Below are 144,179 nucleotides of genomic sequence, written 5' to 3' on the forward strand. Positions count from 1 at the left end.
CATGTCCCCCCCATGTTCAGAGACTGCCCCCCTAGGCCTTGACTCTCCAGGCCTTTCGGGGGCAAGGCTGCCCAGCACTTCTCCCTTTCCTTCCCTCCCCCTCTGAAGTTTTGACTCTTAAGGGCAGTGCCTTGTCTCTAGGTCAACTGTGCCAGCCAGTCCCTGAACAGAGGAGTCCTACTAAAGGTCAATGTTAAGCACAAGTTTGGGGCTGGTCCTCCTGGGTTGATTGACCTTCCTTCCAAGAGGATTCCATTTTTAACAGGATTTTCAGGAACCAGAATTTTCATGAAATACATTATTTCTGGAGGAGAATGGGTTTGGGGATGTCTCCAGGTCCTTGGATCACAATGTAATGAACACCATTTAGCAGTGGCTGTGACTCAACAAAAATCTCTTCTTTGTCCCAAGCTTTCAGTATTGGAGCCCTAACTCACTTCAGTGATGACCTAAGATATTTCCCTCAAGCTCAGAACGTTTAGTCCATACATCTTGTTTGCAGTCAATGGCAGAGAGTTAGTTGAGAAACTTAAGATAACAAGGCTTTCAGTTTATAAATGTTCTACAGAAAAATCCAAGAAGATTTAATGAAAGCATTCAATTTGACACATTCTAGATAAATTATTTAAATTTTCCTGCAAATGCTTTAGCCTAAAATAAATGGCTTTGTTTGCAGGAATGGGTACCACACATTTGTCAAAACTCCTCATCCTTTTGGAAGTGCCGTAGTCCTGGTAACCAGGGAGCTCAGCAGAGCCGAGAGCCCTGTAGGCTGGCAGAGCATGCCAGAAGCTCCACGAAGGTGGGGCTCACATCTGCTAAGTCACCTTCCTGTCTCGGGGCCCAGGCACAGAGTGGGCACCGAGCAGGCACTCGGGGAAAGAGACCCACTTACTATATTTACAAGTGTAGAAATAGAGGAGCTAAGAAAAGAAAAGGAAAAAGAGACACGTTTCAGCTTCATCTTTGAAACACCCATGTGCTACACCACATGGTGGAAAAAGGGAGAAAGCAGAGTTTTCTCTCAAAAGGAAAATATTAACAAGGTATATGGAAATATTAGTGCAATTTTGAAATTATAGGTGGTTTCTCTAGGAAGGAGTCAGCAGGGGTAAAAAAAAAATCAGTTTAGCACACTAGGCAAAAATGTGATTGCCTGCGGGGGCAGGAGAAGCATTGTAGAGCAGCGGATCAAATGGCTCCCAAGTATAGCAAAATTTTCCCAATTAGAGCAATATGCATACACACTTTTTTTATGTCTGTCTGTGTGTGTGTGTACATTATACATACACATTTACTGAACATTTCAGTCCATGGACCATGTGTACAATGGCAGTTCCATAGATTATACTAGAGCTGAAAAACTCTTATTGACTAGTAATGTCATACCAACCTTAGTTTGTGAAAGTATGCTCTATGCCGTTTCCACAATGACAGATGAGTCATCTAATGAAGCATATCTTAGGATATGTCCCCCTCATAAGCAATGCATGACTGTGTGTGTTTATACACACACAATATAAACTATATATGTACACATAAAAGTACTTCATCAAATGGCTCCCAAGTTATGCCAATTTTCCCAGTTACATAATATATATATTATACATATATATATATATATATATTATATATATATATAGTTTTTAACCAAACTCCTGAGACTGAGGGGTCTCTGAAATAAAAGGATTTATTGAGCTGTACAAATGCTAGCAAGAAAAGGACTCAGTTCTGGAACAAGTGACCCGGGGATCAGCAGTAGGGTTGGGCAGCAGTTGGAAATATGTCTGCCTGACCTAAGAACCAGCAGTATTTTCATAATGAATACGTGGAGGAGGAAAGTGTAAATTGTCTATATTGAGATTACACTGGCTATAGATAAGAGGGGTGGGATAATTCGAAGAAAGGGAAAGTCCATAAGGAGACGTGTTTGTGGCTTAAAGATTGCTTGGGGTTAATAAATCAGAAAGTCCACTGGTAAGCCCGACATGGTGGGCCTGGTAGGTTTACTGCCTGGGGTTAGAAATCAAGGGTGCAACCTACATTTGGGAAAATAGAACCATATTTTGGTGGTTTGTCCCATAGTTGTTAACTGGTTAAATTCCCTTATCTCTTCTCTCTTCTCTTCTTCAGTCCTTGTGATTAAATTTAGGATATCTCAGAATTTTTTCTTTTATCAACAGATATACTTACAGAAACGAATATATAAATAAATATACATGTATTGTATACATAGATACCTAAGCATATGTGTACATGCTTAAAGGTTCTTGTGATATTACTCAAACATTCAGTGATGAATCGGAAATGCTTTGGTCATGAATAGAGAAATAGTAAAATAATTTCCTGAAACTTGGACAGAGGTGGGAGGCAGGGAGAAAGGTGTTATTTAGCATAGGATGATCAGCCTCTTGAAAAGTACCTGCTTACATAAGTCATAAAAATAATTTCAAAATTTACCACTTTATTCTTTCCATACCTTTAAGGAATAATATAAACTTCCAAAGTAAGTATTAGCAAAGGAATTATTCTCTGACTTCAGGCAGGCAAGCCCTTATCTCATTTAAAAGACATTTGCTGTTTTGATTTACTGTGCTTGTTTTAAATAAAATAAACTGGTAACTGAGAAATCGTTGCTAGGCTTGTCATGACAGTAGATGGGGTTTCACTCTCCAAAGGAGAATATTTTCCCCCTCGCTACACATTGCCTGACAGAATTATGTGCTTGACTTAGTAACTGGGGGCAATTGAAACCTTAAGTGAAAAGACTCGGAAGAACCCAGGGAGGAAGCAAAGGTGAAGCAGATCAGACAGAAGAATTCTCAGAAGTCCTGCATTTTCTGGTTTGGACCAGACCTTATTTTCCAACCTGTACCTTCCTCCAACAGACATTGTTGGTCAGTGTTTGAACAAAAATTACCCACCCACAAGCCCAGGTGCAGAATCTGCAAACTGCCTGGGTTCAAATTCAGGCGTCTCCCCAAGGCCACAGTCAGGTATCTTGGTTTCATGAGTTTTTCATCTCTACAATGGGGATAATAACAGTACTCACCTCATGGAGTCCTGATGAAGATTACATGAGACGGATAGACGGATATGCATGAAGCCACGTAGGAGACCCTCTAGGGTAGAAGTAGTGCTCAGAAGAGCTTAGCCATTGACACTTTTAGTAATATTTACACATTCAAGTATTATCATCTTCATTACTATTATGTTCAAGGTATAAAAGGGCAATCAATGTGAAGGAGAAGGCAGTGAATATTTTTGGAAAAGATAAACTCCAAACACTCTCTTTCCTCTCCTTTCCATATGTCAGACTGTGACCCAGAGAGTCATGGGATGAATCGAGACATTCCACTGAACGAAGACAACACGCTACAAATAAAATTTTTTTTTAAAAAAGACAACAGGCTGAGTCCTTCAGCGTCTGATCCATAGAGATAGGAACAAAGTCATTGATTGGAGTGACAAGGAGCAAAATGAAATATATAATTTTGCTCTTTGAAATTAATTCCTGAGCAATTAATTCATAGATTCTCCTTGTAAAATTCAAACAATGCAGGTAAGGGAAAACATTCCTTTGACCATCATCCCTACTCCTAAGTCCCTGCACTGTTTTCGGGGAGGAAATCCATCCTTCCATACCTAGTCTGGAGAAAATCTGCTCTACCCATTTTGAGTCACATAAATGGACTCCTACTCTATGCACTGCTTTGCAGTTGCTTTTTTCATTCAATAGTCCCTGGAGGTGTTTCCATGTTATTATATGTAAATAGTTCTATTTCATTCATTCTTTTTCATTGGTACCTGTTCCTAATAACCATAATGAATTGCTTCAATAGATCTGGTGAGCATTCATCACTTATCTTCAAAAAGCCCAGTACTCTGTGAGAGAAATGTCACCAGTCTGAGATACTATTGGTCATTGTCCTTGGGCTCTAGCAATTCTAACTAGAAGTGAGACTTTGAGTTAATCATTAAGCTACTCCAATCTTAATTTCCTTATCTATTAAATGAGAGAATCAGACTGTATGGTTTCTAAATTCCCACACGACTATGATAATCGGTGTTTTGGGTTTCAAGACAGGGAAAGTTATCTTTTCCAAATGTCAGCATGAGGGAAGTTGTGTGTGTGAGCGGGCAAAAGCTGGTGATTTCTGAGAAGCTTCTTTTTACTAATCGGAATATTGCTACCCACAGAGTTAGGTCCTCAGACAGTCATTACCTCATTCTTTTAATGTATGCATCATATTCAATAATACGTGGGCTTTATTTGACAGCACAAGAGTCAAGATATTTTTAAGTAGTCCCACATACTCTAATTCCTCTGAGAGGACGTGGTTGAAAGCAACTGCAGCTGGATTATTTATTAGGGATGGCGTCAGGGGGAGGGTAGATTTGGGAAAGAAAGTAAGTTCTAAAAGGGAGGGACTGGAGTGCACATTCATTTTCCCAATGTTGATTGAGCACCTGGCACTTCAGTGATGGGGATATTAAAATAAACCAAAACCATTACTATGCTTCCCAAATCCTACCCATCACTTGTCTTCCACCCACAGGGTGTCTCCACCATGGAATGGTTCTCCTGCTTCTCAACCATCACCAAGGTATTTATGTGCTGTTGTAGCATTCTGATGAAGCCTTGGAAAGCTGCTTGTTGGTATGTCTTTTTAATGAGTTTCCTCACTAAACCCACTATTAATGTTTAATCAGTAAGGGGGAAAAGGGGTTAACAATCATTTTATTACTTTTATCATCATTTTTGGAACACACACAAAAAAAATTATCATTACTGATACCAAAGGAGAAAAGTTCTTTTACCAACAAATAGGGAACTGGGGCACATTAGGTATGGGTGAGCAGTGATCTGATTGAATGGAGGGGGCAGCAGAAGGGGTTGAACGTGAGTCTTGCTGTGCTGTATGAGAGGGAAAGGGGACCCAGTGACCTCCTCCCTTCTCCTCCCTTTACCCTCTGAACTGCAGTCTCCTGACCTGCCGCATGACCTGCCTTCACCCACACCTTGGTGCTAGACCCTCAGGGAAGTTAAATCCTATGCCTTTACCCCACACCTCACATTTATTGGATTTGTTCACAACCCCAACCCCAGGTCCATCCTCCTAGATGTGTTCCCAGATGGAAAGGCTTTGAAACTTACTTCCTACTTCACCCTCAGGATCAGCCTCTCTCTGCAAAGTGAGAGACACAGCACAGACCCTCCCTGCCCTGCATGGTTCTCTAATTGACTGAGGAAGTCAATCCTTAACCACCAGCCCTTGGGCTCCCTGCCTGCCTGTATCAGATTTAGGGTAAAGCCAGCACTGGAAAAGCCCTATTCATTTTTATTAAATGCCAGAGGTAAATCCATAGAGGGCTAAGAGATTCTTCCCTTCCCTCACCTCTTGCCACCATCTCCCACCTCTCCACACTAACTACACAGTCTAGGGCTTGCAGAAATCAAGGTCAGTCGTCTTTAACTAAATGTGTAACCCTCCCCACAGATCAGGTTCTGTTCAAGTTTAGTTCTCTTTGAGGTTCTTACATGTATTGCTGTCTTACAGAAAATCTTCAGAGATTTTGCAAAAATTACAGAAATCTGAAAGCTAAGCACATAGTCATGAGAAAAGGTCCCCATGCTGAAACTGCTGGGTCATTCCTGTGGGAGCCCCAGGTCCCTGAATTCCACCAGCTTGCAGACTAACTCATGTCGAAAGCCATCCTAACACCTTTATCCCTGCTTGTGAGATGCTTTGAATTTTTGTCTCAATCACTATGTGACTTTCAGGCATTCTTAATTATTTTTTTTTTGTCATCACATATATATTATTTTGCCCCAACAGTGAAGTGAAGACCCTTGAAAAAATTTTAGAAGCATCATTTTCATACTGTAAATCATCACACTTCACTTTCAGCATGAATTTCAATGCGACATTCATTGCTTCGTAGCTAGTTGTCATAACTGAATTTTCTACCCTTTAGATCTCTTGTATACACTGCCATTTTTCTAACCAGTAACATGCAAAAACTGATGCAAAGACAGCACCAAACACCAGCAAGGCGGGGAAGCTGTTTTTATTACGATGATCTCCTTATGTTGTTCACACTGTGAGATCCAGCTAGATGAGCTCTGTGGTTAATGTATTTGAAATGAAAAGATTCCAAGTTCTTCAAAATTTGCATTCTCAAAGGCTGTCTTCTTGAATTTCTATATTTTAAAAGCAATCTTCTGAAAATTAAGATCGTATTTAAATCGGCTTTGCAAATTCCAGCACGAAACTGTGTCCACATCACATGAAGATCTATTCTGTCGATTTCCCTTGCTTCCGCCTAGCCAAAAAGATAAGCCATTTTTTAAAATTGCAAAATTACTTTAAAAAGTAATGTTTAAGTATTCAATATACAGCTAGCTAGGCTCCTTAGGAGTTATGGTACAGAAAGAGAAAGGGACAAAAAAAAAAAATACAAAGCCAAAAACTGGAAAAAGAAAAACAAAACATTGAATCAGATTCTAAAACAAAAGAACAAAGCCAATTTCACTGGACAGACTGTAATTCTGGTTTAACCTTGAATTAGTACACTACAGAGCTGTTCTGAAAGAACAGGGCACACCAAGTTGCTTGAAGTGCTTTCATAAGACAACCAGCAACTACAAAGCCCAGAAACACAAGTGGATTTTGGATCCAAATTACCTACAGACTCCCATCTTGCTGAAGTGTCTGCTAGTTTTACCTTTTATACAATTCTCTTTGGTTATTGCATGGATTGAATAAAACAATACAAAAAAGAAGTTCCACTGAGCATTTTCTAGCAGAGAGAAGAAAGGTCTTCCCATCATTCCCTTCTCCTAGTCTATGTCTCTCTGCCATCTGTATTTTTTTCTCTTCCTAAGGGGTGGGAGTGGTCTTCTCTGATGGGCTTGGAATTCAGAGTATAAAATCATCCCTTATTGGCTTTGAACATAGGGCAAATGACTTCACTTCTCTAAGTCACACATCTTCAACGAATGTTTCTTGAGCCACTTATGTGCCAAGCAGTTTTCTAAGGGATGGGGATTCAAGGGTGACTAAGACAAGCTGCCATTGAACACACTCATGTTCTTTTGGAAGGAGAAACCATGAGTATAGGAAAAAGAACATAGTGTCAGGTGGCACCAAAAGAAAAAGACAGCAAGGTAGAGAGCAGAGGGTATAGAAGGGAGGTGTTTGGGGCAAGAAAAAAACTCTCCAGGTGATGAGGTTAGATCAAAGGCTAAAGGAAGTAAAGGAGTGAGTCACATCTGGGGGAGGGACATCGATTGCAGACTTCAAGGTGGGAACAAGCTTGGCTTGTTCTTAGAATGGCAAAAGAACTGCTGTGGTTGGGGTTAGGTGGATGTGAGGCAGGGAGCCTCAAGGAGTCAGGGCACATGTGCCTTAAGGGCAACTGTGGGACTTGAAAGTTTACTTAGTGACGTGAAGCAATTGAAGAATTTTAGCAGAGGCATGATGTGATCTGATTTCATTTTATAAAAACAGGTCAGGCTGAGTGCGGTGGCGCAAGCCTGTAATCCCAGCATCTTGGGAGGCTGAGGCAGGAGAATCATAAGTTCAAAGCCAGCCTCAGCAAAAGCAAGGTGCTAAGCAATTCAGTGAGACTCTTTTTAAATAAAATACAAACTAGGGCTGGGGATGTGGCTCAGTGGTTGAGTGCCCCTGAGTTCAATCCCCGGTTACCCCCGCACCCTGCCAAAAAAAAAAAAAAAAAAAAAAAAAAAAAAAAAAAAACCAAAAAACAGGTCAGGTTGATTTTGTGGAGAGTAGAAATGCATGGAAGCAGAGGGACCAGAGCTCCTTTCTGCTTCCATGTTACAGTAAAGGCTACAGCAAGGCATCACAGTAGCTCACTCATCTGTGAGGGTCATGGTAGCAGTAATTGCAAGGTGCTATCATGAGAATTAAATGATAGGATAAGTGTAAGTGGCTTAATACAGTGTCGGGTACAGAGTAAGGGCTCCACGTGAGTCCTGTTATTGCTCATGGTTTTGAGGTGATTCTTCTACCCAACCGTAGCTGCTTTTCTAAGCACTGGCACTTCTGCTTCTTGGGGATCCAATACTCCCCGCTCCCCTCCACACGATTCCTCAGAGTTCCAGAGCAGCCTTGCATACAGGAAGGTTGTGTTTTGCTAAAAATGTTCAAAATGCTTTTTCAAGACTGTTTTAGTCATTGTGGTTGTTAATCGGCCATTTATGACTGAGAGGCATCATGGTGGAGAATACTGATAGCAACACTGCCTCCAGGGACATCCAACCATGGGGGCCATTTCTGGATGTCACATGACAGGAGCAGTTCTGGTACTTAGTGGGTGAGATCTGGGGATGCTGAATGAGACAACCCTGCACTACAAATGATTCTGACACCCAAACTTCCCATGCCACCCCTTAGGAAAACATATATGTGGCAGGAAAGTCTCCTTGCAAGTCGTACCTGGCCCAGTCCAGCATGTTGTGCAGCCTGGGGACCCTGACAAAAGAGCATTGAGTTGAGGATCAGGTCTCAGCCTCAAACATAACAAGCACAAATCCTGAGAACTGACATAATTTCATTTATTGTAGCCAAGTCTTAGCTTCCTTATGCATAGAATGGAGGCGTTTTCCCTTCACTATCTCCCTGGAAGGTTAAGGAAATTCAATAAGATGTGCATATGCACTTATGAAAGTATAAATCATCATAAGAATTAACATACAAATCTGCATATACAAGTTGATAATGAGATAGAAAATACAGTATCTGCCCTAGAGAATTTATAATTCAATCATCAGTAATAAAGAACTACAATTTCTTATTAGAGAAGAAAGTAGAAAATGTTCTTTCAAAATTATAAGCCTGGTTTTTGCAAACCAAACATCTTATATTTAATTAAATTTTGTAAATACGGATTCTTTTTCCCTCAGGAAGGATATTTTCCCAAGCATATTCATATTCTACTAAGTCAAAATTACTCAAAATACTATTTAGACTTCCAAAAACAAAATTATAAGTGACATTGTTTATGACATTTACCCTCTTTTAAAAATGATAAAGGAAACAGTCCAATGGCACAAATTAATGTTTTTTCTTTTCTTTTTTTTTATTATGATTGTCTCCTTTATGGCAAAATAATCTTATTGAGAGAAATCTAATCTGCTAGAATAAGCTTGAACTGATTTTTTACAAAATTTCCTTTTTTGTAGTCACAAAATATTTACTTTCACGTATTCATTTATTATCCACTCACTAATAGATATTAACTATTACTACCATGGACCAGTTTTGCACAAACTTTCACATTTATTCTAAAGGACATCCCTAGCCCACATAAGCAACAAAATGGGAATAAGAAACATAGGAGCAACACAAGGTAAAGGCTAGACTTTGTGTAAGTTTTTGAAGGAGAGAGTGTTCCTCAGTTAATGAAATAAATTATTAAAGTGAAATAACAAAGTAAAGAATGATGCTAAAATGTGCTGAGGTTAAAAATGTAGATAGTTAAATACGTTAGGTAAGATTAATTACTGTGGGCTGGGAGTGGTGACATACACCTGTAATCCCAGCAACTTGGGAGTCTGAGGTAGGAGGATCACAAGTTCTAGGCCAGCCTCAGCAACTTAGTGAGGTCCTATCTCAAAACAAAAAGGAAAAAGGGCTGGGGGCATAACTCAGTGGTAGAGCATCACTAGCTTCAATCTCCAGGACCAAAGGGAGGGGGAAAAAAACAACTTAACTATTATAGACAGACACTGACTGTTATTTATCCTGTTTTTACTCTCCTTTCTTGGGCACAAATACCAGTTAGTTCAGTAACAGAAAGAGGTCCTTCTGTTCAATGCAGTTGGATTCCTCCTCCAATTCCATAATAAGAATCCTAATTTGTCTAACCCAGTTACTACCCATGAACGATGATTGGTCTAAAGGTAGTGAAGAGACCCAGTGTTAGCCAATGATATATAAATAGACAACTGCTGCATAGGCCTCTAAGACAGCTTTTGATGCATTGTACTAAAAAGGCGGCTCTGCTTGGGGATACATATTGTAATTCCTAGAGCAACCACTAAAATAATAAGACAAAGAGATATCACTAAAAGTTCAGCAGATACATTCAAATGAAATACTAAGAAAATTGTTTAAAAAGCAGTAAGGTGCAGGCATGGCGCAGCATGGCACACCTGTAACCCCAGCAACTTGGGAGATTGAAGCAGAAGAATCTCAATTAGAGGTTCCCCTCAGCAACTTAGTGAGGCTCCTTCTCAAAATAAACATTTGATTTAAAGAAGGACTGGGGATGTACCTCAGTGGTAAAGTGCTCCTGTCTTCAATCCCCAGTACCCACTCCCCCAAAAAGCAATAAGGTCAAAACAGGAAAACAGAACAAATACTTCAAAAACTTGAGGGTACAGATGATAAAATGATGAAATGATAGTCCTAGACCCAAGCATATCGATAATTACATTAAATATTAGTGATAAAAATATAGCATTGAAAAGGTAAAGACAATCAGAGTAGATAAGAAGCTAGACTCAACTATATAGTCTCCATAAAGATGTACTTTAAATAAGAAGACACAAACAGGTTTGAAAGTATATGGAATAAAAAAGATATACAGTGAAGTTTTAAAAATTCTTCAGCAATCCTGAAGAAGACAGAAAAATTAAATAAATAAAACAGGAAACTAGCAGAAAACAAAAAATACAATAAAAGATTTAAGCTCCAATTTTTTCATAATTGCATTAAATGTAAATGTTGTAAACACACTAATTAGAAGACAAAATTGTCAGAATAGATGAAAAAAACGTGACCTAACCATATGCCATCTACATAAACTCATTTCAAATATGAATCACAAGAGCATTGCTATAGACTGAATGTTTGTGTGTTACCAAAACTCATATGTTGAATACCTAACTCCCAAAGAGATGCAATTTGAAAACTCAATAAGCCCAACAAGGCTGGAAAGTCTATATTAACATCAGATTAAATAGACAAGAATACAAAAAGCACTACCAGAGATAGAAGGGAACAAGTCCTAAGGCTAAAAGGGGCAATTGATCTGAAAGACATAGCAATTACAAATGTGTATGTACCTAATGGAAGAATCTTAAAATACATAAAGAAAAATTTGACAGAATTAAATATAGAAAGACCTCATTCCACTATTATAGTAAGAGATTTTAATATACTTTTTAAAAAGAAATCGATAGAGCAACTAGACAAAAAGTCAGGAAAGACAAAAGACTTGAATAATACTACAAACTATCTTGATATAATCAAAATTTATATAATATTACACCCAACAACTTCAAAATAGATATTCTCTTCAAGTACATATTCACCAAAATAGACCATATGCTGAACTATAATACAAATCTTAATAACTTTAAAGGAAAATAGCATATAGAGTATATTATCTGACCAAAGTAGAAATAAATTAGAAATAAAAAGTTCAAATATTTGAAAATAAATAACATATTTCTAAATAAGTCATGTGCAAAGAAGGAATTGGGAGGGAATTTAGAAATTATTTTGAAAAGAATGACAAAAATCCAAGACATAAAAACCAATGGGATGCAGGTCAAGCAGGGCTTAGAGAAAAAATGTATAGTTTCAATTGCTTGAATTAGAAAAGAATTTTTAAAGTTCTAAAGCAATGATCAAACATTCTACTTTAAGTTAAAATATGTAACAGTAAAGTAAGCAGGATATCAGTAATAAAATTAATTAAAACAGAAGTCAGAAAAATAGAAATGAGACAGACAATAAAGAAAAAGCAATAAAACCAAAAAAAACAAAAGTTAGTTCTTTGAAAATATCAACAACAAAGAATTATTGAAGTAAAAATTTAAATAGTGCTGAGGTTGAGAATCCCTGAGCTTCAAGAATCAACAGTTTAGTATTGGCACAAAAAAATGTGTATATATATATATATATATATATATATATATATATATATAGACCAATAGAACAGAATAGATAAACCAGAAATAGACTATTTATATGATCAATTAATTTTTTTAATTGCCAAGGAAACTGAGTGGGAAGAAGAATTTTTTTTAAACAAATGGTGATTGAACAACTGGATCTCTATATGGGAAGAAATGAACACTGACCCTTTTTTCACATCATGCACAAAAATTAAATCAAACTATGTACCAGATGATTGTAAAACCTGTAACTCTAAAACTTCTTGAAGAAATCACGGAAGAAAATCTTCATGACCTTGTGATAAAGTATCTTAAATAAAATTGACCATAAGTAGAAAAAACAATAAACTGGATTTCAACCAAGAAAATAAACAAATGGCCAATAAGCACATAAAAAGATATTCAATATCTTTGGTCAGTAGGGAAATGCAAACCAAAGTACGGTAAGATAACAATTTAGACACAATAGGATAGCTAGAGTAAGACAGTGTTGACAAGTGCTAGAAAACAGGTGAAAGAACTGCAGCCCCTTACCCTATTGGAGGAAATACAAAATGGTGCCATCACTGCGGACAACGGTTTAGTGAGCCCTGAAAGGGTAAGCACAGTGTTACCATATCACTGAGGAAGTCCACTCCTAGACATAGACTCAAGACAAATGAAAACACATCTCCACATTAAAGATGGCACACAAATGTTCACAGCAGCTTTATTTTAACTGCCCGAAACTGGAAACAACTCAAAATTGACAAATTCCAGGTAGAGTGATCAGGAAAAAAGTGAGAGAACTCAAATAAATTATATGGAGAATAAAAAAGAGATATGGATTATAACTATAGATACAACAGAAAATAAAACAGTCATAAAAGAATGTTATGAAAAACTTCATGACAACAAATATGACAACCTAGGTGAAATGAACAAAGTCCTAGAAAATTGACACAAGAAGCGACAGAAAATCTGAGCAGCTGTAATTTCTCTGTTAACAGGGAAATTGAATTTGTTATCAATGACTTTCCCACAAAGCAAACTCCAGGCTACTTGTTTTCACTGGAATTTTATCAAACAACCCAGGAAGGAATAATATTGATCTCATGTGAAATTTTTCAGAAAATTAAGCAGGAGGAAACACCAACCACTCATGTTATTAGACTGCTTAATATCAAACTCTAATGTCAAACTCTTGTAAAAACATTAGAAAAAGACATATCAAAGTAGACATATTAGCATCCCTTGTGAACAGTGTGGTTCCTGATTTTGCCCTCCCAGAGGACATTTGGCAATGTGGGGAGACATTTTCTAAAAACTTTTGCCCTATTTTTATTGATAACTTTTAATTGTATATAATGATAGGCTTCAGTGTAACATATTTATACATGCACACAATGTAACAGTATAATTTGACCAATATCACTCACCAGCACTTTCCCTGAGACACAATTTTTAATAGCATGACTTTGGTAAGAGAAAGTCGATGGATAAAGGAAGAACTACTAGTAGTCCACATTTCTGTAATGTTTGAATGTTTTTTATTATAAAAAGTTAGGTGCTTTGCAAGCACAAGGACCTAGGTTCAATCCCCAGCACTGCAAAACTTTTTATTTCTACCTAGAAGCAGGCAGTTATAAAAGGGCTATAAACACAATATTAAAACTGCTAAACCAAAAGAAAATAGATAATGTGGTAAGACTAAAAAAATGGAAAATGTAAAAATTATCAAATCTTACAGAAAACTTAGTAAGACCTTAACTTTTTTTTTTTTTTTTTTTTTTTTGTCTTTGAGGCCTCATAATCCTAACTCTTGGGGGGCGGAAGGGTAAAAAAGCACAAATTCTCCTGCTTTCAAGAGGAAAAGTGCACGAGTCATATGTTAAAAGAAAATATTTTCTAAAAATCACCAAAATACTTCATTTCTTCTCTTAAGAATTTAATAATATAAAGAAACTTGCCCAAAAAGGAAAAAAGGACTATAATCTCATAAATCTTTATTCGAATATAATTCATTTCCATTTTTCCTCAGATACAGACACTTTTACATGGCATTACACATTCTGGGTTTTTAAACAATATAAAATGTTTCATGCCTACATAAATTATTTAATAAAAATGAAATATATTAATTATAGAGGATTTCCTTAACATGATTGATAATTTCACAATTTTTTCTTTTGTATTGAGGATTGAACCCAGGGGCGCTCAACTATTGAGCCCCATCCCTAGCCCTTTTTATTTTTTCATTTTGAGACATGGTCTTGCTAAGTTGCTTAAGGCCTCACTAAGTTATTGAGGCTGACTTTGAAATTATGATCCTCCTTCCTCAGTCTCCTAAACCGCTGGGATTACAGGCATGAGCCACCATACCCCGCTAATTTCACAATTTAACAGAAGGTATTTATTTACTGGAAAATACCAAACTCTAATAGAAGAGGAAAATAAATTTATGAAGACATATGTTCTTATGGAAGAAAACTAAGGAAAATATTAATATGTTCGCTATTAGATCACATTAAATACCAGTTGCAGTCTCCAGCCCACTCTCTTGACAAATGTACAGTGTAATTTATTGGGAAAGATCAGTAAGTAAGACTACCACACAGTGATGATGATGATGCTTATAGTAATAATACTAGCATCATCACTATCATCTTAATGTTGGCACCCCCTACCCCATGGACCTGGGAGCCACTACCCCACATCAATTAATATTTCATCTTCACCAACTCCTTATCCAAGAAGAGGAATATTCACATTCAGATGTAAACAAAGTGGTAGTGTGAGGCAGGAATAATTCGAGAGGAGGGATGGGAGATATTTTAATACGTTAAAATCTGATGGATTTAATTTGCAAGTAATTCCAAAAAGGTAACATTAAACATTAAAAACTATTCTAAAAACTATGAGAAATGGACTGGAATATGTTTATCTCAGTTATGGAGGTATGATGCATGATAAAGTGGAAGCAATTTGTAGATATATATGAATATACGAACATTTTGACTCGTATAAAATATTAAAAGAAATTAAAAGTACAGAAACATGTAATAAACTATTGATAAATAAGAATTTCAAGTGCATAAGGTTGGCATCTGGTTCTATTTGATTTATAGTCAATGTGGGCAAACTCTTTACACGTGTAGACTTACAGAAATCAAATCACCAAAATGAAAAATTAACAACCTTACTCAGTTTCTTTAATATACAGGCATCCTATCAAGGTTCAGTGGCATACACCTGTAATCCTAATGACTCAGGAGTCTGAGACAGGAAGATTGCATGTTCAAAGCTAGTGTCAGCAACTTAGCAAGACCCTGTCTCAAAATAAAAGATAAAAAGACTAGAGATACAGCTCTGTGATAAATGCCCCTGGGATCAATGCCCAGTACCAAAAAAAAAGAGAAAATAAAATAAATAAATAGATAAATAAATAAATAAATCTAGGGCACAATTACACATCTATTAAACTAAAATTAAAATGAATTAAGCCTCAGATTAGAAGTATTCATTGGTAGAAGTAGGAGTTGGAAGGTGGGGGAAGTAACAGATATAGGCTTAGAGCTACGAATTTACTCGATCATTCAGAAAATTTATCTAGCAATGAAACATATAAGAACAATGTCCTTTTCTAACATTCTTATTTGTATATGGACACCATAACTTTATTTTATTTATTTTTATGTGGCACTGAGGATGGAACCCAGTGCCTCACACACGCCAGGCCAGCACTCTACCACGGAGTTACCACCCCAGCCCAAGAACCAATGCCCTTTATCTTGAGCATTCCTCTTAGGAGACTCTACAAGTGGTAATTTTAGTCAGTGGGTCTGAAGAATTAACACAACCCTGGACAAGTTATTTAACTGCTCTTATGTAATGGGTTGGGCTGAAGTCAAATTTCTCACTTTCAGTGTGCAAGTCAAACAAATGGCCCAAGTCGGTCCAGGTTCACACCAAAGAACAGGTTATCCAGAAGAGGTATGGAAACTTTGCTTTTCTCCTTACTTAGAGCAGGTAAGACTTGTCCATATTTTTCAAAATAAACTTGGTTTACAAAACAAAGGTAGAAATAAAGCAAGGAAGTATTGGCACCTGGTGACATCTAGCCAGAGGCTGACACTATACCTAACTCTCCAGGTGACTTCAGCACAGAATCCTTCAGCCCCTCCAGCTAGACCCTTGACTCTAGGAGGTCTATTAGAACAGCAGAGTCAACAACTATTCAGAAAACCTAATGAGAGTCTTCTGGGTATCAGACATTTCACTAAACCAAGTGCTTTCCCGGGGCTTATCTAAAGAAACCATCCCAAGTGTGCAAAATATTTTGAAGAACTGGTAGGTAAATCCAGAGTGTGCTTATTAAAAGGCAGATTCCTACATTCCACTCCCTCCTTTTTTTTGAAGCAGGGATGGGGGTTGGGGGGCATACTGAGGATGAAACCCAGGGATGCTCTACCACTGAGATTCACTTCCAGTCCTTTTTATTTTTAGTCAGGTTCTAAGTTGCCCAGGTGGCCTCCAACTTGCGAAGCTCCTGCTTCAGCTTCCTGAGTAAGTGGGATTATAGGTGTGCGCCACCCTGCTCTATTCCTAAACAATAAGTTGACTTACAGGAGCTTTGAGATCTCTCTTGACTCCAAATTTTCTGAATCTATAATTTGTTCTCAACAACCTAAAACTTAGAAATAGCTTACATGGTGAAAAAATTGGGAAATGTATAAGGAAGTCATAATTCCATACAATGGTGTGGTAGAAAGGTCTATTTGACAAATTTCTTTTGTAAAATTTTAGTGTTCTTCCATTTATTAGATATGAAGAGTCCTGAAGTTCATGGTTCCCATTTTGTTCTCACATCCATTATTCACTCAATTTAAGCATCTCACCTTGGTTAGAATTTCTGGCATGGCACTGTTGTGAAACACCCCAATGTTTTAACACACAAGACAAAACTTGGCTCTTGTTTTGCTTATGATATTGGTTTTATTATATCTCCATTTTGATCTTCCTGATGTTATGTGGCAGGAAGCAATAATAAAAGCCACATTCCTCAAGCACAACTGTTAGTTCTATGCATGTCTTTGATCTATGTCTTTTGTTAGTAAGATTTACCTTTCCTCTATCTGTCACCACATCAGTGTTTCCCCACGTGGTCCTGATCATCTTTCAAGTCTCTAATCTACTACACTGCAGTCAGAATGGACTCTTAAGTTTTGAATGGTAAAGAATTAATCTTTACCCGAAGAGAGTTCTGGTCTTTGCCCCCAGCTCATGGCTGGTGATCTCTAAGCCCTTGGAATGCCTTGCCCGCTAATGTGATTTATGGTGGGGACTTTGGGTCATGAAGTATCAGCAACCTCCCAAGGGACTGGAGAATAAAAGTCATATGGACAGTTAACCATATCTATGTGTCTGACCTCAATAAACACCCTGTAAGCTTTACTGGTGGACAACACTCCATGCGTACTGCCTCACATCATTGCTGGAAGAAGTTAGCCCTGTTCTTGATTCCACAGGGAGGGGACAATGGAAGACATCACACATGGACTCTTCCCAGACTCTGCCCCAATCATCTCTTCTGCTAGCTGATTTTAATCTGTATCCTTGAACCACCACCATGAGTGTAACACCTTCCAGTGAGCTCTGGGGATTTCCTAGTGAACTACTGAAACTAGAAGTTGTCTTGAGGCCTCCCTAACTGCATGTTTGTAATGTTCTGAACATATCAAGGTTTTCATTCTTCTAGGGCTTTCCTCAGCTTAATTTTCCTTTCCCCATGATTGTCCTAGTGCCCTGGAAAACTCCTGTTCTTATATTTTAAGAGTACCTCTTTTTTGTGATTTCTCACTACATCTCTCTTTCAGTCAAAATTAGTCAAACCCATAGCACCCCCATGATGCTTCTGGAGTTCTGTCAGGTCACCCTGTAAAATCAAGTCCTTCCCAGTATCCAGCAGAGGGTTTTCCTTTGCATTCTCAGTACCCAGCAGAGGGCTTCCTGCAGAGCAAGTCTTTACTACATCTGTATAGATTGAATGAATTATATATGGACATGAGTATTTAAAGGGAAAAACCAGATTAGAAAATATACACAAATGAAGTACAATCCAATGACAAAAATATAAGGTTATTAATAAGCATCTGCAAGAAAGGCCAAGAAATGTCTATTTAAAATTTATTATTAATTATCTCTTATAACTTGAAAAAGTCAGCTTTCTTTTAATGTGAAAAATGAGAGTAGGCAGCTACAATAAAAATAATTTACCAAAGAAACTAGTATAATTACGTTAGGAAGGCTAAAATATAATATGTAAAATGTTACTGAAATAGGTAAATTCTCACATTTTAACCCCTAAGCAGATTTATTCTTAACAATCCAATTACTTTTGGCAATAAACTATATCATTACATTTCCCCTCCTTTTTTCTAGCCAACTAAATTTAGTTCTTCTTTAATTACTTTAAGAAAGTATTTTGAGAATATTCTTTTTAATTAAAAAAAAAAAGATGGGCAGAAGTTCACAAAAATTATGTTGCACTCATTATTGCATGTTAATGTTTATGTTTTATTATATTAAAGTAGCTGCTTGATTATGTCTTATCTTTTTGGACTTCCACATTTTGAGTACTTGGGTTTTAATCTAAATGAAGTATATACCTGATAACATTTCAAGACAAGGCTAAAGTAATACCTATGTAAAATGTTCTTTTTGCAAGGGATTTGAGTTCAGGAGCAGGGAGGATGGCTATCACGACCTTTTGCTTTGGTATGACAGCATTAGAAAACAATTGCTGAAACCGGATATTAATGATTGCCAAATATGGCGACTGCTCAGAGGCCCTAGAATAGTTAGGAAAACAGGACCTTATAAATGAGAGGTATTGTGCAGGTTGTTTTGTTTTGTTTTGTTTGTTTTATTTTGTTTTGTTTTGTTTTAACTTGTTTGCTTGTTAATCACAAGCAATTGTCCTGGTAGTAATTATTGTTTGGTTTTTATACCGGGCACCATTTGATAATCAGTCTTGTGTTTATTTAATTTAATTAACTAATTAATTAATTTTGTTTTTCTTCTTTTGAGACAGCACCTTGCTAAGTTGCTGAGGCTGGCCTTGAATTTGCCATCCTCCTCCCTCAGCCTCCCCAGTGACTGGGATTATAGGTGTGCACCACCACACCCAGCTTAGTCTCATGTTTTAAAAGTAAACGTTAGCAATGTCTTTGGCGGCAAGATAATTCACCACTATAATTGTCGGAGATAACATCATTTATTGTTCTCATATCTAAACTAAAGTCAAACTTCCTTGAAATGTTTCTACTTCCAGTACTATATTGGTGAAGTGTACTGTAACTAAATGTTTCTGGTTATGCAGCCTCAGCTTTGCAAAGTAACATCTTGATCCTTTCCTCAAAAAGAATAATCGGTGAGATAGAAAAAACAATTATATTTGAAGATTGGCTAGTGATCTTTTTTTAAATTATTTTTTGTAGTTGTAGATGGACAGAATGCCTTTATTCATTTATTTTATGCGGCACTAAGAATAAAACCCAGTGCCTCACACGTGTTAGGCAAGCACTCTGACACTCAGCTACAGCCCCAACCCTGGCTAATGATTTTTATCATGACAGTGCATTCACTGGGTTCACAGAAGGCCCCCTGGACATTTTCAAGGCCAATGTTGATGGCGGTTCATCTTTTAAATTTAGTTTCCACTTCTGGGATGGCAGCATGAGGAGCTCTGAGGACCTACTCCCCAGCATACAAGCACTGTTCTTTTTAAATTAAAAAAAAAAAAAAAAACAAGTTAAAGTCTTTGGAAATTGTCCTAAGCATTCAGCAAATGAATAAGAATGTATTCGGGAAAACTCAGAACGGTAAGAGTATGTAGGAGTTGTGTCCTGTCCCTCTTCCTCCTTTACACCCCGCAGCTCACCTGGTCTAGGTGGATATGGCCAAGAAGGTGGGGCTCCCTTTCCCTCACTAGTTCTCACACCTTCCAACTCCAAGTGCAAGAGGAAGAGTTCCTGAAGAGTGCAGCCAAAAGGCCAGGAACTCCACCCAGCACTCTCTCCAAGGATGGAAGCTCTGCCTCAGAAGCAGCAGGACAAGAACCCTGGGGCCCCAGTCACTCTGGCTTAGGTCTTTTCAGAGTAGAGCTTGGTGCATGGAGAGGGCAGCCAAGAAGAGGGGAAGTTATGCCCCACGCCCAGAATGGTGCTTCAGAGGTGTTTCCCAGGAGGACAGGTAGGTCATAAGAAAAGAGAGCTTCACAATTTCTCCAAAGTAACTGACTTCTTTTGAACCAGAGTGTGGGAAAGTTCAAGTTTACAGATACTTTAGAAAACAACGGCTCCTCTTAATGAAGGGCAACAGCTAAACCACAGGTCAGGCAGCTCACCAAAGAGAACCTAGCAAACTGACAACTAAAATGCCCTCCTGGGGTCAGAACAAACCTCAAAGACTGACCTCAGAAACTACCCCTGCCTGAATTAAATTGGGTCAGACTTCAGAGCAATTTATGCCCTAGGGCATTGTGGAAAACAACAGGAATAGGCTAGTGATTCAGGAAGCCTAACAGCTGGTTGTTCTACCAAACGAGGCAGACAATTAACAGAGGGGGGGATGGGGGATGGGGATAGAGAAAACCCTGCTAAAATTCCTATGTGTAAGCTCAAGGCGGTGCCTCCAAGGATGATCAATTCCACATATGGGAGAAAATAGTATTTATTAAAATGGTATTAAAAAATCCAAGCAAATAATAACAAGAAAGCCTCCAGAGAGGAAGAAACTCAATATCCATCGCCACAATAACATATTGTCAAAATTTAACAAGAATTATAAGATATGCAAAGAAACAGGGAAGTATGAGTCATACATGGGAATAAAAGAAATTATATGTGAGAGGGACTGGATGCCAGATTTAACAAAAACTTCAAAGTAGCCATTATATGTGTGTAACAGGACTCAAGGAAATGATGATGCATAAAGTCATAATGGAAGGCCAGGTGTGATGGCATATGCCTGTATTCCCAGTAATTCAGGAGGCTGAGACAGGAGGATCACCAGTCCAAGGTCAGCTTCGTCAACTTAATAAATCCCAGTCTCAAAAAAAAAAAAAAAAAAAAATTTTAAAAGAAAAAAGCTAAAAGAGCTAGAGCTATATCTCAGTGATAGAGCACCCCTGGGTTCAAGCTCTAGTGCTACCAAAAAAAAATAAAATTAAATTAAAATAAAGCAAGTTATTATGACAATGTCCCATCAAATAGGGGGACGTATCCATATCAATAAATTATAAAAATGAACCAAATGTAAATTCTGGAGTTGAAAAGTAGACTAAATGAAGTGAAGATTCATTAGAAGGGCTTACCTAGATTTGAAATGGCATAAGAAAGAATCAGCAAACTTAATGATGGATTGACAGAGATTATGAGATCAGAGAAAAAAAGAATGAAAAAGATGAAGTCTCAGAGAAATATGGAACACCTTCCAATGCCCCAGTAAACATATGTGAGAAAGAGAGAGAGAGAGAGAAACAGAGAGAGAGAGAGAGAGAGAGAGAGAGAGAGAGAGAGAAAATGAAGAAATAATTGACCAAATTTCTCAAATATGTTGAGAAAACATTAATCTATAGATCCAAAAAGTTTGATGACTCCAAAGAAGACAGATGCAAAGAGATACAAAATTAGGCATGTGATAGTAAAATTGCTGATAGACAAAAAGAAAATCCCAAAAACAGCAAGAGAAAAACATCTCATCACATAAAAGGGATCCCCAATAAGATTGATAGGTGACTTCTTAGCAGAAAATATGACAGTCAGAGGCAATGGGATGACATATTAATTATGCAACCAAAGATTTTATAGCAAGTAAAATTAACTTTCAAAAATGAAGATGACATAAAAATATTCCCAAATAAATAGAACTTGCAAGAATTAATTGCATTGCAGACATACATTACAAGAAATACTGAAGGAATTCAGGTGCAGTGGAGCACATCGATAGCCCAGCTACTCTCAGAGGCTAAGGCAGGAGGATCGCTTGAACCCAGGCGTTCGAGGTCAACCTGGGCAAAATAGTAAGATGCTTTCTCTTAAAACAAAAGACAAAATGAAGGGCTGGGGATATAACTCAGTTGGTAGAGTGCTTGCCTTGCATGCATCAAGGCTCTGGGTTCAATCCCAGCACCACACACGCACACACAAAAATGAAAACTCACAAGAAGTTCTTCAAGTTAAAAGAAAGTAAACCTGAAGGGACGTTTGAATCCCCATAGTGACACAAAAATTACCAGTAAAGGTAGAAATAGACTGAAGTATAAGCACATGTTCTTTCATTTTTTTCTTTTAACTAATTACGAAGTAAGTATATGAAACTACCTGTGTGTGTGTGCACATGTGTATGTGTTATTGCGCCTATACCAAACAGAAATATAGTATGCTTGGCGATGACAGCACAGTGGAGATGGCCTGGTAAAGAATGGGATTAAGGAAATGGCACTATATGGTAACTCAAACTCACAAGAACAAATGAAAAGTACCTGTATTTATGGGCGTTTGTCTCTGTGTCTTCTGTTCCATACCATTGGTCTATGTGTTTGTTTTGGTGCCAATACCTTGCTGTTTTTATTACTATAGCTCTGTAGTATATTTTAAGGTCTGGTATTGTGATGCCTCCTGCTTCACTTTTCTTACTGAGGATTGCTTTGGCTATTCTCAGTCTCTTATTTTTCCAAATGAATTTCATGATTGCTTTTTCTAGTTCTATGAAGAATGTCATTGGGATTTTAATAGGAATTGCATTAAATTTTTATAACACTTTTGGTAGTATGGCCATTTTGACAACATTAATTCTGCCTATCTAGGAGCATGGGAGGTCTTTCCATCTTCTAATGTCTTCTTCAATTTCTTAGTACCGAAATGAGAAATGAGAAACTAACAATACACTACTAACTTTATCTCCTTCCTTTTTTCATTTTTAATGGACATAAAATTATAAAACTAATAATTATAGCAATGCTTTCTTAGATTTGTAAAACATAAAAATTTAGTATGTGTAACTATAGCAACACAGAAAAGAGGAAAGAGGAAATGTAGTAACAGTTCTAGTTCCCAGGGGAATTAAGTTAATGTAAATCTGAAGCTGAGTCTGACTAGCTAGTGTACATATGGTAAGATCCAGAGCGACCACTAAGAAAAATTCAAAAAGCGCATAATAAAAAAATCATTAAATTATTTAGGGGCTGCCGTTGTGGCTCAGTGGTAGAGTACTTGTGTGAGGCACTGCATTCAATCCTCAGCACCACATAAAATAAATAAATTAATTAATTGAAGGTATTGTGTCCATCTATAACACTCAAAAATTTTTTTAATTATTTGAAAATGTTATGTTAGACAATATTCACTTAATGCAAAATAAGTAGTAAAGGATAAGAAACAAAAAAAAAATGCATGAACCATGTGGAAAACAAAATGCAAAATGGCAAATGTAAATCCAACAATTTCAGTAACACTGTGAATTATTTAAAACTCCAATCACAGGGCAGAAATTGTCAGATCACCGAAAAAATAAGATCCAACTATAGGATATCTACAGAAAACACATTTTAGATTCAAAGACCAAAAAAAAAAAAAAAAAAAGGGCTGGGGAGGTAGCTCAGCTGGTAGAGTGCTTGTCTCGCAAGCACAAGGCCCTGAGTTCGATCCCCAGTACCGCAAAAAAAAAAAAAAAAAAAAAAAAAAAAAGGTTGAAAAAAGAAGAATTGGTAAAAATATGTCATGCAAACAGCAAACATAAGAAAGTTGCAATGGCTATATTCTAGCAGACAAAAGACTTTAAAACAAAAAAAGTATTAAAATGAAGAGTGACATTTTATAATGATAAAAGGATCAACCCATTGGAAAACATAACAATTGTAAACAAACAAACAAAAAAGTCCTATTTAAGACACCCACATAAAGACTGTTTCAGGTTAAATAGTAACCCCCCAAAATGTCCCTTTATTTTGAAGTAGGGTCTTTGCAGATGTAGTTGTTAAGCTGGGGTCATACTGGATAAGAGGGGACCCTAAATTCTTGACTGGTATTCTTATAAAAGCGTGTAAGGACACCAGGGAGGAAAGCCATTGACAACAGAAGCAGAAATAGGAGTGATGCAGCCACAAGTCAGGACCGGCAGGAGCCACTAGAGGTTAGAAAGAAGAAAGGAAGGATTCTTAGAGTCTTCAGAGGTTGCATGGTCCTGCTGCCACCATGATTTCAGACAGTCTCCAAAAATGTGAGAAAATTAGTTCTGTTGTTTTGTGCTAATTTGTTACAACAGCTCTAGGAAACTAATACCCCAACCCTGAATTACTGGAATACATTTTTGTTTATTGTCTACCTAGTTGTTATATCTAGTATTGAAAGTGGGGTATTGAGCTCTATTATTGTTGAATTGTTTATTTATTCCTTCAATTGTATCATTTTGTCTTCATGTAACCTGAGGCTAGTAAAAATTTTTATTTGAAAGTATAATGATCTGATATTAATATAGCCACACTGACTCCCTTTGGGTTGCCATTTGCATTGTGTGTGTGTGTGTGTGTGTGTGTGTGTGTATGATATGGTGCTAGAATTTGAACCCAGGTCTTCACCTGTGCTAGGCATTCACTCCACTACTGAGCTATACACCCAGGCCTTCTTTTTGGATTTATTTTTTATTTTCAATCTATTTCAATCTACTTGTGTCTGTGTCTTTGAATCTGAAGCACAACTCCTGCAGTCCACCCTATAGTTTGATTTTTTTTAAATCCAGTCTAACAATCTCTCTTAATTTTAATTATTTAATTCTTTCTCCAAACTACTTAAATATTTATTGAGTTCTTAATTTTAGGTCATGCATTTTTTAATTCTAGAATATCTAGTTGATTTTTAAAAAGTAGATTCAGGTTCTTAAGAAATTCTCCATCTTGACTCACTAATCACTTTTAAGTCCATATCTGATAGCTTTAATAACAGTGTCATCCATGGATCTAGGGGGTTTTGTTTGTTTGTAAGTTTATCTTTTTTCTTAAGATTTTTAGCATTCTTGGGAACATTTTTTTTTTAATGCTAGAAATTATATATGATACATTGTAGAGTCTTTGAATGATATCTTCCTACGGAGAGGGATCACCCTATTTCCTAGTGGAAAACAGAGTGATAGCAGGTAGATCACATTAGTTCAATCAATAATTCAAGTGACTTGAACCAGGTTGCTATTTTAATAAGGTTTAATTTACTCTGATTCTCCTGTGTTTCTAGGGTATAGCTCTCCAGAGTTCTGGGATATGTTAGTTTTGTTTTTGTTTTTTTGTGGTGCTGGGAATTGAAACCAAGGCCTTGTGTGTGCTAAGCAAGCATTCTACCACTGAGCTACACTCTAGCCCCTCTCCAGAGTTCATAAGTGAGATTCTTGGATGTTTCTAAGGGCCTCTCTCTCTTGAAGGATCCTCAGATACAATTTTTGTCTGATCACTACCTTGATGCGATGAAAATATCCAAACCTTTGCTCTGACTTTCATAAGGTTTTTCTTTTTCTTCCTTTCCTTATCTTTCTTTTTTATTGTTGCTATTTTTGTTTGGTTGGTTTTTGGTTTTAATCTTTCTGATCTGAGCAATCCAAGGATCCGGCAAATACTTAAGGGAGGGAACAAGCAGAGTGTCAGAGTCACTTCTCTGAGCCTCTGGCCTAACTGGGATCCTTGCTCTCCCAGTGCTAGTTGGCTTAGTGGCCCTTAACTTTCATCTCTCCCGTCCTGTGCTTGGTTGCCATAATCTATTTGCTTCTCTGATTCTTAGCAGTAACTCTATTTCTTGTGCCCCACTTTGTGCCAAAATCTAGTCAATTCTGTAAAGGAAGAAGTAACCATAGGATGTCTGCTCATTTCTCTGGTTATGTTCTTTATTGAGAGTCCCTAAGACTACAACTGCCACCCCAGGCTCAGTGCACAATTGTATTTGTGGCTATGATTTATTACAATAAAACCAGCAAAGGTGCATGGGGTGAAATCTGGAGGAAACTAGGCACAAGCTTCCAATAATCCTTTCCCTGTGCAGTCAGGCAGCATGAGCCTAATTCCTCCAATATTGAATGGGTAACATTTTATCTTCTAAGGATGCTCATTAGAGACTTACTGCCCAAAGAGTTTATTGGGATCCGGGCATAAAGGCACTGTCTGCCTAGCACATATCTTGATTCCAGACTCCCAGAAGGAAAGAAGGCATTCAGTACAGACCAAGTTGTTTGTCTGAACAGTTTATACAGCAAAAACCACCTTAATACTTGGGGGATGGTGGAAACTTTCCTGTAATCCAAATTCCCAAACACAAACCAAAGCCCAACTGTTTTAGTCAGCTTTTTTGCCACTGCGACGGAATGACCCAATCAGCACAATTATAGAGGAGGAAGAGTTTATTTGGAGGCTCATGGTTTCAGAGGTCTTAGTCCACAGAAGGTTGGCTCCATTCCTTGAGGCTCAAGGTGAGGCAGAACATCATGGCAGAAGAGTGTGGCAGAGGGAAACAGCTCACGTGGGGAGCTTTTGGCAGAAAGGTCTTTACTTGCCAAATACAAATATATACTCCAAAGCCACGCCCCCAGTGAACCACTACCTCCAGCCACACATCACCTGTCTCCAGTTACCACTCAGTTAATCCCACCAGGGATTAGTTCACTAATTAGATTAAGACCATAAACAATCATTTCTCCTCCAAACCTTGCATTGCCTCACACATAAGTTTTTGGGAGACACCTCACATCCAAGCCTTAATACCAACCTTGTAAGCAGAACTAAGGATAGTGTCTCAGTCTACCATGTTAACTTTTTTTTCTTTTTCTTTTTGGCATATTGTCCAAGATTTTGGCATTTAGAATCCTGTTTGGCTGAAAGTTCTTCCATGATTTCAAATGGATTCTAAGCAATTTTACCAAATGTTGCTAGCTGTCCTTACTGACTGTCGCTCTGCTGTGGAAGCATCTGGCTGTATTTTATTCTCTGCTAAACTGTATATTTGATAAATTGTAGAACTTGAGGCTTAAGATGATGGGGCCTTTTCCCCTCCATGGAATATTTGTTTATTAACAGGTACTTAGAGGATTACTTTAACACAGTTTTAGGAATTGGGATGATCTGAGGCTATGCTGAATTCCTTGCACACATGTCTGAGAGAGTTGTACTTTTAGTTCACTTTTACTCCCATGGTGGTGTGTCTTAAGGTCAAAGCATAGGGGTTTTCCAAGTTCTCTCCCATGACCTGGCAGGCACTGACATCTAGTTTTGTTCTCCTAAAAGGCATTGCTTATCCCCTTAAGTGCTGCTTCTCCAGGAAATAAGTTGTGCCAAAGCTGGACTTGTCTCTTTAGATTTTCATGTTTAAAAAAATTGTTCAGATTATCTAATTGCCAATGGAAAATTTGATGTTAATGACCTAGAAATAAGATTTCTGGAAGTGGATTTCTACCTCTACTTGACTTCTTCTGCTTGAAGTTTCTTGAAGCAATAGTTTGAGGAACTCACAATGGTGATAGGGCTCTTAGTATTCCCCTCAGACGCCTGTCACCCAGGGATTTACAGTAAGGATCAAGAGGACAAACAGCTACCTCTTCATGAGAGAGGAGATTTAATCAAGTCAATCTGTCATTAAGCAGCTGTCCAGTCACCCTAGGGCCCATCTTAGGATTGGTCAGTACTGCTGGAAAATGGGGCTCCTGGCAGTGGTGGTAATCGGGGCAGCCTTGATCAAAGGAGCCCATCTTGTTGAAACCCATGCATAACCAAGATCCTTGCAGTATAGACACTTGATCATAAGCTGGTTGAACAAGGATGGAATACCAAAGAGTCCTATTGACATTCTCAGAGTCACCCTAGCCATCTGACTATTTAGTACCTCCTTTATAATGGAAACTTTGCTTAGTATTTATGTGGGAAACAATTATTGTTATGATTGGAATACATTTTAAGAAATCTATCCATACTTTTTTTTTTTTCTCTTTTTTATTTTTAATGGTACTAGGGATTGAACCCAAGGGTGCTCTACACTGAGCTACATCCCTGGCTCTTTTTATTTTTTTATTTTTGAGTGGGGGTCTCACTAAGTTGCCCAGTCTGGCCTTGAACTTGTGATCCTCCTTTCTCAGCCTTCCAAGTCTCTGGGATTATAGGCATATGCCACCACACCTGGCTCCAACCATATTTTTAGCACCCAAATTTTGTCACTCATCCTCCAATCCTAATAATTCCATGTCCTCAGCCACCTGGGTGGGTATAAATGGTATATTCTTGTAATACCTCCCCTTCCATGAAAAGCAGCAAGAAATACTGGTCAGTTTATTCCCACTGGAAATAATTATTTTCTTTGCTGTCCTCAAGAACCACTTGATGGGGTTAATACCACAGTCTACTTCTAGCTAGTAAGAGTGTACTGTGTAACACTGTTGCGTGTTTAAGTAGGCTCAATTTTTTCCTCTTTGGTGAACTGGAAAGTTTACTACTCCCAATGAATATATCTTGCTTATTTGTTTCCTCCTTTCAAACATATCCCTACTTCATCAAATTCAACTTGGTTAGTGTAAATGAATTAAAAGACTTAAAGATTAAATACGGAAACAAGATTTTGAATGAGAGTGGAATTAGAGGAGAAGATGGTGCCATGTTGTTCCAGAGGAGGTTTCATTTCAAGAGAAATGAGAGAAGAAAATGTTAGTAGAAAATTAGTCAGTACTATGGGCAAGACTGAAGTAGAAACCTGTTGGCTGAATGAAGAGCTTAGAAGTTCTAAGGCAAGTGAACCGTAGGCCTTCATCAGGTAGTTGTGCACCTAGGATACAACAACTGAATAAACTTGTAGTTTCTACAAAAGGAAGCAAATGAGACAAAAAGTGAGAATTTTTAGTGTTGAAGTTAGGTCTTGCCTACTTTGTTGTTTGATGAGTCTAGACATAATTCATATGCACCACAAGGTACAAAGGAGGGAATAATATGGCAGAAAGTAAGAAAAAGTAAATGTCAAAGATGAGTTCAGAAAAATCTTCATTCATTACTCTAAGTAAAAAGAAATATGATGTATTATAATTTGCTTCTCAAAAAATTTTATGCAGGAACACTTAAAAGAATCAAAGTAGTCAAATTTTACAACCTTCATCTCCAGGAAAATGCACATTGGAGAGTCAGAGGAGTTTCACAGACTTCTCTTGAAAATAAGAGAAGCAACAGTGTCCCATACATTACCACCACTTTCCTGGATTAGATTTCAGTTTGTTTAGTAAAATGAGTCTTTATTCACTATAATGCACTAGGTATCACTTTAAACTCCCACAGAACTATAACCCAGTGAGGGAGTTGAACATGGTAGAAGATAATCACAGTATGATGTGATGAAGATTGTATTAGAGCACTTAAGAAGTGTGACCCAGTGCTGTAGGAGCCAAGAAGCTTCAGAAGAAATCTAAAAGATATTTAGTACAACTCTGTGAAGTCACTACAGACATATTGATAGCTATACTTTTGACCTACTATCTTTTTTTAAAATTTTGTGTTTTACTTAGCACAAAAATTCTACATATATATGCTTATATATATATATATATATGTATACATATATGCAGCAAGGAATAAATCTACATATATAAAATATTTATAAACTTGTTATACATATATAAACATATGTATAATATATAAACATGATGTATAAATACATCACACTATATAGTATATATATAGTGTAATAGCCAAATCAGAATGTACATATCAGTCATCCTCACCTACTCTTTTTGAATGGGGAGAGATGAAAAAGAGAACTGAACCCATCAGTGTCAACCTGGCTCAGACGGCAGCCCTCCTACATCCATGCAACTTGGTTGCTTATTTCAGGAAATCTGTGCCCAGGAAAGAGAAGATTGTAAATGAACAAAAACAAGAATGGGCTCTAATTTTTTGTTTGCATAAGGGAATTCAGACAGGTTGGAAACAATAATCTGCTTCACAAACAGGTTGATATATTTAACTCTTGAAGAACCTTGCTTGCTGGGACCACCATTCCTAAACTATTAACTTTGCAAAGTCCAATCAGTTCCCTTCCTTGACAGACATGCCTTAAACCATCTGTGCACAGATTCCGCAGTCCTACAAATATCTCACTTTCCAGATCTGAAACACAACTAAGCATATCAAGGTGGCACATTGTATTTTTGCAGCAGAGTTTTATTCTTTAGTTTTGCCTTACTAACAGTTCATCTGATGATATTTTGGGAAGTTAAACAATAACAATTTTTTTTTTAATGAATTGCTCATATTAATTCATATGTACTCTGGTATAGAATTCTATGCCAGGTCATTTCATCTTTCACTAATTGGTCTATGTTGATGTTAATCAGTGCTTTATATTAGGGCAGCCCCATTTAATAGACAAAACCCTCTTGAGAAGTCCTTTCTACCTACAATCTACTATCAGATAACCATATAATTCCTGTCAATTACCAGACCAAACTCTGAGTACATAAGTATCAAACTGAGGAACTTGTTAGAAATATAGGTTTACAGGCTTCATGCACAGTGATTCTCATTCATAGAATGAGAAGGCCTAAGAATCTATATATTAAAAAACACCAGTTTTTCACTAATGTAAACTGCATGTATACTACACTTTGAGCAATAATGCTCTCCTCCCCTAATAGTGGCAAACGTGTGTATTACACATATATACCAACCCACCTTAACTATTCCACTTACAATGCAAGTGGGTCATACTACATACATATATATTTAAAATATATGAAACATTTTATAATACATTTTTATGGCATGCTTTTTCAGAGTATATTATATACTGTCTAAATCATCACATAGATTTGCATTTTTAAATGACTACATCATATTCCACTATTTATATGTATCATAATTTATCTATTCCTCTATTAATGGATGCTTAGATTGCTGTGGGTTTTTTTTTTCTTTTTTCTTTGCTATTACAAGCAATGCTACATGAATACCTTGCATGCTTGTATTTATACATTTGAGCTAAATTTTATGTAAAATATAGAAAATGTCATAAACATGGGAGAGTAGGATTGCTAGGTCAGAGGTTATATGATGCACTTTAAAGTTTGATAGATCCTGCTGAACTGCCCAGTAATTCAATGTGTACCAATTTGCAGCCCTAATGGTCTCAAAGTAAATTTCTTCCATACTTATACCAATATTAGTATCAACCTTTTTCATCTTTATCAATCTGACAGATTAAAAAAGCATATTTTAATTTGCATTTACTATATCTTTAATATCAGATAACCAGAATTCAGTTTACTATGGGAATAATTATCTCAAGTTTTATAAAACATATCATGATTTCATTTTATAAACTTTGATTTTATTTTAAAACTTAACCCTATGAAAAAGACTGGATGAATGAATTTAACTTATATGTCCACTAGGTAGCACTTAGTATCTTCTTTTACCAAGTGATATAAAAGAAAAGTGAGTTATAAGACCTATGTTCAAAGTCTGGCTTTACCATTGGGCAACTAGATGTCCTTGGGCAAGTCACCTACCCTTTTTTCAAAAACAATGTGTACATCTTTTTAGTTGTAGATGAACACAATACCTTTATTTTATTTATTTTTATGTAGTGCTTAGGATGAAATGCAGTGCCTTACACATGCTAGGTAAGCACTCCACCACTAAGCTACAATCCCAGGCCCTCGCCTACCCTTTTGAGAGCTTCAGTTTCCTCTTTTGTTAAATGGGGTTTCCACTCATAAGATTGTTTTGAGTAATAAATGAGATAATAATTTTAGTTACAAATATTAGCTATCACTACTACCACAATAACGATGCAAGGGAAATCATCAAATAACTAAAATTGAAACCTTTTTTGTAATTATATTATATTGTATTATTCTCTTAGGTTTGTCAACTATTTATGACATATTTCATAGGCTACCACACTGTCTACGAAATCTGATTCTGGATCTGGTTCTCTACAAGTCCTCTCCTAAAAGTGGCTCAGGAAATCTTTCCTAAAGTACTTAGTTCCTTATATGAAATGGAATTGTTCAAATATATAATTAATTACACACCAGAATTTTTCCCAAGTTTCTAAGAGGGTCTTGTTGTCAAGTACACACTTCATGTAATGCCTTTGAGATTTCCTGGAGCCAAAGAATAAAATTCTAAAATTTTACCATAAAATAATACATTAGAAAACTTATCCTTGATTCTTTTCCAAAGCTAGCATCAACCCAATTCAATCATCAAGTGTCTAAAGTACCTAGCATAGATACCTATGCTAGGTATTAGGGACATATAATCTCTATATTCAAAAGGTAAACTCATATTCAAGTTATAAAGAAGTATAAGCTAAACTTGCTTGTGCTTCTGGTATAACAAATAATCAGCCATTGCCATGTGAGCCATGGAGCACCTCTTCTTTGGATAGATACTAATGGGCTTCCTGCGCTTCTCATTCCTAGGCCATGTCAAACACAAAGCCAAGAACGAGAGATGTCCTTGATCTCTGGCCTACTTCCACGACTCTCAATGGTTCAACTCTTCTAAGTCTTCCTCTTTTTCTTTTTCCACATCATGATGTTTGCAAATTTTTATGTTTTTCTAAAGAATAAAATGATCTGGAAAAATAATTTTTTCAATTTTTATTTCAATAAAACAAGAGGCAACACTTGCTGTATAAAGTACTGCATATGGAGAACATTTACACAAACATACAAAACTTCAAAAAACTAAACTCCAGTTTATTTCCACAGCCTTAAAAAGGTAGAGAGCACATAAAAATATCCAAAGCCATGTTTGTTCTTTAGGAATGTAAACTCCAGGAATACAATTAGAAACAGTTATGCTTGCTAGGAAGAGATTAGTATCACTACACGATTTGAAGTAAAGATGAAAAATATATTCCTGATGACAGAAAGCAACAGTCTGTGAAATAGGATCTGTGTTTTTTAGTCAAAGCTTCATATTCAGACACAGGTACTCTAGAACTCTACAATCAAAACACAAAAACATCTTCAAGTGTTCACTGCCAGTCTCTTCAGACATGCACAAGTTATAAAGTACAGAAGACAACATATTTATGCTCTCTGATGAAGTTAACAATAGTAAATATGTCTGAATGAATCAAAGTAAGTATTAAGTATAATTCCACTAGGAACAAATCTTAAAGTATAAATTCATGCTAATTAAAGGATTAGAGTATTTTAAGTTTTTATTCAAAGATTGGGAAAACATTATTATACGTTAATTTCTATCTACAATGCTAAATTTAAGTACCCATCAAATCATTTGTCTTTCTAAATGGGATTTTAAAAATATATCCTCTAATTACATTATTCAACATATGTATTTCCTTGATGTGCTTTCCTTGAATATAGTTTATTGTGTCTAGAGACTTAACATTAAACTACCTTATTTTAAATATTTAAAATTATGTGTGAGTACCTTTTATCCCTCCATAATTTAACAGTTTAAACATTTTCATTTTATTTTTCCAAAATAGGCAAAATCCCTTAAAACTGGGATCATTTTGCTCTATTTGGTTTTCAAAACTTATTTCCCTTTAAGTCAACTTTTTTAAAAAAATGAGCAACGTTTGCTGAGCAGCTGCTTCACAATTGAAAAGAGCAATGCAATATTGCTTTTTCAAAACAAACTTTAGTCATCGTTGAAGGACTAAGAATTTTCACTCTTCAAGTCTACAGAGTTCTACAGTGGCATACAAAGGACTCCAGGGTGCTTTCCTGTGGCTTCAAGAAGAAAAAAGAAGACACTTGCCCTGGGTACTTTGGGATACTCCCTTGAAATGTCTACTTTTTTTTTCTCTCCTGCTTGGATTCCAAGAGGATAGTGCTGGATCCAGTGTAACCAGAACACCAGCTGGGTTTCAAGAGTGACAGACTGGGTGAATTCAAGAATCTCTGGAGTTTTAAAATGTGCAGTGGAGCTGCATGTTTTGCTTAGATTATGCAAAATCTAAATTATGATTGTGAGACCCCAGTTCTTTGTGGAATCCTCTTGGTTATTATTCAGGATACATAAGAGGTCTGTGACCATTAGCATCTTTATAGGAAAGTAACCTATCAAAGCTACCACCTTTCAAATTTGAAAGGTGAGTAGAAAAATAGTAGGCATAATAACAATTGCTGCCACAGTTAATATTATCCAATTTTCATAATTATTAGAAAAACTCAGTGTATATCCTTATTTGAAATAGTATCAAAGGTACTACAAAAAATTTATTAACATGACTCCACACTACAGAAAAATCAGTTGATACAAATCATTTGGAGCAAAAATTCAGAATCACCCATTCAATGAGTAAGCCTTCTGAAAAATTTTTAAAAAGAATGTACACATGCAAATTTGTTGTGCATTGAATCCTTTTGTACTTGAACTTGGTGGCATCTATAGCTATGATTTCATTTATGGGTAACAAAAAATATTAAATGTTACATTTATATCACAAAATAAATGAGGATTATTAGGAATTTAGAGTTAAAAGACTTAAGAAGTCATGCATCGATGTTATTAAAAAATTAGTTGTCAAAAACAATGACAATTATAATGATCTACTATCTAATGTGTTTGATCTAGGGTTGTGATGCCACTAAAAATCCAATGTACTAGACAATTAATTTTGTCAAAACTCTGATGCTCTCTTCTCAAATACTAATGTGCATAAGAATCACTTGGGGATCCTGTTAAATGACAATTTTATCCACTAAGTCTGGACCTAAAATTCTGCATTTTTAACAAGATTGATACCAATCCTACTTACTGGTCTTTGAACTACTTGTGTAGCAAAGACCAAGAATAAAATCAAAATGAAGTTTCATTATGGTGCTACAACTTTTAAGATTTGATCTCTCATTTGTGTCAGATAATGTTTCTGCAAACATACTCTGTTTTCTAAGCACCTCAAATTGTTTGAAAGGTCCATCTTTTAAATTAGTTCTTAATATTTTTAATACTGTTAGTAACTATACATAGGGGAATTTTTTTAAGGAGTTACAAAAATACAACAGGAAATTCACAGTGACATCTTACAAACGTTTTAAATTGTACACAGAATTACTATTAAATTAATACAATGTCAACTTTCACTGTCTGGTTGTCCTACAGCATTTGACTATACTTCATGACAGTCGATATAATTCCATTTTATTGCTGGAAGTAAAAATATCAAATACAGTTACGTTAAAAACTGCATTATACTCAGGGCTAATGGATGAAAACTAATTCATGCCTTCTTAAGAATTAGGCTTAAACTGGTAGGCAAAGAAGTCATGGTCAAGCTGTATTCAGAGTGTAAATGCTTTAGCACACTTCAACACACAAGTTTTTCATGTGTTTGAGCTGTGCAGAAGCAGGAAAAAGAGGAAAGTACTAGCATGTCCTCTTTGTGATCAGAGCTAGGGACCTTGAGGAAGGACACCACTGTGTACTACAAGTAAAGCAGCTCAAGAGGTGGACAGTTTCCCAGGCCCTCCTCCCCAGTCACCTCCTCTCCTTCTCAGTCCTGCTTCCTCTTTCTCTGAATTAGTTCCTAGGTATACTTGCTTTACAGGGAACCTCAACCAGAGCTAAACTGACCACCATTAGAAAACATCAAACATTCATGTCCATCTAGAGGTCATCTAGTTCCTGATTGCCACATAAAAGTTTGTTCAGTTTCTACCTTGTTGCCTTTCTTATTTCTGTTTTTTGATTGGAGGCAACTGAGTTGACTCTTCTTTCTATATCATAACAAGAACATTGAAAATAGGCCTGTTTACAAACAAGAAACACATTTCACTCTTCATATTTTAAATTTAAGAATACAACCATAAGCAAACCTAAATTAGTTTACATATAAATGTCCTTTGTTCATATTTCACTATCTTTATTTTTTTCATGACATTTTACAGATGAAAAATATATCTAATTTCCTTCATTTGCAGATTAAAAAATTCAATATCACAGAGTTGATACTGGTTTCTTGAGAGCTGTGTTGCAAGATTTATAGTGATTTCCAGGAAGTCTTCAGTGACGTGTGCTCTAAGTTAAAGGAATCCACACTAACTAGGATGTCCAAAGTCCAGCAGCAGGGTCAATCAGCTTTATGGCCTATTACACTTTCAAATTGACAGAGATTTTCACCTGCTAAGTTCAGATCAAACACTTCAAACAACATTTTCTACCAGCAATCTGATTTTTGACATAAAAAATGTTCCAAACATACCAACAGAAATGTTCCTATCCATCTCTGGAATCACATAATCAACCCAAGGTACTGAGTTGTTAGGCATTTTCCAGTGCTTTGAACAAACTATTCTAATCTTAAAGATGATCTGGGGACAAATATTTTTATCAGGCACTTTTCATACTCATCCCTTTTGTTTTCTCACATGCCTGCTCATCAGCGTGGCTTGCTGAAAGCCCAGCTGTGCAAATCCTGGACTTACTTCTCTGCCCCATTCTTTATGACACAGCTCCCTTACATGAGATGCCATTTGACTCTGAAGGGCAAACACAGCTATGAAAATAGGAGGTGTTAAAAACTAACTCACAACCTCACATGAGATGTAACCAACTTAATCATACAATCTGCCAAAATTTATGTCACGCTGACAATCTCAGGGCAACAGTAATAAGATAAAAAAAAAAAAAAAAAAAAAGATTCAAACCAAGGCAGGAATGGGCAGGGAGTCAGGGGGCACCAGGGATCAAACATCAAGAAATAACAAAATCATATTTCACCTTACTGCAATCTAGACATTATTTCCTTCAAAAAGTCAAGGGAGCCTTCAGAATTTAAGACATAGGGCTCCCATCAGGAACAGATCTGGGCATTTTCATAAAGAAGCAAAGTCATATTTTTAGGTTCACTGGTTATAGGAGAAAAGCGTTACAGATTAATCTGTGGACAGAGTAATGCTAATACTTGGAGGTCTCTGTGGACCTACTTGATACTTCAGCGGAAGGTCAGTCCTTTCTGAAACATAAACAAGCCTTTCCTCTTGGAGACTACAAGCAGAAAACCTGTTGGCATCTGTCCCAGTTCCGAGACCCACGACAGAGGGTGGGTTATGCGGAACTGTGACCCCACTGACTTGTTCAAAGGATTTACTAAAAACAGTCGCAGCAGTCTTAGCCAAACCATGGCTACTAGGCTTAGGCAGGGACTGGCTGGTGGTTAAAGTTAGTCTCTTCAAAGAGAGAAGCTCAAGATTCTCACTTTGGGCTCTCTGAGTTTGTTTTCGAGCAAAGTGATCTTTGCAAGATTCCCCTGGAGTTTCTTTTTCTTTTCCTCCAGTTTTGCTTCCTCCTGACCGTCTCTGGTTCTTTCCTACACTTGTCTTGTTACTACAATTGTGACTACTGTTTGATAAACCCGACTGGCTGGTACTAGACGCAGCCCTGGAATAAAATCCCTCGTCAACTTCAGATATCTCCATCAGTTCTTCTTGACCTGTTAATTCTGTATTTCCTAAACAAAGAAATGACAAAGATTAATTAACATTAAGTATCTTAAGCAATTATTTAAAAAAGATTAATACCAAATCAATTGATCATATTTAAATTAAACTTTATCATAATTTCACAGAGCAACAGATTATAGAAAAAATCAAAGGATAAATCAAGTTACTCTATAAAAATGACAAAAAAGTTCATTGTAATTAAATGACAGCTATGTAGAATGTATTAAACAAAAAGCATGCCATAAACCACACCCCAATGTGTTTTTAGAGAGAGTTCGCCTATTATGCATGCAAAAGATCAGAAACAATTAGAAAAATTACCACACATTAAAACTAGGGGTAAATTCTCCCAGTAGCAAAACAGTATAAAAGCAAAGCTCTTAACCAAGAAACATTTTTAAAAAATAGTATTAGAATGTTTTAAGATGCTTTTTAAAGAAGACTACATTCTCCATTCCAAATTGATCAAATTAAAAAATGACTATAAATATCACAAGCTCAAAACTTCATAATTTTCTATATATATATTGTCCTTCATATCAAAGATGACAAAGTACAAAAATGGAAAACTAATTTTAGACAGCAAAACATAAGCAGAAAATTACTTTGGAAGCAATTTTCTGTCTCAGTTTTCATAACAATTTACTCAGAGACAACATAAGTATGACCATTCCAAAGAGCATTAAGAGTCATTGAGAGAGTGTGATGCATAGATCATGCACTTTGATTATTAGATGACATGCAAAAATTTTGTGACTGTGCAGCTGTTGTTTAACATGCATCAGTGGCCCTTTGCCTTGAGATACCTTGGAGTGCAGCTATAAAGTGCTCTGCTAAAACTGCACTCTGCCAGGTGAGTTTATTCCATCCTCCATCATTTTTCTTACAGACTTTTGCCTCCTGATCTCTGGCAAGCCTTTGCTCTCAGTTCTAGGATCTGTGGCTGTTTCCTGCACACCCTGCATATGCTGAGCATCAATCTCTCCTAGTGTTCTGCCTTTTTCCCCATTCCCGGTTCTCTCTCCGGACACATTTGTGACACTAATCTCAGGAATGACAAGGATGCCCAATTCAGTAGTATCATTATTGTTGTCAGGTTGCTCTAGAATTGAAGATGATAAGACAAAATAATGGCTGAAAACAAAACAAAATAAAAATGCAAAACAAGAAAAACAAAAGACCCAAAACAAAAACTGGACAACTGAATGTTATGAATTAAGCCAAATATTCACACCATAGAAATTTTCATAATTTACAATACTCTGACAGCACTGGAGACAACAGGATCATTTCTTTAATTTTAAATGACAAAAAATTAACAGAGCGTCAGTTCATGTCTGCATTTTTCACACACATATTTCACATGGAGTATGAAACAAATTGTATATCAAAATAGAACTGCTACTGTTTTTAAGATAATATTGTGAAGGAAAAAATAACAGAATGAATCAAACACCATTACCCTATGTAAATGTATGATTACACAAATGGTACGCCTCTACCTCATGTACAACCAGAGAAACAAGTTGTACCCCATTTGTTTACAATAAAAAAAAAAAAAGATAATATTGTGACCACCTGAACTTATGTCAAGACTTAGGCAAATGCTCAAAGATGTACAAGCAAAACTCTACCTCTTCTCAACATCAGGAATGAAGCCACTTTGAAATTCCATTCTGTTCCCTTAAAATTCTATTTTTTATTAGACTACATTGAGACTGATTTAGTAAGCCATGATATTTGGGAAGATGCTTTTTCACTTATGACACCATGGTTAGCAATGCCACAGGTATCTTTTTGTCTCAAACATCCACCATAAACACGAATGTGGCTGTGAGAGGTGGCTGTGAGAGAATTAAGTGGATATTTTCATGGGACTCACACTGATTCCATAAGTTTAGGCCAGCTTGTTACACTTTACTACTATACTGGAGAAAAATAAAAATTGATTTAAAAAAAAAAAACAATTGGCTGTCAGTCCTTTATTATGAAAATAGCCATTGTAATAGAAGCAAAGGAACAAAACCCCTAACTAGTTAATATCTGTAGATATGATTTTATTCTGTGTCTTAAATCACAAAGTCATGGTTCTATTTAAAACTGTCAAATAACTATCTGTAGCAAATGGACGGGGAGATGCAGACAAAGATATCTAGAATGGTCCAGTAGTGAAACTTAAAGTTCAAAACAACATGAGACTACATAAAACAGAATATACTCTTTAAGTTTATAGACAAAAATCTGCTGGAGGGGCATTACCTTCTATTTTCAAATATTTTTCACTAATGGTGCTAAAGGCTGAGAAACAGTATCAGGAAGAAAAGAATCGAGACCAGAGCCACATAGTCCTTGGTTGTCTAATCTTGCTGCATAGTGGAATCACTTGGGCATCTTTAAAAACTAAGGATGCCTCCTCCTACCCCCAGACATTTTGATTCACCATTAGTGTGAGGACCCAGCATCAAGGGTCTTAAAAGCTCCCAGGTGACTAATATGAAGCAAAGTTTAGGAACCACTGCTCTGTTCTGATTCTTTCAAATTGGGGAAACTTAGAAGTCGAGGTGGGTGCCCTGCGCTCTCCACCCCGCAGCAGCATGCACTTCTGGAGGTGTAGCCTACCCCAGAGCACCTGCAGGCCTGAGCCTGTGAGCCGGTGTGCCACTACACGGATTTCCCCTTAACTTAGTGCTTCACACACTTTCAACTGAACGTTCTCTAAATGAAATTTCTAGTTCCTAGATAGGTCAAAGACTGGGTGAAGCAGTAGTGCCCAGCTGCTCCTGGGTGCACTGTACTAAAGGTTTAATGAGACTAAACAGTTCCAGCCAAACCTATTTCCCATTGCTAACAGCTGTCTTCAAAGTCTTATTGAGGTACATGCCAGAGGTCACTGCAGCTGAGAGGAAAGTCGCCATGGTGCTGTGGGGTGACAGCCAATGCTTGTCCATTTACACTGTAGAAGCCATTTCACAAAACACCATTAAAGGGACCTTCAGTCCCAAAAGAAAATCATAAATGTTGGAAATTATCTAGACATAAAAAAAGCTTACGAATATTAAAATGTAACCAAATTAAAAGATATACATAGGCAGCCCAATACAATAGAGAACACTGAATGGCACCAAGTATTTTTTTTGAGTATTCACATATTATTCAATTATATTCTCAAAACAATATGTTCATGAGCCTCTGAGGTAGGCCACTTGATTCCCATTTACAGAAAAGGAAACTGAAGTTCAGATAGAGCTATGGCAACTATTCAGTGGGGAAGCTAAACTGTGAAATACTTTGACTTCAAACGTCCATTCTAACATACTAGAAATTCTAACTCCTCAATTCATTAGAGTCATTTTGAGTTAAATATCCTCTGACATATCCCAATTAGGTTTAATTTATTTGCTTAGATTCCTGGTCATTTTAACGAGAGCAAAACATTTATTTTGGCTGAACACAGGGCCAGATTAAATAAATTCTGGAAGAAAGTTATAACTCCCAAGGTTAGGTTTTTCGTTTGTTTGTTTGTTTTTTATTTTAGGGTTTTTTTTTTAAGATGCCAATGGAAGTTAATAATATAGATGTGCTTCAATGGTGAAAATTTGCAAGAAAAATTAGAAAATGAAAGAATATTACATAAAGCAGCACTAGACAATTGAATTGTTAATCACATTTATCAGGATAGTGGTAAAGATCTGTAGTCTGAGGAGAAATTATACTAATTTTTTTCAGAAACATGAAATTAAATGGCAGAGAGAAAAATGAAATCATGTGTTTTTCCACAAGAACAAAACTTTGACTAATTAATTGATGTATGCTAACACTCAAAAATGGTGACAACGGGAGATTTTCTAAAACTGCTTATTAAAATCATGAAAAGCATGTGATTCTATACAGAGCAAGAAAGAACAGAAACATAATTATCAGGAAAATTACAGACTAAGAAAGATAATTATGTAACACAAACAAACATTTGTTATTTGATCTTGCTCCTTAACTAATCTCTTGATTTCTTCCCTTATCCAACTCTGTGATCTAGTCCCCTGTCATCCTCCACTTCCTTACTGGTCTCCTGGTTGTCCTCAAGGCCAAGAGTGCTATCCCCCCAGGTCTTTTCCCAGAACCCTTTTCATTAAAGCTTCCCTGGTCAACTCCACAAAAGTTTCAGATATTATATCTCAAGTACCCTCTTTCCCTATTTTGCTTCTTAGCACTTATGACTCTCTAATGTATGATTACATACTTTTCTTGTTTCCTAGATTTTCTTTTTCTGGTCACCACTACATACCTAATATTTGGACAAGGAGCTTCTATATAGTAGACATTCAATGAATATTTGATGAATTGAAAGAATCTTCTGTGGAAGATTATTAATTATTAAATAAATTATTATTGGAGTAAATAAAGGTGCAAAAACAGAAAAAAAAAACATGCAGAAGGCTTGAGAAGTGTAAGGTGGGAACATATTTTTTTTCTTGTATCCAGTCAAGTAATATACAGCTTATGCTAATGAGAATTTTTGGATGGAAAAAACAGCAAAGACTCTTTGTTTTGGAAAAGTGAAGAAGCCATCTCTAAATACAGATTTTAGTAAAATGCTTAGTGACATTCAAATGATCTTTTTTAAAAAAAGTATAGTTGTTTTAATGCTTTTCAAATTTTAGCATACATAACTAAAAAGAGGAAATTATTTGAGAAAATTATATGAAAGGTGTTTTAAGGGAATATAAATGCATGAAAAAATAGAATATCTATAAAATGATAATACTTAGATTTGACTTCTAATAATTCGAAGAGTTCAAAGAAAACTCAGAGAGAAATTTCTTAGAGAACATTTTATTTGTATAAACTCTATGAGTGTAAATAGGTAAATTCTCTATATGGGGAAATGAAGAGAGTTAAAGAATACTTCTAATAGACATTTCTAAATAGGTTCTCAAAAGCACTCAAAAATTTCTAAGTAATTTCTTCTGACTTTGGCGGGGTGGAAAAAAATGAAGCAGCTGGGCAAAGTGGCACACACCTATAATCCCAGTGACTTAGGAGGCTGAGGCAAGAAGGTCAGCCTTAGCAATTTAGGGAGACCCTGTCTCAAAAATAAAGTAAAAATGACTGGAGATGTGACTTTAGTGGTACAGCACCCCTGGATTCAATCTCCAGTACTGAAATAAATAAATCAAAATTAAAATTTAAAAGGGGTTGTAGCACAATTGTAGAGTGTTTGTCTACCATGCATAAGACCTGCGATTCAATCCCTGGCACTACAAACAGAAGTAAAAATTGCAAATATCACTAAAACTGATCAAGAAAAGTTATGATTTCTCTCAAATGTAATTTTATAATCCCAAGTATCTATTCCATATGTCACTCATGAAACAATCCCAGTTTTTGCTGTTACAATTTATTGTATGGCTACCCTATTTTATTAAATGTGACAATATTAATAAACATTTCGTATACTTCTAGAATTTAGACATCTTTGTGAGTCTGAAGAGTCTGACTATGACATGAGTCACTTGCAAACTTATATATGAAAAAAATAAAATTAGCCAAAACTTAAAAAAAACTATACTTATAATGTCTACGTCACACAACATTTGACACTAATTATGAAAAGTATTTCAGAGTAAATTCCAAAAGAAAGTCATACACACACCTTTACAACTTACAACATAGACATTTTAAATGATATAAGATGCCTGAACAAATTCATTCTCTTTAATCTAGTCATTTTATTATTATAATTTATTCTATCTAATGGAAGAAAAATATTATCTTTATATCTATAACACTGTTCCTTGCAGTGTTATTTGTAGATGCAAAAAATTAGAAAACAAATTATTTACCATATTAGGAACATGGATAAATAATTGACAGAATATCAATTCAATGTGATATTATTTAGTTAAATAATTAAAATAAGTAAATTTACTAAGAAAACTTGGGAAAATGCTTAACAATATTAATTGAACAAAAGAAAATACTTTAAAAATTTAAATAGGGGGCAATTTTGAAAAATTTATACACGTATGGAAAAAAACTCTAAGTACTAGGATAAGTAAATAACTCCTTACCCAGTTTACTATCATGTTATTACACTGTATTTCAATAAGAAAAGAAGGAACAAGATATTCACACTGTCATAAAATTTTTTATTATGCATTCACTCAGCCATGCATTCAACTACAATTTATTGAACATCTAGAATGTGTCAGACACTGTGCTTTGGATACAATAGCCAATAAGATAGACAAAGACTTTGCCCTTGCTGCAATATAGGAACTAAGTAAACAAGAGAATTCAAACAGAAAATGCAATGAAGAAAATAAACAGGATGGGTAGTCTGGGAAAACATCTCTGTGGAAGGGATATTTAGGCTGAGATTTGAATGACATAGTGCTGGCTATACAATGATCTGCAGGAAGAGTGAAAACTGGCACCTTTTCATAATTCAAATTTTAGCTCAAACATCCCAAATAACTAGACCAAGACCTTAAAGGAGAAATGACTTAGTATGTTAAAGGGATAGAAGAAGAGTCAGTGGACCAGGGTGAAGTGGTCTTAAACGAGGTCAGAGCAGTAGGTCACAAATATCATAATATGAAGGCTGGATTTCATTCTGAGTGCAATGGACAATCATTAACAGGCACAAAGATAAACTATTTGAACATTTTATTAGCATTTTTTTATCAATAGAAATAACATTGTGTAACACAAAATATTGAGCATGAAGTATACCTGAAGTTAGAAAAGAGAGCATTGTAGCAATGTTAAACCTCAGCCAGTAATTTGCAAAGCAGATTAGAGAAAATGTAAGCTGCCACAGAAACAAAGTAAGTAACAAGAAATTAAAGGGCTGCCCTCTGAGCAAGGATGAGAACAAAGACTTAGACACAGAAACCCTGCTCTATAGGTAAGAAGAGAGCAGCCTGGGGCACACAGAAAAAATCTGGACCAGAATAATTTATTTAGATCATTGGAGCTATTTCCAATTTTCTAAAGTAAAAAACAGTCAAATATTTCACTTTTGTTGTGTATGTAGAAAATGATAGAATTCTCCTTATTGAGGTGGATTCAAACACCCTCAATAACTTATTTTCTCATCTTTATTAAGTCTCAAGTTTAAAAAAAAAAAAAACACTTTGACAATTGCAGCACTGCTGGCCCAGGTGAATGCTTTATGATTATTAAAGATCCTAGTGACTAAAAAGACCAACAACAGATAAGCAATACATATTACAAAGCTATCTATATAAAAGCCTATTTCTTCCTTGGCGTGCAATGTGCAGCAAATGCTCATAAAAAAGTGAACAGGGGCAAGGCTCATTAATAAACAACTTCCCTAACTGCAGCAAGAAATATGTAAGGCCTCCTTAGTAAAAATGTAGAACATGGTAATTTACAAACTAGTGCTTTTGCCTCATAAGACCGATAATTCTGAGCAGTCTTGCTGCTGTGTGAATTTGTTTTTTATTTATTTCTTTATACTTAATTATGTCTGGAAATAGAATAAGATTTTTTGTTCTCTTAAAAAATTGCAAAAGCCAGAATTCTTTACAGTCTTTCCTCTCGTAAGCCTAATGTGTCAAATATACCAACAACATGACATTTAAGCTCTTTAGCACCTATGTCCTTTTTTGTTGAGTCACGAAACATTTCCTAATACTTTTCTTTGCTCTCCATGCATATAAAGTTTTATATCAAAAATACCAGTTAAAATTCATGCAAAGTTCAGTCAGAAGGAAATGCTTATTTTTGGCTCAAATGTTTTATCATCTATAATGGGAAAGGAAAATTTGTTCTTCAAATAGCATCTTAGAATCTAGAAGCAATAGAGCTTCTAAAAAAAACTGTCTTTTTTTATAAAATTGCCATAAATTGTTTTATTTTCTAATTTTCCTTAAGTATAAATAACTTCTAAAATAAAGCATAAGCCTTATAAACTTCTAATTGAAGCTACAGAAGTGATTCCAATAGCCAGTTATTTGTTTGCTACTTTTAATTTTAAAACTAATTTAATTAATTTTAAATACTTTTAAAACTTTAAAAATTATTACCATTTCTTTGTTTTTCAAAATGCTTTTGTTAACTCTAAGTAACTTTAGTTCTCCTCAATTTAAGATTTTTCTCAAAAATCATGAAATGATCCACAAAATAAATATTCCATCTGAGGATTTATGGCAGTCTGCTTTCTGTAGTATCTAAAAAAATGACCTTAAATGTTTTTGAAATATTTATAAATTATTTTAAAAATATTTTACTAAAATATGCTTATAATCTTTCACATTTGTTCAATAGTTAGAAAGTAGTTTCATGCCTCATCAATGTTATTATATTAAAAATTTATTAACATTTTCTATATCACTAACCAGTTTTAAATAAATTATTTTCAAACATGAATAGCACTTTTTATTGTTGCTTATTTCCCCCTCATCTAACAAATTAGTACTAAACCACTGAGCAAATAATGACACAGATTTCTTTCTTTTATAATCACAGATCTCTGACTTTGTTATAATAATTTAACTTTATTTAAATGCTATGGCACTCATTAAATAGGGACCATTTTTCAGACCAAAAATGTAATAAAATTGTTGTAACAGATGAAACTGCACTTTCTTTGAATTCAATATATGTAAATTTTATTTAGTTTGAGTTTTCATTCAAACATTTCATATGATTATATTGTGCACATCTGTAATCCCAGTGGCTCAGGAGGATCACAAGTTCAAGACCAGCCTCAGCAACTTAGTGAGATACTGAGCAACTTAGCAAAACTCTATCTCAAAATAAAAAACAAAAAGGGAGGAGATGTGGCTCAGTGGGTAAGTGCCCCTGGGTTCAACGCCCAGTACCAAAAAAAGAGAGAGAGAGAGAAAGACAAAGTTCTTATTTTCAATTCTTTTTTTACTACTTAAAACTGTACTCTTAGATTTTTCAAGTCAAAATAATTAAATACAATGTTATTAAAATAAACTACTTAATCTGCCAGGACCAAAAGTAGGTCAAAATTCAAAGTATCTAGTTTATAAGTATTATTTTTATTATCGATACCTACCTGTTTACAAAGATGTAAACTATACATAAATGAGAAACACAAGTTCAATCTAATTTTATTTTGACATTAACTTGAGATTAGGTGAGACAATAGGTATTAAAATAACATTTTTTAAATCCTGACAGCAATAGTGACTTAAGTGTTGGATAATAAAGTTAGAGTACTATACTTCAGGGCTAAAATTTACAACAAAAATCATTAAGGTGATAGTTACTATTTCATAATATTTGTATAATTTTGTGCTTGATAGTACTCCTAATATACAAGTTTATCTCAAAGTATAAATTTTATTAAAAGGCTAATCAATCATAGGACTACTTGAACAGCAAAGTATTCAACAAAAACCACAGATACAATTACCTCATAGGTAATAAAACAAATTAATAGTTCTTAATTAACAATTTGCCTTTATGTGGTGCTTTAAGTATACCAAATGGTTTTCACTTACTTGTCTCATCGTCTCACAAATACAAAAGTGGAAAGAATGGTAGGTAGACCTTTTTAAAAATATTAGTTGGAAAAAATTATAAGCACTCATTATTTGCAACCATAACTAAATGAGGAGACTTTTATAGAATGAATGAGTGATATTTCAATAACTATTTTAAAAGAAAGGAGAAAAATTGCTTATGTTGTTCCAAGTATAGATAATATATTTAAAAGTGGAAGAAAAAGGAGTCATAATGGTGGGGGTATTTGGGGGAGAACAAACAAAAAATAGCACTGAAATTTGCTCTAGAAGAGGGGCAGCAATGAAAAAGTACAAGGAAATAAATAAGTAGATTGTATACCAGAATCAAGTGCTAGAGGTTCATTGAGGGATTCAGGAAAAAGGGTTCTTACAGCTACACGGGTGGATGATGAAGAGAGCTTTGAAACAGCATTTAAGAATGACTATAAAATTAAAGCTTAATTATAAAGAAATACTTTGTTTTGGGCTGGGGAGATAGCTCAGTCAGTAGAGTGCTTGCCTTGTAAGCACAAGGCCCTGGGTTTGATCCCCAGCACCACAAAAAAAAAAAAAAAAAAAAAAAAAAGAAATACTTTGTTTTCATTTTAGCTATTGTGTTTATTTTTAAAGGAAAAATTTAAGCAAAATTGCCCTTTTTATTAACTTTAAAAGTTAACAATATTTTGCTAAATTTTAACTTATTTTTCTTGATGAAATTTTAATTTTGATTCTTGTTATGGTCATAATCTATTCATTTTTCTCTTCCTTTATTTAATACTTTTTAAAGTTTACTTTTTTTATCTTCCTATAATTGTATTTTAGTTTCCAATGACTTCTAGATAGCCTTCAATTTGTATGTGGTTTAAAAATGTAGGTCTGAAAAATAAACCTTTGCCTTGAATTATCTACCATCTAGACTACATAAAAAGTACCACCATATAAATAAAGCTATTATTTATGAAGTTATGACCTTTAAAAGTCAAATGCAATAAGTCCACAATATAACTTTAGTTTCCAAACATATGCATTGACATGGATTCATAAAATAATTAAAATTTTCTCAAAGTTTTAAAGACAAAGTTTAAAAAATTTGAAAACACAAAATTTAAGTTAAGCCATGTCAGTACAATGTTAATATAATTAAGTGAAAAGTGGTGAGAAAGAAGTGAACATGCTACTAAATGTCAAAGCTCTGTTGAAACTAAGCTTTAGGAAAAAAAAAATTCAGTTAAAATAAGGATGCACTATGTGGTGAAAAATTGAATTATAGGGCTTTAGGAATGCACTCTAGTGCAGGATATGGGTAGTGGAGCAGGCTGCATGTGTGGTAGGTCAGAGCAGAGATGAGGACTCTCTGTACTTCCCACTCAGTTTTGCTCTGAACCTAAAACTGCTCTTTAAAAAAAAAAAAAGAAGAGGAAGAAGAAGTCTACTAATGATAAAATAAAATACAGAGCCAAGCAAATAATAGAATGGGTCAAACTTTGGAATATTACTCAACAACAACAATAATTTTATAGTCTGAAATGTGTGAAAATGTTAAGACTAAAGTCATTTTTCTTTCATTAGGACTTTGCATTAAAATATAAATAGTAGACGGATGCATGGAGCTTCAGAGAATCCTGAAATACATTCTAGAGTAGCTCAAAAATATTTTAAGATATAGAAATCAAAAGTTAACTTTTAAAACACCAGAGTGTAAGTTTTGACTATAAAGATAATTAGAATTTTTTTCTGTTACTAATAATAGAAAAGAATAAACGTGATTTATTGCTGCAATTTAATGCATTTGTCTGCTATGTAATAATTTCTGACATCTCAGATATGCAAACACACCAGTTTGTTCACTGGCTTAATTATGTATATGCTTTAATGATAAAAGGAGACAGAAATGAAACAGGTGAAAAAAGTAAGTTCTGCTTGGCTGCTTCAATGGGAGAGCCTCACTTACTCTTTTCCCTCTTCTATCCAGATACAAGGGAAAGAGGGACAGCAGGGACATGGGTGGAATGGGAAACATATTTATGTTTCCATAAATAAAAGAATCCTAAATGTGTTTTCATATGGTCATAAGTTGAATTTACATGTTACAGTACTATTCTTCAGAAACATTGTAGGATAAAAAGGCCCTTGTGGTTACCCTGGAATCTGTAAGTTTTTTAACATTATTCCTTAAAAAAAAATTAAATTTTGTTTTAATCTATATATATTATTTACTTTTAAATATAATTTTATGTATAAATAAAATCAAATTTAAAGATTTATAATCTGGACACTATCTATATATTTAAGAAATATATCAAAGATATCTATTTTCCCCACATAAAGTCCAGGCTGGCTAGAGAGCTCAGAACAATAATAGAGGAAGCAGGACCATGAAAGTGGAAAATTTTTAAAAAAGCTTTTAATTCAGTAAAACACAATAACTTCATGAGAAATACTGCTTTAGGAAAGTATTATGGCTTGGATATGGCTTGAGTGTGTTTCCCAAAGGTCCATGTGCTGGAAGCTTAGTCCCAGTGTGATACTGTGAGAAAGGTAGAGCTTTTCAGAGGTAAGACCTAGTGGCAGGTGTCAGGGTTTGGGGGGATGCTACCCTTGTAACTAATTGATGCAGAACCCTGATAGAGTGGGTTACTATAAAGCAAGACTACCCACATGGTTGGCCCCTTCTGTATGCAGCTACTTCCCTTTCCTCTCCCTGACCATGTTGTGAACCAACCAAGAGGGCCCTTGCCAGATGAGGGTGCTCCAAACAGATGAGGCTGCCTGATTGTTCGGACTTTCAATCTCTAAAACTGTGAGCTGAAAAAATTTCCTTTCTTTTTAAGTACCCAGCTTCAGGTATTTTGTAATAGCAACAGAAAACAGATTAACACAGCAGGAAAGTCAAGACTACCTTATAAAAGGAGAATGTAATCTATCTGTAGAGGTAAATAAGAAGGACCTTCAACTAGGAATATTGCCTGGTTCACCAGATGAAGGGAATTCACACTACAGAAGGTAGCAAAGAAGGCTAAGCTATATTCCGTATCTGCTCATGCACATGACCTGCTTTCTATGGTTCATTCTCTTCTATGACATTTTTGCTATCATAAGCAGGAGTTGCTTAAGTGCTAGAGTTGTGAGGCCTGAATAAGTATAGAGGAAAAGGCAATAAGAAGGCTACTTTAGTGAAGCTGTAGCCTTGAAACTGTGTACAACCCCTCAAGTGGCAGCCAAAATTGAACCTAGAGGATATGTAAGAACTTAATAGACAAAATATTTAAGTAGTCTTTTTTCTTGTTTTGGTAATTTTTTTCACCTACAAAATATTTCTGGGAAATAGCTTCCATTTTATCACAGGGTAATATCTCCTTCTGTTAAATGCACACTTGGACATGCACAAAGACACATACATGCACAAGAGAGCTTCAATATTTTTTACATTTTTAACTGTAGGACATACATCTCCCCCCCAACTCCCCAAATGTCCCCCTAAACAGCAAGAAGAAAGTAGAAGAGAAAATTCATTCTTGTATTTCCTGTAGCAGTATTTTGGGACCAAGTACTGTAGGGTATGGTTTGTTGTTTCTGTGCCTATTTTCACACAGAAGCAACAAACACTTCACACATTAAAGTCATCTAAATATCGATCTTTAGAGACCACCATATCTAATTACATTACTTTCTATCTATAATACAGTTTCATTCAACAGCATATTTATTGAAGAAACTGAAGTATGTTTAGATTTTGTTATGTTTTAAATACCATAATTTGTCTTGCTAATTACAAACGTCACCACTTCTATTATGCCTTCTTATTGGACTTTTAGAAACTGTCACACTAACTTAAAAACAGAAAATGAGCAAACATGATCACTGGTTAAACAGAATAAGTTCATCCTCATTCTTTTTTGCACACAATCCCCAAGAGTGTCTGAAGGAGAAAATGGCAACTGTTCTCATTAGCTTTCTACTCCACCATACATAACCTCTTCCTTCTCACTTTCTCCTTTTCTCTATAGATACCATAGAGGCAGCTGTACTCAATACAGTACACCAAAAGGAGCTACCATTTTCACCCCGTTTATAAGAGAAAAATAGAGATCCAAATTTGTTTTACCCCTAATACATATTTTGCTTGTGGCAAAAAGGTGGTTTCTTGCCTCTCATCCAAAGGTCACCTTCTGAGGAAGGTGATAATAACCTTCTTCGTGCACTGATTCTTGCCACTACAATGAATTCTAGGTAAGAGAAAGGTTATAAAAAGAATAAGCAATTAAATAATAATAAAAAAAAGACAAAGGAGAAAAATGGGAAAGTATTGAGAAGATCATGATGAATAAAATTAGTTTCCAGTAAAACTTTAAAATAATAAAATGAAGCAGACAACAAGAAATATTAACACAAACAATCTCAAAAGAAAATTAATGTAAAAAATTGGAAATGCCTAGGGTTGCATCAATATGACTTCTTTACCAGGAAGTCCGGACAAGATGTTTAAAGTCCCTTTTGGCTGTTCTGCTTAAATATGCAAATTTACCTGCTAAGGAGTTCATTGAGAAATGAGAAGCATTTATTAAGAGAATATCTGCAAGTAAGAATAGAAAACCAAAATGCATGAATAATTTAAAATGCATTTTTCTTACTTTCCTATTCTATTGAAATCAAACTTAAAACCTAATACAATTTTTAAATACAATTTTGTTCATATGTGTACCATAAGGGGCTCCATTTCCCTTGTCTATTGCTTCTAGATGATAAATTAAGAGTTAAAGTAACTCAGTAGCCCTTTCTTCCACGATACTATTTCCTAAAGTTCTAGCACCGCAAGGGCAGAGTAGAATGTAAAAGCGCCACAGATGCTCTAAATGGAAGAGTTATGTATTTCTTACCATGTCTTTTCCACCTATGACCTCTTATTGACATGCTGGTTACTGCATTTCTTGATATTCTAGAGGAAGTGGGTGTGATTTCAACTTGAATACACCTTGTACCTTCCTTACTAGATTTCATGGCACCATGAGGCAATGAAGCCTTTATTGCATTAGCAACCTAGGAAGGAATAATACAGTTTGAGATTGACATTAACAGATGTACTATTTTGCCCTTAGATAAAACATGAATCTAAATATTAAAAGGTTTATAAAAAGAACACTCTAAGGCATTCCATATGATGATACATAAATCCTCTAGAATAAGGAGTAAGAGGTTCAGAATGAAATTTACAGTTGAAAACAATATGTATGTGATGACGTTAAAAATTTTAAAACATTATATCAGGCTTCCTAATGTCTATGCTAATTAATAAATGCACTAAAATATGTTAAGGAAAACATTCTTGTTAGTAAAAAAAGAAAAAGACTATCACATATCTAAGAAGTTCATCTAATGAAATTTTAAAATTGTAAACATATCCCTTTAAGTGTAAAATTTTCCATATATAACAAGAGCTGAATCACTGAGTAGTAATGACATATCAAAGCACTATGAGTGACTTCTTCTCAATTTTTAATTCTAAATCAAAAAAGCATAAATTTAAAAATCTATATAAGTGAGGCACCTACCAGCAATGGCTCTGGATATAATTCTAGCTGGGCTCTGTATGTAATATCATCCAATGCTTTTTGAGCTAGATCCCATTCTCCATTATATCTACAAAATTAAGTGAATAAAATGAAGTACTATTGTTTTTAGTTAATTCTATATAATTAAACAAAATGCAATGAACTATTTACTGAGGAAAATAACGGATCACATTAGCACATTGCTTAACATTCTACTCTCCTTAAAAATGAATTTTTAAATCTTTTGAGTTCCTTTCAATTGTATCTGAAAGCCTATTAATAGCAAAGAAAACTTTATAGATGTACATTTCTTCTCTAAAGAACATGATATTTATAGAACAGAAATAAAAAAATCTAAGGCAATTTCAAAGCATTTTATACTTTTAAAGCAAACCAGAACATAATAAATTATATACCTTAGAATAACGTTCAGAACACTTAATGGTCAAATTATTCGGTAACCCCTGTGGTTTTTAATGAGAACCAATCACTATTCAGTATCCTGAGTAGTTATTTCTTTGCATGCTGATGGCTATTTAGAAGTATACATGGCATATGTTGCAAAGTGAGAGAGATGCTAGGGGGGAAAGTGTATGTATGTGGGGGTGTGTAACATATAAGAATAATTTTCAAAGATGTGCCAAACCCTTCCTAACTGTCAGCTAAATAATAGAGGTAAACAGATATAATGAACTGGTCATCTGTCAACAAAATAGAGAGGCATGAATGACATCAAGAATGGAATGAGGCCTAAACAACTGGAAAGAGCATTACTTACATCCTAAAACCAAGATAAATCGGGTTTTTAGTCTTCAAAATCATAACCAAATAGTCTGAACCCTAAGATGTGGCCACAATACAAAATACGCATTTTGCACTGAATTCAGTTAAACTTCTTAACAAATTCCTAAAAGCCAAAGTGCTGAAAGCATGGCTCACAGGTTAGCAGGAGAGTAAAATGTCTTGGGAATCACTTATCCTCTCAGGCTCTTCTCCATACCCCTCTTACAGAAGCTCACAAGAAGTACTGGAAACAAGGCAGGGAACCAGTGAAAGCTGCCCTTGGTAGTATAGGGATGAAGGACCTGAATGGCCACTCACATGGGAAGGGCACAAAGATTCAACCAGACCCTTTTCTCACATGGAAAATTTTTTTTCAAAGCTTCCAGGGGAAAGAGCAGCAAACCTTTTCACCTTAGGCATAGGTGAAGATTGATTGTGGTTCTGAGGGAAAGAAAAAGAAAATTTTAAACCTCATTCTATGTGAGATCACTAGGGGTTGCTTACCAATAGAGGGGCAGGATCACTGAGAAATTCAGGGACAAGAGGCCTGCCAAGAGCTGAGGCTGGGCCAGGACAACAGAAAACACTGCTTCCTACCACATCCCCCACCCCATCACCTGCAGACTACTGCACACCTACAAACAAACAGCATTCTAGTGCTGGAGGAGGGGAAGAACATGGACAGAGACAAAGGAAAACTGAAAACTGACAGTACAGCAGGAATATGGAAGAAAGCCCTCCAGCAACCCAGCTCCCACCCTAAATACCAGGTAGAACTAGAGGAAAGGGAAGTAAGTGGTATCCTGGAGGTAACCATAGCAACGGCAAAATTCAACCCCCTCTCGCTCACTCCTGCCCATAACTCCACCAGCAGCCTAAAAGAAAAGAGTCATGCCCATTTTCAGGCATAAATATTTACTTCGGTCTCCACTGTCCTATCCCTGTCCTATCATAAACAATCAAAAATTTACAAGGCATACAAAAATCAATCCTGTTAAAAAATAAATCAATTACTAGAACCAAATTCAGAGATGATCTATGTTGAAGTTGTCAGGAAAATTAACAACATGCACAACTATGAGTTGACATGGGAACTATGAGTTGAGTGAAAAGGCTAGAAATAAAACAGTAACAGAGATGAAGAATACCCTCAGTGGCCTCAAGTAGGCTACGTCAAGTCTACAAATTTGAGAAAAGAATAAGCTAATGTGAAGATAGACTAACAGAAATTACTCAAAATGAAACACAAAGAATAGAGATCAGAAAAATAGATCAGACATTAAAGAACTGTGGGACCATATGAATGATCTAACACAAGGATCAAAAACATTTTTTTAAAGGACCAAACAAATATTTCAGAGCTTATGCGCCATACAGTCACTGTCACAACTACTCAATTCTGCCAAAGCAGCACTAAAACAGCCCTGGTGAGATGTAAACAAATGAGCAAGACTGTATTTCAGTTAAACGTAACAAAAACAAGCTGCAGGTCAAATTTGACCTAAAGACCGTTAATTCCGCCTTCAGCCAAGAAACGTAGGATCAATCAGGGAAAATTAAAGTGTCAAGTGAATATAATCCAAAGTACAGTATGATATGTATGATAAGAGAATTATAAAGAAAAAGGTAGGGTCCAAAGAAATAACTAGTCCCTATCTAAGTCATTAGGTAAGACTGTATCAATATTAGAAATTAATAGTAAATTAACAGCAAACTACTTCTGATCAAAGGGATTCTAAAATGCTTTGGAAGAGCTAAAATTTCTAGAAACAGTAAAAGACATTCATTAGGGGAAACAACCTATTTGGAATTTATTGCAAAAAAAGAGGATTGAAGAAAAAGGGACAATGAATATATTATGGTATTCATTTTCATTCTGTCCTTGAATTAAAGAAAAATGAAGTGTCTATAATCCCAGATACTCCAGAGGCTGAGGTGGAAGGATCACTGGAGACCAGGAGTTCAAGTCTAACCTGAACAACATAACAAGACTTTCCCACTTTCTCCCTCTCTCCCTCTCTCTCTCTCTCTCTCTCTCTCACACACACACACACACACACACACGTGCACACCCACACGCACACACAGGTAAGTCAGGCTTGGTAGAACACGCCTATAATCCCAAATATTCTAGAGGCTGAAGGCAGAAGGATCATGAGTTCTAGGTCAGCTTGGTCAACATAGAAAGACCTCATCTCAAAAGGAAAGGAAAGGGGGCTGAGATTGTAGCTCAGTGGTAGAGCACTTGCCTAGCAAGTGTGAAGCACTGGGTTCAATTCTCAGCACCACACACAAATAAGTAAATAAAATAAAGGTCCATTGACAATTAAAAAATTATTTTTAAATAAGAAAAAGAAAGGAAGAAAAATGACAAAATATTTTAGTTGGTTTCAAATTCTTCAGAGGTTTAAAAGATATGCTTTAAATAATAAAACTATTAAGATGTTGATTCCTATTCTTTTATAAAATATGCTAATTGTTAATCTTTTGAGATTATAATATAGTAAAAATAAATTAATAAGCTAAATTTTTCTAGAAATCAAAGATTTGTTTTGTATATGAGATAAACTTACAAGGCAAAATAAATTCCTGTTAACATTTGCACCATGAATCCTGAAGAAACTGGTATCCTGCTACTTACACCTTTGTATTTTCTTACATGTTGTCGAGGATATCCACAAACACAGATTCTAGAAAGACCAAAACAAATATATTTGCAAAATTCATAAATGTTTAAGTAATATAATTTTAAACATTTATAAGATAATAACACATTAGGTATATTCTTATAACAAACCTCATGGTATCTATAATATAAGAAATCATTCTAAATAGAACATTTGTTTGCAACATTTTCCTGAATATGTTAGACTGGGAAAAATTTATAAAGTTAGAGGAATGCTGATATAAAGTAAGTGAACCAGATTCATTTACTGATTGGTCTAATAAATTTGGGCAATTCAATTATTAGTAATTTTTGACAACCACAAAATATATTACACAGAATTTGTCATCAATGGATCTGCAGTATGATGGTCAATTCCTGACAAAGTTTTTGATACAAACTTCAGGATCAAAAATATTACTATAAATTAGATTCAAAACTCATGCAAAAATTTCAGATAGATTATTCAGAATGTTATGATACAATTAAACTTGATGTTTTGAAAGTATAAATGACAGAAAAGAACTGTATAAAACAACACATCCAGATGATCCCACTTTGTAATAAACAAAGAAGTATCTAGTATGTCCCAAAACTAACATCTACACAGTCATAGTTATCTCTGATCTGTGGGATCAGAGATCTATTTTCTACTTTGTTTATATATATTTACTAAATTTTCTACAACAAACATGCACTTCTTTTAGAATGATAAATTTCTATTTTTAATAAATTTACTAGAAAACAGCCACTTTCTCATAATATGTTATATTTGATATAATATAGAAATAATTAATATAGTACTACCCAATAGACTGTAATCAGTTACCCACTTTCTCCTTTGATCACTGCCTAGAACTTAGTACTTAGCCTCCACTCAATAATTCTATAGCTTTACTTCAAAATGCCCAAGTATCACAGACCATTTCAAAAGTATCTCCCTGGGACTGTTTTTAATCCAAAGCAACTTTACAAATATATTTGATATTAAGAGGATCTCAGAGTTCTTTAAAACTGAGAATAAAAAGTAAGAGGGAGCCTGATGCCATGACTCACGCCTGTAATCCCAGCTGCTCAGGAGGCTGAGGCAGGAGCATCATGAGTTCAAAGTCAGCCTTAGCAACTTAGCGAGGCCCTAAGCAATTCAGTGAGACCCTGTCTCTAAATAAAATATAAAAAAGGGTTGGGGATGTGACTCAGTAGTTAAGCTCCCCTGAGTTCAATCCCTGGTACCCCCACTCCTGCAAAAAAAAGTAAGCGGGAAAACAGAAAAATTAGCTGCATGTGAAATAAACAAAATCAACTCTGATTTTGTTTGAAATTACAAAAAAAATTATCTCCAAACTAGAATAGGGACTCATCTTACTCTTATTATCTAAAGAAGCAAATTGAATTTTACTATTTTACTTTACCATAGAGATGGTAGCAAATAATAGAGAACCAATGTATGAAAAGACAGAATTTTTCCATTTAATCCGTTTATCTATTCAGTAAATGCTTATTAGAGATTGATATTGTGCCAGATACTAGGGATTCAAATGAAAGATGTAGTTCCCATAGGGATTCACAATTGAATCATGAAGAATGTGCAGTAAGCAAATATTTGCAATGAACAAGTTCCAGAGTTGGCAAGAGAAGAGAATGAACCTCAGGTGGAAGAAGTGGATGATCAGAAAGGGCTTCTCAGAGAAAGATTCCTTTGACCTGAGCTTCGAGGAAAAAGTGATATTTTCAATTTGGAAAACAGGAAAGGGCAAAGGCAGAGGAGAAATGAACAATGTGACACTGAGGAACCCTGGGGAAATTCTAGTCAGATAAATCGGGGGACACTAGCTCCCAAATTAGGAACTTAATAAAGACTGCATCTTCTACTGCTCTCTGTAAGTGAAAGCGACACACTACAACTGCAATCAAGTAATTGAAGGAAAGGTTATTTTGACTGGATTGTGAAGGATGGATAAAATTTAGATAGGTTTGAAAGAAGTTTTCAAATAAAATAAGCAGCAATGGAAAAATCAACCTTACGTTCTTTTTAATAAGGAATGACCCGATACTAGATATGCTGTAGAAAAACTGGAACAGTGATAGCAAACAGGTTGGGGCTAGGAGAGAAAGTGATGTTGTGCAGCCATGGACAATGTGTGTGCTCATCACTGGAGAGCACGATATATAATAGTCATTTACTAAATCACAGCAGAGTGGCCGACATTGTGTTGAGACTGTGTGTTTGTATATACATGTGTGCTTCATATGTATACCAAATTTTACTAGTCAGGAAAATGAATCCACCAGAAGGATTACTTGCACAAAGTTGCCCTTAACAGTCACAAAACAAGAAGAAATCTGTTTAGGTAGTTAGGAAGATTGACCTAGAAATGAGAATAGAAATAGGCTTCACTATAGGTACCCAGGAACAAATATATTGACCAGGAATTCATAGTGGTTCATATCCAAGATGGTCAGCTAGATGACTTGCCAACAGAACAAAATCAAGGGAGTCCCTTAGATAATGGAATAGAATTAAACTTAACAGATGAGTACAGTTTCACATTTAATACTTATATTCCACATTAAAAAGCAAGATAACACCAAGAGGTTAAGCACTAGCTTAAGGCACATGGTGAGGTAAGCTATGGAGCCCAAAGGCGAACCTAAAGAGTCTGGCTCAAGAGTCTGTGCTCTGAATCCTACTGTGTGCCTCTGTTAAGAATTCCTTTGTATCAGAAATACTTTCTCCTTAGGAAATTCTGACATTATGAGATTTATTATCACATGACTACCTCATAGCATAAATAGATGTCAAATTAAAAGTGGCCTTAAGAGAATTGTGAATATATTATACATATGCTTTCATGGCCCATGGTATGTAACATGCTTTTTCAAAATTACACTGGTTTGATAAAACAATAAAGCACCAGATGGATCGTATGCCTACCATAGATAAAACACTAACTTCCATATAACTAATAAATAATCCATTTCTAAATGATAAAAGGATTAGAAAATGTACAGAAATATAATTACAGAGGAAACAGCAGCAGGAATTCAAATGTTCCTTAAAAGAGAAATTTGAAATATTGGCAGAAGCTATCTATAGTATGTATAAACAAATGAAAGTTCAATTTTTAAAAGTCCAATCTGAGTGTATAACCAAATGTAATTATAACAGCAGAGAAAGATGTTGGGAGCTGACCAACTGGGCAATATTATAACAAATGTCTAAAAATACAAAAATGCCAAGTCCCTCAGTATTTGCAGGAGATTGGTTCCTGAATCTGTGGATACCAAAATCCAAGGATGCTTAATATAATGCTTATATAAAATGGTATAGTATTTACATACAACCTATGCATATCTTTCCATATACTTAAAATTATTTGTAGATTACTTAGGATGCCTAATACGATGTAAATGCTATATAAATAATTGTTATACTGTATTGATTAGGAAATAATGATAAGAAAAAGTCTGTACATGTTCAGTAAAGACATAATTTTGTTTCAAAAAAAAAAAAGCAAGAAAAGCCATCTGTTGAACAGTCTTGTATTAATAGAGATGCCTGATAAGAAAAAAGAAAAGGAATTATTTTCCCCAACTTAGAAGACTCTGGAGTACACAAGCAAGACTTTATTCATAGTGTTGACAAAAAATACATTTTAGCAGTGTCATATAAATGTTTAGTCCTAATAATGAATAAAAACTTGTTGGCGACAAATTATTCAGTTTAGTTCCTGCTCACTTTCAGATCACTTTTTCAAGTGGTCCACACACACCATGCAGGAAATCATTACCCATCAGTCTGAACCAGGAAGGCAAAGCTTGCAGTAGCTGAACAGATTTTTGTTCAGTGGAATGGATTTGTGTGTATATGGGTGGAGGAGAATGGGAAGTGTCCAAGATTGCTTAAATAATTACAACAATTCATTCCAATCAGAAGATTAAAATGGAATGGAACAGCTGGGCATGGTGAGGTACACCTATATAATCCCAACTACTTGAGAGGCTGAGGCAGGAGGATTGCAAGTTCAAGGCCAGCCTCAGCAACTTAGCAGGATCTGCAGCAATTTGGCAACACCCTGTCTCAAAATAAAAAGGGTTTGGGATATAGCTCAGTAGTAAAATATCTCTGGGTTCAATCCCAGTTAAAAGAAAAAAAAAAAAAAAAGGAAGACCTTTATCATTGAATCTAGTTCAGATATTACATGAAATTTTACTAGTTGTGTTTATGTATCCTTCTTCCTACATGACAGTCAATCATTTTGGTATAATCATCAACAACCATTACATGGCCAAAGGACTAGATTTGCCCCACAACCATGTGGTCACTTTCATGTCTGGGAAACCCTGCACCAGCACCACCATCATCAGGAGCTCATAGCCACTGTCATCATTTATAACTTGCCTTCTGTCATCAACTTTCTTCCCATAGCCATGAACTAGACTTAGTTTGACTAAATTTCAAGTGTTCTCTAATTCTTTCTGATTCATCTTCCAAACCTACAAAGTGTCTGAATTAGAATGTTTCATAATTGATTAAGGAAGCCAGGAGTTAATGAATAACTTGATTTCACCACTCAGGATAGAGGAATAGGGAATCTAAAATAAAAATTAAAAACCTAAACAACTAAAAGAATAGGAATGACAATTTGATAGAGTTCCTCTTAAAGAATGGCTTAAGAGTTAGCAAAATTTAAACAGTTTAAATCTTTTGAAGTACTCAGATCTCTTCCCTCACCCACATTTCCTTATAGCTGGTGAACACAGAAATAATTTCTCTTGAGGCATAAAGTAATCTAATACATTTCTACTAAAATCTTCCTTGGCCAAAATTCTACAGCTAGAGAAACAAAAGCCAATCTACATTTCTCTGTTTTCAAAAGGGACTTTTACTTCTCTTCTTCATTGAAGGGTTACTCAGTTCCATGTTTAATAATCTGGCATATTATTGATTTTCTATCCATAATGTAAAAGTAATTCTATTAGAAGGCAGTGTATTAGAGTTACAGAGGACAAAACCAGCTATACATGTTCTTTCCTAACTTTTTCATCAGTGGTTTTGGGAAAACATCCGCAGTGGTTCTTACTAGGGTAGTATTAGAACAACTATGGGGCTTCAAATATATGTATTACACATAAATATAAATAAACACATATTCACTCACACACACACACACACACACACACACACAAACGTGCACATAACATATTCCTGGGTCCTATCATCTGAGACACTGCTTCACAGTTTCAGATTAAGATCTGGACTGTGTAGTGTGTTTTAAGTTCTACAAGTAAAAACTGCTATATCAAGTTTCTCCTTAAACTAGTATTTCTGAAGTATTGATCCCTATACACATTTTAGTACATAACAAAGTATTCACTGGACCACAGTGAAGTCAGAAACAAGGAAAGCTAACCTTAACTCATTTTTAATTTCTAAATTGTCCTTCCCTCCCAATTTTTTCCCTTTCTGATTTTAAAATAGTCTCCCTTGGGGCTGGAAATGTAGTTCAAGGCACTGGGTTCAATTCACAGCACTAAAAAATAAGTCTCCCTTTTGTTAAATCATAAATAATGTTGATGTTAGATACTTAAAACAACTTAGTAAATAAAAAGTTGGCAACACTATGTAGATAAATACATACTCCACCTTTTTTTTTAGATTTTTGTAGATCTGTGGAATTCAAGTCAGGCACTTCTGCCTTTAGAAGATTTAATACAAGGAATATATCAGCAAGACTCCGTAAGTGGAAGAGATAGTACACTGTATTATCCTTCAAGTTTGCTGTAATTCATAATTCAGGAATTATCTGAAAGATTCTTCCTACTTTATCTTCTCTAACAAGTCCCTTGTCTTTTTAACTCCTTTCTCAGCTGATCTTACATGATCAAGTTCTGCTTTTCTGTTTGTTTTATTTTAACTGATTTGATTTCTAAGTATTGCTCAATAGATCACCCCCTGCCCCCTGCTAAGTTTTGTATTCTAAATAATTTCCCCAAATATAAATTGTTTTCTACAACTTCCTTAATTCTATAATTTCTCTCACTTATTTGAGCTATCAAAAGCAATAATCTCTCATTTTTGTTTCTTTTTTTTTTTTAAGGTAACATGTTCATTACAGAACAGTAGAGAATCATGGAAAAAATCAGAGGAGATAACAGAGCAGAGGGCAGAGGTAGGTGAGCTATTATGTTAAAGAACAGACTTGTACAATATAAGCTTATCAGTAACAATAAAAACTAAAAGGAAAAATACTTTCCAAACCTTCAAATAAATCATAATTCCACAAATTAGAGATAACCATTGTCAACATTCTTGTCATATTCCACAAGTGTAGGGATCATAATATACCTTATGGTATATATGGTTGTCATCATCCTATAGATAGTGTTAGATATTTGAAAACTATTAAATACTTGTAGATAAGAAGTTTTTAATATTTGCATAATATACCCAAGAATATTTAATTTATTTAACCAACATTTTAACTCAATTTTTCTTTGAAAGGGAAAACAAAAACATGTATCTCCTACTTATTTCTTGGTACCAAATGAAAAGATGATAAAAATAAATAAATAAAAGCAAACAACACAACAAAAAGCCTGACCACACTCCAAAAATTGTAAGGTCATAAGCATTCTATCCTTTTAGACATGCAGCATAATCCTTTTTTTGATTAAATATTCCTTATGTGATTCAGCTTGACATTCTCCATCATGTATTTTGGGGCTATCACTTAATAGGGAACTTTCTATGTGTTCTATAGGCTGAGCTTCATAGGACCTTACTTAATATTTTAAACAAACAATCACATAAAACAAAAATAACTGAGGTATGTAACAAACTAATAATCCTAGATTAATACATTCTGATATTAAAAACATTAAATTTCAATTTACCTTGAACAAATTTGACACAGTGATTGAAGAGAAACACTGGGCATATAGGTTAAGGCAGCGTTGTAACACAGCAAAAGGAATGTCAACACTTCAAACCTGAGGAGGAGACAAAGGAATGCTAACACAACTTCAGAATTCTAAGAAGCCAACTATAACAGGGCAGAAGGCATCTTAGGTGAGCTATTATGTTAAAGAACAGACTTATATACCATAAGCATACCAGGAACAATAAAAGCTAAACGGAAAAAGGATTTTCCAAGAGGTAACAGCCATACGCAACATCTTAAAAACTCAATGTTTCAGATGACATTTGAAGCAGGGTGCAATGACAAATCTAGATGTGTTTTTCTCTTCTACAAAATGACTCAATATTCAAATAAGTTGCTACATATAACTCATTAAACATTATTCAAAATTTTCCTAAAATCTTTTTTTTTTTTTTTTAATTATTGTGGTAGCAGAAGAAGTTTTGTCTCCACAGCCTACCTATTCTGTGCTGTCAGCATCTCCCTCTGAGGATGAGGTCCACTGTACACGACTTTTGACAAACCATGCTGGGAGAGTGCACTCTCTGTCAGAGCCATGGATCCAATGCTGGAAGGCTAAAGAAAAGGCATTTGAACAAAGGAGAAAACAGTCATTCTGTATCATACCAAGAGTGGCTACTAGAAACATAAATCTTAATCTTCACAATACCTACGAAATGTTCTGCTCAAAGATCTAATAAAAATTAAAAACCAAATCACAAATGAGAAATAAAAATAGCTTAAGTTCCAAATATTCTACCCTGGAAATATACAACTACCATGTATAAAAAAATTTAGATTAGTCTTACCTAAAAGAAATAGCAAGTATTTCAAAAGTAATACTTTCAATAGATCTCTTAGTATCAGATTTTAGATCAATGCTTAATAATTTTGATTTTCCATTTCATCTTGGGAATAGTAAACACTTTGGTGCTTTATGTTTTTTTAGGCACTAAAAAATTATCAATATTTTTGCCTATAAACTATTGTCTAGTGTCTGATAATATCAAAACTTAGAACTCAATAAGCTTACTTTGATAAAACGTCACTTACTTCATGATATACAGATGGTTTGGATAAAGATGGAATCGTAAAACTCAATACTTTGCTATGTCCCTGTTTGTCAACTATTTCCTACAAAAGTGAAAGAAAAATACCTTAAAGTATTTACTTATATACACATGAATTTAAAAATGAAATTTAAATTGTTAGACTAAATGGTTTTAAAAGACCTGAGTAGAAAATTTTCAATTGTTTAAACTCTTAGACAATGATAATCCATTATCAATTATTCATAAATAATGGTAGTTTAAAAGTACATTCTTCTACATTTAATGTAAAAGTAGGGCTGGGGTATAGCTCAATTAAAAAGTGCTTGTCTCACATGTGCAAAACCCTGGGTTTAATCCCCAGTCCTGAAAAAAAATTCTAAAATAAAGGTAATACATAGTTTCTAGGATGACTTGAGATACAGGTATAATATCTTAATTATCATTGATCTTCTTCATGCAACAAGCTACATTTTCTGAATTAATCAATGATTTAAACATAAAATATGTCAAGAAAAGAATCTTAAATTTCCTTTCCATACAAAAAATACAAACTATTAGTATCTAGAACATCATCATAATTACTACACAAAATTATTAGTAATGTAGAATACATGTAAAACAAAGATAAACTCTGGAGACAGTACAGATTTTATGGAACTATGACTGGTGAATATTAGACTAAATCTTTTCTAAATTTTTTGAGAAATAACCTATAGAAAAGTTTAAATGGTTATTAATTTAAAATCTTATGCAACATTAATATTTTGCAGGCACTGCTATAAAAGTTCTGAAATGATCTGCTTTTCAGCCTTCAATCAATCCATAAAGTTATGTTTAAGTAATTATATGTATAACTGTAGGGTTCCCAATCTCCATAAAAAGTTATTTTAGGGAGAATATATAAGAACAATACTAGTTTTACTAAAACAAAAAGTTGTTGCAAAATTACATATTTGATTTTACCAAAAAAAGCATCTTGTTAAAACATTAAATACAAACCAAATTGTAAACCCCTAGAAGAAGAGCTTCAATACATCCACTGCTATGCACATTTCTGCTGGCTGAGACTGCAAGGTAGCACCAAATCAGTTCTGGGAGAAACTGCAGTGTAAATCGAAGCAACTGTTCCTCTCCACTGCGATAGAATTCAAAGAGCTGGTGACAGACAGGTTCTAGCAACTGGAAGAAAGAAGAAATGTTAGTTCAAGAACTGAATGACACTGTTATATAAAATATGAAAGATTTTCTCAGATTGGTACTACAGAAATACATTAATGCTTTAATTTTTTAAGCAAAAGTATTCACTGCTAAGCTATTAATAAATCTTTTGAATTCTGTTGTAAGGACAAATGGTAATGCAAATGTTATGGACTTATGTTATCTTTGACATATTCTCTAACTCTGATATAGTATTGTTATTTGAAACATGTCTTTGAATGTCTTGTAATAGCTAAGTTATAGACATTTCTTCCTTAAGGCCTTTCTTCCTAGAAAATTACTTGCCAATATAAAAATGTTTGACTACAGGATAGAAGAAGTTGAAATGGAAATCCTGGACAGTTACTGTCCCACATCACTCCTGGGTTTTTAATTAGGACTATTGTGACAGCAATGGCTGGTGTGCAGGGTAGCTAAATAGTTACAGAGTCCCTAAATCTAGATTCCTATCATAACCATGGTTAATTGTCTCTTAATCTAAACACTGCTATAGTTTTTAGACATAATTTTTATAATTCTCTATAACGTTTTCCTCTCCTTCTCACTACCAATTTTATCAAATTAGTAGAACTGACTGCATCTTTATAATACTCTTTTTAATAAACATGCAAAAGGCAAGATAAGAGACCCACTTAGGTAAGTGTTGCCTTAAGGTCTATATAAATATCATACACAAATCATGAACAAATCTGTCAAGAGATTAACAAAGTTTTTCAAGGAAACTATCAAGTTATTGGATTTTTCAATAAATTATACTTTACTAACAGGCAATAGATTTGAGTCAATTAACTAAATAAATTTTCTATTACCAATAATTGTAGTGAATATAAGTCAATTGATAGTAGATACTTTTATTTCATATAAGTCAAATATATAAATAATATAAAGTCAATATTATTTGTACAAATTTTAACAAAATTTACACTTCAATAAACATTGACTACATTATAAAAGTCTCTCCTATTGAAAGATTAACTTCTAACAGCTACTCTTCCATAAGGAATAGTTTTTCCAATCTCCAGTGGTCTTTGGAGGGTGTCCACCCTGGCCATGGGAAGATAACAGGAAATTGGAAGGCAGGAGGCATTCATAGATGTCAAGAAAAGGTTTCAGGGTAGAAACTTGGAAGAATGGGATTAGAAGTGTCAGGAGGAAAGACTTGTAGAGGAAGGTCTAGCTTTTGGAAGAGTTTTTAAATTTTTTCTTTGTAGACTAGCCAAAGTAATCTTATAATAACCCTCATTTCTAAATCCCTGGGCAAACTTTGATTAAATCAATTCATAAATCTTGATAAGCCTAATAAGTGTTTGCAAATTGGAAAATTTATTAAAGACAGTCCACTGGAATATATATTCAATTTTAATCAAAACATACTCAAAGGCTTTATAAATAGTTCCAAATTCCAAATTAAAAGGGTTTTTGCTTAATGAAAGCAGAATCAAATGAAGGTGAATTCAAAGGAAGGTAGAATTCATGTTGCAAAAAGATTAAAAGAAATTACCCATTTGAAACCAATACAGATAAATACCAAACATACCAACATCTGCTACAACTTGCAAACAACTTCCCACATATGAATCTGTTTAATTCCTACACCACTACAGGTAGAATAGCACTATCTACACTTTCCACATAAGGAAATTGATACAAAGAGGCTATCCACCATGAACAATATCACACAGCTCTCAAGGGCCAGAAAGGAGTCAGGTCTTTTGACTCCTTTACAACCACACCTTTAAAATATCATAAAAGAATAAAATAAAATATAATGTGGAAAATACAGGCAGTGTTTTACACACCTAACTTGAATATATTTGAGGCAAGCAATGAAGCATTAGAACATGCTGTGTTCCTAGAGTCTAGGTCAAATTTTTTAATGTACCTTCTCATGGAAAATTGCCATATATGACAACTGGATTTTTAAGTACTATTAAGAAAGAACTGCACCACAAGTATATTTTCATGTGTTAAGTGGGTTTTTATGAGTCTATCAAGAACCTAATCACCATTATTCTCTCCATTTTGACATACTTCCTGAGTTCTAAACTAATCTCAAATGAACTTCTACAAAAATCCATTCAAAAGTTAGAAGTCCATTTTTAAGAGAGATTTCTAAAGGTAAAATTGTGACACAAAAATATTCCTTAATCTCTAACATGGGAAAATGCTCTTAACCAAGTAAGCAAAGAGTAAAGTTTGAAAAAAAATTTTTATTGAACAATTACTGATGAATATTGGTAGGAAAAAGGTACAGAAAAGTTGTGAAGGTACCAGCAGTCAATTGCACCTGACCTCTCTCCCTCTCTCACCCTGGGCTTCCTACTCCTAGAATACCAAGGAGACTCTATGTGGCTCTTTAAACAAACAAACAAACAAAAAAAAAACCAGCTGATTTCATAACAGAATTGAGTTTTGTTATTCTCTAATTATATACTTATCTTCAAATTACAGTCAATAAGAAGCACCATTCAAGCAAACTGCAGGTATGCCCATACAAGCTGCCTCTCTGTACATGTCTTGAATACAACACACGTACCACGAGCCTTCTTGGAGAGCTCTTGCCTGCACTTCTTTCCTCTAATTGATTCAGAGGTTGACTTGACCATCACCTCCTCAGTCCCAACATACATATATCCCTTACTCTACTTTAATTAGCCTCATTGCTTTATTGTAGCATATATGATAGTATACATTTTTAGGTGTTTGTTTAATGTCTATTCCACCTACTAGAATACAAAGTTCTACATATAAGATGAAGAACATAGTCTATTTTGTTCTCTGCTATACTCCTATCTGATTCCTGACATATATGTTCAATAAATATTGATTAAATGGATAAAATTGAATAATATAAAAATACTATTAGTCGAATCCAAATACCAAATTTTCCAAGCTTCAAATAACACCAAAATCCCAAATTTCAAAAATGCCAAAGACAGTCAACTCTTCAGGAATATTTCCAAATTGAGACACAAAGCATTCTAAATAACAAAAGGGAGGCAACAATGTTAAAGGAGAGCACACTGTTACATTTTAGAAGACTTGGAAATAGGTTTGAAAGGCTGAGTTGTCTTAAGAATACACAATACGCAGGGTCTCAACCACATTAAGCAGGATAAAAACATAAGACAAACATATGTAAATCTTCCAAAACCAGTGCTTCTGCACATTTGACCCTTAGACTGAGGACCATTCACAAACTGTCACCAGTCCCCAACAACACAAACACAGAAATTGAGAGGAAAATTTAAACACCTTTAAAGCAACTTTATACTGTTGCAGCAACCAAGTGGTGATCAGCAGACTTACCCAACAGAGTATAGGTCAGTTAGGGATTATCAAATATGTGTGGTGCCTCACATCTGATGTGAGTTGTGTATTAGCCATGCTCATTATGTACAATATTATTCTGTGACAAATTGAAAACAATCTTTTAAAATGATCTTTCACCACAAAAAATTTGAGAAATATTACTCTGAACCACTAGAGCTTTTAGTCACTAAATTTATCTTAATAAAAGAAATGCTCTAAATTAACATAGCTACTCAGAAATTTATCCTACAAACTCTTTCCAAAGTAGCCTGGTTAAAACACATCTCAACAGAGGAATAATTTTTTAGGCCTTCCAAAATAATAAATAGTACCTGACAAACAAGATTTAATTTGTTAAAAAAAAAAATAGCTATACTTATTTTCTTTGGTCATGTAATTCTGAACCAAACATGGGAAACAAAAACAGTTTCCACCCAAATGTTTTTGTTTTTAAGGCAAACCTTTCATAAAAACAGGCTAATTGGGCACAGCAGCATGCACCTATAATCCCAGCTTCTTGGGAAGCTGAGGCAGGAGGATCACTTGAGCCCAGGAGTTCATGACCAGCCTGGGAACATAATGATACTCCATCTTAACAAATAAAACAAACAAATAAGACAGGTTATCTACACATTCTATAAAAATTAAGAAGCTTTGGGGGAAGAGGAGGAGATAAATCAAATGTTATTGTTATTCCAGTTAAAGTTCGTTGGCTTATCAATATAATCCCTGTAGCAGTTAAAATGTGTAATGAATGTATTTTATAGTATAATAACTAGAAGCTGGGTTATTCTACACCACCAACAAAAGAGATTAACTACTCAAATGACAAAAACCCTGGGATGGGTAGTTTTATTCTAAGGATACATGGATCCACATAAGACTAGATTCAGGCCTATGTCTCTTTACCACTGAATAATGAGATTAGTGTTGTTAGAGCCTATCACGTCATTTGCCAAACGCAAGAACAAAAGGAACTGTGCAGAGCCCTCTTCTGTACCCCACTTCTCTCCACCTACCGCAGCCCTATCCTGGTTCAGGTTCTCAGAAGCTCCCTGCTAGGCCATTATCATAGACAGCCCACTGTCTTCCTAATGATACTTTTCCCATTCTCCAGTCTACCCTCCACATAGCTACCTTCCAAAGTAATTATCTGACCAAGTCATCTCTTCAGTTGGGGGGGAAAAGTCTAAGCTGCTTAAGATGGAAATTGAGGCCCATCCTGGTTAGGCCTACAATTATCCTTCCAGCTTCGGTTCATGCCATTTGACCCTCTTCTTGTCAACTATTGCATTAGCCTATTTGCCTTTTTCCAAGTGCCACGCCTTTTTATTTCTCATGCTATTTTCAATCCTGTTCTATTTATACTGTGAGTAGTAGGATTTATAAACACCAGAATCTGGAGTATAGATTATCACCTTCAAATAAACTGACTTTTGGGAAAAAAAGAGGAGGAGGAAGGGGAAAGGCACCAGTCAATCCAAATTACTTATAACACCTTGTACTTTCTCAGGCCTCTGTGTACTATCCCCTCTCTTGGAATGTTCTTTGCCTTGCCTCCTGGAAAACTTTTCCTTGTACATGCTCTCAGGCTGTCTTGTGTTGCTGCTATAACAGAACACTAGAGGCTGAATAACTTAAAACAAATAGAAATTTATTTCCTCACAGTTCTCCAGGCTAGGGAATCCAAGATCAAGGGACTTCTTGCTGCATCATCCTACAGCAGAAGGTAGAAGAGCAAGAGGAGGCCCGACTGGCCCTTTTATAATAGCACCAGTCCCACCCACAAGGATGGAGCCCTTGTGGCCTAATCATCCCTTCAATGTCCCAACACTTAAGACTTGTTACAATGGCAATTAGATTTGGAGAGGACAAACGTGCACATCATAGCATTGACAGACTCAATTAAGCATTTCCTTGAAATCACATGTTTACTTATTTCCTCTTCATTTTTCCTTTCAGGATAAAGATCACGTGTTCGTTATTCATCTTGTGATTCTCTACTGCCCAGCATAGAAGGTAGCTTGCAATGGGCACACAGATATATTTGCTAAATGAATAAAATGTATGTAGTGACCTAGAGTTTTCAGGGCCACAGAGACATTTCACAATTAAAAAAAATCAGCAATTGATCAACTGAATGCTACTACGTAATAAACTGTAAGAGTACTTACCTCACTTTGTGGCTCCTGGATAACTTTATAGAGTGATGAAACTAAAGAACTCTTGTCTTTCAAATTTGTGGCATAATTTGGTAAAGATGTTTCTGGCAGTGTCTAAACAAATTAAAAAAAATACATTTTATTTTTACAAAATTCCAAAATAAGCAAAAAAAAAAAGATTAACTGTTACCAGAGACTGGAGCAATTGGTGGGGTGTGATTGGAAATTACTAATAAGGCACTGAGTTTCTTTGGGGGTGATGGGAATGTCCTGAATTAGATGCTGGTGTTGTTTGCAACATTGTGAGTGTACTAAAAACCATTGTATTTTCACCTTGAAATAGTGAATTTTATATGGTGTGAATTATATCTCAACAAATAAATTCAAAATAAAACAAAAATGTCTTTTATTTTCTTATTAATAGAAACATAAATTAACATCAAATCTTCACCTTTAATTAGTTTGGGGTTAGAAAGCAGAACTGTGTTTAAAGCTACAGATATATTTTTGTAGCACTGTATAAATTATAAATTTCATTAGCTATGTTGATCCTGCTTTATGTTTGTTATATAAGGAGTTCATAACATTTCCACCTAAAAGTCACAGATCACCAGATCCCAGTAACTACTGAGTTACATGTTATGACTGTTGAGCTGCTCTGCTTTATGGATTTGGGCAGAAAACTTAGACTTTTCAAACCTGGGAAAAAGATATCCACACCACAGCAAACTAGTTCTTCTGTTGTCATTTAAAATGTGGACCACCAATCACAGCTTGCCAGCACCGCCCACCCACACAGGACACCAAGACCAGAGAGGAATAGGAAGAGACAAAACTCAGTAGGAATTCATAAAGCTCTGGTTGAAATAGCAATAAGGAAAAGGAAAGAAAGAGAGAAAGGAAGGAAGGAAGAGAGGGGAAACAATTCATTATAACAATAACAAAAACCTATCCTTCTAGAGCATATCCCCTTTTTGTAACATTATGTATTATTTTTCCTCAACCAAATGACTTCTCTTCTTCAACTGATCAATCACTCAATCAACTCTAATTCATGTCTCAAGATATCCTAACAGTCATTCCAAGATTTACACTATTTCTTACATATCTCATAACCTTGCATTTCATGATTTAACATGGATTATGATATGTGATATAGGTGTTTGTGTGCATAAATAGGCACAGAAAATTAAACCACACACATTTTCAGAATAAGGACACTTGATTCATTTCTACTTTATTGTGAGCTCCTTGAGGGAGAGAACGGTCTTATCATGTTTCCATTCACATCACTCAGCACAAAGCTCATACTCAAATCTTGGCTAAGGAACATATTATAAAGGAACAGAATAAGAAATATAAGCTGTCACTGTTTACCCTTCAGAGGGTTCTTTCAAAATAGGTCATATTTCACCTTAGGATACAAAAGTGAACAGATTTTTTTTAATATAATAAGAGTTTTGTTTACCAAACCGGTAAGTTAATGGAAACTATTTGGGAACTTTCCACCATTTTCAATAGGAGCAAAATACTTTCGGTGCACTGCTTCCATAAAGAAGAGATTAGGGCATTCTTCAATATTTCAAAAGCAAGTAACTAAAGATCTCCAGGTTATATTCCATTTCCGTAATTTGATCAAGAGTAACCTAACACTGGGGAAATTTATATAAAAGGGAATAATGGGAAAATATACAACAGATTTCTAATCCCTGAATAGAAACCTACAGGCCTAAATTATAAGTATAAAATATATATAGTATATATGAAAACATTATATAAATGCCTAATATACATACCAAGCTACATATATATGTCTAGCATATTTATGTCTATAAAATTTAAGAAAAATTAATTAAAAATACAAGTATTTTTGAATTGCTAGTGAATAGAAAGATTATTTTAATATTATCTATATTATCTAGGTTAAAACTGGAACATTCACTAAAAACACAAATTATAATTCTCAGTGTATGTATTATTTTAGCTTCACAAAGCACAATCTTTTCTGTGAAACAGTCAAAGGCAGAAAAGGACAGCTCTTTTATGAGAAGTCAAGTTTGGAAAATGCCTTGGATTGGAGCTACTACCATTGAATGAAAGAAAGCATATCTTTTTTTTTTTTTTTTTTTTTTTTTTTTGCGGTGCTGGGGATTTGAACCCAGGGCCTTGTGCTTGCGAGGCAAGCACTCAACCAGCTGAGCTATATCCCCAGCCCAAGAAAGCATATCTTAAAGATTAGTGCAATAACTATCGTACATTATTCACAATTCTGTCATTATCTCATCGTATGAATGTCTGTAGAAGCAGGAGGACATAACTGCTATGTTTACAAATGATGCTTTAAAAAACTTAAGATCTAAAAGGGCCAGATGAATATAAGAACTGTTACAGAAAACATTGTCTTATAGCCTACTAGTTCAAATGTACTGGTTTTCTTAAGTACTAGTAAGGTTTCTCATATTTCAGAGGGAGAAATGGAGATGAAAAGTGACAATGGGAAAGTATGTTGAAATTATTCTTGGCAAAATTCAAAGAAGACAGATGCTTCATACTAAAGTATCATTTGGCAGATGGTTTTTCAAAAATGAAAGGAGATGATATGGGTTGGGTAGAAGAGAATTAATGAAGATAGACAGATGGGTAAAGAACCAATAAATAAAACAACCCTGTTCAACAACATCACACTTAAAACTGGATTTTGAGTAACATACTGAGATTTGGTGACTATCAGGAAAAAAAAAAATAGGAGTCTGAAATTCTGTTAGCTAAATCTACACACAGCATGAGAAAAACAGAATATAATTTGAAAGATAATATTATATAAATGAATCTTTGAAAAGACAGAAATTAAACCATTCATGAAATCTTAAAATGAAAAATCCAATTTGTCTCTTCATTGCTTATAATGAAAATACTAATAAGAGACTGAATAGCTTTTCCAAAGGAAAAAAGATCTTTAATTTTTAGATTTGAAATAAAAGATTTGCACAAAACAAACTGCTGTCTCTGTGCATTTCAGAGACTGTTGAGTCAGGTTTTGAGCTTAGGAGTTCAAACTGTCACAATGGAAGAGCATAGAACTAATATCATCTTCATAGACCACCTACTTCAAATTTTCTGAAGACACTGAAATGCAAAGAGGTTATATGATTTGCCCAATGTCATAAAACCACCTAGTAGGAAAATTAGGATTAGATCAAAGGGCATATGAGTGTAGGCCCACTTAATCAATCACAATGACTTTGGCCTTATTAGCATCATGGTTATTATTAAACAACCAAACAGATTTCTCTAAAAATAAGTATGTGCCCCAAAACCTCCTTTCTTAAGCATTTTAACTAAGATATGTAATTTAATAACACAAATCATTTCAAAAGACAAATTACTCTAATTTTAAAAGTACTTAGCAGATTTGTTCCCAAGCAATTTTCTACTTTCTATTACCTCTGGTATGCTGGTTTAGCCTGACAGTCTTGTTCTCTTTATCAAACACAGAGCTGAATTCAACACACATTAACATAATTTAGAATAACACTCAAAATCATTTTCAGAAATGCCTATCAAATTAGTCAAGGAATAGGAAATACCTTTCCTTAAGCTGGCTATAATAAAGACTTGAAGATAATTTAAAACATGTGTCCTACCAAATTTATTGAAAATTGGGTAAATTTAATCTGGGGGGTAGGGAGAAACTAAATTGTATTATTTTTTTATTCCAGGTGGCCTATGATTTCACTCTCTCCTCCCAATGGAAAAATTTCCTTAACTTTACATTAATTTAAAAATTTAATAAAATAGTGCTACCCAGACAACAGATGTCTTATTGATAAAATACTTCTTGGATAGTACTTTCAGCTATTCATACTCTGGCTTCTTTTAGTGGAAGATGGTATTTAGAAAATAAGACCTGGTACACTCAGTGGTACTGGAGTGCCATTGATTCTAGGTCCTTTCTGAAAACAGTGCTAGGAAATATATGTATGTATATATGTATGAATATATATATGTATTATATATTTACAACCCTTGAGTATGTACTGACTCTTCCAATGCCAAATTAACACTTAAGAGTTCTTTCTTGACATGCCCCATTCCATTTTTGTAATTCCTAAGAAATGTTAACTTCCATTATCCTCAATATATTTAATCATTTGTTTGATTAAATTGTTTACTCAATGTAACCAATCTACCAGTGCAACTTCTCTGGCTGACTCTTGTACATACCACCTCCGCCCTCTCAATCCTCCCTACTATATACTTCCTAGGCATCTACACACCAAATCAAGAGGAGGAAAGAGTAAACAAACAGATGGGCAGGGAAGAAAGAGTCATAATTTTCAATTATTTGCCTGGATAGTTGAATTTCCCTATATGACCCACACTTCAATGTGTCCTCGTTTTCCAACCCCCATCTTCAAGAATGGGTAACTGGTTATATTTGTTTTTGCAGGCTTGATTTCACTATTAAATATAAATATGCCCCAGAACAAACGGTACTCAACTGTTAAACTGGGCAATTTCCACTGATCTGCTCCCACAAAAAAGAAAAAAAAAAAAAATCACGATACTGCATAGCAAACCATATTCAATACTTTAAAAGTAGGAAAGAAAAACTTAAAAACATCTTGAATACTTATTTATTACTAAAATAAACTTAGCAGAAAAAAGTAGATGCAAAATTTAATCAAACTATTAAAATACATAGAAAGCACTATATACTGCACACTTTTATAATGGTCTATATTACTTCATGAATCCATATAGAAGGATGCTCAATTCATGACTATAAAAGCTGAGAAAGTAAAAATCTACCCAGACACTCATCAGGATTAGATAAGAGACAGATAAGGCCAGCTGCAAAATGAATAGGAAACATTGTTTCTCCCAAGGTCACACTGCAATTGAAGAGTGTCACAACAATCTCCTTTTTTGAGTGATTATTAAATTCTTACTCACTGAGAATCCTTGTTGTCCAAAATAGGTTATCAAAAACTTTGTTATTTAAACATACGTCAGTAAGAATGAAACATCCCACTCTTGCCTAAAGGATCTAAGTCACATCAACACAGAGAAGCAGCCTTGATTTCCAATGCAGGTGCAGAGCTTCAGATAAAGGGTTTCTGAACACAATAGTCCAAATCCATGTTACCTTTGTAGTTTTCCAGACAGGAAGATCCTGGGTCCACTTTGAAGTCCACACCAATGTGCCCATTACATACAGCTCTGCTTTGTTTTGAGTTCATCAAAATACAGACAACTTTATTTAAATATCACCTATATTCTACTCTTCCTTTTATACTGTTTATCTTTTTCTTTATTTAATGAGATGCCCTCTCTTGTGTAGTCTCCCTCACTGTAACAAGCCCAATAAACCTGATAATGTCAGACTATAAGTTTCTCCCTAAGGTCTTGGGGCTGATGGGTTTGAACGAAATCAAAGTGACAATTTCAGCCCAAACCTTTTACTTCCATGGTTTATGATCATGAAGCTCACACAATTATGTGTTGCATAAGGACAGGAGAAAGGGATTAGTTGGTTTAGGGAACACAATTTTAGTTGTGATAGAAAAGAGTTCATGAGACAAGCAAACATAAGGTTTATGTCCTTCACCAACAAAACAAAGTTTATACAGTCCTTAAATAGCTACTGGATTAGCCAACTAGAGAAAGATCCACTGGTAGAAAGCTGAGCTAGTACCTTTCCATCTTCTCCCCATTGTTGATCATGCACAGTTTCAATACCCTCACCGGTAACTGGGAGAAACATTTTGACAATGAATCATTGATGGTTAGTGGAGAGTCACATCAACATTCATAACCATTCCTGGTGGGATTACCATGAAGGGAGGAAATAAGCAAGCAAATAAATGGATAAACTCTGCACACCACTTGGGAGAAAAAGGAATTAATTTTCTAAAAAAGATTACCATGTGTAATTGCTCTCTATTAAGATATGTTAGAACATACTTCTCACACAACTATTTAGCTTTTCAGTCATACACAATTTAAAAATTCACTGAAATTTAAACACAGACAAAACTTTTTTGGAATATAATTATTAGATTAACAGTAAATATTACCTTAAACTCTGACAGCCATTCCTCCACAACCCCTTTCTCTGAAGTAAACATCTTTCCACATCTGTTCCAAATCTTCAACCTGAAAATTGACATAGAAAAATGTTAAAATTTGAATATTTTTATAGTCATATTATTATGCATAGAGGTAATCCTATAATGTTAAAGCCATTTGTGAAATTAAAATAGTTCAAACATAAATTACTACATTCATTTCAAAACCAATGTGCATAAACAAGATTTAAAATGCAAGTATTTTGACAAAAGTATAAATATCATAAGATGATGAAATTGGCTCTGCAATTTGATTCAGCTTTCAGGAATGCCAGCTGCAAAACATACTAAAAATTGTTCTCTCATATCAATTAAATAATTTTAAAAATATCATTTGTCTTAAAGTTGCAGAAAATATTTCAAAACTGTGAAAATATAGAAAGTGCACCCAAAATTCAATCTATAGAAAGCATTAAAGTAATTTAATTTGCTTATTTTTCAGTTCTTCACAACTCAGTTTCTTGATACCTTAATATTCATTTTTAAAAAATAAAAGTGACAATATCCAAGATACTTACCCTATTTAACAGTACTTATTCAAAAGATTAGGCTTTACATAAGTATAAGTAAGAAGGGAAAACAACAAACAACAACAAGCAAGCTAAGGAAATGTGACTTTTTGTCGGGGAGGGGTTACTGGGGATTGAACCCAGGGATGCCACTGAGCCACAACATCCTCAGTCTCAGCCCTTTTTATTTTTTATGTTAAGACATGATTTCACTAAGTTACTTAGTGCCTCACTAAATTGTTTAGGCAGACTTTGAACTTGGCAATCCTCCTACCTCAGCCTCCCAAACCACTGGGATTATAGGCATGTGCCACTGTGCCCTGAATAACATTTTTATTTCAAGCAAAAATTTTGTTAAAGTACAATCTATTAGCATCTGCATACAGAGTAAACATTTGGCCTTTGGTTTTTTGGGTTTGGCTTATTTTAATTAGCATGATATTCTCTAACTCCTTATAAATGCATTCTACGGTCGTGTACAGCTAATTAGAACAAATTATAAAAAGTTTTTTAAAAGTACATTCTATTTTTCTTCAACTATCCATCTGTATGGAGTAGACTTAGAAACTGTTTCCTCAGGGAAAACTTTAGCTCCATCTAATCTTCCTAACCCCCTGACTCAAGCACAAATAGTGAAGTAGCTTTCTTAACTTTCATCAATGTTACAATGTAGCAGAACCTGAGGCAGAACTGCCAAAAACTGAATCCTGATTGTTCTATTACTTATTTGTAGGATAAACTCTGGGCAAGATATTTGACTCACCTTTTCACCAGTGAAAAAGTTATAACCACAGAACCCATTTTCAAGGGATTATTGTGAGAATTAAATTTTAAAATGCAAATAAAAGCACTTAGTTTATTACCTGGCAATAAAGTATTATTACAGGTAGTGTTTCTGTTAAAGAACATTACAAACCCATATAATCTTTGCTTTGTTGTTCATCAAAGTATACAGATATACCTTAATAAACAACACAGGTTCTTGACAAAGGATATACTCTATTCATTCATTCATGGTGACTTGAGTTAATGTACCTAATTTTTTAGAACAAAAATATAGCTCATTTTTTTCTTGGGTGGAGTCTAACAGAAAATCTCATATTTGCATCACATTGACAGAACTGTATGGACAAAGTTGGCTTTGGAATATTGTCTAAAATGTTACCAAAAGCATGTTAGATCATATTATCTCTTTTAAAGGCCAACAAAGGACAAAATTCACATTCTTGGTCTTCAGTACAGGAAAAACTCTCCTTTAAAATAACTGGGCTGTTTTGTATTATGAGTATTTTGAATCTCATAATTGATTATCTTTGCTCTAATTCTAACAAAATTGGGAGCCAAAGTTTCTTCCCTAACTCTGTTCACATAAAAAGCAGGCCAAGATCAACTTATCTATTACTTTACTTTACATTATTACTCTTATTTCCTTTTACCCTGTATCTACTTAGTTTTACTCATTTATGCATATGTGTGAAGCAAAGTAAATATAAATACACAAAACTTTTCCTTCATATACTCCATTGCTTAATAAATTAGGATGAAATGTCATCACAAATAGAACAACACTGTATCAAGTAACAAAGAATGTGGCATGTAAATTTTTCACAAAAATTCCAGATACCTCTTTACTTAAAATTAAGGCTAATTTTTAAAAGAATCAGTAGGAACTTGCAAAGGACCAACAATAGCAAGTCAACTTTAAACAGTAATAATAGAGCTGTACTTCTAGATAGGAAGGCTTACTATGAAGCTTGCCAAAACTGTAGTAAAATTATGTCCAGTGTGACATTGTCATAAGGGTAGAAAAACAAACCAATGAAATAGAACAGAGTGGCCAGAAACATACCTGCACATACAAAATCACCTGATTTATGATAAAAGAGACATGGTAATTCTGCAAGGAAGATACTGTCTTCTATACTAAGTGAGGCCAGGCCAACTGGACTATTACATGAGAGGGAAAAGAGAACTATGACCCCCGAGCTCAAACTATACGCAAAAAATTAGATCCAGTGGTGTCATTTAATTGTGAATGGTAAAACACAATGCTTTTAAAAGAAAACATTAAGAGAGTACTTTCATAACTTTAGGAGAGGGAAAGATTTCTTAAATAAGAGGCACAAAAGCATTAATCATGGGGGTGGGGGCACAAATTGAACTTCATTAAAAGTAAAAACCTTTATTCATCAAAAGGTACTGCTAAAGGAATGAAAGGCAAAGTCACAGAATGGGAGGAGTTCCTTGAAATTCACATTTAGAAGACAAATTCTTGTATCTAGAACATATAAAGAACTCTTAGAAATTAAAGAAAAGGCAGAAAACCCCATAGGAAAAACAAGATCATCCCTTGACCAAGGGGAAATTTGACACAGGAATGGTGCTCAACTTTGTTAGTCATCAGGAAAATGTCAACTGAAATGTGGAATGAAATACACTGCACACACACACACACACACACATGAATGCACACGCACACCCCAAAGCATGACTGAATGAAAGGCAGATATTACTGAGTATTGCAAAGATACGGAGCAATCAGAATATCCACACACAAGTAGTGTGAATATAAGCTGGTGTGATATCTTGGAAGACTCTTCGGTAATACATACCCCCTAAACTTGAACGTATGCATACTATATGCACCCAACAATTTCATCCATAAAAATTATACCCAATAGAAACGTGGACATATGCATATGTTCAGGAATGTTCATCAGAGCAGCAATTTTTTTAAATAGCCCAAACTAGAAACAAATGTCCATCAAAAGAAAAATGGAGAAATTATGGTATAGCACACAGAGTATTCTACACAACAAAAATATATCTCTATGAATAAATAAATTAAAACAGCAACAGTGTCATAACGTTGGGCAAAAGAAGTCAGATAAAAGAGTACATACTCTATAATTACACTGTATAAACTTTAAGAACAGGTTAAATTAATTAAGTTAGAAGATGGGGTAGTGGTTACTTGGAGGGGGCTACCTCTTAGGTTCTGGAAACATTCTACTTCTTGATCTAGTTGTGCACATTTGATAAAAATTCACCAAGCCTACTTCATGACCTGTGCATTTTTCTGTATGTATATTATACTTTAGTAACACCAGTCAACCCCAGGCCTCTTATTTTCCACCTGATAGAGATCAAATGGGAGCCCTCCTTGCATAGCTGAACTCACTTGCTTATTGTTCATGAACTCAGGGAAAAAAGCAAAAACAAAAACAAAAACTGTCCTTCCCCATATCTCTTTGTCTCCTTTTGCAGAGCTCAAAAGAGAGTCAGGGAAATGACTTCCAAGCAGAAACTTTCAGTCTCACCATCACTCTCAGCCTTAGGTCCAGTGGGACTGAAGTCATTACTCTCTTCATCCCTATTGATGTCAGGCAACACAAAAAGCTACAAACTCCCAGGTTATATTCATCTCCTGTACACAAACCTTCATAACTCTGCACATCCTCTATCTTAATCCTATCTCCTATCCCACCTATCCTAATTCTGAAGAAGGCAATCCCTACATTGTGCCCGCTGCAACTGATAGTCTAGTACCAGCAGACACTGCTTTCCCTGCATGTCTCCTTCTCAAAGAGTGACTGCTTTTCCTCACACAGTCCTGAAAGAAATCACAGGGCCCAGAGGTAAAGGTATCCTCCTTCCTCCAAGTTATTATTCCAGATCATTTTCCTTCTCTCCCATTCAACCACCTAACCAACACTACTTTGAAACCTGTATTACTCGTCAACTCACCCCCATGTCCTGCCCTCCATTTCCAGATGAGCTGAGCTCCAGGCTCACTAACATCCTTTCAAGTCACTCTTACTTAAATTCTTGGCAATTTTTTTTCCTTAAACACAGGACTTTGAATTCCTCCAACAATATTGCCTTCCTCCTTGTCTCAGCTACTTAATCTTATGATCATAACCTAGGTGAGCTGTTCTCAAACATTCTGGCCATGGGCACTTCATGCTCTTAAACACTGACCCAACCTGAACAAACACCTAATGGTCAAAACAAAACAGAAAACGTAGTCCTGAAATATAACCCAAAGTATAAAATAAACAGATATAAGGTCACACTAATATAAATCGATGATTAAGTAAAGAAATGAGATAAATGCTTCTTACAGAAGAAGTCCCAATAATAAATGTAGACCCTTTCCCCTCCAGGAGGAAGAGCTTAGTACCTCTATGGGTAGGCTGGAAACAGTAATTCACTTCCAAAGACAAGCGTATGGAAAAGGGGAAATGGTAGCAGTATTGTGGAAAACACTGCCTTGACCATGGTTAACATGAGCCATGTTGCCATGTGAATATCATGTATGATTTGAGGTGATGAGAAGGACACCTTGCTCTATGATATTCTTTCCAAAACCCCACAAACCCAATATAATTATGTGAAAAACACTAGAGGAAGCTCAATGTGAAGGATATTCTACAAATATCTGACCAGCACTCCTCAAAACTAAGGTCATGAAAAACAAGAAAGAATGAAAAACTCTCATAGACCAAAAGAGACTAAGATGAAACTAAATGCAATATGGTGTCCTAGACTAGATTCTGGAACAAAAAAGGACAATGATGAAAAAACTGGTGAGATACTAATAAAGTCTGGAATTTAGTTAAAAGTCATGTGATAGAATGACAAGGTACAAAGTAATGTAAGATGACAACATCGTGGGACTAAAATGAGGTATAGTGTATAAAGACATTCCCTGTACTATCCTTGGCAGCTTTTCTGTAATTCTAAAGTTATTTGAAATAAAAATATTTTAAAATTATTGAAATCCCAAAAGAGCCTTTTATGTATGTAGGTTAATATTCATTGATATTTACTGTGCTGTAAGATTATAAGAATTGAAAATTTCAAATGATACCACACAGTTTTAAACCACTAAGTCAAGCCAGTTCTTGGAGGATGTTATGTTACATGAAAGAAGCCAGGCACTAAAGGACAAATACTGCATGATCTCATTCATGTATGAAGTCTGAAAAGACCAACTCTGAAGAGCGGAATGGTGCAGGGACTTGGGGTAGGGGAGAGATGTTAGCCAAAGGATATCACGTTTCAGTTAGGATGAATAAGTTCTAGAACTCTAATATATGTGAAAATTGCCAAAAGATTATATCTTAAAAGTTCTCCCAACCCCCCAAAATGATAAGTATGTTAGGTGATGGATAATTACCTTTACTTAATCATTTCACAATGCATACTCATATTAAAAAATTACATTGTACACCATAAATATATATGAATTTTATTTGTTAATTATACCTTAATAAAACTGAACACCCCTCCCCCAAATCTGCATAGGGTAAGACTTTTTAAATTCTTTCAGGTGACAAGTTTCTTTTAACTTCATGAAAAGAAAAATTATCTTAAAAATAAGAGAAAGCCACAGTTTGTTTATCCATTCATCTGTTGAAGGGCATCTAGGTTGGTTCCACAATCTAGCTATTGTGAATTGAGTTGCTATAAACATTCATGTGGCTGTGTTACTGTAGTATGCTGATTTTAAGTCCTTTGGGTATAAACTGAGGAGTGGGATAGCTGGGTCAAAGGTGGGCCCATTCCAAGTTTTCTGAGGAATCTCCACATTGCTTTCTAGAGTGGCTGCACCAGTTTGCAACTCCACCAGCAATGTTCAAGTGTGCCTTTTCCCCCACACCCACACCAACACCTATTATTGTTTGTGTTCCTGATAATAGCCATTCTAATTGAAGTAAGATGAAATCTTAGGATGGTTTTAATTTGCATTTCTCTAATTACTAGAGACGTTGAACACTTTTTCATATATTTGTTAACTGCCTATATATCTTCTTCTGTGAAGTGTCTGCCCAGTTCCTTAGCCTATTTATTAATTGGGTTCTTTGTATTTTTGGTGTAAAGTTTTTTTAAGTTCTTTGTAAATTTTGGAGATTAGTGCTCTATCTGAAGTGCATATGGAAAAGATTTTCTCCCACTCTGTAGTCTCTCTTTTCACATTATTGATTGTTTCCTTTGCTGAGAAGAAGCTTTTTAGTTTGAATCCATCCCACTTATTGATCCTTGCTTTCATTTCTTGCACTTCAGGAGTCTTGTTAAGGAAGTCTGGTCCTAACCCAACATGATGAAGATTCAGGCCTACTTTTTCTTCTATTTGTTGCAGGGTCTCTGGTCTAATTCCTAGGTCCTTGGTCCATTTTGAGTTGATTTTTGTGCAGGGTGAGAGATACAGGTTTAATTTCATTTTACTGGAAATGGATTTCTAATTTTCCCAGCATCATTTGTTGAACAGGCTATCTTTTCTCTATTGTATATTTTCAGCACCTTGGTCTAGTGTGAGATAACTGTATTTATGTGGGTTTGTCTCTGTGTCTTCTATTCTGTAACATTCTGTAAGTCTGCACAATGGAATATTATCCAGCCATAAAGAAGAATAAAACTATGGCATTTGCAGGTAAATGGATAGAATTGGAGAATATCATGCTAAGAGAAATAAGCCAATCCAAAAAACCAAAGGTCAAATGTTTTCTCTGATAAGAGGATGGTGATACATATGGGGATGGGGAGAGTGGGGGGTAAGAGAAGAATGGAGTAACTTTGGATTGTGTAGAGGAAAATGAGAGCGGGAGGAGCAGGGTAGGAAAGACAGTAGAATGAGACAGATATCATTACCCTAGGTATATGTGTGATTACATGAAAGGTGTGAATCTACATTGTGTACAACCACAGAAGTGAAGAGTTGTACCCCATTTGTGTACACTGAATCAAAATGCAGTCTATAAAAATAAAAAAAGAAGAGAGAGCTTATAAATATTAAAAATGGGATTTAAAAAATTAATTCATTCTGTGGAAAAGAGAACTATGTGGATAGGTAAGTATTTAAAGTAATAGAAAATGAAAAGTTAACCCTGTTTGCTTGTTAATTGATACTTTCCTTTGTCCTCATCACATAACATAACATTGTAGTTAAAAAAAAAAAAGTTCTTTATATTTGCCCTGGGCTCTAAGATGAGTAACAGTTATGTCTACAGGCATCACTAAAGATTAGGTAGGACAAAAAATAAAGTGACCACAAAATAGAAACAAACTGTTTCTTTCTACTAGCAGGCAGCAAGAGGCTTTCTACAGTTACTAACCCAACCCTACATTTCATACCTAATATGTAACTTATTAACATTATGGCAAAGTCTTGATTATGTAACTTTGTAGGTTATATAAACCTAATTAGATATATCAAGTAATATTTAAAATATACTCACATCTTTAAAAAAAATCTATATTCTTCTCTAAGGTAAAAGGAGTAAAATTTTAAAAGAAACTTCCTGCTGTGTAACAAAACTTATTTTTCTCAAATATGTTCTAGATAAAAATATTTAAAATTATATTAGAAATTCACTAAGGTTGTATGCAGTACTTCATGAGCAAATTAATCTGTACAAAATTAAATTTTTCTTTTAATATATAATAAAATCATTCTAATCAAGCATCTTATTCTTCAGTTTTCATACTATATTCTTATTTTAACTCTAATAATGGTTACCAGATTTCGTCCTTCAATGTTGTCATTAGAGACACATAACATTAGAATTGTTTTACTATTACCCAATTGAGGAAGAATATACAAAGAAAAATTTGAACTATAAAACAAAAAAATTTCCTTTTTTCTACTATTATTTCATAGCATCTTCTTTATTATGTGGTATTAACAATAAAATAAAACAAAAAATTTCATCCATTTGCCTTATGTATCATGAAAATCAAGCTTCTACAAACTTATAGAACAACCAAATTTCTATACATGGATTATGATATATCACCAAGTTTTAAATTTCTGTTCTATGCAATGAATCCATTGAAGTAGTTAAGTGCTGTCAGATTAATTCTTAGGTAAAGTTCAGGAAAACAGAAGAGAAAGAAATGTTCAAATTATATTTCAGAACAAATTTGATATAATCTTAGAGATTTTTTTGTTTAGAAACAAATCAACTGAAGAGTCCTATGAAGGAGGAGGAACCCAGGAAGGAACAAGGAATCTGTGCTATTTCTTGAAATGAAGGGTTGCTGAATGCCTCATAGCATGAACTACTGCTCAAGGCACAGGGAGAAGGAATATAATTTACAGCGCTAGTAAGAGAGTTTTGGGAAATATTTCCCAAAGCCCACGGCATATATCTTCTCCTCTGAATGACAAAACAAATGCCTGGCTATCAAGAAATAAACATAGATTTTTATTCAGGGAAACATGTTTTGACCAAAGCCTCCCTTGCCCAACCCATGAATAAGTAAGATCACATTGGGATTTCAGTGTACTATGACAACCAGTCCTGTGTTTTTCTGTTGTGAAAGCCAGGGCAATAGAAGGAAAGATAACAATCCCTCTTCTCATTTCCATCTTCCTATTCTTCTTAAATCTTCTAGAACTTCCTAAGAATTTGAACTCTAATAGGAGTTTAGAAAGAAGTATTTTTTAATAACCATGTTGATATCTAGACTGGTCCTACTAACTAATCACTTTGCCCACAAGAACATGACAAACACAATGCCAAAAAACCTCTGAAGCCAGGCCTTAAGAAATCTTCCACCTTCATGCATGTGGAATTCTATCCCTGTGGGAAGCCAGTGGGCATACTGTATGAAGCCCAAACCACCACAGAAGCCTGCATAGCTGAGATCCCTGCTGAACTACCAGCTGCTGCAGCACCACATGCCAGCCATGTGACTATAACATCTTAGATATCGCTCCAGATGATTGCAGAATCTGCTACCAACAAGGAGCAGAATATCTACCCAAGCTAAATCTAGTCAGTCTCATATTTTTAAGAGATAATAAATAGTTGCTATTTGAAGCCACTATGTTTGAGGATGGTTTTTTAGGCAGCAACAGAAAACCAAGACACTATCTTAACCAAACATTTAGGACATATCAGTTTGGTGTAAGGCATTATGGTAAGTCCTAATGGAAAACATTAGGTTGATCAGAGAGATGGTCCCTGCCATCAAGGAATAAACTTTTCTCTGAAAACTTGTAATAAAATGCATTGTAAGCAGGACATAATTCCTAAATTGTCCAATAAAGGTGATTATATCTTCTCATGGGTACTTTTTTGCTTGATCCCTATTGTCAATAATGGCAGACATTATGAAACAATTGGCTAGAATTCAAAGTTTAGAGAACCATGACCACGGAACAAAATAAAACTCACTGACTAATAATCACCTTGTCATAAGTGCTATACTTAATCAGTGGCGGAAGCAATCACAATTGTCACTATACTACATAAAAACTTTTAATTAAGTATAAATAATCTAAATATATGTGTATCCTGATGCCAGTCCCTAGAATCTTCCTGAAATGTCAAATGACTTTATTTAAATTTTTGGCTAAGAAAAATTGTTTCATATGGATTTTTCTGCTTTTTGGTATTAGATCTTTAAATTTTCAAAATAATTAATGTAAAAAACTTTTTAAAAGTAACTACAATAAGGAATTCAGGTTTGATAGGATAATTAATAATCAATAATCCTTATTATTGAGAACTTCAATATAAGATAGGCTGTTGAGAGAAAACAAAATTTTCAAAATAATAGATTTTTTTCCTCTGTCTAGCATTAAGAAAAACTCATAAATTAGGGGGAAAACTAGAATATTTCTAAAGTCCCTGCTTATCCTACAACCATACATAAAAATAAATTATTCAAAAGCAAGTTGACTAAGGTGTGCAATGTAAAGTAATACTTATTACAACTAGACATTTTCACAGACAATGCAATACTTTAATGTTATGATGGGAACATGCAAAAGACCATAAAATCCATTTGTCCAATATCCATGCTGACTCAAACCATCAGATGAACACACAGTTTGCTTCCATAATGTTGATGTTTACCAAAGGGATGATTTTTATTAATATCATGGCAAAATCCAGAGAATAATTCTATGTAAAATGAATTCAAATTAATCCTGAGTTTGGGGATTTACAAAATCTTTTCATTCTACAAAACAGAAGGGCAAGATAGAGATAAGAAATTGGTAACTATACAATAAAACCACCAAGAAACACATTTCCACTCCATTAGGAAACCACAGGTCATAAAGCCCATCACAAACTATGGTATGGAACAGACTGCATTAAAGAAATTGCTGAACCACTCAGGCAGGCATTATTCTAATATCAATAAAGAAGTGCTCATCTCACCATTCTGGAACTTCTTAGCTCAAAGAAATCTAATTTGTCAATAAATTGCACATGATTTTAGTCAAGGCTATTTGAATGCTAGCTCAAAAAAATGGGAGAGAATAAATGTGTGTGTGTGTGTGTGTGTGTGTGTGTGTGTGTGTGTGTATTTTCTGCAGGTTTACCAAGGACAGGAATTGTAGCATAACCAGGACTTAAGAAAACCGGACCTAAAGCTAGAAACTAAAACCCATATCTGTTTTCTAAAGGTAGCCAGTTTATTGTGACTTCTATGCTTTGTTCAGTGCACTCTATTTGCTGACTAGCTTCCTAATTATCCTGCAGTTCTGGTTTAGATATATGTCCTCCGAAAGTTCATGTGTGAGATGATGCAAGGTTAGAGGTGAAATGATTGGGATTAACTGAGTGGTAACTGTAGGCAGATAGGGTGTGGCTGGAGAAGGTGGGTCATTGAAGGGGTATGCCTTTGGGGTATATACTTTGTTCCTGGTGAATAAAGATATCTCCCTCTCCCTCTCTTTCCTCTCCTCTCCTCTCTTCCCCTCTCCCACTCCTCTCTCCCCTCTCGCCCCTCCCCTCTCTCTCCCCCCCCCCACTCTCCCTCCCCCTCTCACTCTCTGCCTCTGCTGCCATATCCAAGGCTGGTTTCCTCTACCACACTCTTCTACCTGATATTCTGCCTCATCCCGAGAAATGGAATTGGATCTATGGAGTAAGATCTCTGAAACTATGAGTCCCCAAATAAATTTTTCTGTCTCTAATTGTTGTCAGGTCTTTTGGTCACAGTGGTGAAAAAAGCTGACCAAAACACTTTTCTATGGCCCATGGTAGTTATTCTAATCCTATCATGAGCTTTTTTCTATTCCAGGCCCACATTCCCCTCTGCAGCAAACTTGTATTTCTCAATTTTACAACTCTAAATTCTTTATATAAACCTCTGATTTTCCCAGTTCTTTATTTTGAGTGTGACTAAAACTGGCCAGTCCAGAGATGGACTGTCCTTGAAATAGATGTCTCCCCTTGGGCCAACATTTGAGACCAAAAGTACAGGATCACGTAGGTACAGGTTTATTTAGAAGGAACTTTGCATAGGCAGAAATGGTAAACATATCTAGCATATACTGCAAACGTAACAGCCCAGAAGAAATCTATAAAGTTATCAGGATATAACATTTCTATCAAAGAAACCTAAAAATTGTATAACTTCCCTTAGCAATCAAGTATCACAGAAAGAGCTTGTATTAGACTTGGAATCAGCAAACAACAAGACCCTTTTTATAAAAACTGCTTCCAAATAAGGCTGCTCTTATTGTGTATTTATCCAATCAATTTTTTAACATCTATTATAATGAAACCTTGTTAAACTAATTTACATATAACAAATATATAAACATTTCTCCAGTGAATGAATAAGTGAATAAAATTATAAATCTTTACTAGCTTGAACCCAGGGCCTCATGCATACTGAGCAAGTGTTCTACCACTGAGCTACAACCCTAGCTCCTTTTATTGTTTTTATTTTGAGACAGGGGCTCACTAAGTTGACTGGACATGTCTCAAATTTGTCATCCTCCTGCCTCAGCCTCCTGACTAGCTGGGATTATAGGCATGTACCACCATGTCCAACTTCTGAGTTTTAAAGACAATATTTATTTCATTAATTAACCCTTCAAGGTAGTTGTTAATAGTTTGGATCTCAAATGTTCCCCCAAATCCTCTTGTTTTAAAGGCTTGGTTCCCAATGCAGCAATGCTCAGGGCTTTTTGGAGATGATTGGATCACAAGGGCTCTGATCTCACCAATGGATTAGTGCATTCTGGGATTTGTAATTTGACAGCATTATTGGGAGGTGGTAGAAACTTTAGGAGGTGGGACCTAGTTAAAGGGAATATTCCTTGCAGACATGCCCTTAGGGACTCTGGTCCCTCGCTCCTCCTCTTTCCCCTCTCTGTGCTTTCTGGTTGTCATGAGCTGAGCAGTTTTCCTCTGCCTTGCCCCTTCCACCACCATGATACACTGCCTTACCAAAGGCCCAGAAACAATGGGCATGAGTCAAAATAAATCTTTCTTCCTTTAAGTTGTTTCGCTTGGATATTGTCACAGCGAAGAAAAGTTAACACAGTAGTTGACAGGATAACATGTGTAAAAGTTGTTCTAGAATCAACTAGATTCTATACTAGAGAAAAACTAAAGAATTACAGAGATATGTTGTAAAGTCATCCATATGTAAGTAATAGAACAATAACAATAAATAAAATTTCCCAAAGTAGATAAAGTCTGGGTGTAGGGGGGCCCAAACTAAGTAACTATCCATGATAAAAATCCAAATCTTGAGTTTCAAGATGGCGGACTAAGGGGCGGCTGCATTTCACGTTGCTCCAGGACGCAAGATTCAAAAGAGGAGATAGTGAGAGACTTGGGACCAACTCAAGGCCGCTGGGTGAGTCTCTCCCGTTGGGGAGGCGTCCCGGATGGGGCGGTGGCCCCGGAACGCCGGGAATTTGTGAAGTGGAGTTGCTCGGCGAGACGCCCCTCCCCTCGCTGGAGCGGTAAACACGGACAACTGGGATCATCGTAGAGGAGGCGGCTCAGCGCAGCGCTTGGACTCGGAGCAACCACTGGGGCTCCGGGCGGCTGCCTGAGGAGGAGCTGCGTGGCGAGCTGTTTAGACCCAGAACGACCGCTTCTGAACACCGGGGGGTTGCCCGGAGAAAGAGGAGAAGCGCTGTGGGTCGCTTGACCTAGGAGTGACTGCATCAGAGCCACAGGCAGTTGCCAGAGGAGGAGCTGCATGGTGAGTTGTTTGAACTCAGAACGACCACTCCTGAACACCGGGGGGTTGCCCGGAGGAAGAGAAGAAGTGCGGCGGGTCGCTTGGTCTAGGAGTGACTGCATCAGAGCCACAGGCGGTTGCCAGAGGAGGAGGCGAGTGGTGAGTTGATTGGACTAAAAGCAACCGCTCCTGAACACCGGTGGCCTGCCTGGAGGAGGAGCGTGGTGGGTCACTTGGTCTCGGAGCCACCGCTCCTGAACACCCAGGGGGCTACCCCGAGGAGGAGGAGGAGGAACAGGGCGGGTCACTTGGACTCGGAGTGACTGCCTAGGGCTACGGGCGGTTGGCGGGAGGAGGAGACGCGAAGTGAATTGCTTGGGCTCCTAGTGACTGCATCGGAAACCCGGCCGCTGTCCGGAGGAGAGGAGGAGGTGTGTGGCGGATCTCTGGGTCTCAGAGCTATTGTACGGGGCTCCAGGTGGCGGCTCAGAGGAGGGGCTGCATAGCCAGGCGATTAGGTGCAGAGCAGGGTCCCAGGACCGGCTTCTTGGTAGAAGAGCCGCACAGAGACACGCCTAGGGGTGGAGCGAAGTTTCCAGGACTGCGGGCAGATTCTCTGGGAGAGGCAGCCTAAGGAGACTCGCCTGCGAAGGGTGAGGCTCCCAGGCCCAGGAGGTAGGTCCGGGCCCCTGGGAACGTTGCAGAGGAAGACAGCCCAGCCCAGGCGGTAGTTGTAGAATGAGGGGAACCTCTAGGAGGGGAACTGACCAGCAAGACGTCCCCACCGAGTGAGTCTTCCCTGCCGGGTGAGGTTTTCCCACAGGGTCGGTAAAACCAGAGACACAGGCACAAACAGGACTTGCCTCAGCCCGCAGCCTAGTTCCCTGTTGGATGACCATTGGTCAACAAGTGGAGGCACCTCTGCCCACTAGCAGGGAATATACACCACCTGAGGGTCACCACCCCTAGAGAGGCAGCTTCTTCGTGGAGCTCCGCATTATCAACTTCCTCCAAGACTTCAGGCTACTGAAGGATAAGAGGGGATATACTAGCAATCTTCAGGGACATTATAAGTCAATAGAGGAAATCTGCAATATCTTAATGACCCACTGATTCCTGAACAATATGAGAAAACAAGGGAAGAAAATGCCCCAAACAAATCTAGATGTTACATCAATAAAATCCAACGACAGCATGGCAGAAGAAATGACAGAAAGGGAGTTCAGAATTTACATAATTAAAATGATTAGGGAAACAAACGATGAGATGAAAGAGCAAATGCAGGCATTGAATGATCACACCAATCGACAGTTAACAGAGCAAATTCAGGAAGCAAAAGATCATTTCAAAGAAGAGTTAGAGATATTGAAAAAAACCAAACAGAAATCCTTGAAATGAAGGAAACAATAAACCAAATTAAGAACTCCATAGAAAGCATAACCAATAGGATAGAACACCTGGAAGACAGAACTTCAGATATTGAAGACAAAATATTTAACCTTGAAAGCAAAGTTGAACAAACAGAGAAGATGGTAAGAAATCATGAACAGAATCTGCAAGAACTATGGGATATCATGAAAAGGCCAAATTTGAGAATTATTGGGATTGAGGAAGGCTTAGAGAAACAAACCAAAGGAATGAATAATCTATTCAATGAAATAATACCAGAAAATTTCCCAAATCTGAAGAATGAAATGGAAAATCAAGTCCAAGAGGCCTATAGGACTCCAAATACACAAAATTACAACAGACCCACACCAAGGCACATTATAATGAAAATACCGAACATACAAAATAAAGACAGAATTTTAAAGACTGAGAGAGAAAAGAACCAAATTACATTCAGGGGAAAACCAATACGGATATCAGCAGATTTTTCAATCTAGACCCTAAAAGCTAGAAGGGCCTGGAACAACATTTTTCAAGCTCTGAAAGAAAATGGATGCCAACCAAGAATCTTATACCCAGCAAAACTTACCTTCAAATTTGACGATGAAATAAAATCATTCCATGATAAACAAAAGCTAAAAGAATTTACAAAAAGAAAGCCAGCATTACAGAACATTCTCAGCAAAATATTTCATGAGGAAGAGATAAAAAACAAAGAAGCATATCAGCAAAGGGAGGAATTACCCTAAAGGAACTGTCAAATAAAGGAGGAACCAAGATGTGTCAAAAAAGAAATAAATGAATAAATAAAAATTTAAATATGAACCAAATGACCAGGAATACAAATCATATCTCAATAATAAACCTGAATGTTAATGGCCTGAATTCATCAATCAAAAGACATAGACTGGCAGATTGGATTAAAAAGAAAGATCCAACAATATGTTGCCTGCAAGAGACTCACCTCATAGAAAGAGATACCCATAGACTAAAGGTGAAAGGATGGGGAAAAACATACCATGCACATGGACTCAGCAAAAAAGCTGGAGTATCCATCCTCATTTCAGATAATGTGGACTTCAAGCCAATGTTAGTCAGAAGGGATAAAGAAGGACATTTCATATTGCTTAGGGGAAGCATAAAACAGCAAGACATAACAATCATAAACATCTATGCCCCAAACAGTGGCTCATCCATGTATGTTAAACAAATCCTTCTCAATTTTAGAAACCAAATAGACCATAACACAATAATACTAGGGGATTTTAACACGCCTCTCTCACCACTGGACAGATCTTCCAAACAAAAATTGAACAAAGAAACCATAGATCTCAATAACACAATCAATAATTTAGACTTAACAGACATTTATAGAATATACCATCAAACCAAGAGCAAATACACTTTCTTCTCAGCAGCACATGGATCCTTCTCTAAAATAGACCATATATTATGCCACAAAGCTAATGTCAGCAAATACAAGAAGATAGAGACACGACCTTGTATTCTGTCAGATCATAATGGATTGAAGTTAGAAATAAATGAAAGAGTAAAAAACAGAAACTACTCCAACACCTGGAGATTAAACAATATGCTATTATATGATGAATGGATAACAGAAGATATTAGGAAGGAAATTAAAAAATTCTTAGAGGTAAACGAGAACAAAGAAACATCATATCAAAATCTCTGGGACACTATGAAAGCAGTACTTAGAGGAAGATTTATTTCATGGGGCGCATTTAATAAAAGAAGTAAAACTCAAAAAATAAACGACCTAACACTACAGCTCAAAGCCCTAGAAAAAGAAGAACAGATCAACACCAAAAGTAGTAGAAGACAGGAAATAGTTAAAATCAGAGCCAAAATCAACGAAATTGAAACAAAAGAAACAATACAAAAAAATTGACAAAATAAATAGTTGGTTCTTCGAAAAAATAAACAAAATTGATAAACCTTTAGCCACATTAACAAAGAGAAGACGAGAGAAAACCCAAATCACTAAAATTCGGAATGAACAAGGAAATATCACAACAGACATGACTGAAACACAAAACATAATTAGAAGCTATTTTGAAAATCTATACTCCAACAAAATAGAAAATTTCGAAGACATCAACAGGTTTCTAGAGACATATGAATTGCCTAAACTGAACGAGGAGGACGTACACAATTTAAATAGACTAATTTCAAGTAATGAAATAGAAGTCATCAATAGCCTACCAACAAAGAAAAGTCCAGGACCAGATGGGTTCTCAGCCGAGTTCTACAAAACCTTTAAAGAAGAGCTCATTCCAATACTTCTCAAAGTATTCCATAAAATAGAAGAGGAGGGAACCCTCCCAAACTCATTCTATGAAGCCAATATTACCCTGATACCTAAACCAGACAGAGACACATCGAGGAAAGAAAATTTCAGACCAATATCCTTAATGAACATTGACGCAAAAATTCTCAACAAAATTTTAGCAAATCGCATACAGAAACGTATTAAAAAGATAGTGCACCATGATCAAGTGGGTTTCATCCCAGGGATGCAAGGTTGGTTCAACATCAGGAAATCAATAAATGTCATTCACCATATCAATAGACTTAAAGTCAAGAATCACATGATGATTTCAATAGATGCAGAAAAAGCATTTGATAAAATACAGCACCCCTTCATGCTCAAAACACTAGAAAAAATAGGGATAGTGGGAACGTTCCTTAACATTGTAAAGGCCATCTATGCTAAGCCCATGGCTAATACCATTCTTAATGGTGAAAAACTGAAAGCATTCCCCCTAAAATCTGGAACAAGGCAGGGATGCCCTCTCTCACCACTCCTATTCAATATCGTCCTTGAAACTCTAGCCAGAGCAATTAGACAGACCAAAGAAATTAAAGGGATACGAATAGGAAAAGAAGAACTCAAACTATCCCTATTTGCTGATGATATGATTGTATACTTAGAGGAACCAGGAAATTCCACCAGAAAACTTTTAGATCTCATAAGTGAATTCAGTAAAGTAGCAGGATATAAGATCAATGCTCATAAATCTAAGGCATTTTTATACATAAGCGATGAATCTTCAGAAAGAGAAATCAGGAAAACTACACCATTCACAATAGCTTCGAAAAAAATAAAATACTTGGGAATCAATCTAACAAAAGAGGTGAAAGACCTCTACAATGAGAACTACAGAACACTAAAGAAAGAAATTAAAGAAAACCTTAGAAGATGGAAAGATCTCCCATGTTCTTGGATAGGAAGAATTAATATTGTCAAAATGGCCATACTACCAAAAGTGCTATACAGATTCAATGCAATTCCAATTAAAATCCCAATGATGTACCTTACAGAAATAGAGCAAGCAATTATGAAATTCATCTGGAAGAATAAAAAACCCAGAATAGCTAAAGCAATCCTTGGCAGAAAGAGTGAAGCAGGGGGTATCGCAATACCAGATCTTCAACTCTACTACAAAGCAATAGTAACAAAAATGGCATGGTATTGGTACCAAAATAGAAAGGTGGATCAATGGTACAGAATAGAGGACACGGACACAAACCCAAATGAATACAATTTTCTCATACTAGACAAAGGGGCCAAAAATATGCAAGGAGAAAAGATAGCCTCTTCAACAAATGGTGCTGGGAGAATTGGAAATCCATATGCAACAGAATGAAACTAAACCCATATCTCTCACCATGCACGAAACTAAACTCAAAATGGATTAAGGATCTTGGAATCAGACCAGAGACCTTGCATCTTATAGAAGAAAAAGTAGGTCCAGAGCTTCAACATGTCGGCTTAGGACCAGACTTCCTCAACAGGACTCCCATAGCACAAGAAATAAAAGCAAGAATTAATAACTGGGATAGATTCAAACTAAAAAGCTTTCTCTCAGCAAGGGAAACTATCAGCAATGCGAAGAAAGAGCCTACAGAGTGGGAGAAAATCTTTGCCAATCATACTTCAGATAGAGCGCTAATCTCCAGAATCTATAAAGAACTCAAAAAACTCTACACCAAGAATGCAAATAATCCAATCGACAAATGGGCTAAGGAAATGAATAGACACTTCACAGAAGAAGATCTACAAGCAATCAACAAACATATGGAAAAATGTTCAACATCTCTAGTAATAAGAGAAATGCAAATCAAAACCACCCTAAGATTCCATCTCACCCCAATTAGAATGGCGATTATCAAGAATACAAGCAACAACAGGTGTTGGCGAGAATGTGGGGAGAAAGGTACACTCATACATTGCTGGTGGGGCTGCAAATTAGTGCAGCCACTCTGGAAAGCAGTGTGGAGATTCCTTAGAAAACTTGGAATGGAACCACCATTTGACCCAGCTATCCCACTCCTTGGCCTATACCCAAAGGACTTAAAATCAGCATACTACAGAGATACAGCCACATCAGTGTTCATAGCTGCTCAATTCACAATAGCCAGATTGTGGAACCAACCTAGATGTCCTTCAATTGATGAATGGATAAAGAAAATGTGGTATATATATATATATATATATATATATATATATATAATGGAATATTACTCAGCCATAAAAAATGATAAAATTATGGCATTTGCAGGCAAATGGATGAAACTGGAGAATATCATGCTAAGTGAGATAAGCCAATCTCAAAAAACCAATGGACGAATGATATCACTAATAAGTGGATGATGACACATAATGGGGGTGGGAGGGGTTAGTGTTAGGGTTAGAGTTAGGGTTAGGGAGGGGGGCAAGAATGGAGGAAGGAAGGACTGTATAGAGGGAAAAGAGGGGTGGGAGGGGTGGAGGGGAAGGGAAAAAAATAACAGAATGAATCAAACAACATTACCCTATGTAAATTTATGATTACACAAATGGTATGCCTTTATGCCATGTACAAACAGAGAAACATCATGTATTCCATTTGTTTACAATTAAAAAAAAAAATCCAAATCTTAACAAGTTTAATATGGGAAAAGAATAGGGTCTACGCTGAGAAAGGTTCAGATTTGGTCTTAAGATAGAAATCTCTGAAATATATAATAGGAGAACCACCAAGGAGGAAAGAGTAAATATGTATAAAAATTAATTATCACAAAGAATATGATTGTCCAGGAACACAATGCAGAAAACAAAATAATTTCAATGGAGTGGAATCATTAAAAGTCATGTTTTCACTACAATCTAATGGAGAGAAAAATAAAAGCAATGATGTAGGCAATATAGTTGCAATTATAAAGGTAAGAAGAAAAAATATTTCTGTTTATTATAAATGAAGACAATACCATCAATGGTAAATTTTTCACATTTAACTTTCTCATCAACAAACCAAGGTATCAATTACCTATTAAATGATGAATTATACATATTTCCATTGCCTTACTCTGCCCTTATGCCTATATTCCAATGTGAAAACTATTATATATTAGCCAACATTACTTACAAAAAAATTTCTAATGTGATTCTTTGAGTGGATTCATACATATTTTATGTTGTTGGCTTTAACCAAAGAAATGACCTTGAACTCAAAAGTACTTTTCAGTTTCCTTTAAACTAACAACCTTCTCTAGCATGCTTGAAGTAAAAATCATATTTATAAATGTTTAAAACTATAATATAAAGTAATAACTTCATTGCAAGAGTGCAAAGAAATGACTTTTATTATGTACTAGAACATTCTTAATCATTCAAGAATATAAATACAAGCTGTCTTTAAAAGTAAAGCCCTCTGGTCCATTTTCTTGCCAAAGCATTTCTTAAATATGTGATTAAATAGCTGCCTTTCAACTTGTTAATCAAATAAACCATAGGATAGTTAGGAAAATTAAGGGGAAAACATTTTCTTTTCATTTAAGAAAGGTCCTCAACATTAATTATTTTTAACATCAAAAATCCCCAGAAAATATTAAGAACTTTATCACCAGTGTACATAATTCTAAAATTCATTTTTCAAAGTCATAGTTTTTAAAATAAAATTATATAACAATTACAGGCCAAGTTCAGTTCAAATATTATTAGCATAAATTCATACAGTATCTAATAAATAGTTGTTGAATAATGGAATAAATTTCACCCTTCATAATGCCTGTCAAATCTACCATCTGCTCTCCATCTCCACAGCAACACCCTGAGTCTGGGCTCTTACTGCCTTTGCATAGGCTGCTCACATAGCACTCCTGCTCCTGGTCTCCTTCCTTCTACAGTACACTAGGCCCATTACCACCATACTAATCTTCCTGAAACACCACTTTTCTCCTGAATGTATCATAACATCAGATCTATAAGATCTTCCACAGTAAACTCACCCTATATTATGGCCATAATTTACCTGTCCGAATTTCATTTACCATAATCTCCAAAATACACCAGGTCATTCCAACCTCCATGTGCTTCCCATTCTGTCTTCCTTTTATTCCTTGGCTTTTTATGGACTACCCAGGAAAAATTCAGCTCATACTGATGAGTTATATGGGTTGGCAAGGCAAACTGTCAGGAGAGAACTGTATCTGTGAGCCATAACAGCATCATATTATGGTTTTAAAGATGGATTGGTGAATGTAGATAACCTTGGCTTAGAAAATTTTTCATTAGAATTTTTCAAAATTCTAGAGTCCATTAATTTAACTTAGGTACTTCATTAAATATAAAAATATCACAAGTTAATTATTTTAAATGAAATATTGGGTAGAAATCTGTAAGAGCAATTATTAACTGAAATAAGATTTTCTAAAATGTTTGTACCATCTTTTACAAAATACAATGATAGCTATTTTAAATGATTCAAGTACTGCCTCAGTAAGTCAAAGTCCATTTAGTCCTGACAGCTAATACATAAGTTATAAAGTCTATGTTGACAGATTTTAAGAGATTGCTATAAAAATTTGAACTATAAAAATTATCTCAATAGCATTTATTGACATGATTACTGTACAATTGCATGGTAAATAGCATAGGGATAAGGAATGCTTTTAACAAATTCACTACACCAGGACCTCAAGTTGACACATTTGTTATCCATACTTCAAGTTCATATGATTTATCAGACTATAGGCTTGATAGGTGGAAACAAAGAAAGAGAATAGGGCTAGGCAAAAACAGACATAGACTGGGAGCTCATGTTAAGAGATAATGCATTCAACATTTTCATGTACACAAAAATCAATACTGCTATATATTTAAACTGAAACTTAATAATTCAATAAGCCCTTGAGTGCTTAAAGAATATAATGCAAAGTGATTCTATTACTTTGCACAAATGGCAAAAGAACAGTAAAATATGGCCTATGTCCTTAAGGAGCATACAATCCAGATGGCAAAAGAAGAGAATGGAATAAATGAGGAGAAAAATGAAACAAAGTAGTACCCTACATTTCCCAGATGAATAATTACAAGTGTTAGTATCATGATAAAATTATGAGAACTAAACCAAATCAGTAATGTAGAATTTAAAACACAAATTCTGCTTAACTATGCAACTATAAAACAATTGCAAAAGTTCTGTTGAGAAAAAAAAATAAACCAAACAAAAAACTGAACACTTTGGCCAGATGCACAGTTGTGCACATGTCTAATCCCAGCAGCTTGGGAGGGTGAGACAGGAGGATTGTGAGTTCAAAGCCAGCCTCAGCAAAAGCCAGGTATTAAGTAACTCAGTGAGACCCAGCCTCAAAAAAATAAGAATATATATATGTACATATATATGAATGGCATATATATAGCAGGGCATGGTGGCACATGCCTGTAATTCTAACAGTGCAGGAGGCAGGAGAATCACAAGTTCAAAGCCAGCCTCAACAACTTAGTGAGGTCCTAAGCAACTTAGTGAGACCCTGTTTCAAAATTTTTTAAAAAGGGTGTGGGGTGCTGGGAATATGGTTCAGTGGTTAAGAGGCCATTGGTCCCATCCCTAGTATCAAAAGAAATACATATATGGCATACTGATGGCAGCCTGATTGCAAAATATAGAGGTTATATAAAGAACATGTTAGGGTACTGAATGAAAGTCTTCACAGAGTCAGTTCTGCCACTTGGTTCACATCTCATTTTGAGGCAATTCTTGCTTTCAGTATTTTCCTCAGTTGGAATGAAGGGAAAGAAATGGGATTTAAAAAGTACACTACTGTGGGAATGGGGTGTAGATTAGTGGCAGCATGTGCTCAGCATATATGAGTGCCTGAATTCAATCCCAAGAAAGAAAGAAAGAAAGAAAGAAGAGAATGAGAAAGGAGAGAATGAAAGAAAAGCTTATAACTGTAATTTCCCACAGTGCTCACGTGCCAGTAGCAAGGATGCTCCAAACATGAACAGGCTTGACTGAAGTTTAAATGCCAAAATTAGATAAATATTCTCACTTCCTTATAACTTGGAGGTTTTTTATTTGTTTTGCTTGGCTTTATGCCATGCATAACTTTGCTCCCCCCACCTCTGGGACTGAGACTTTTATCCCCCTCGCTAATTAATTGAGTTTACCCTACTTTCAGAACTCTAGTAAACTGCATCAAAATGATGGAAGAACAAATGATTTTTACTTGTATATATTCAAAACTGTCTCGTTCAACAAAGTGTCTCAAAATGCTATAAAAGAATTGACTAAACACAGCACATTTGATATATGACTCAATTTTAAAGTGACAAGAAGAAATAAAGGGTAAAAATTGCATACATATTTAGCTTATGGCTAAAGCACATAATGAAAAAATTCTGAAAATGACTGCAGCAACTCAGTGTGACTGGCCAATGGTCAGAGAGTATGGCAACTACCAAAGCAATGCGAACGAGCCTAAAAGCCCCTGCTTTACCCTGTTCACTATACTGCAGACAGAACAACGTTACAATTAATATGCACAAGCAATAAGCACAAATTAACATCATTTTTAAAAGTATTTTGCTCAGTCTTCTTCCATTTTCTACTCTGAAAAAGCAACCAAGTCTATTAGCAGAGGTCTTGAACACTTAAAAAAACAAATGACCCTGTCCGTCTCCTAAGACAACCCATTCTCTCCCTTGAGAGCGTTTTCCCATCTTCTTTCTTGTCTAATAAACTTTGCTATAGTTTAAAAAAAAAAAAAAAATTTAAAGCCCCATAAATACTTTGTCCTTGCCAAACCAAACAAACCCAGTAAAACTAAAATATTAACCAGCAGCTTGCCACTGGCTGCATTGGGAGAGATGGGAAAGGAAGAAAATAGTTATTACTCTCTCCATTAAAATATCCAAATTTCTCTGTCTCCCATGTCTTGCCTAGGAAAAAGGTAAAAAGTTTTTGAGGTTTTGGCATTAACTTTAGCAATCTGTTATTTGGGAGTAGGCAAATTAAGGGTATTTGAGGTTTTGCTACATACATCCAAACATATAAGCCATCTACATTAGTTTGCTAGGGCTGCAATAAGAAAGCACCACAGAGAGAGTGGATTAAGCACAGAAATTTATGTTCTCACAGTTCTGGAGGACAGAAGTCTGAGATAAAGATGCCAGCAATGTAGGTTCCTTCTAAGAGTTTTGAGAAAAGGGTCTGTTTCAGGTCTTTCTCTTTGGCTTATACTTGGCTGTCTTCCCCCCATGACTTCACCCTGTCTTCCCCTCTGTACGTGTCTTGCCCAAATGCCCTGTTCTTTTAAGGACAACAGTTTTACTGGATTAGGGCCTACCCTAAAGTCCTCATTTTAACTTCATTTCCTCTGTAAAGACTCTACTTCCAAACACAATTATATTCTGAGGCACTATGGGTTAGGACTCTCAACACATGTATTTTGGAGGGGACACAAGTCACCCCACAACAGCACTAAAGATGCAATCACCTAGGACCCAACCATGAATCTGACTCTTCTTTTCTTGTATTAAACTTAAATATCAATCGCTTATTCATAAGCTCCTAAAATGTCTACTCTGCTCTCAATGATAGATTTACAAAAATGAATATGACATAGTAGCTGACTTAAGGGATTCACAGCCTATTAAGGGAGACAAACAAACCTAAAACACAGTAGAAAGGAGTTCCTCTTAATCCCTTTTGAAATAAATCAAGATAAATCAGGGTATATGCAATGAAATGAAATGAAATAATAAAAATAAATGCTATGAGGAGGAACATAAAAGAAAACACAAAGCAAATATACTTCAACCATTTCTCTATCATTCACCCTCTTTCCTCTCTCAAACATAAGAGCATACAGAAATGTACTTTCCAAAGCACAGCTCTACTTTAATTTCTTAAAGCTCTTTACATTCTAAGCGGCAGTTTTCCCTACTGCAATGTTGGGGACAAAGGAAGAGAGAAATGTCAAGAGAACCAAATTCCAATTAACTTGTGGGTTGATGTTTTAGCATGAGTCACTGCCCTTTAATAAGCTGGAATGAGACTCTCAACCATTAAAGAAGTCTTCCAGTTGAGACCCAGATGTTCAATAGAAAATGGGTGGCAAAAAGGGAGGTACGAGGAGAAAATGCAAGAAACTGTGGCTGGTGGTAGTAAAGCCTACTAGTAGGGCATAAAAAAAAAAAAAAAAAAAAAAGCAATGAATCTTGACTATACAAAATTCTATTTGATTCTTTCCAACCAGAAACTCAGTGGATCTTATTCATATGGTTGTTTTTCTTGGTTTAAAAAAGATCACAGTAAGCAAAGCAGAAATAAATAATTCAGTATGATCATGCTTATTCATATTAACTGGGATAACAGTCAATTTGTTTCAGCAAAGACTGAATTATAAAATTATTTTTCAGTAATATCATCTTATACTAACATAACAAATGTACACTATACATAGTTTTATAGCCGAATATGAAACTAAAATTGGCACAGCATAAATTTCTATCTTGGTTCCTCCCAAATTAATAGGCTGTGAATCCCTTAAGTCAGCTACTATGTCATATTCATTTTTGTAAATCTAGCATTGAGAGCAGAGTAGACATTTTAGGAGCTTATGCATAAGTGGTTGATATTTAAGCATGTTTAATACAAGAAAAGAAGAGTCAGATTCATGTTTGGGTCCTAGGTGATTGCATCTTTAGTGCTGTTGTGGTGCTATAAGAAAGTTTCGATCCCCAAAGTATTTTACACATTTCTTTTTCCATTATGCATTGCTTCTGAAGAAAGGGTTTATTCCAAAAAAAAAAAAAAAAAAAAAAAAAAATCTGCTTGGACCCTTCCACCAATAATTAATTCCCAATTGACAGAATCAAAATTCAATACTTCACATTATATTACAATAAACTATTTGGAGCTTTATAACCTGGTGACATGAAGACTATCTCCTCTGATTACTATCTTGTGAACAACTCAATAAGATTGCCATGAAGAGGTTAGCCTTTTTGATGAGTTACCTGAAATTCTATAACATATTTATATCTTTCATGGTGAAAACAAGTTTTACTCTTATTTTTCTTTATATTCCCTTTCTTGACCTATAATTTCTTTCCCCTCAACCTTATTATCATTATTATAAGTAAAATAAATATAAAATAACATTTCATCTACAAATAATGACAATTGTTAACAAATATTATTAGCATGATAGAAAAGCTTATTAACAGGATTCCTTTTATAAATAATTTAAAAAATACAGTTAACACAAATTACAGTAAACATACTTGAAATTTCTAGCATTCTTTCTTGTAAGAGGCATCATACCCTATATTCTTCTTAAAACTCCTTGCCACAGTACCTTGCCACAGTTCAATAAACAGAAAAAGCACATGGCATAATGAAAATAACACCAACCAAGAAAACTCATGACACCTCAGCAAATTGCTTAACTTTCTGAGTCTCAGCTTCCTCAACTGTAAAAGGTGGATGATAACTATTACCATATGGGAATGTTTTAGCAATTAAAAATAATACAAATAAAGCAGTGGCATATAGTAGATGTTTGATAAAAGATACCTCTAATTATCTCTAATAAAGAATTTATCATTTGGACAATTGAGAATTTATTTCAGGAGCTTACAGTTCCAAAAAGAGGGGTCAGGAGGAGGATTTCATCAGATTCTAATGCCCTCCAGTTACTCCTTCCCATATTATTCTTTCCTAATTAATTCTGATAGACTAGCCTCTACCTCCAATGGCTCACCATAACCTATTCCTTAACCCACTTTATAACATAAACTGGATTTTCATCATATATTCTCCACGACCTTATAAACAAATCTGCCAACTTTTTCTCAACGCTCATTCTTTCTCTTTAACTTTGCAACAAATGTTCCCCCTTCTGAAACTCTGCTTCTTGACTTCACTTACTTCAATATTCTGGTTCCATCACCCATGTAACCATTTCCCAAATTTTCTACACTTCTCTAACAGTCTGTTTGATTTGCACATTTTAGTCGATGCTGTCTCTGCCCCCCATTTCTAAACTACTATCACCATCCTCTCCATTTCCTTATTAGGACCCACTTGAAGTTCCTAATTTCACAAAACAGTCTCTTCTTCTCAACTACTCAAGTGTGCACTGCTTTAGGGACTGTGTTGTCACTGCCATAATAACATCCTTTGACAAAAAAAAAAAAAAGGCAGCAAAAACCTTGAAATTTGGATCAAACAGGCAAAGATATGTACAGAAAGTTCAGAGGCCAGAAGGACAAATTTTTATGTTCCCAATGGAAGGAGATGGGAGTGCAGCCTATGATTAGAACCAGTTTCCTAACCAAATTAAACAATTTTTATTTTAAAAGTGGAAGACAAAAGAGATCAATAAGACAAAACTGGAATTCATAAATGTGGCCCAATTTAAGCACTTTAAGGCTTATATTATTCTCTTAAATTTCCAAGCCTATATGTCACTCCATACAAAAGTAAACATAAATCTTCCAATGGCTGAAACCTAAAATAATTTGCATAATACAGTTGTAGAAATCATATGTAATGTTTTCATTAAGTCAAGTACAAATGACTGCATGAATCCTTATGCACATATATGAGAAAGCAACTAATGTTCATCAGCTAACTAAAGGGCTCTTTGTTCAAAAATACACACAACAAACAAATATCACTTACCAGTTACTACTAAAAGGCTACCCTGTTGCAAGGATCAACAACAATAAATGTTTCAACTACAATGAAAAAATACTATGTTTCCAAAACTCCTTGATCTCTTGTATGTGATACATTTAACATAACATTCTTTACCACATACAAAAAGGATTCAGGAATATAAATTAATCTTGAAGACCCACAAATTGAAACTTGAATTATATTAAGTGCATTATCCTAATATAAATTTTAAGTTTCTCCATCTCACTGCACCCTACTTCAGGATCATTTATTTTAACCTTATTAGGCTATATTTATTAAGATAGCAGATGTGATATCAACACAGAACTGACCAGTACTAATTATGATGGGATTACCAAAATTTGAAATAAATTGTGCAAAGAGGAAAAACATTAAAATGCTCAAATAAAATGATTAAATTTACTTGTCATTTATAGGAAGTGAGGGAAGTGTCATAGAAAAAAAGAAAGGGATCTGATTTTAAAATAGGGGGTAGGCATCAGATAGAAATTGAGTTTAAATTGTACTCTACCACTAACAGGTGTTCATTTTGAACAAGACTTAATCTCTGAGTCTGTTTCTTTACCTGTACAATAGGAATAATCTTATTTCATAAAATTGTGTAAGTAAATGAAATTAATTTTGCAAAATACTCAGTAGTACATATTAAGATTTCAATAAATTATATTAAAGACCTAAACATTTTTATTGGTGAACTACTTCAAACCTTCCAAAGATGAGATTAATTGCCAGAGGATACAGAAAAGATGGACAGTTTTCTCCCCCTCTCTCAAACCCAGCATATTCAAAAACCAAAATGTTAAAAGGGTAATATAAAAGGAACACTATGATACCACCCTCATACACAAAATCAAATACAGCACTGCTTTTAAAGACAAGCTATTATCAAGTAACCTTTAACCTAATTTGATGAAATATTTTGGAAATTTTCTCACACAATTCATTAACCAATAGGTAAAATAACAAAAACTACATTCTCATCTCAATGTGCAGTGTGAGGGTACTTGATCAAATTTAACATCTATCTTGGTTCCCAAAAAAGGTGGTGGTAGGAGGATAGAATATTTTCTCAACATGCCATGAATAAATATTTTGAATACACAACCATGAAACCCTAAAGCCATTCTCATTCTACTGAGAAATGAGCCAACAATGCTTACCATTCATTACTATAATTTAATGCTATTCTAGAAGTTCTGATCAATGCAACAAAGGAAGTAAGAATTTATTGTTGGCAAGAAGACCAAATGATCATCATTTATAAATGTTATAAAACTGAGTTATTACAAAACCCAATAAAAACTGCTAGATGGGCAGTGGTTAGCCTATTGGTTAACTAACTGTTGTTATCTATTCATTTAGAATTGTTAGAAAGAGCATAAATTTTCAAAAATTAATATCACAATTAGACAAATTATGGTAAATACATATGCTGGAGTATTACATGCACATTTTAAATAAGGCTATGTTGTAAAGAATAATATTTTATTGACTTGGGTAAGCATTCACAACCTATAAAGTGAACATAAGCTGGTGACAAAAATAGCACATAAAAATATTTTCAATGAAAAAGAAAATAGAATTATTTGTGTAAAAAAAAGAAAAAAATGTAAATATCCATTCCAAAAGACCTATAAGGATGTTCACCCAAATGTTAATAATAAGTATCTCTGGATGATGACAGATAAATGAAAATATTAAATAAATATCACTTCTCATTTAGAAAATTCATGAACCCCTAATATTATTCATCATCATCTTTGTCCTACAATGGCATTAGTAATTAGAAAAATATAGAACACTTATGATATTTTTGTGACCATAGTGACAACTGTATCCAAAATCATGCTAACATTGATTCTTCCATTTTTTTAGGCTGCATTTTAATCACTATGAAAGAAATTTTCAGCATTCTAGAAGAAAATCAGACAAAATACTTTATTCTATCTTGACTTTTGGTCAAACACAATGCCAAATAATATTCAGATATTAGTCATTCTGTTTTCATCTGACTGCAAAAGGAAAAACTGAAGAGTGAGGAACAAGTTCTGAACCTCTACATCCAAATTCTGAACTAGAAATTATAAAAAGAAAATGAAAGTAGTGGGGGGAACATATGCATTACCTTCCTCAGGTAGAAAGTGTGGGCCTTTGACAACTAATCACAACTCTTCCCTGTCTCATTTTGGAGACAGAGGAATGTTTTCTCTCCAGTGATTTATAAGGCAATATCCAAAGGGCAAGAGAGCAGGATTTCTTCTGAGTAAAGATGCTTTAAACAGGAGATTGTCAAGTGTGAAATGTTCCCTTTCCTCTGGGCAGATATGCAGCCTAAGAGAAGGCCAAAAAGACTCTGGCAGTACTTGATTCTTGATAATAAGCAATTGACAAACTGTTAATTCCATCTGCTCTCCTCCCCACCAAAAAAAAGTGACAAAGCATTACAAGGTGCTGCCAGGGGTCTTAGGCTCCATACAAGGGGGTTTTCTGAGTGTATGCATTTTGGCGATTCTAAGATGCTCTCTAATTTGTTTTTTTTTAATACCTAAGAGATACTACATAGACCTAATCTCTACACTACAAGACAACACTGATGATGCTAATAAAAAAAATACACTATCTTTAACATAAATTCTTTGTTAGAGATGTTGCTTCCAGAATTTCTTACTGGCCAAAGCTCTGAATTCCTTCCATTTCTATTTTCTCAAGGACTTAGTTTCAATAATAATTTCATCTTGCCTGTACCTCTCACATTCTATCTCTCACCCTTCTTATACACGTAAACAAATAAACATGACCTTCCTTCAACCTCTGTTCTTTGGCAGTGGTTTTCAACCATGTCTGCAAATTGTCTAGGGAACTTTAAAAAAAAAAAATGCAAGTAATCTGACAGGAAGTGGATCACTGGTTTCCTGGGATGAAGGGGAGATTATGAAGGCACGTGAGCAAACTTAAGAAGGTGATGGATATGTTCATTATTGTGATGGTGATGATAGTTTTACAGTTGCAAATGTATCAAACATTAAGCTGCATACTTAAAATATGTGTAGTTCATTATATGCCAATTTATTTCAAAAACTCTTGTTTAAATAAATACCAATGACTGGGTCCTACCCTGACCCCACTGGAAGATATAAGATTCTTTCTGGAAGTCAAAATTCTCAAAATCCCAGGAGATTGCCAGGCATAGCAGTACATGCCTATAATCCCACAATTTGGAAGTCTGAGTCAGGAGGTTTGAAAGTTTAAGGTCAGCCTGGGCAACTCAGCAAGACCCTATCTCAAGATAAAATCAAAAAGGGGTAGGGACATAGCTCAGTGGTAGAGCACCCCTGGGTTAAACTCCCAGAACTGGGGCAGTGGGTGGGAGGGGGGATTGAGGTGTAGCTGAGCTCGAAAAACTCTGCTCTACAGCTATTATTTTCTCCCTTATTCATTTTAGTTTTCTTGAAAAGACTTGGTCAAACACATCCACTTTGTCACTCCCATTCTTTTTCAACCTTCTGAAGATTGGTTTCTGAACCAACCACCTCTCAGCTAACCTGTACTTGCCAAAGTCACCTCTGAACTCCTAACAAAGTCACTGATCATTGGGTGCTCTCCTTATACACCACTTCGCAGCATTCAAAATTGTTGACCTATTCCTACTCCATTTGAAAATCTCTCTACCCTGAGTATCTCTACTGCTGCTCCACCTATCTTTCTTTTTTTGTTTGTTTTTTTGTTTTTTTGTAGTGGGGATTGAACCCAGGGGTGCTTTACCACTGAGCCACATCCCCAGTCCTTTTTTATGTTTTATTTAGAGATAGGGTCTCACTGACCTGCTAAGTGCCTCGCTAAATTGCTGAGGCTGACTTTGAACTCAGGATCCTCCTGCCTCAGCCACCCAAGCTGCAGGCATGAGTCACCTTGTCCAACTCCTCCCGTCTTTCTAACTACTACTCCTCTGTCTCTTTCAGACTCTCCACCTGTTTCTACTATCTATCAGAGTATGTGCTCTGGCTGCTATTTTTATCATGCTGAAGGCTTTCCCTGAGTCATGTCTACAAAACCAAATCAATACAGCTTCAGTTCAACCCCAAATCTTCTCTCCAATCCTGAATTCCTATATAAATTCCACATCCATAGACCCAAACATCTCTCTACATCTTTACCTGAGAGATCCACTGCTTCCTCAAAGTAAAAAAAATAGAAGTTATCATCTATCTTCCTTCAGTGTATGTGCTCCTTGTTTCCAATCAATGGAACCAGGTCAAAACCTCATAGTCTTGATTCCTCCTCTTTTCTTCCTATCAGATTCTACTCTACTCAGCCAGAGTGAGGTTATAAAATACAAGTCTAATGTAGAATTTCCCAACCATCACCTTCGTCTCTTTAGCTAAGGGTAGAAACCCTCTACCACCCTCACTACCTTATCTCCTGCCATTTCCTTACTACCCCTTCATCAAGCCATGTCAATGCCAGTGTTATTGACTTTGTCAACAGTGTTAATTGACATTGACCTGTCACTGTCAATGGCTTGTCTAACTGCCATGGTTTTTCATACCTCCTTGCCTTCTCACTTATTATACTTTCTTGGAAAGCTAGTTACTCACCTCTCATGATCAAAACTTAGCTGCATGTTCCCAACTCCACCTACAACCAAAGTGAGTTGGCCATCTCCTACACTAAGCCCCCTTACTACACCAGGCAAACCTCTATTCACACTTATTACATGATATTATAAATGTTACTTTACTGTAATATTACCAATATCTTATACATTGGACAGTAAATTCCTTGAGGACAAGAACTATGACATTCATCTCTGTACTCATAGTATCTAGTCAGCTTGGGACAATGCAAAGTAAATTTATCTTGACATAATTTAATTATTGACAAAATTTAGATGCCTTGAATACTAAAAATTTTTAAAGATCTCTTAGGATTCACCATAAAATAAATATTAGGAAACAGGATGCTGAAAGAAAACAGTTGATTTAAATCTGAAAGACAGATTTAAATTTATTGTCAAAACTACACCACTAAAAAACACAACCAAGAGCAGATTTGATAAAATAGAAATACAACAAAGAAAGAAAGCGCAGCAGGGACAACACACTGGCCTAGCCCATCCCTCATCATGTATCCACACCAAGGTACTCTTTCAGAGGGTTTCCAGTCCCTCTATGGTAATAATTTTAATAAATCAAATAACATAAATGAGCCACGTCTAGAATGTGTTTTCTAAACATGTGATGGTTTCTCCTTTACCAGTCTATGATTTGAGTATCTGACTTTGAAACCACTCTTGATCAAGCAGATCTTAAAGATGTATTTTTCATTCTTGCCTGAAATTCAGAAATCTGGTGAGTACTAACATTCATCTTTAAACCTTAAAACGTACTAACCCAAAGAGAGAGAAAAATGCTTACAAATGATGACTGTGGGTGTTAGCAGTAGAATGTTCTTGTGGAAAACAAATCTCCCAGAACTATCACATTGACTCAAGGTTACACCAATCCTTATGACTTTAAGTAGATAAGATTTTTAAAACCTCAACTGTAAGGTATTACATGAACCAAAGAGGTAGCATACCTGCTCTAAAAGCTACTATGTAATCCAAAGGACAAATAATTTGCAAAAGGACAGCTTGGCCCTACTGCCTGTAATAGTGCAGTCTCTGAGATAAGTAGTAGCTGCCAGTGGAACACACTCCCCCTACCTGAAGAGTGGAGCCTCTGCCAGGCGTGTGATAGCGTATTTATCAGAGAACCGATTCTGTGCATACCAAACCAGGAGGGCAAATTAAAATCTTTCAGGAACGTGCAAACTCTGAAGGTGCAAAGCACACATGTGTACGCTGAATGGTAGCTACCCAGTTTTGCTGTAGTGTACAAAACTTGGGGTCTTTTAATGCAACAATTTTCAGCTAAAACCCCGACGATTCTGGAATATGATAAAGTCAACCTCGGAAGAGAAATAACTCATGGAATGAAGGGGGCAAGGGCTGAAGAGATCTTCGTGCATAAATAACCAAAGGAAGGAATTGTGGTTGCTTTCTGAACCTTTCTGCCCTGCACGGGACCAAAGACAGAGACAAACGCTTCTTTCAAAGAGAAGCGGGGTCTGCAGTGACCATTTTGGCAACCAGACTGGACGAATAGCGGTGGCCTCCCTAGGGTGCAGAGACAGGGTGAGAGGGGTAGGAAAGGCGGGAGCATCTGCTGCTGTGGGAAAGAGCGTGGGGGGCTCCCACTCTAGGCCGACTCTGCAGAGGGGCCGGGGGCTTCGGCACCCGAGTCACGCCCGGAGGTTGGACCGCTCCTCGCTAAGGAGAGAGATCCGAGTCCGCGCGCACAAAGCTGCTGTCTTCCAGGCAACGGGCGGGCTGCACCCAACTTCGGGGCAAGCAGCGGCCGGCCGCAGCCCACCCATCCGTCCCGGACGCCCCCAGCGCCCAGCGTAGCCTCGTGCTCACCCGCGGAGCCTCGCGCCGAAGCCGTTACCCCCAACGAAGACGCGGCCCTGGGGACAAAGCCCTGTCCCCTCCCCGCCGCCGCCTCGCCCCGGCTCCTCCCTGACAAAAAAGTTATCGGTCGCCGGCCGCCCTGGGGGCCCGGAGTGGGTCGCTCGGCCAGACTCACCAGAGCAGCTTCCAGAGCTCCAGATGCAGAACCTCGACTTGTGCGGCTCGCAACCACGGCGGCGGCTGCTAAGCTTTCTCCAGAGTAGCAGCACCACCTGCCCCTCTTCCTCCTAGCAGAACGGGTCCGGGAGAGCCATCTTCCCCCTCCTCTCACTGACTGACAACCCAGCCCCGAGAGCCGCCACTGCCGCCAGCCACTCTGACAGGCACTACTAGGGACCCGTCCCCAAGCAGCCAACCACCACCTCCCCACACCAGTTCAGCCTATCGCCGTCCTCCGGGGTGGGACCAGAACAACTTCTCCACCAATGAAAGTCTTCCGCTGCTGTGCTTGGGGCGGAGCCATAAGGTGGGAGGGAGGGCGACTTGAGTGGGCGTGGTCTGAGCCATGGGCGTGACCCGGGCACCCGGGGGAGATGATTGACTGTAGGGTTTGCGGTGGCCGCTAGGCTATAGCGATCAGTGAAGGTCTCTTAAACTCTAAGCCATTGGGGTTTATGGTCTTCTCAACAGAAAATAATCACCACCAGTTGATGTGAACTGTAATCAGATAAGAAAAACAAATTGATATATTAATTGGTCAAGAGGATTTACTTCCTAGTAATTGAACTCACAAGAATTTATCAAAATCTTATCCAATCCCCTTAAGGAAAAAAAAAAATGTTCGTTTTTGCAAAATGGTTATGAAAACTCTTTCCCCCTTGTTATATCATTGAGTTTGGCCTTAGCCTGAAGAAAATTCCAATATATTTTGCCAAATTATTTCCATGGACTGTTTTAATTTTCTCTATCTTACCTCTCCTAGCTTCCCCCAAGACACTGAACTAAATATGGTATATAAAGACTGGAACCTGACCATATCTGAACCAGATCCTTCATATAGTTTTACTACTTTTTACCTTGTCACATCCCTCTCTAGTCCAATCTAGATTAATTAGGAGGAAAAACAGACCTCCAACCTGGAAGACAGGAAGTCATTCTAGCTTTACAATAGAAATGGGAAGGATTTCTTCAACAGCACTAAGTGATCTTTTCAAACATACCAAACACATAAATTACAAGCCCATAAGTAATATATATATGCATATATATAAATAAAATATATATATGATGATATCAAAAGGGTATCAAGCAATCATTTTCAGGTAATCATTAGAGCAGACTGCTAAAACAGTAAGAATCCCCTCTCCAAGGGTATAGCCAGATTTATAAGAAAATGACAAAATATGATCATAAGGGCACCAGAGTTAGGTTCATGAGCAAAAAATAATTCAGGGCAAGCAACGATTGAGTTTCAGAAAATCAGGAATCTTCACAAGGAAGATGATGTTTGAGTTGGATCTTAAAAGATAAATAAGAGTTTGTCCAAGAAGAAACTTAACAGGCATTTTAGGAAGAGGGAACACCATGTTCAAAGTCACAGAACTGTGGGAGGCACAAAGTAGTTGGGGGAACACTGAGGAAATAGATGAGGCCAAAAGGTAAGGAATGGTCAAAAACTGGGCTATAGCAAAATTGAGATGAAACTGTGAAAAGCTTCTTGGGCTGGTGTAAGCTATTTAGACCAGTCCTGTCCAAATGCACTTTCTGCAATATCAAAAATGTCCTGTATTTATGTTGTCTAAAATGGTATCCACTAGACACATATGACTATGGATTACTTCAAGTAATACATGACCAAGGAACTCAAGTTTTAATTTTAGTAATTCTCTGTTGGACAGCTCAAGTTTAAATTTTATTCTATAGGCAATGAGGGATCAACAGAAGTGTTTGATCATGTAACCAACATAATCAGATTTCTTTTAAAGGTTGAGAATTCTAAATAACAGTGTGGAGAGTGTTCCCTTTGAAAGAAATCTTGATAGATCAGACCAGGATACTGGATTGATATGAACATTTAAGTCTCCTGGGCCAGAGCCTTTATTTACCTAAATGAACAAGGACAGGAAAATCCAGAGAGTTTATTATGCCCTAACACCGTAGGAAACACATGCAGTGAAATCCAAGAAATCCTGGGGAATAAGGGAGAAGGGACCAGATAGGGAAGGAAAGACAAAGAGTCAACTAGATCATAAAATGGGGAGAAAAACAAAAGTAAAGGAAGTGTTGCACACACACACACACCCATCCAATCAGCTTTTACTGGCCATTGGTCATGTGGGCCACTGATGTGTTTGTTTGAATTAAAGAGTGAAGGTGTCTGGTGGCAGGAAAACCAGACAGGATCAGGGCAAAATTCCAGAAGATGAAGACCTGAACCATACCTGCAGAATTGGGAAAGGAAGGTAGGAGGAAATACTGACTTCCTGTGCTGTGCAAGGCACTTGGTTTGTGAAGGATGCAAATGAATGCTAGATGCTTACAGTATAGACAGCTGGATAAGAAACAGGTGAAAAGTTAAGCAAAGATTCATCATTTAATACAACAGAAGAGATGACACAAGGCAGGGTATGATTGACTTGTTGTTCGAGTGATTTTCTAGGGGTGGGAGCAAGCCTTCCAGTCACACCTATCCCGTCAAGGGTGGTCAAGGAAGGCTTCATGAAGGAGGTATTAATAACCTCAGCTGGGTCTTCAAAAATGAGAGGAATTTAAATCAGAAAAAAAAAATGTGGGGGGAGGAAATTTTATGGAATGACTAAGAAAATAACAGAAGAGGGGAAGCTAAAGCAATGTTCAGAGGTTTTCAGAGTTTTGGAGCCAGTCAGAGCCTGGAAAGCTTGACTGTGAATAGATAATAGAGAACCTTGAAGACAGCATGAATGTTCAGAAGGAAAATATTCTCTTTGTACCATGTGGCTTCTTGTCTGCTCTTTAGAATCACTTAAGATGCTTCCAAAAATATTAATACCCAAACCACACCCCACTCCAAATAAATCATAAACTTGTGGAATAGAGCTTGAATACAGAGATTTTTCTTAAAGTTTTCCAAGTGATTCTAATATACACTCAGGGCTGAGATCAGGGAGATGACATTGTAACATTTTAATAATGCTGAATCAGGATTGTATATAGGATGAATTGAGTAGAGAGAAACTGAAATCTGCCTATGTATATTTTTATATAATATGTTTTCTTCCTGCAAGAAGACAGGAAACAGTTTATTGCCTAACTTCACTTCCCGTTTTACAGTGGTAAGATAATATAAAAGTCAATCTAAGTCTTCCTCTAAGTCAGAGTAAAACCAAAGTACAAGTTTATGTTTGCAATCCACTCTCCATCACAGTTTGTGCATATAAAAATAATTTCCAACATTAACAGTCTGCAGTTAACTGTTACACATAACCATTTATATTTTAGTAGCAAAACACCAGGAAAATGCCTGAGAGAACATTCTGTTTTAAAAGGGAAATGCTCTTAACCTACTTTATAAAAGGCAGCATATTCTAGACCCTTCCTACCCATCTTTTCTAGTCTCTGATATCTGTAAGCACAATTCTACATTAGCTATTAAAATGCATTTACCTTCTTAAAATAAGTTTATGAAAATGCCAGTGAACATTATAAAGCATAAACACTGTCCCTATGATATTAAATTTCAGGGACTTTAAGAAAAAAATAGCTCAAATAAATTTCTGTTAAAGTCATCTGAAAAACAGCTAAGTAACATGACTTTTAAATAAAACAGGAGAATTTGACTTGCAAAAGATATTAAAAAGTGTTAATGTTTTACTTTAATTTTTTATGTTATAAGAAAAAAAGACACAGAGAGTATGTGCCTCAAAGATCACTGAAGGACTTGCTGTGTCAGATGTCCTTTCTAAGGAATCTACTCTGGCCAGAGCCCCCAATTAAGGTCACAGACAGTATGAACCCTGATCTGTACCATACAACGCCCTTCATAGAATCATGTAACCTGAGGGTAGCCAAGCTTAAATAGCAACCTGATATGAAAACTCTAACCAAACAGTGATGGCAGTGACTACTTACACCCAAGGTCATTTAAGAATATAAACTGGAAATGGGAAGAGAAAATCAATCACATGCTGGGAGCAGAAGCTATAAAGTCAGGCAGTAGAAAGCAGATTTGAGAAGCCATAAGAGGGATCAGTAATGAGTAAACTGAAACCATTAGGTAGAGAAGAGATGTACATAGTGAAGGGCAAAGTGATTAACAACAAAGTGCAATATAAATAGAGATAGCATAGAACAAATGACAATCACAAATATGGGGCAGGGAAGTCCTGTCGTCAAGGGGACAACAAGATAACCCATTTCCTACAGCCACACTGGAGCACCCCAACTCCAGGTGTTTGTGTCCCACATCTGTGAGGTCCAATTGCAGCTGCTCCCAGAGTGCCAGTAGATTCCCATATCCCTCATCTAAGGGTATTCTAAGCAAATAAGGTATTCTAAGTGAATTGTCAAAACTTTCATCCCTACATAAAACACTAAATGGATTTACAGAATTGTGAACTATGATGCTATGATACATACTTTGGTTTTCATCCAAATTCCTGACTCATAACTCCCATAGCCTTTGTTATTTTCTAAATCACTAGAACAATGAGGTTAAAGTATGTGGTCATTTGTCTTTGGTTCCTGAAGCAGCCTTAGAACCGCTTCAAAGAGATAAAGTTGAAAGATGATCATTTGCTGTAATGTTGGGCACTCTTGGCCTCAGATGTAGGCCCTTTGACCTTCTCCTGGCCTCCTTTCACCTGCTCCTTTTTCTCCCTGCGGCAGGCCAAAGAAATGGAAACATTCTCTAATCTTTCCCTGCCTTTCAGTCTTGGAGCTGGCCATAAAGAAGTTCTCTGACCTACCTTGTCTGATGGTATATTATAAGACCACCATTTCAGAAGGGGTCCTTCCTCACACCCAGAAGGAATGAATGCTGCACAGAAAAGCTGAGGAGAATCTGAACAGACAGGCTTTGCCGGGCTTCCCGGGGCTTCCCACTCAGTCTGTTAGCATTAGATCATATGCCCTTTTGCCAATCACATTTCTAATGATTGCCTGTGCTTTAATCATCCTTATGCAATGAAGTCCCCATAAAAACTCAAAAAGACAGTGTTCAGAGATCTGGAGAGCTGAATACATAAAGGCTCACAAGATGAACAAGAATTCATCCATGTGCCAGAGAGTGGCGCAACCCCACTTCATGGGGACAGAGCTCCTGCACTGGAGACCCTTCCAGACTTCACCCTATATATCTGTTCATCTGGCTGTTTATTTATATCCTTTAAATTATCTTGGTAAACCAGTAAGTAGTAAACCTAAGTAGTATTTCCCTGAGTTGTGTGGGCCGTTTTAGGAAATGAACCAAGACAAAAGCAAGGGGTTATGGGAGCCCCAGTTGGTAGCCAGACTTTCAGAATTCTGGAGGCTCTAACTTGTGACTGGTGTCTGAGCCCTCAACCTGTCAGATCCAACGCTATCTCCAGGTAGAGTGTCAGAACTGTATTGAATAAGAAGACATTCAGCTGGTGTCTATTGCAGGATCTCTTGCTTGCTTGCTGATGGAGAGAAATCTCCACACCTTTGGGGATCACAGAAGTGATTCCTGTTGTGAGCATATAAGAGGAGAAACTGCATTTTCCCTCCATTTCCTTAGATAGATAAAGTGAAAAGCTGGATTAATTGCATTTTGCAAAGAGAACTTTACCCTTCAAGGTTGGTAATGGGTTCTTCTAGGAATAACATTTCTGGAAAGAAGAAAATATTCTCCATATCTTAAAAAAGACTCATAAATTAAAACTTCATAGTAGGTATTTTAAGGAGAAAAAAGTCTTCTTGTCTTTTAATAGCTGAGCCAGACTGGCTCATTTTTATAAGCAAGCTATATAGATAGGGGTGGAGAATCCAATGACTAACTGCTACCTCAAGTTGATTGGAAATGAAAAATATCCACATATATCTTCTAAGATATCTTATTAACCAATGCCCACTAGAAGAATTTTTATTGAGGGAGGAATATCACACATCTCTTATAAATCATATTTTTGAAGAATATTTTATGATATGGGAAAAAGACATTTCTTTCATCATGTTAGATGAAAAAGATGGATACAGAACTGCATGTATGCCATAGTCACAATCTCACAAATGTTTATGTCAGGAGGATATATCAGCAATATATAAGAATGTAAAAATCATGTATGAATTTTACTCTCTGTTTCATGTATGTTTCCAATTTATCAAATGTGCTACAATAATTTTAGTTTTATAACCAAATAAAAAGAAATGCACATTAGTTTTTAAGATGAAGAAAAAGACTGTACATTGCTTATTGTTAATTCTGCCTAAGTGAATCTCAATTAAACATTCTTCCTTTCACTTTAAACCAGTGCATTATTCAAAAAACAATTTTAAATGTATTCATAAATCCTAGAGAAAAACTCCTTTTGTTGCTGACAAGCAAAAGACCACACCAGAGAGTTTTGGGTATAGAAGTATGAACTTGTATATAGATCTTCTCTGCCAAATGAGGACCCAGAGGAAAAAAAAATAACACAGAGGAAATATGTTGGTAAATACAATAAGCAGTGACTCCCCCAGAGGAAGTTGACTGTGGTTTGACATCTCTGGGTCCCCTGCAATAGTAAAATGCTTAGGTCATAGAGGAACTTCAGAAACACAAATTAAAGGGATACATGAAAACTGGTAGTGTTCTTCCTCTCTCTGGGTTTGGTTTATGGATTTTTTTCAGGTTTGCATGCCTATCCCCAAGTCCTGAGGCCACATGTTGGAAAATGGGTCATCTCCCCTTTCGGATGATTTGCTGCATTCATTAGAGCAATGCATTTAAAGTTTGTGTTCAGTTTAACATCTCATCGTGTATCACCTTGAATGTTTCCAAAATCATCTCTCTCCTGTTGACCCCTATGCCCAAGAGCAGAGGCAGCTCCCAGGCCACACACTTCCTTGGTTCCTTGCCCTTGGCACTTGACTGCCAAATCAATTCAACAAGCTCAAGCGCTGAAGGAAGGGAGGGATGAGCCTGAGACCTTGAGGCAAGAAGAGGGATGAAAGGAATGACAAAAAGAGGCACACCCTCAAACAGTTCTGCCGGCCCAATGTCTCTGATTTGTAAGGACTAAGGAAGTCCAGCAAATGAATAATACTTGCATTTTTTCCATTTTGGACTCATCTTCTTAGTCATCATCACCACACCCTGGTATTTATGCCAAAAAAAGAAAAAGAAAAAAGAAAGAAAAAGTGTCAGTGAGTGAGCACACCACCACCAAATGTTCAGTAAGAACAAGCCTAGCTTCCATCACTTCCACCACCACTGGGAAGTGGCCCAACCCATCATTGAGACAGTCTCTCGAGATCTCCATGATGCTATAAACCAAAGCACACATTCTTTCATCTCCTCTGTTCAGGGCAACTTCCCTGTGTCATTTAAAGAATACCATCCACAAAACCTCTACCTTGTAGGAAGGACCTGGTACTAACCCTTAAAGACTCTCTTGAGAATTTTTTCAAAGCTGAGGAGGATAAGCCACAACAGCCATCAAAAACTCAGCAAAGATTAAGTGGTAAGCCCTTAAGAAGGAGAAGGACTTTGGGAAAGAAAATGGGAAGGGCAGAGGAGGAATGTAAGTATCTCAGACTAGAGCAGTACATAGGGAGGACTCAAGTTCTGGAAACCTTGGACAGGAAGACACTAACTGGGTCTGAGAAGGTTCAAGATGATTGTTGAAGGAAATTAGGCAGAATAAAGATCAAGGAGAGGAAGGCTATATGGATCTGGGTCGGTCCTATCAGTTCTTTAATTGTAACCTTTTAAAATAGAAGTACAGTAGTTCCCCTTTAATAGCAGAGGATTTGTTCCAAGACTTGCAGTATAATGGCCAACTTTATATGCACTGTTTTTTCCTATACCCACATACTTGTGATAAAGTTTAATTTATATATTAGGCAGGGATTAACAATAATAACTAACAATAAAACAGAACAATTATAATATGCTGTAATAAAATTGCCAGCAACACTGTACTTGTACATTGGGGCCTTTACAGAATACATTGAGGATTGTTTGAACACAAGCACTGCAATACTGCAACAGTCTGACTGACAACTAAGATGGCTACTGGCTGGGGATATAGCTCAGTTGGTAGGGTGCTTGCTTCGCATGCACGGGGCCCTGGGTTCAATCCCTAGCACAAAAAAAAAAAAAAAAAAAAAAAAGATGGCTAATAAGTTACTCACAGGCAGGTAGTATATGTGGTGTGGACACACTGGACAAAGGGATGAGTCATATCCTGGGCAGGAAGAAGCAAGACAGCACAAGATTTTTATCATGCTACTCAGAACAGTGCCCAATTTATCACTTATATGTTGTTGATTTCTGAAATCTTCTATTTAATATTTTCAGACAGCTGTTGACCATTGGTAATTGAAATGGTAGTGGATAAGTGGGGGACTATTATACAACAAATATATAGAAAAATAGAGAACACAAAAATATGATTAGCTCAATGTATTGTCACAAGGCACATGCTATGACCAGGTCAAGAAAAACAATAATGACTCAATCTAGAAGCCCACTCCCAACCACCACTCCCAGACTTCTCCCCAAAGATAACCTGTTTGGGCTTCCAATGCTTTAATGTATCTATGCCTATTAATGTTCGTTAAGTGCAATCATATAGAATAGGTACTTTCCTATCTAGCTTTTTTCTTCCAATATTGTGTTTGCAGAATCTGTCCACGTTTCTTATAAGTTTGGTTTGTTCCTTTTCATTGTTGCATGGTATTTTACTATATGAATGCACCATGATTTATTTGATGATTCTGTAGCTAATGGACACTAAGGTTGTTTCCAGTCATGAGGGAGCTATTACAAAGAATGCCTCTGAGAGCTTTCTGGAACATGTCTCTTTGTGCACACATATGTGTGCTCTGTGATATTTGTCCAGGAGTGGAAATGCCCAGTATAGAATCAGCACATGTTCTCCTTTACTGCCAAATCATTTTCCAAAGTAATTGTGCCTCTTAGACACCCACCAGTGGAATATGGAATTCCAGTTGCTCCAAATCCTTGCCAATATTTGAATTATCAATGTTTTAAATCCTAGCTATTCTTGTGGGTGTGTGGTGCTATCTCATTGTGGTTTTAATTTGCATTTCCTTGATGACTAATGCAAACCTTTCCGTGCTCTGCCATTTTAAAGTATCTCCGCATGTCTGCTTCGTTGCAAATCACTACTCAGCCACATTTAGATTCGGAATCAACAGTCATTTATTAAGTCCCTGACAGTGAGTCAGAGTCTACATGTGTTTGATGGCTCTACACACTGAATGCCTCCATTTTGCGGGCCTAAAGATGGTGCTGAGAGAATTTTTCTGGACTGGGTAGTTTCTGGCCAGGCCTGCTGGTTTAGCTCTGGGATATGTTATCCTTGACACAGTGATGGGAGAACTGGGTGAAGAACGTTCCAGCACAGGTGTGAACAAAGGGGTAGGAATAGGATTGAATGTGAAGAGTGAACACCAGGTGGATTTCCAAACTTTACAGCTTGAAAAGAGCTGATAACAGTTTCTGCAACTAAATAATTGAACCTATCAGTCATAGAACTAGGATGACAATTAATACTGATATGGATAATGCTAGTCCTCCTAAGTAAGAGAAAGGTGAACTGGTATTGGACGGTATTGTGAAATAAAAATTTCCCGGGAAGATCTAGTACTGAATGACTCAGAGAGAACAGGCACTCTGAAAACATGGGTGAACCTCTGGTAACATGATGTACTTTGAAGCCCAGAGACAGGTTACCGTGCCTTCAAATTCCACCTGACAGAGTTTTTCCCAGAGGTGGCAAAAAAGACTGATGAGAGGTTCTTTCTGTTTTAGAAAAAGAGGATCTGAATTACCCTCCTAGTCATCCCTGCCAAGAGGTGGCACGGGCTGGGTCTGCCCTTGCTGCTTCTGTAGCAGGTTGACTGAAGTATATGAATAACCCAGGCAGGTCTCTTGATTATATTGAGATACTATAAGCGTGGAGAGAGTGGCCAGGAATAAGAAGAACATGGGAGGGAACTTGAGAAGGGTAACACATTAGAAGTTAAGTAGTAACCATAACAGACACACCTTTAGTTAGCTGAAATCTCACTGAAAGGGAAACCCTAAAGGACAGATAGGCCTCTAATGAGCTGAGGGACCAAGAACAGCCTAAAACGTGTGGTTGTGTTCAGGGAGGGAGGAGAGCCGCTCCAGGGCAAGCCAGGAACTAGCTGGAAGGGAAGGGAGGAATTGTGGAAGGAGGTATAAGGAAGGTGATCTACAAAGAGCAACCATTTCCTAATTTTCCCTAAAGCCAGCCTTGCCACCTAAAGGACCCTGAATTCCTAGGGCAGCCAAAGCCACCACTGAACCTAATAGAAATAGAATTTTGACCTCCTTCATTGCCACACACTCAGGTTGCCACACAGCACACCTGGGGTGCACTTGGACAGATCAAGTTGACCTCTCCTGGTGAGCCAGTTCTTCAGATTCATCCAACTGGCCCAAAGAGACACAGATGGGTTTTAATATAGGCACTGTATTAGTCAGCTTTGTGTCACTAGAATGAAATGCCTGGGGCAGGCTACTTATGCAAAAGAGGTTTATTTAGCTCAGAGTTTTGGAGGATCAAAGTCCAAATGACACAGAGCAAACTTTAAAGGGAGGGTTGTCCTGGCTGCATCACCTCGTGGCATAGATGGCAATGGTGGGTGCAGGAACAAGCAAGAGGAACAGAGAACAGAGCAACAGAGAGGATGGGAAGGCCTTGTGAGGCTGGTTCCTCTTTACCTACTCTCCCACGAGAGCTGCCAAGTGGTAATGCAGGAACGACCACACTAGTCAGTGACCTAAGGACGTCTCCCTAGGACCCATTTCTTAAAAATTCTACCATCTCAGTGGGTGTGGTGGTACACACCTATAATCACAGCAGATTAGGAGACTGAGGCAGGATAATCAAAGTTCAAAGCCAGTATCAGCAACTCAGTGAGGCCCTGAGCAATGTAAGGAGACCCTGTCTTAAAATTTAAAAAAATTTTTTTTTTTTTTTAATTAAAAAAGGACTGAGGATGTGCAATGATTAAGTGCTGGGTTCAATCCCTAGTACCAAAAAAATAAGTCCTCCCATCTTCCAGGAGCACCACCATAAGGACCAATTCTTTACAACAGAAATCTTTGTGGGGGATACATTAGGCCATATCCAAGCCATAGCAGGCACATTTTCATTTCTGTGCAATTTATACCTCATCATGTTTGTAGGAACTGAGAACACCCTCCTCATTCAGATGACTAACCCAGTACCAGTGGCGTATGGTCTCTCTGGAGAGGAGATCTTCATCTCTTTTGCCTTCCCTAGGAAAAAAGGGGGATCTCAGAAACTGAATTTGGATTCAAAAGTAAGATCATTACTAGGTCCAGAGAGGTCGTAAAAGACACTAAGAGGGGAGTGGAATGAACCAAAAACTGAAAGCTCACATTGCTCATGTAAGATGTGTGACCTTGGACAAGTCACTCATGTTCCATGGATCTCAGTTTTCTCACCTGTGAAATGAGAGGATCTGAAAGTTAAATATTTCCTTCTTGACACACAGGAGCTTTGCTCAGTTTTCCCAGGAGGTTGGAAGCATGTCAAAGGAGACCTGCAAGGCTCCATATCTCCTCCGGTCCTTGCTTGTTCTGTCCCTAAAAGGCTCCTCGTTCTGCACCTCCTGGTTCCCTTCTCCCTGCATCTGCCTGGATCCAGGCAAAGGAGACACCTGCAGGAGAGCTAAGGGCTGGAGGAGAGGATGAGAGAGTAGGTCCTGTGATTTGAGTGTTTCTCCACTCCAAAATTCATTTGTTAAGATACAGTCCCTAATTGGATCATGCTAACGGTAGGCCTTCAAGAGGCAATTAAATCATGAGGTCTTTCTTGCCTTCTCTCTGCCATTGGGCCTTTTGCCACATGAGTACACAGCATTCAGGACATCATCTTGAAATCTAAGTCACCAAGTCTGCTGGCACCTTGATATTGAACTTCTCAGCCTCCACAGCTGTGAGTCAATGCATCTGTTCATTTTAAATTACCCAACCTGTGGTATTCTGTTATCATGGCACAAGTGAGCTAAGAAGCAAGGTGTTTCTCCTCTGCTCCCTTCTTGCTTTGGTGTCCTGTATCTGCAAGTCCAGCTTCTATGGAGCAACCTCCCCCGCTTTCCACCTTTGTTCCCTTTGCCATCTCAGTCTACCAGCAATAACAGCCTCCCATTGCTGCTTGTCCTTGGGTACCTCAGCATCCTTGCTGTCTCCCCTAACCATGCCTCCACCTCTATAAATAGTCTAGATATAAAAATCAACCTGTGTCCACCAATAGATGAATGAATAAAGAGAACATGTATACACACGCATACGCGCACACACAGACACACACATACACACACAGTGGAATACTATACAGCCTTTTAAAAGGATGAAATCTTGTTATTTGAAACCATATAACTGAAACTGGAGGAGATTATGTGAAATAAACCCAGCACAGAAAAACAAATACTGCATGATTTATCCACTTACCTGTGGGCTCTAAAAAAGTTGATCTCGTAGAAGTTGAGAGTAGTTGAGTTGGTTAGCAGAGACTGGAGAGGAGAGAGGAGAGGGGAATGGGAAAAGATTGACCAACAAGCATGACAGTATGGTTAAATAGGGGTAATAAGTTCTGAGTTTCTATTATGTAGTACGGTAACTATTGTCAATATACACAATATTTCCAAACAGGTAGAAGAGAGGATTTTGAATGTTTTTACCACAAAGAAATGAGATTTAAAACAAGGAATATGCTAATTACCCTGGTTTGGTCACTATACATTATGTACTTGTATTAATTGACCACATGGTACCCCCCATAAATATGTACAATTATTATGCATCAATTAAATATAAAATTAGTTTTTAAAAAACTCTTCAGTGGAACTGTTTTGATTAGGGAACTAGATTTCCTATCAGTACTTGGATACAAAAACTTTCTTTTTTCAAAGGAAGCATGAATTATGGCCCATGACTTCATTCAGGTGCACACTGAGGTTTTCACTCTTTTCCTGCTTTCCAGAAAAAGATGAGGTCTGGTGGATTTTATTTACTTGGAGGAGAGAGAGATATACAAAATCAAAGAGCTTCCTTTCTTCTTCTTCTTTTTTTAATCACTTAGACTTGTGTTTTCCAACTTCTCAGTGCAGCAGTGCAGCAAACTTTACACAAAAGAAATCCAGGAGGGGAACCACTTCAATTATTTGACTAACACTAATGCCCCATTCCCTCCCTCTCCACACCTCTTCCCGTCCGAGTGATTAGACTGACTCTGAATTGTAACCAGATTCAGCAGGCAGTTTCCAAGTTTTCCCTTTCATTTTGCATCCCAAGATAGACATGATCCATGACTTTAATTTGAATACATTTTGGTTTCAGTCGGGGGTTGGCAGTTTTTCAGAAGGGCTGTGCCAAGTTTTCATTTCCTTACTGAAATTTACATTTTCCATTCCTGCTTATAACCTTCCTCCTTATACCCTCTTGCTCCCCACCCCCCAGCCCACCTGGCCAGTCATTGTAGATGGAAGCCACTACCTCATCTAGTAACCAAGGTGTTTGAGAAGCTGAACGTCTATCTCAGATACCCCCAAATTTTACTAAAAAAATGTCCATGAGGTCATTAAAAACTAGAGGTATTGAAAAAATAAAAAAAGAACTAGAAATGTTGAAGTTGCAGAAGACTGGTAGAGAGATGGGGAGTTTGCACTTGTGGGGAGATGAAACCTGGAGATTTCAGAGTAGTAGAGAGCTTTTAAGTAGAAGAATGAAAAAATGTTTAAAAACAAAAATAGCATGGATCAGTCTTTTCTGGGGTGCATGGAGCTCCAACTATGGGAGAAGTGGAGTGCAGGAGATGGATGATCAAGGAAGTTTGGGACATAGTGTCAAATGTGACTCCTCTTAGACAGTCCGAAAGCATATTAAAAGCTCCTGTAGTAATACACTCTTTTTAACATGAATCCCCGTGTTTCCCCCTCAAAATATTTAGCCATGAAAGCTTTTTAAAGACCACCTATTGTCACTATTTGGTTGCAATTTGAAGGAACACAATTTGAGAAACATATACCAGAGTGGCAGCAGAAACTCAGGGGTAACATGATTTCTATTATCTCCATCTTCTGTCTCTTGAGCAAAATGGATCTTGCCCTGGAATCCAAAATCAGACTGCTGTTCTTTTCCATCCTGATGAACATCTTAGCAGAAAAAGTTCTGCAGTACCACACTGACAAGCATTAGGTGTTCCTCCAATGTTCAATGAATGAATTACTGATGGAATGAAATGAAAACCACCTGAAGCACTTAGCACAGTGTCTGGAACAGAGTGAAGTGGGAACAAATGTGATTATTGCTAATCAGCATGGTCTTTGGTTTGGGGAACACAGAAAAACTTAAAAACTTATTATTGGTCTCCTCCCAAATGACTTAAAGACTTAGATAGGCTCTGTCCTCAGGCGACACACATTTTCTGAAAGAGATCCAAATGTGTCATAATAAGATGACCTTTCACACAGAGAAACCTACATGAAAATGTATTGGAATCACAGGCAAAATATTGTTTGCTTGCAGTCATAAACAATGAATGGCATGATTCTAAAGGTAAGAAATGGACTGAGTAAATAGCATATATATTCCAATTCTGTGGTGCTAGGAGGCAGATCTAATATGCTATTTGAGAGTTTGCCTCTTTCTCTTTAATATCCTTATCATAGTTGCAGTTATTTATGGGAATAATATAAACTATGAAGGAATCAAAGTAACTTATTTTCACTTCTGCTCCTACCTGGTCTTATAAAGCAGAACAGAAGCTCTAACTAACTGACACTTGTTATGATTATGTGGATCAACTTCCTTAGAAGGAACGTATCTTGTCTGAGCATTTCAAGTGTTTCCTAATTTAGTAATGCACTGGAGTATGTTTCTCACTACATCTACTAACTAATCACATTGAATCTTTTGAGAGAGAATTATCTTTCCTGCCCATAATATAGCAAGAAAGCATTGAGAATGAGGTCAAGTTTTTTTGAGTACTTTCTGTGATCTAAAGCTCAGAAATAAATGTGTATTTATGTATGAATTATCTCACTAATGAAAGATAAAGTCACCAGCTATTTGGAAGGGGAAAAGCTGGCACTAAATTAAAATGATGTTTATTTTAAATTTACTTATTTTCATTTGACTGAGTCTTAGGAATTGATCTGACTTTGAGTAGTGGAGTATGGCCAAAATAACAGCAGTTCTGGTTTGAACTAGCTAAACAACAAGGGCATTTGCACAATGTGGCATACCGGGAGGTACAGAGGAAGATCAACCTGGGACTTGGCTAATTCCATGGCTCAATGATGCCATCAAAGACCTGGACATTGTCCATCTCCCTGCTCTGCCATCTATAGCACTGGCTACTGAGGTTGGTTCGTTTCTCATGGGGGTAAGACAGCCACCAGCAAATTCTAGAGCAACATCGTTCATTATTCATCTGCTATAAGAGTGAGTAAATACTCCAACCAAGGACAATGAGTCCTTGCCTTTAGTCTAATTGCACCAACTGACCACACTCACTCATCCCTAGGATAGGGGAATGACATTGATGGTATTAAAATCACAATTCTCAAAGTGTGGCCCATAGACTATCAGCTTAAGCTGCCAGAAACCTATTAGAAATGCAAGTTCTTGGGTTCCACTATAGATCTACTGAGTTGGAAATGCTGGGGTGGGGTCCAGCAATCTGAGTTTTAACAAATCCTTCATGTATTCTCAAGAATGAGGACCACAGTTTTAAACTAAATAGAATCCAGTCCTAGAACTGGGGAAAGAGTGGATATATGGAACAAATTACATTTTGTTAGAAAGAAAGGCAACTTACTCTCTTCTTTCAGTGTCTAAATACTGGAATTTTCAAGAACAGTTTCAAATATTCCATTTCATGGGGGTTGCAAAACATGGTACCATTAAGATGACAATCTCAAAAACTCTCTTATAAAGTACATTGTCTTTGAAAGATGGTGAGAATATACCAAGAGAGCTGAGTTCCAATTTCAGATCTATCACTGGTTAACCCTGTGTCCTTGAGAAATTCACTTAGACTATCTGGACCCTGTGTACATGTAGTCTTTAAATTCCTAAGGATGAAAATGTAGCTAACATTTATTGAGCACTTACTATGTACATGAACCACCAAGGATTTTTCTTATCACTCTATTACTTAATACTTGGAATAGCCCCTGTGAAGTACATAGCTTGCTCAAATTCAGAGGACCACTGAGGGAATAATCTGGGATTCAGGCCTGTCTGACACCACAAATTGATTTGCTTAACCACTATGCTATACTTTCCCACCCTCCCCACCCTCTACCAAACTCTCTGTGATCCTGTCCTTCATTTTCTGTCAAGTAGGCTTAGCTCATTATACTTTTTAACACAGAGGCAGTGTGGTATAATGAAAAGAATGTAGGCTTTGAAATTTAGCTGTAATTTTAATCTTGGGTTCACTACTCCCCTGATAAATTATTGGAGGAAAGTTACTTACCTTCTCTGTAATTTTAATTTTCAATCTATAAAGTAATATTTACATGGTACTTGTAAGAATTAAAATAGAATTAATAGATGGATGAATAGATATGTATTTTATGTATTATTATGAAATAATACATAAAAAGTTCTCATCACTGTGCCTGGGCTATACTAGGTATTTAGTAAGTGTTCATTTTTTCCCTTGGCAATTACCCTATGGGAAATGTTTTCTGCTGAATGAAGGGGGATTATTTTGGAACATCTTATTTATTTATTTCCCAAAATAAATATTTCCATTCATAAGTGACCTTACTAAGTACCACCAGAGATGGAAAAATTCTGCCTGTGACTTATCGCCTAAAACTTTTCTAAATGTAAAAACCCAGACAGAGGGCCCTGTACAGACAAGAACAGCCATCACACCTCCCTTTCATCTCCCCATATCCATCCTCTGTCCCAACCACCTCTTCTCAGACGGTTCTTCAAGTGGGATATGCAAGATGTACATTTGAATACCAAATAATATCTTCAAATTTTGGAAGTATCCTCCCTTAACTTGTGTTAATCTCGAAATAACACAGTCTCTATGGGGTATGGAGTCTGCTCTTTCCTGACAGGCCCTCCTGTAGTGGAGGGGTCACAGCATCCACAGGGTTTGGGAAAGTTATTTACCTCCTGACAATGAAGGCCATGTTTCCCCAGAAGAAAACACTCCCTGTGGACAGCCACATCGAGGAAAGAATTTTCCCCTGTGAGCTCAGAAAGATGTGAGTTGTAAATATTTCACAATTCACTTCCCTGGTTTTGGAGAATTGTTTAAGACATTTATTTAGTAGCTTTATCAGCATATCACTTTTAATGGTGAGAAGTGGTAAAATTAGGAAACATCCATTTCAAATGCTTGAAAAGTAAGAAGTGCCTATGTTTACTTTAAATTTTAAAGTTCCACTGGTGGTGGGCTATTTAAATTCTGTTATCTTGAAGAATAACAAACACTTTATAGTAAATTTACAATAAAAGGCTTCTGAAGTTATTCAATGCTTATGCTTTCTTACAATATTATTTGAGCAAAGTGGACATTGATGACTATGTTTTCCAAAACCATGACCATCACCACTTATAGTCAGATTTTGAAGCAAATGTTTGACATCAGATAATTGATCTAGGGAATAACCCTCTAAAATGCCTTTTATTGTAATCAAGAGGCAGTAACAGATAATGAAGATGAATGTATCTATCCCTCTGGTTGATATATAATACCCAAAATTATAAAACAAAAATTTACAGTTCTTTTTAATACAATACCAGAAAGTCCAATAACTTCACTGGGAAGGTATTAACTACTTCTAACAATATAGTACTTCATCTAGTTCTGTATATAGGCAAATTCTGTATGGTCTGTCTCCCAGATCCCTCTTTCACTTCCCTTTGAGCAGAATATACAAGAATTATTTGTTGGTTTGTGTGTGTGCATGTGTGTGCATGTGTGCATGTTTGGGTGTTTAGTAGCAAAACTTTTTGTTCTCTTTCCAAATGAAATTTCCTTCCGATTTAAACTAAGGACATGAACAAAAGAGAACTGTCAGAGTTGGAAGGAGAGGGAAGGGCTCATACCTGTCCTATGTTGCTGTTCCTCCTACATCACCACTGGAAACCCAAGGGCTTCGCACAGCACCATTTAAAAAATCTGCCTCTTAGATATTAGGGAACTTCACTGTCTCCCTGAGTGGCTGTCAAGGGAAGGCTTACTTCAAATGTGACAGGAAGCCTCCAAAACAATCTATTGAAGTCATGCAGCAATCAAACCTACCCAGAGAGTCCTGGATCTACCTCCCCTTGCCAATGGCTATACTATGAAACACTAGTAACCGGAAGTCAGGAAGATTGCTCTCCTTTAACTCCTGGTATGAATAGTTCTAAGCAGAGCCTTTTCTAAGGAATCCAAGAATGAAGAAAATTCTGTGGTTAAACTCTGCTAACCCTCTGCCTCCAAACTGGGTCTGAGGAAACATCCCAAAGGAGCTGAGGAGGAATACCCACTATACGAAGGCAATCATTGTTCTGAAAGTGGTATGTGGAGAAAGTTAGCAACTTTGCTGTGAGGATCTGGGGATGTGGTTGTGGGAAGGTGGCATATGAATCTTGGTTTTTGTTTAAAACAAAAAGAAAACTTAGGTGGCAGCAGTTTCTCTCTTTTGGCCACTTTGAGTTTCTACCTGAGTCCCTTCACGGTTTTTACTGGGTCACAAAGAATACACTAATTATTGTGATTCATCCTACAAAAGAGAACTTGGAGGAAGATGCCAGCTGAGAAGTGGAGGGTGCAGAAATGCCCCCATGCTTTTAGGCAACCCTGTGGTAAATCTTGTTATTTTACATTGACATGAACCAATACTTAGAGAAGTTAACCAATTCCACCCAGGTCACACAGTGGTGGAAATGAGGATTTTCCCCATACCTTTCTGACTCCAGAAACCTACTAGCTTTCCACTACATTAGCCTGACCCAAGGGGAAAGAGTGTTATCTGGAGTATGAGGTATAAAGTGAGTCATTTTGAGAACAGGTAAATTTGGGATCAGACCAGGCCTAAATAAATACTTTAGTTAAGGGTCTCTAGAAAGACATACTGAAACATGGACCCCACCCCCCAGCAAACAGGGAGGTGGGAAAGAAGGAAAGGGGAGGAAAGACCCTAGAAACAAGCATACCCAACTTCAAAAACTTGAACATAATTTTAATGGATTCTGATATCTAGGCATCAACTGAATATATAGTTTTGATAGGTTTTCAAGATGGTGGAATAGAGACAGTCACTTGCTTGACTGCTTTGTGTGATGAAACCAAGAGGGCAGGTGGGCAACTTCTCACCAAGGTAACAGAGTAAACTAAGAATTGGTCTCTCCACCACTTGAGTGGAACCCGGGGAAGATCCCTGGAATGCAGTCTTCCAGCACGGACCAGCAATTGCTGGGCCCTGGATGTGCACTGATTTAAAATCTCCAGACTAACTGGCATTCGTCAAAGAACCTGGAGCCTACCTAAGCCTAAACCCTGCCTCCAGGAGTTCCACCTACGGGATTATCTCTCCCAGTCTATCAACTCCACCCTGAGGGTGGAGCAAGCATCACACGCCAGACAGCACTACCTAACGCTGCTAAGAAGAGAAGCTGAGAATTTTTTAACTCAAACAGAGATAATTCTTTAACTTTTCATTGAGATTTTTTTTATTTCTTTTTTTCTTTTCTCTGAATAATTGTGACCTAAATCATTCATGGACATTTATACATATTCATATTTTTTTTTCACTTCTAGCATTTTTGAAACCAGTTATTTTTCATGGATCAGTTTTTTGAGGACTAGATGTTTGATAAGTATATTTCAGTTTTACTTTGTATTCTTTTATTTTTTTTTAATTTCTAAAATTTTTACTTTAGATATATTTTTTCTCTCATCATTTCCCTTAATTTCTTTCTCTCTTTGCTTCTAACAGTCAATCACTATTGTTCTCTCTTTCACTCTTCTTCTTTTTTTTTTTACTTCTATCCTCTCTCCTCCTCCCTCATAATCATCACATCATACATCACTTCTGTTCTTTTCCTGTCCACCTTTCAAAATTATAAACCCTTTTGTAAACTTATGGTTTTTATTGTAGGCAATAACTGATCATATCATTTCTGTTTATTGTGAAAATTAACATTATAACCATCACAGCAGGAACTATTTGTTTTAATTCTGTGTATTGTTTGCATTGGTTGTTGTTTTTATTTGTCTCCCCCTAAATGATAAAGTACTGGAAATCTTTAGGGACACTATAAGTCCACAGGGTAGAATCTCTTCTGCCTCAGCTCCATAGTGTTAGATGGGTAGACACATAAATAATATGAAAAAACAAGGGAACAAATTACCCCAAACAAACCAAGATACTTCAAGAACAGGATCTGTCAACATCCCAGTGGAAGAAATGTAGAGAAGGAGTTTAGAATATACAGTTAAATTGATCTATAAGGTAAAGGATGATGATGTAAGGAGTAAAATCAGAGAGAAAATACAGAAGTGAAAGATCATATCAATAGAGAGAGGAGATTATGAAAAAAATCAAGCAGAAAACCTCAAAATGAAGGAATCAATAAAACAAAAATTCAATAGAAAGCATTGCCAGCAGACTAAACCACTTCAAAGACAGTTTCAGGCAATGAAGACAAAATACATAATCTTGAAAATAAAATTGGTCATGGAGAAAAGATGTTAAGAGACAATGAGCAGAACTTCCAAGAAATATGGGATAACCTGAAAAGACAATTAAGATTTATTGGGAGAGACGAAGGCTTGGAGGTGCAAATGAAAGGAATGCACAATTTTTTAATGAAATACTATCAGAAAATTTCCCAAACCTAAAAAAAGAAATGGAAAATCAAATTCAGGATGCTTACAGGACCACAAATATACAAAATTACAACAGACCCACATCAAGGCACATTATTATGAAAATGCCTACCACACAGAACAAGGATAGAATTTCAAAGCCTGTCAGATAAAAATGACCAGTCACGTTTGGAGGTAAACCAATCCATATCGCAGTTGATTTCTCAACCCTGAACCTCAAAGCTAGGAGGTCTTGGAGTACTATATACCAAACTTTGAAAGAAAATGGATGCCAACCAAGAACATTATACTAGCAAAAGTCAGAGTTGATGATGAAATAAAAAATCTTCCACAATAAATAAAACTTAGAAGAATTCACAACTAGAAAACCTGCACTATAAAACATACTCAATAAAATTTTTCATGAACCTACAGAATGGGAGAAAATCTTTGCCACCCAAACCTCAGATAGAGCATTGATCTGCAGGATATATAAAGAACTCAAAAAACTTAACACACACACAAAGAAACAAATAATAACCCCATCAATAAATGGGCAAAGGAAGTGACAGACAATTCACGGAAGAAGAAATATGATAGGTCAACAAATATATGCAAATATATGTTCAACATCTCTAGCAATTAGAGAAATGCAAATTAAAACTGCACTGAGATTTCATCTCACTCCAGTCAGAATGGCAATGCAAACACTCTGGAAAGCAGTATGGAGATTCCTCAAAAATCTTGGAATGGAACCACTATTTGACCTAGTTATCCCACTCCTCAGCATGTACCCAAGGGACTTAAAATCAGCATACTATAGTGACATGGCCACATCTGTTCATAGCATCTCACTTCACAATAGCTAAGCTATGGAACCAACCTAGGTATTCTTCAACAATGGTAAAGAAAATGTGGTATATATACACAATGAAATATTACTCAGAAGAATGAGTTATTACTCATTTACTGCTGGTAAATGGATGGAACTAGAGACTATCATGCTAAGTGAAATAAGCCAATCCCAAAACACCAAAGGCAGAATGTTCTTTCTGATAGGTGGATACTAACACACAATAAGGGGGTGAGGAGGGAAGGATAGAAGTTAATTGTATTAGACAAGGGGGAGTGAGGGAAGGGAGGGGGAATGGCAATAAGAAAAACAGTAGAATGAATCAGAACATTCCTATGTTCATATATGAATAATGACCAGTGTAACTTCCCATCATGTACAACCACAAGAATGGGAAGTTATGTTCCATGTATGTATAATATGTCAAAATACATTCTACTGTCATGTATAACTAAAAAGAACAAATAAAAATTAAAAATATATATACAGTTCTTATGTTTCCTAACATATGACATTTTAACTGCATAGATCCACATTCAAATTCTTTGCTCATTTCATTCTTCAGCTTGTTTTTGAAACAGTTAGCAAAGGAAGCCAAGGTAGTCTGATTTCTCACAGGTGGTCAAGCATGGTGACACTTAGCTTTGGTTAAGGCACCCAAGTGATGAGTGATGTTCCACGGATGACTTCTGGCAGTGTCTACCAGAAAGGTCTATCTTAAAAGTAGAGACCCACAGGTCACTCACTGATTCATTAGTTTATTTGCAATTTGTCATTGAGTACTTCCTAGCTCTTGTGCTTGTGGATAGGATGATAGATCAAAATGAGGTAAAGCTTAAAACCATTTAAACAATAAGCCTCAAGTAAATATTAGCCCAAGCATCCTTATTCAGATAACCAACTGCAAAAAGAATGTATAAGACAATCAAGAAAATATGAATGTTGATTGTATACTTGATAATATTAAGAAATTTATTTCTTCTTCCCCCCCCCCAGTACTAGCAATTGAACCCTGAGGCACTTTACCACTGAGCTACATCCCCAGTTCTTTTTATTTATTTATTTCATATTTTGAGACAGGGTCACACAAAGTTACTGAGGGTGTTGCTGAATTTCCCAGGCTGGTCTTGAACTTATGATCTTCCTGCCTCAGCCTCCTAAGTTGCTAGGATTACAGGCATGGCTTATTGCCTATTTCTTCTGGTATAATGGTAGTATGGTGATTAGTGGGTTTCTTGTTTGTTTGTTTGTTTTAGAATATTTATCCTTTCAAACTGCATACAAGACAATCTGGTGCAGGCTTTATCTCTGGAGTCCACCATTCTTGGAATCCCTCTCTAGGCTCCTTCTCATAAGCTCAGAAGGCCCAGTGAGCAAGTGCTGGAAGATCCACAGGAACAACGCAGGACACTCTGAAAGCCAAAAAATGCAATTGCTGACATTCAGGGATTTGGCCACTAAGTTCTCTCAAGAAGAATGTGAAAGCAATGTGATGTTAGAAAACTACAGAAACCTGGTTTTTCTGGGTCTTGCTGTCTCTAAGCCATCCCTGATCACCTTTCTAAAGCAAATGAAAGAGTTCTGGAAATTGAGGACGCAAGAGAGAGTGAGCATATATCCAAGAAAACTTCACCTTTGCCAAATTTCTCATCTTAGGGTTGAGTCTAAAAACATAGTTTGCTGTTTATTCACTCCTAGATATTAACTACATTTTCTAGGAGAATTATTTGAAAATCCAGTGCATATAATTGTTCCTCTGATTTAAAGGAAGAAACTTGGCAGCAATGGCAGATCTTGCAAATGATTGACAGTATACCCCATGATTTCTTTCCAGTGACATCTGAGAATCCTGGTCAGATAAAACATTCACTAAAATAATTTTAGTTTTTATGATACTCACTAACTACCTGTTTATTTAATGGTGTTTGTTGCTGCATGCAGAAATAGGAAGTCAAAGAATCGCAAATTTCAGAACACTATTTTTTCAATTATTGAAGAGTGTTGTTTGCAAAATTATTTGATTAAATATATCTAAAATTTCAAATGTTCTAAAGAGAAGAGGGCAACATATACACATGAGGAAGAAATGGAATTGTACCAAATTAATTTACTATTTGAGGAAATATTTTCATTGATAAAAAGCAAATTTTCATTATTATAAAACCAACATATTTGTTATAGAAACAAGTAAAACCATAATATTCATCAGCCATATTTAAAAGAATGAATTAAATATAGAATTCAATATAAACTAAAATACATTTAACAGAATAAATTAAATATATTTAACAGGTTTAAAATCTACCTAAAAAATCACAGTTTATATAATTAGGATCAGTTTTATGGTTTGACACATTAAGTTTTTGATGTATAGATTTTTCTTCCTAATCAAACCCAATATATACAATCCTTGGGATATCTATAACTTTGGAACATTCATCATTAAAAAGATGATATCTGCACTTCAGAAAACTGATGACTATAGAAAATAATCACCTGTGATCAACAATGAGCACATTTTGCTTTATTTATGTTCAGCTCACAAACCTATGTCTAACTATGTAATATTACAAGTATAGTTTTATATTCTTATTTCTTATATACTCCATTTCACTTAGAATTAAATTGATACGCCTTTTTCAAGTCACTAAAATTATTTTAAATTGTAGAAAAACTACCTACAAAAATATTTACAAATGAAATGACATGATGTCTGGAACTTACTACAAATAATTCAAGGTAGGAGTAGGGAGTGGAGAAATAGGTGAGCAAAGATGAAACAAGACTGACTTAATAATCAGAGAATCAGAATGAAGACTACATGGAGGCTTAATATAATATATTGTGCATATATTATATATTATGTATTACTTATTAGTCCCTCCCCTACTATGTTTTAAATTTTTCATTAAAAATTTTGTGTATGGCTCTATTAATGAAGATATGTGGAAATTTTGAAGACCTTGGAGTTAGATAGACTTAGTCATGCTTAAGGGAAGATTCTTAAGCTTATAGAGCTTATACTTCTTTATCTTCAAAGCGATGAGGCTAATGTACATAATAAGAATATTCAAAATTAAAAGAAATAATCTCTACAGCTAGTGAAGTAGACACTCAGCAACTATTATTATAGTCATAGAAGTCATTGACCATGTAGGGTGTTTGAAACAGACTTGGAACAACATGTCTTAAGATTTCAATGGAAATTTCAAAGCAGAATGAAGTAAACCAACAGAGGAAGAGGTGGTACCTTTTCACTGAGAGCCTGAGGTTAGAATTTTTCTGCCCAGGCAACAAAACAATTATTCAAAACACAAAAGGAAACAACGCTCTTCTTAACTCATTTCTAAGGTAACCATTGTATCTCTAGCGAAACAGTTCAGGCATAAATTGGACATGGTCTACAAGGTCTCAGTTTCCATTCCTTTCAGGATTTGAATAAAAGTGGCAAAGAAATATGTCCTTGACTGGGGAAGAGAATAGAATCCAGAAATTTTTTTAATTGGCATTTTTCTTTAATTTAAATTCGTGCTGTTTTTAGGTCTCTTATGTGGAAAATGAATTCTTATTCAGCACCTGTGCTTAGAATCTGCTCTTTCTCTTATAATAACTTGGTTAATGACTTCACCATCCAGTAATCCAAACCAGAACTCTGGTAGATATGGTCAATCCCTACCAATCCTCTCCCTACACAATTTCAATTGATTATCAAGTCCATCAGTTTCATCTCTCAGATCTCTCTTGTAAATATCCATTAATCTATCCTTACACAATTACTGCCTTAGGACAGATCTTCAATATCCCACACCTCAATTTCAGCAGTAATCACCATACTGGTTTCCCTATCTAAGTCTCTTCCTATTTCAAAGAAGGTTCCAGCTTCTAACAAAATGATCATTTTAACACAAAAAATCATATTATATAATTATTATGAATAAAATATTCCAGTTACTTCCACCCATCTACAGAGGAAATCCAAATTCCTTAGAATGGCGTAAGAAGACCTTTCGATTTTCCCTCCTCCACTCTTCTAACTACACCTCCTCTTCAGTTTCACCCTCTATTCTCTGTGCAACTTGTTAATACATGCATATGCCTCTATCTAAAAAACCTACAGCATTTCTGGACATGGTAGCCTTTGCCTGTAATCCCAGCAACTAGGGAGGCTGAGGTAGGAGGATTGCAAGTTTAAGGCCAACTTCAGCAACTAAACAAGACCCTGTCTCAAAATAAAAAGTCTGGGGAGGTGGCTCAGTGGTAGAATGCCCATAAATTCAATCCCCAGTACCACACTGTAACATTTAGTAATAAGTGTATATGTACCCACATGCACATGAAAACACACACACACACACACACACACACACACACACACACTCCTCTACTAGCTTATGAGCTTTCCTGGAGAACAAAACTCTTGGCTTGTTTATCCCTTTAAACCTTATCTAGTATCTGATTAAAGTAGGTGGTCAAGAACATGTGAAGTGAATGAGAGGAACAAACTGTGCATAAGAAAAAAACAATAATTGCAATGCAATGAATAGCTGTACTTCAGAATTTCAAAGATACTTATCTTCCTTCCAGTGCACCCTACCATCTCAAATCCCAGTATCTTAGATAGTTTCTTCTGCTTAGAATGTCCTTCTCTTCCATTTCATTTGTGGCACATCTTCCAAGTAGCTTCTGGACAGATAGCATCCTTATCTCCCTCAGGCCCCTGAGATGTCACAGATCCAAATTTTTCAGCATAAAAATATTGATACAAGCTTGTGAATTTCTTTGAAAATTAAATTCCTAGATTGAATCCTGAGTTTTTTTCCAGTATGTTAGCCAGCTTTAAAACTTTTACTCAGAATCTTTCTCTCATTAGGCCATTTTTTAAAGTCAGGTTGTTTGAGATATAATTTACAAAGAGTAAAACCCATCCTTTAACTGTGCAATTTTGTGAATTCTGACAAACAGATTCAGTCACATAACCACCACCAAAATTAAGATGTAGAATAGTTCTACCATCCCCCCCCAAAAGTTCTCACAGGCCCTTTGTGGTCATCCCCAAGCCCATGAGGCTCCCTATAGTTTAACTTTTTCAGAATGTTATAAATTAAAGCATATAGCCTGTGACCTTATAGACAGCTTATTTCCATTAGCATAATGCATTTAGATTTGTCCTTTTGCTGAATAGCACTGTACTACACAGGATTTCATTGTATGCAATATACCACAGTGTGGATGTGCAATATTTTATTTATACCTTCACAAGTTGATGAAAGTTTGAGTTGTTTGCATTCTTTTGGTAGTTATGAATAAAGCTGTTACAAACACTTACATGCAGGGTGTTGTGTGGATGTATATTTTCATTTCTTTGGGGTAAAAACATAGAAGATGAGTTGAGTCATATAATAAATATATTTTTTACTTTATCAGAAGCTGTCACGCCATTTTCAAAGTGACTGCAACAGCCAGGCATAATGAGCATGCCTGCAACACCAGCTACTCAGACTGGCTGAGGCAGGAGGATTGCAAGTGCAAAAAAAGGGCTGGGAGTGTAGCTCAGTGGTAGAGCACTCTCCTGCCATGTTCAAGGCACTGAGTTAAATTTCCAGTACCACAAAAAAAAAAAAAAAAGGAAGAAAGGGAAAAGGAATGAAAAGAAAGTGGCTATACTGTTAAATACCACCCACAAAGGTACAAAAGTTCCAGTGGTGCAGCATCCTCACTAGCACTAATAGATGTGCAGTGATCTCTCATTGTGTCTTTAATTTGCAATTCCCTAATGACTAATGGTGTTCACTGTTTTTGTTACATCTCTATCTCTTATCTGTAAAATATTTTATGCAATTTTTTAATGGACTTCTCTGGGTTTGTTTTGGTTTGGTTTGGTTTGGGGTTTTTTTGTAGCAGGGATTGAACCCAGAGGCAATTGACCAATGAATCACATCCCCAGTCCTTTTTAAAATATTGTGTTTGGAGACAGGGTCTTGCTGAGTTGCTTAGGGCCTCACTAAGCTGCTGAGGCTAGCTTTGAACTCGAGATCCTCCTGCCTCAGCCTCCAGAGCTGCTGGGATTACAGGCATGCACACTACCCCCAGAAACTTCTCTGTTTTCTTATTATTGTGTTCTCAGAGTTATTTATGCACTAAAGATATAAATCTTTTATTATATAGTGTTTTGCAAATATTTTTCCAATCTCTGGTTTCTCTTTCATTCTCATACTTTTTTGAGGAATAAATTCTTTTAATTTTGACTGTCTGATATGTCAACTTTTTCTTTTTTGGTTAGTCCTTTTTGGATGCTAATAAATTACTGTCTAACCCAAGGTCACAAAGATTTTCAGCTGTTTTCTTCTACCAGTTTTACAGTTTTAGGTTTTACACTTAGCACTATGATACATTTTGAATTAAGTTTTTAATATAATATGAAGTATGAATCAAGGTTCAAATTTTTACACACATATGTCCAATTATTCTAGCAGTGTTTGTTTAAAGTCTACCTTTTTTCCATTGAATTATCTGAGTATGTTTGTCAAAAATCTGTTGGCTACATATGTGTTGTTCTATGTCTGTCTCCTGTTTTAGGGATTGGTCAAATTTTCCCATAAAGAGAAAAATAAGATAGAGTTTGGGCTTGAAGGCCATTCAGTCTCTCTCACAAATATTCAATTCTGACATTATAGCACAACAGCAGCCACAGACGATATATAAACAAATGAACATGGCTACGTTTCAACAAAACTTTATTATAAAAAACAGCAAGTCAGATTAGTCCTGTAAACTATAGTTTCACAAATCCTGCTGTAGTTGGTTCCATTGATTTATATCTTACTACACTATCTTCATTACTGTGGCTATTAAGTTTTTAAATTAGTTAGTAGTGTAAGTCTTAAAACTTTTCACCTTTCATTTGTTTCAGCCATTCTTTGGGAGAACAGTTTTGACTCTTCTTTGCTTTTCTATATAAATTTAGGATACACTTGCTGGTTTCTATGAAAGAAAATGTCTGCTAGGATTTTCACTAGATTTGCACTGAATCCATAATCACTAGATTGGAAATAATTGCTACCATAATAGTTCTGAATATTCAAATCAATGAACACAGGATACTTCTTTAGAGATATTGATTCTATCACCAAAGTTTTATAATTTTCAGCATATAAAACTTGCACATATTCTGATAGATTTATACCTTAGAACTTAATTCTTTTAGTGCTATTGTAAAGTGGTATATTTTATTTCAATTTTCAAATGTTCCTTGCTAATAAATAGAAATACAATTGATTTTTATCTATAATATTGCTTAACTCACATTAGTTTCAGTATGCATTTGGTACATTCTTTGGGATTTTCTATGCAGAAAATCATATCGCCTGGAAGTACAAGTACTTTTATTTCTTCCTTTTAAATCTTTTGCCTTTTTTTTTTTAATGCACTATCTGTGATTCCAAAAAGGTGATAGCAGTGAGAAGCACGGACAACTTTCCTTGTTCTGACCTCAGGGGAAAGTTTTCAGTCCTCTACCATTGTCTCAGTCATCCACAAACCAGAAAGAGGACCTTTGCCAGCTACTTGATCTTGGACCTCTCTGACTCTAAAACCCTGAGAAACAAATGTCTATTGTGAATGCCATGAAGTCTATAGTGTTCTGTTGTAACAGCCAAAACTAATAAAGACAACTATTAAATATAGTATTAACTATAAGTTAGCTACAGATTTTTCAAAAATATCATTTATGAGTAGAGGACATTTCCTTCTATGTCTTGTCTACTTAGAGTTTTTATTGTAAACGAATATGAAATTTTGTCAATTTTTTGCATCTACTGAAATGATTATATCACTTTTCTTCCTTAGTCTACGCATATGGTAAATTGTATTAATTTAGATTCAACTGTCAAGCAATCTTGCCTTCCTGGAATGAACCCCACTTGGTCATGGTGCTTTATTCTTTTTTATATAATTCTGCATCTGATTTGCTAATCTTTTGCTTGGAATTTCAGGGCATTTATTTTTGAGGATGTGGGTCTGTAATTTTCTTACAATGACTTTGGCTAGTTTCAATGTTAAGATAATGCTGTCCTCATAAACTGACTTTCCCATGCCAACCTTCCCAGTATCATTCAGATAGCTTTTAAATTTTTACCCACTTATTTGATGAACATTTAAAAGCAAAGACCTCTTCACAGTAACTTTCTATATGAAGAGAAATTTGCATTGATAAAGACTCTCTAGGACATAGATGCCAAGCAGTGAGCTAGACTTCCCCAATGACGGAGTGACTAGATTCAGGATTCCAGCTCCTTAGTATTAAAGAAGAAATCTTAAACTTCAGCATTATGTATATTACTGTATCTTATTAGTCTTTTAGTAGCTTTGGATAGTTAAAAACACATATCAAATCCAAGTGAGTCTGTTTAGATAATTGCTACTCTAATTTTTTTTTAAAGCACACCCACTAGATTATGATCTCCTTATAAACAGGACATATAACACATTTATCTTTGTATTCTCAATGTTAGAACAAACTTAGAAACTTTGGTGTGTTAGCATAATTTATTTAATGAACAAACAAGTATTTTAAAAATTAAATTGAAGCTCCTAATTTTTATTTCAACTTTTCCTTGTGCCAAGTTTTTCTTGTTGCTGGGCACAGTGGCACACATCTGTAAACCCAGTTACTTGGTAGGCTGAGGCAGGAAGATCACAAGTTCAAGGTCAGCTTAGGTAACTTCAGACACCTAATCTCAAAAAAAATAAAAGGGGGGGTGGGAGGGGGAATAGGGGCAGAGCTCAGAGGTAAAGTAGCCCTGAGTTCCCCAGTGCTGAAAAGAAAATCCTTCTTGTTTAAGGATGCTCTCTTGGGAGGAGTGATAGTAGAGTGAAACAGACATTATTACCTCATGTACATGAATGACTGTATGACTTTGTGATCCTGCAATATGTATAATCAGAAAAACGAGATTATACTCTATTTATATATAATCTATCAAAGTGTATAAATGCATTAACTGTTATGTACAACTAATTAGAACCAATGAGATTAAAAAAAAAGACATATAGTGCCACCAAAAAAAAAAAAAAAAAAAGAATGCTCTCTGAATCTGCCTAGATGTTATAAAAGCTAAAATTTAAATCTTTTACTTGAGATATTCAATTTGTCTTTGGCTTTTACGAAAGAAAAGCCAGATTTTATTAAATGTAATTAATAGTTGTGGATGGAGTTTTGCTCTAATGTGGAGCCTTCAATTACTTCAATATCATGTTGGAAACTTTCAAGTCTCAAATTGCCAGCTATACTGTATGTTTGATTATAATATTATTGACTATGCATATTCCTTTTGCAGAAATATTTTAGTTAGGCTTCAAAACCTCCTTTAACTTTTAAAGTAACTACAATTTTATGCTTCTGGCAACTCTCAATCTGTGCAAGAAAAGAAATTTGCATGATGCCTCTTTAATCTGTATGAAAGACAAAGAGAGACTGCTGAATTCTGTCTCAGGTTAGTGAATCAGGTTAGCTAGCCTACACTACAATGACATCTACTGGCCCAACCACGACTGAGCACCCAGAGGAAACTAGAATGCAGGCAGCCTTTGGTTCTGTCTTCTTTGTTACTAGCTGTCAACAGGAGATACACTGTACTAAATTTCTTAAAATCAGAAATCCTATGTTCTTGAGCTGTGTATCTCCATTGTTATCATCTAGTCACATTAAAAATCTTCCAAAAATATGTCAAATGACCATAAATGCCATTGCCTATAACCTAACGTTTTTAAAAGTATGGACTCTAAATTGGATCAATTCTGTTAGGAGTAATTTAAATTTTAAAAAACGATAAAATGATCTTAGACAGAATTCTTCATTTTTGTTGTTGATAAACTTTTTAAAATTTCTAATAATAAAAATAAGTCCCATCTTCCAGAAAATTACACATAATCTTACACACAATTTCATGAAAGTCCTGAATTCTGACTCTCAACTCAATATCAAAGACCCCAGATCCAGAAGATATAAGTATATTTTAAGACACTTTAAAATGTCTGTGAGCAAATTAAGACAATGAGAAACCACTGACATCTATCAGAATGGCTAAAGTCCAAACCACTGACAATACCAGATGCTGATGAGGGTGTTACGCATAGGAACTCTCATTCGTTACTGGGAGGGATGCAAAATGGTACAGTAACTTTGGAAGACAAATTGACAGTTTCTTAGAAAATCAAACACATCTTACCATATGAGCAAGCAGTCATGCTCCTTGGTATGTACCCAAATGAGTTGAAAACTTATGTCCACACAAAAATCTGCATGAACTGTTCATATATGCTTTATTTACAAAATCACCAACACTGAAAAGCAACCAAGACTCCCTCTAACAGTTGAATGAAAACAAACTGCTGAGTGAATGGCTCAGTTTGTAGAGTGCTTGCCTAGCCTTCGCAAGGGCCAGGGTTCGAATCTGCAGCAATGTGGGGGGAAAGGGGGAACACAAACTATGGAACACTCACCCAATGAAATATTATTCAGTAATAAAAAGAAATAAAAGATCAAGTCACAAGAAGACATGCATGAACTTTAAATGCATATTGCTAAGTGAAAAAAAGCTCATCTGAAAAGCACACACATTGATTCCAACTATATTATATTCTGGAAAAGGTAAAGCCATGGAGACAGAAAAAAAGTCAATAGTTGCCAAGGGTTCAAGGAGAGAGATGAATAGGGATGTTTAGGGCAGTGAATCCATTCTGTCCAATATTAAAATAATGGATATGTGTCATTACCAAATTTCATAACATATATAACACAAATAGTGAACTCTAAAGTAAACTATGGACTTTAATTAATGATAATGTATCAATATTGGCTTAAGTGTAACAAATGTACCACTCTAATGAAAGATGCTAATAGTAGGGAAAACTGTAGGGAAGAGGGAAGGAGGATCAGGGAGATTAAAAAGTGGAAGTGTATAGAAACTCTCTGTACTTTCCGCTCAACTTTTCTGTAAACCTAAGTCTGCTCTAAAAACAACCTATTAAGAGGGAAAAACACTTCTATTGTAATAAGACCTGCTTTCAGATCTATTTGTATGAATGTCAGCCCATAAGGAATCAATTGAACAGGTTACCTTCAAATGTTACAAATGCTCTGTTACAATTGTAAATGGCACATCATCCCTAACAGAAGTTTACATTCTAAAGTGCTCATGTGATTAAGTCTCTCTAACACAGTGCTGGTAGGAACCCAAAGGAGAAAAAGACTTTTTACTTAATCCTTGGG

General features: G+C 36.0%; 2 protein-coding genes across 5 annotated transcripts; one reads left to right on the top strand and one right to left on the bottom strand.

Moving 5' to 3' along the window:
• Positions 1-6,198: 6,198 nt before the first annotated feature.
• Hycc1 (hyccin PI4KA lipid kinase complex subunit 1) lies at positions 6,199-111,349 on the bottom strand. 4 transcript variants are annotated; one of them, XM_047562372.1, is made up of 12 exons: positions 111,177-111,349; positions 76,656-76,734; positions 70,588-70,689; positions 64,883-65,062; positions 63,885-63,965; positions 63,292-63,407; positions 62,806-62,901; positions 55,817-55,933; positions 52,461-52,548; positions 51,789-51,948; positions 38,215-38,510; positions 37,283-37,416 (listed from the first exon to the last, which is right to left on the bottom strand). In XM_047562372.1, the coding sequence occupies exons 2-11, from the start codon at positions 76,704-76,706 to the stop codon at positions 38,242-38,244; spliced, it is 1,260 nt and encodes a 419-aa protein (XP_047418328.1). In that variant the 5' UTR covers positions 76,707-76,734; positions 111,177-111,349; the 3' UTR covers positions 37,283-37,416; positions 38,215-38,241. The 4 variants fall into 4 exon arrangements, with proteins under 4 accessions (XP_047418329.1, XP_047418326.1, XP_047418327.1 ...); XM_047562373.1 differs by lacking the exons at positions 37,283-37,416; positions 38,215-38,510 and adding an exon at positions 6,199-6,327; XM_047562370.1 differs by lacking the exon at positions 38,215-38,510 and having other exon boundaries at positions 32,579-37,416.
• Positions 111,350-134,336: 22,987 nt separating this feature from the next.
• Positions 134,337-134,615, top strand: LOC124991331 (KRAB domain-containing protein 5-like). Its single transcript, XM_047562126.1, has one exon. It carries the CDS (start codon positions 134,337-134,339, stop codon positions 134,613-134,615), a length of 279 nt encoding a protein of 92 aa, XP_047418082.1.
• The last annotated feature ends 9,564 nt before the right edge of the window (positions 134,616-144,179 follow it).

Source organism: Sciurus carolinensis, chromosome 8 (assembly GCF_902686445.1).
Source record: "Sciurus carolinensis chromosome 8, mSciCar1.2, whole genome shotgun sequence".
In the NCBI taxonomy this organism is placed as follows: Eukaryota; Metazoa; Chordata; class Mammalia; order Rodentia; family Sciuridae; genus Sciurus; species Sciurus carolinensis.

Coding starts and splice junctions, on each gene's coding strand:
- Hycc1 (XM_047562370.1), bottom strand. CDS start 76,706: ATGTTTACTTCAGAGAAAGGGGTTGTGGAGGAATGGCTGTCAGAGTTT. Junction 63,408..63,884: donor AACCATCTGTATATCATGAA/GTAAGTGACGTT, acceptor CCTTTTCTTTAG/CCTTCCAGCATTGGATCCAT. Junction 55,934..62,805: donor CTGTGTCAAATTTGTTCAAG/GTAAATTGAAAT, acceptor TGGTCTTTCTAG/AATCTGTGTTTGTGGATATC.
- LOC124991331 (XM_047562126.1), top strand. CDS start 134,337: ATGCAATTGCTGACATTCAGGGATTTGGCCACTAAGTTCTCTCAAGAA.